Source organism: Antedon mediterranea, chromosome 11 (genome assembly GCF_964355755.1).
Source record: "Antedon mediterranea chromosome 11, ecAntMedi1.1, whole genome shotgun sequence".
Taxonomy (NCBI): domain Eukaryota; kingdom Metazoa; phylum Echinodermata; class Crinoidea; order Comatulida; family Antedonidae; genus Antedon; species Antedon mediterranea.
In genome coordinates, this window is record NC_092680.1 from 14,828,506 (window position 1) to 14,972,684 (window position 144,179).

Genomic DNA, 144,179 nt, shown 5'->3' on the forward strand with positions numbered 1-144,179 from the left:
CGACAAATATGGTCCAGGGCCAAAATCGGTCTGGCCGGACCTAAATTTGTGACCAAAAGCAGAATCATGGGCCAAAATGCATCATGGGCCAAAATGCATCATGGGCCAGAATGCATCATTGGCCAAATGCATTGTGGGTTAACTTTAAAATACTCATTTCCTCTTCCACCAGAAACAAGTTAAAATCAGTTATTTTCTTAATTTTCAATAAAAGCATCTCATTCTCAGTTGATGCAAAATGATATTGTGGACAGTCAATTTTGGAACTGTTTGGCAGTTTTTTTACATAAAAGAAATTAAATAAAACGAGCAATTAAACATCCAAATATTAATTACATATCCAAATAATTAACATTAAAACATGTTAGCATGTGCTTACTATTGAATTTAGTTACTGGATCGAAAGCTTGTTATTTAAAAAAACAGTATAGGGAAATAATAGCATCTAGGCCTAGAGGCCTAGGCCTAATAAAAAAAAAACAGGTCATGAATTTCCTCAACTAAACAAGTTTAAAGATTGTATAGCGTTCCTTATTTTAACTTTTAGGTATCGTCACACACGAGAAGACAATTTGTAATAAACACCATATACATCAGGTTTACCTCTGCTCTGTGTAGAGTTTTGTTAGTAGTAGAAGCGTTTGGAATGTGTCTATAAGCTCGTACTACTGTGCACCATTCGTTTCGGGCTCCTTCCCAAAGATGGATCAGCCTGCATGTCAGCAAAGATAGATAGTGAAAGTGTACACTAAGACACAAAAAACACCATTCTTTGATGCCACATTTGACATGTGGTGGTGGCATACTCATACCACCATGGAGAAATGGTGGTTGGATTTGGATTCTTCTTATATTTTATGTTTAGCCCATAGAGGGCAGTAGGGTGATTGCCTCTCACTTTTAAAGAAATTGTCCTTTGAAACATTTATTGTCACACAACGAATCGAAAACATTATTTTGCTTTTTTGGTTAAAGTTAACATTGATTTTTGTCATTTTAAGCGAAATTTATAATGAATAATTTGTGTTTAAAGAGGTATTGTCCCTCCAAAAACATAAAAAATGAAGATTAATAATATCAGACTTTTATTAGACCATTTTGCAGTTTGCTTAAAAAGACAAAATAAACGGTTATTCATGTGAAAACAAAAAGTTGACTAGGATATATTTTGTTATAAATTTATTATTATCGCATTATTTTCTTACTCCCTTTTATGTGCAAGACAGTATATATATTATTATTATTACTGCCTTTCCACTGAAAAGTCTGCCGACATTTCCGCTTGGGCTGCTCCGTAAATCTCTTTTAATTACCAGTTTCTTCCAGTCTGATCTTTCATTGGCTAGTTCTTTAAGTTGTTTCATGTCTTTCTTGGTTTTCAATTGTCCGGGATACTTGATGTTTGTGTTTGTGCTTATAAAGGGTGAGTAGGTCGTTGCTTATAAAGGGTGAGTAGGTCGTTGCTGAGAGTTATTGGTAGGGTGGTTCTCGGTCTTCCTCGAAATTTTATATTGGTAGTGTTGCTGAAATAATAGCTTATTGCTGTGTTGACTGGTGTACATGGGTCTTGTCTAAGTATGTGACCTAATAGTCTCCATCTTGCGTCGACTATTTCTAATGAAATCGGTATTGTTCCTGTCCTTCTGTATAAATTCATGTTTGATATCCTGTCTGGGAACCTGATACCTATGATTTTGCGAAGTTGCTTTCTGTAAAATGTGTCGAGTTTATGTGCTTCTTCTTTTGCGAGTCCCCATGTTTCAGAGTTGTAGAGTAATATATACTTTTAACTAGTGAGTTGTACAGCTTGATACGTATTTTTAATTTGATTTTATCTTTTCGAAGCCACATCGAGTTTAGTTTGGTCATTGCTACACGCGCTAGCAAGACAGTATCAACATGAAATTTCCACTAACCAATTACTGAGCTCCTTGACGCAAAAACTTCTCCACAGTAGTTACAAATATCATCTTGATGTAAACTTTATATAGGATTAACAAACTATTTTAATCTTTAATATAGGATTACTTTATCTTTAATATTGTATCACTTTATCTGTAATATTGTATCACTTTATCTGTAATATTGTAATATTGTATCACTTTATCTGTTATATTGTATCACTTTATATTTAATATTGTATCACTTTATCTGTAATATTGTATCACTTTATCTGTAATATTGTATCACTTTATCTGTTATATTGTATCACTTTATATTTAATATTGTATCACTCTATCTGTAATATTGTATCACTTTATCTGTAATATTAGATCACTTTATCTGTAATATTGTATCACTTTATCTGTAATATTAGATCACTTTATCTGTAATATTGTATCACTTTATCTGTAATATTAGATCACTTAATCTGTAATATTGTATCACTTAATCTGTAATATTGTATCACTTTATCTTTAATATTGGATCACTTTACCTTTAATATTGGATCACTTTATCTGTAATATTGGATCACTTTACCTTTAATATTGGATCACTTAATCTGTGATATTGTATCACTTTATCTTTAATATAGGATCACTTTATTCTTTTAAGATTAACTATTATATCTTCCTTCATTTAATCAATAATTGTTCTTCTTGGTTACACTTTTAAGATTTTTGTTATTTTGACTTTGATTTTTTCAACTGCTGTCCTTCCTTCTTTTCTTTCTTTTTCTTAGATACTGTTTTATTCTTCCCGCTATATTTCTGCTTATCTCCTCTGAAAAATACAATATAATATATACATCATACTACAAAGGAAATTGAAAAGGAATCAGAGACAGATAGAAGAAAGATGAAAGAAGGATGATCATAAGGAAAAGGAAACCGCATCAATAGAGATTGGAAGATATATCTTCTGCATGTTTACGATAGTCTACTGAAGAAATTTGAAGCACTCGATCATCAACAACAAGACAACTGGTGCTACACAGTGTAATAAATTACCATTCCTAACAAATACAGTAGCATAGTGTCTACATGAACATTCTAGAATAAGAGTATTTTTAGATTTAAAAAACCATGTATTTTCAACCGCTCGGAAACATACGTAAGAAGAGTTCGTGACACACAGCATCTCTAAAATATTACAGACCAATCCAAACAGTAGTTTGAGAAAGTTGACCGCATGTCAACGAAACGTCACTAGGTATTTATACTCCTGTTCGTATTTTGGTTCAACAAATTACATTTTCCAGTTTTAGAAAAGAAATCTGATAAAATATTCATACTATTTTGTTGGTTTATTGAATCCTTAAAAATTAGTTATTTATTTTCTTTTCTTTTGTCTTACTTATTCATCTTTGTTTTATTTCTGCAGCCTAGGCCTCCTTCCCAATGACTACTCCAACCTTTAGTCAGGTTCATCCGGCATGCAATACAAGGCTGATCAGGTGAAAATGTCTGTAAGAAAGAAGAAACTGCCATTCTAAGGTTTTGAAAAAATCTTTTATTGGTGTTACTCTAATTTAATATGCGCTAATTTGATTAGCGCTGCATATTTCTGAATGTGTTAAATTCTGGTGATGAATATGGAGCCTGTCACTGCCGGAAATATAAGGAACTTGGAAGGCTAATTTATTGTGAATGTGACTAAATATATGAATGAATAAATCAACATTTGATTAAAAAATAATGTTTATAAATGAAAATAATGGAAGAAATTAAATAACCAAAAAAATGACTGTGGAAGTAAAGAGGAATAAATTAAAGGAAGTAGGCAGATGCCTGAGAAGACAACAATCTTGAGTTGGGCCAGCCTAAACAATTGACAGACAGCAGAATAATAAATCCAAAGAAATCAACAAGTGGCATGAACAGAGACAAGACTGGTTATAAAAAACCCTAACATAAAAAACAGAGACATCAGATCATAACATGACCAAGGAATTGTTAGACTGACTGAACAATTGTGTTCCTTTATGCTTATTGAAGTCCCATTCCTTACATAATGTAATAATAAATACTATAGTCCCATTTTGATAACTTTTTTTCATCTTTAAAAAGCTAAAAATGTGGAAAAATAAGTTGATTATAATAATTTAAGTGGCCTACTATAAATCCCAACATGCATTGTGCTTGGAATGGTATTTTCGTTTCGATCAATCAGTCAAAATACCAGTCAATTAATGCATCAACTAGTTAGGCCTATAGCTAAGCGTACAATGCTCGTTCTTTACTGCTGTTTACCAGCTAGGCCTACAAAACTAAGCCTAGATATTCACCGCAAGCGACTTAGGTAGTGCATTATTTCTCTCTTTTTATCATAAATTACTATAAAACGTACATTTAAGACAAGAAATGACCTGGTTTAATGTTTCTAAAGTAATATATATGCATTATTTCTACAAAAAGTTCACTACACTTTAAAAACTGAAAGAAATTACCTGTTCTTTTGCACAGAATCCACAAAGCATTCGGTTTGCATACGTAAATATATGGTCAGAATCATCATCGTGGCAACAGTCACACGGGTAGCATTTTCCACAACATGGGAACCTATAGCGAAACCAAAAGCACTACAACAATAATACCTAATTGATTTTAAACCAACTGAATTGTAAGACATAGTTCTTTATGAGCTTAGGACCTCCATGCTGTCAGCATATGACAACCCTGAGTCATAAGCTAACTACCCTATTTTTAGATAACACATACTGTAATTAGTAGACAATATTTATTTTATTGCAATCATATTATGTTCAATTAAATTTTGTTTCGAAATCTTCAAAAGAAAAAGATTACAATAGAGCATTTTAAGGATTTTTTCAGATTTGATGCATCGAAAACCGGTATGACTAAACCACTGGAATAATATTAGCAACAAAGTATTTTACCTTAACCACCTGAAACTTTTCTTATAATGTTGGCATGTACCATTTGATGGGAGGGGTTTACCCTCTTGAATTGCTGGGTCTTTGTGGGCTTTGACCACACTCTGTACTTTTACTGTGTGCAAGTTCTCAGTTGCTGTAAATAATTTATACATTTATTTATACTGAACTATAAATTATACAAAAATTTAATAATTAAACAATAAATAAGATATTGATTTAGATATAGATTGTAATATACAATAAGAAACTGAAATAGAAATATGTGAGTGAAAATAGTCATCTGCTTTCTGCTTGTGAAACCCCCAAACCCCTCAAATAAGACCACTGGAGTTCATGTTATTTATGGCTTATGCCGAGTTGCTTACCAATTGGATCTGATGCAAAGAGTCTTTGAATCCTTGTTGAGTCCACTCGGAGATTTTGTTTGTTGTGACACTGCGGACACCAATTACTTAAAGTCTGCCCATATTGAACACCCTAAAAATATAATAATTAAAAATCAAATTTGTTATGGATGATTTCTTTTCATTACATTGTATATGTGTTATGTTATACGTATATAACAAGCCATTTTGGACTTCATGGAGATTCCAGTCTGTATTTTTTTGTGTTGAAATTTAAAAAATAATGAACTTGTTCAAAGGTTTTTAAAAGTCTTTCTTATGTTGAGAAATTTCTTTATTTTGGCAAGGACTATGTGGTGAAATGAAATACTTTGTTTAATAATATTAATTAATTGGTAGAAAAAGCTAACCTTTATTTGTTTTTGATTATTACAACTTAAACAGCTTGCTTCAAATTCACAATCCATGACTAATACATCAAAAGGTACACATCCATTTAGATCAAGGTAACCAAGGATTGCGGAGAACTGATGCATGATCGCTGGTCGATAGGTCAACAAGAACTGATGCTGACATCGAGGACAGAATATCTGATTAGCTCTGCCTCCTGGAGTACTTATGTCGGTTCTGTGTTTACATCGCTCGCATTGGATGATAAGTGACAACGTCTTAACAGAAAGTGTTCCATATCCATCGCCTATTTCAAGCCCTTTAAAACGTAGTTCAGTACCTTTGCGTTGTGGGTCAATATTTTGATTTTGTTCGATACTTCGTTGGCGGTACTTTACCGTGTTACGCTCCTCTTCCTCCTCACTTTCATCGCTTTCCTCTTCTTCAGTCTCTCCCTCCTCACTATCATTTTCTTCAATATCATCTTCATCATTCTTGTCTTCCTCATCCACTGTCTCTTCTTTCTTGTCCTCTTTTACTTCGTTCAATACTGAACTAGATTCTTCAGTAGTTTCTACTTTCTCTTTATGTGGAATAAATTCAAACCCAGCTGCTTTAGCATCTAAACAACGTTTGTACTGTAAGAAAACAATTCATGAGCAGAGTTAAAAAAGATTGACAGACTTTATAAATTACATTCTCAATCTAGAAAACATTTATACTTATAGCTTAAAGTATAAAATGTGGCAGCTAAAGCCGATTTTCCACTAGGCGAATTTGTTCGCGCGAATCAAACGTTTCGAAGAGAAAAAAATTGCCTACTCTCTTTCCACTACATGAGCGAATAGCTGCGACGTTCATGTTCCTCGCGTGGTTGCTGAGCATTTCGATTCGCATGAGTGCTCATGAAAGCGTCATAGCTCATTTCCTGAGCTCTGATTGGTTGCGCAATATTTCGCTTCGCAAAAAGTAGAATTGTTTCTACTTTTTGAACTAGTAAATTTCGCTGCAGCAAAAAATCAAGGAACTAGAATTCGTCGCAGAAGGGAGTATGACAGACAGAAACTCGAATACGCATGCGCAGAGCATGACGCTTTCGATTCGCGCGAACAAATTCGTCTAGTGGAAAATCAGCTTAAGAGCACATCAACCTCTGTAAATGAAAAATGTAATTTTATGTGCTTTGATTACAGAATTGAGTTGTCTGTTAAACGCAAGTTATACTAAAGTGTTTGGTTCCCAGTAAAACGTAATAAGAACGTAAGCAAGTGAGTTGACCAACGACAAGAGACAGTTAATGCTCTATCATGTCCTGATTAATTACATTGAGCTTACGGTCTGTGTTGTATCCAGTAGGAACCAAGCTTTGAGAACACAATGAGATAATTACCTTCCTAGCACCCTCCGTGAAAAGATTTTCAAGACTCCTATCTAGCCACCTTAGAAAAGGCCTGAAGATCAATTCAATCTTCCCTCCAACTAGATTAGTTTGATGTTTGGCCAACACCCAATTTTGTGCTGCTTCATTAATGTGCCTATTACATAGAAAAAAATAAAGCTTCTAGTTAAAGAATCAGACTTGTTTTCAAATGTTTAAAATATATTGTACCCCTGAAAAATGATAATAAAAAATAATTGTATAAAAATCTTTTCCATTTTAATGTCACATAATAGCTATTCACTTTGACTAAAAATTGGATAACTGAAAAAACTGTAACTTAATGCAAAAAACTGTCAAATTGACTATTGACAAAACATAATGTAACCGCCGCAACAATTGTGTGCATTCAAACCTGGCGGCGTATACAGTCAACTCTCCCAATATTGAACACCTTTGGGCTGGCTGAATATGTCTGGTTTTCTGGAAAGTGTTTTTAGTGGTAAAAACAAATTTGGGACGTTTTGGGCCTCAAGAAAAGTCTGGTTTTGGGAAAGTTTCCTATTTTCAGAGAGTCTGGTATTTGGAGAGTTTACTGTACCTTGACTCGGTTCAACCCAGTGCACTTAAACCCAGTGCACTTAACTATGCGCTGCATTATGTTGTTCTTGCAAATTCTTTTGTGAAATCAAACTGATCTGATTTCCTGTATTCACTGTATAAGGTTGTTGCATTAATGTCAGTTTCCTCTTGCGATTACGAAGTATGACACTTGTGTCAATACATCGTTGCTTACAATTGATTATTTAGAAGATGAATGATTGCTGAATTTTGGTGGTGTGGAACACTTCAATATTAAAAACACACCCAGGATAGTTTATAATATAAACTAACCTTGGTTTATTTTTGAATTATTATCACATGGCAGGTCTGAAATAATTTGCAGACAATGACTTCTCCACTTACCTTTCAATTACATCTGGCAAAACTTGTTCTTCAGATACGTGTAAACTGAATGGTTCTCTTGGATAATCTTCAGGAAAGACCACATCAAAAATAAAATCTGTGATATCAAATGGCTGAAAATAACACAAGAATAAATTTAAATCTTATGAAAAGATGAACTAAATACAATTAATAAAATAAACATTATACCGTTTTCACACAAAAAGTAATAACTTTTAAGTTGTAATGTTAAATGTAATTATTCGTCCTCAAGCTTAACTACTCTTTTTGAAATAGTGTACCAAGCTCTTTAACGTGCACTAGATGTGCTTTACATCCCATTAGGACGAGACAATGAGAGTAAAGCATCTTGCTTAAGGATGCAATCAGTATGGTACAGATAGGCTTGAACCCATGCCTATCACATGCTAGGCAATTTTGTAGAAAATCTCACTTATGAGAGAAGGCCTGAGAGATGTCCAAAGATGTTTGTGCATGCATGTATTGCCCTGGTATTAAAGTGTCCAATCATAGTAAGTAAATAACGAGGAACTATATCTTTTCAAATAGATTTCTCAAAGTTTGTGTATGCGTATGTAAAAACGTGTTAACAAATCGGGAGATGAAACCTGGTTACAAGTTGTAACAATTTATGCAGATCTGTAAAAGAGTATTAGATTTAACTTTGACTGACCTCTGCATAATAATAGTATAATAATAATAATAATCATAAAAATAATTTAAATTACCATAGTCTAATTATTAAATCATAAAAAAATTTGTCAACATTTAAATCTGCGACACACACACACTAATAACAATAAGATGTCTTCTCACCCATTCAGGATCTGTAGGTGATGTTATGATTCTGTAAGTAACTGGTTTCCCTTCATCTTCAACTATTGTTAACTTCTCACCTTCTTGAAATATCACTTTTAATTGATTAATTTCAACATTTCTGAGTTTCTGTAAACTTTCAGGGGTTGCCTCAGTGATGTTAAGAGAAGACTGTGGCCTTTTGGTGACTTCCCGTTTTTCAGTCTTGACTGCGCCAGATGAAGCATGTTCCTTGATGTCTTTATCATCAATATCAGTTGGATCTTGTGGATGAAAAAATCGACATCTGTCAGCCATGTTGCAAGTGCCTTCTTTGTAAAAACGGCAGAGTTTCCTGCGTTGCTTCATCTTTTTACCGGAAGGCTCTGCATGGCTGTCCTCTTCCGCCTTGTTCTGCTCTTCAAGTCCATGGTACCCTTTGACCTCTTCATAAGAAACTTTCTTCTTTTCTGAATCTGCCCCAGACTGTTCTTGCTTCTTTTTTTTCTCATAAAATTTTCCGTGCAAAAACCGGCAGTGATCTCCAAACCGACAACGGCCAGTTTTCTTGAATTCATAACAATTCCCCTTCTTCTGTTTTTGTTTTTCATTATTTTTTGGATCCTGCTCTTCCTCAGGAATGTTGTTGATATTCTGCTTTGGGCTGTCTATTGGCACATTCTCAACTTCCTTTTGAGCGTGAGCAAATCGACAATCCTCACCAAACTTGCACTTCCCTGTTCTTCTAAAGAATGTGCATGGTTTCTTTGATATTTTTGTATCAACTTCAAGAGAAATACTGCTAGTAGGTCTAGTGGATGAAGGCTGTTTTGACTGGGCAGGTATATTACTTGCTTCGTTTCTCTGGTCTTGATTTTTCTGTTGGTTCCCTGATAGCATAATATTATGGTTAAGATGAAGAGTTAGGAAACTTGGTTGTTGAGTGAAAATTGTGTTCACCCTAAAGAAAATCAACAAACATAATAATTAATATATCTAATATTAATACTTATGAGAATCAAAATTTTTATTATTTTTAACAATGTCAATGAAACGTCATTGTCTTTAAAAAAACATCCAACAGCACGGGTGCACACGGGTCAGCTCAGGAAAACTCATGCTAGGCCTAAACAAAGTCTATATAGGCCAATGTAAGAAGGCTATAGCCTAGGTTTATGCCCTAGGCCTAGATAGGCATACTATTTCTAGGCCTACTAGGCTAGGCCTAGGACTTGCTAGCCTATCTACGCGGCCTGTGTTGTGTCCGATAACTAGCCCTCAATCCACCACAGAGGGTAAATCCCCAACCAACCAAGAGAAGATAATTTGGACTTTACGACACGTTCTGCACTTACCAAAAGAAACGACTTGTATTGAAGAACCAGAGATCCAGATGGTCTATCCCGATGTGTGTGTCTGCAACCAACAAAGTACGGTAATTTATACTCTCTTGTTTTGTTTCCCGTTGTTGTGCAATCTACCAGATAAAATACCACTAGTACTACCCTGGATGATGGACTTCGATAACAAAAGAGTGGTGGTGCAATACATTATACATACGTATATGAAGCGCCCAAAGTGACAATTGAAATTCTTTAGATTTGAATTACCGCATTCAGCTCAAGAGTATTATCACTTGACTTCGTAATATCCTTCTAAAACAATGTTTTAAAAGGAATACCGGGATAAGTATAATCATAAGAGGCTGACTTATTTCCAATGGTGTCCAGCAATGATTAACTAGGCCTAGGCTAAAGTATTTTATCACTTTTCACTGGTCTGGAAATCACATTCCGTTGATGCTTCCACTGATCATGATCAAGCCAGTCATTTTATATGAACCTAAAATAACATAATCAGCTTAAGCTTAATTACCCCAACTGTATACTATGCTTATTTATGTATGTTTATGAATGTGTGATGAATGGAAATAAGAAAAACAGAAAAGGTGGAGCCTTCAGAAGTACATTATTAACCTAGTTAAATTTGATTAAAAATTAGAATCACAATAATGTATACATGTATGAACATGCTGAATGTGTTAAATAAAAATCACAAAAACTACTAAAATTTCAAAGATTAATTTATTGTATCCATATATCTGTCAACAAGGTATCCAAAGATAAACACAGTAATGCTGAACAAGTTATTATAAACATCAGTTTGATTACAATTTACATGAATTATAAAATCAACATCTTCACATTTGATAACAAATACATTATTTTATTGCTCGTAACACTGATTAAATTTTAAAAACATTTTAACAATTTTAAACTTTAATAGAATTAACAACTTGAATTCTGTCAAATCTTTCACAATCACATCTGCATGCTGTTTTTAGTAAATTTTTCCAACTGTAAGGGTTCCCTGTAAGTTTAAATAAATATTATGCTTAGACATACCTTGAGTTATAACTGACCCAGTTTTAAAATTAAGGGCATACTTTTTAAAATCAATTACAGTGATTGTCCTTTAGTTAAATGTATAGATATTCTGTAATCCATTTCTAATAATTTTTATGTATCATCTAATTGATAAAATACTTTATAAATTATTTGATCAGTGACAAAAAGCTGCCATTTTTGGTGATTTAGGAGAAAGTTATATTACTACTTTAGAACACAGTTTCTGTAAATAATTGTCATTAACTTATGTGCTCAAATGTCAAGACATCAGGGCCAAAATATATAATAAAAATAATAAAGAATATTACATTTTATTTCAATACAACTTCAAATCAATTTTGTTTTAAATCAATTATTAAATAAATTATAATGCATGGGAACTAGTGGTGTCAGGGAAGAGATGCTCAAATAACTGCAAAATAAACAACATTTTTACCTCCTAACATTTTCATGTGATCTCACCACAACAATTGTTCCCACGCACGTGTATAAATTACTGCTTTATTTTTATTTTTGACAATTTGCTGTAAGTTTTTGAATATTACCTGATCATATTTTATAACTTAAGTTTCAATAAATACCGGATGAAATTGATTCATAATTAAATTGTTAGTATCATTAGTCTGTAAATCAATAAATACATTTTAAACATTAAAAAAACTTTCTTTCACAGTTTAAACCATACATATTCATTTATTAATATTTCTAATAAATTTGAGTCTTTCTGTGTTGTGTAAACAAACTAATCTTGCATAAATTTATTTTAATATTAAATTATTCTTATTGTTCGTATGATTGTTCTTTATTAATACATACAATCTTAATTTAATATGCACAAAATAATATAATATTTTAAGTAATCTCATATTTATCTTTTTATCATAATCCCGATTTCTTGCCAATTTCATCGTTTCTTGCTAATTTCACAAAATCAAATCTGTATGATTTCAATTTTCAAAATCATGCAACTAATTACTATCAATAAACAACAATAAATACTGGTTGCATTGGATAAGATTAAACAAATGCGTTTCCATTAATAGAAAAGTTTATAATTTATCTGGTAATCATAAATCAATACAAAAAATATTTGATTTCTCACAAAACAACTGAATGCTGTTAATAATTGATAAAAGAGCAAATAACTTTACAAAAAATATACAGTATAATTAATTTTCATTTGAATAAGATGTACTACAGTATATATAACATGTGAAATGAAATAAACTACCGTAATTAGAAGTACACAAAATAAAATATCTAATTTCGACAAACAATTTTGTTTATGAATACAATATAGCTTTATATCTAGAAATGCTAATACTTTCCTTCAAGTCATCAACATGAAACACATGCATATAAAAAGCATGTACTGTATCCATTCTTACTATCAATGTCTGACACTGATTAAACTATCAATGTCTGACACTGATTAAACTATCAATGTCTGACACTGATTAAAGTATCAATGTCTGACACTGGTTAAACTATCAATGTCTGACACTGGTTAAAGTATCAATGTCTGACACTGGTTAAACTATCAATGTCGAACACTGATTAAACTATCAATGTCTGACACTGATTAAACTACCAATGTCTGACACTGATTAAACTATCAATGTCTGACACTGATTAAAGTATCAATGTCTGACACTGATTAAACTACCAATGTCTGACACTGGTTAAAGTATCAATGTCTGACACTGATTAAACTATCAATGTCTGACAGATTAAACTATCAATGTCTGACACTGATTAAACTATCAATGTCTGACACTGGTTAAACTATCAATGTCTGACACTGATTAAAAGATCAATGTCTGACACTGATTAAACTATCAATGTCTGACACTGATTAAACTATCAATGTCTGACACTGAATAAACTATCAATGTCTGACACTGATTAAACTATCAATGTCTGACACTAATTACACTATCAATGTCTGACACTGATTAAACTATCAATGTCTGACACTGATTAAACTACCAATGTCTGACACTGAATAAACTATCAATGTCTGACACTGGTTAAAGTATCAATGTCTGACACTGATTAAAACAAATAGCATATATAAATGTACATTATGTAACATACAGTAACTAACATACAAACTGTATGCTATGTACAGTATGTGAATTGTATTGAAACAATCACAGAGAAGATGAAACAATATATGAACACGGGGAACCTTACAACAGCTTGTATTCACTTTCTAATTAAATAGAGCAAACTGTGTTTCTGAATTATTTTCACAAATGTTATAAGGGGTTAAAGGTTAACTCTCTAATTTGATTCATAATCAACTTGTGAATACAGTTTTATTCAAACCAGTTTGTTACTTTATTAATCATTTTATATACTTATAACATCTAAACAGAGTGTACAGTATATAACAGAAACAGCAGTGGGTCAAATCAACATGTAGTTGGCTTATGGCTAAAAGCATTTCATTTATATAGATAAACAATGGTTATTAATTTAGATTTTTTTAAATTTTTTAATGCGTGTAATTTTAAGACTCTATAAAATGACATTTATTTACATACTAAAACAATGTGTGTTGGTTACACGAGATAAAATTATGCACTTGTCAATTCTATGACCCACTATATGACCCCCAGGATAGATGCATCATCTGTCCGATGTGCGTCATACCTTATGCATACCATGTCACAAAATTCATTTACCTTTACATGAAAATGACACCCATTTTAAAATTAGTGACGGACCTTTTAGAGAACATGGACGCACCATGACTGTCCTTTTGTGGTAAAGTGACAGACATTGATGCACCATTGTTAATTAAACTGCCCCATAATTTATTTTGACCTCCATCTGCACATTTGTGATGTTTTTATGTTTATTGTATTTTTTTTTTTTAATGTGTGGAAAAAAACAATAAAACAAACAAACAAACGTACCATTTAGGTTTTTTGACACACCCCTGTGTCATTAATTATTTGTAAATGATGCACATCTCCCGGAGGTCATACAATCAACAAGTGCATTATACCCATTGGTGCATTTATATGTATAAACCTCTGAACAATCAGCTTATAAAATGGCATTAATATTTAACATTAGTAAAACAATTATTAGTTAGAATTTAAACGATCAGAAAAGGCACTTTGAATATTATTAAATTCTAATATTAACAACAATAGCGGGTTACTGTATTAAAAAATCACACAAAAACTTATAAGTACTTATAAGTACTATTCTTTGGCAAAAACAGATACCTTTTTTTTTACATTTTTTAACATTAAAGTACTGATAACAGAGTTGTGGAAGTGAAGTCAAAGCATACTTGGACATTTGACCATTATTTAAATTTAAGTGGCCACTAAAAAAGCAAGCACTAACTATCCTAGTTTGTGATGAATATAATGGCAATGTTATTACACTATCTTAAAGACACAAATTTGATTCGATAATGTAAGGAAATGTAATTTATGATAAACAGAAATCAACTCAATTATAAACCTACAATGGCAGAATGTGGTGACTGAATTTGATTTTGTACACATTTTTTGAAAAATGTTATATGAAAAAAAATATAATTAAGAATTATATTTAATTTATATTTCAAACCTAAAAGTTATATATTCTAAAAATAAATACGTAAATATTCACTAATAATATTAAAATTAAGAACAATATATTTTATTTATAACAGTTCATAAGGTATATAATTGCACTCTATCAAAGAAGGATTAAACTAAACTATTTTGTTTAAACTCATAAAGTATAAATCATTTAAAAAATATCATACAGAATGCCACTCTAAAACACATTTTGGCAAGAGATTCTGGCTTTGTACATTATTTACTTGTAAAAATGTTTAAGCCAAGCTTAATACAATTAATACCGCAGAAAGACTAAAAGCACCATGGACAAACATTGGTATTCAACTTTAAACACTATGAACCATCATATTGGAATTGTAGCATATTTCTTAAGTACTATTCAATTACGACTAGTAGTCATTACTTGCCCCATAACTAGAAGGATAAAATGGTGTCAAGCTGCTGTAATCTCCTCTACCTTGGGAAGAACGCCCTCTATTAGGTGAACCATGACCTTGATGATATTGTTGTCTCCCTTGGCCTCGTTTACTACCTGGACTCACTTTGTTCTGCTGCCAATGTGGCCTAAAATTTCTTCTATCTGGACTGGTAATGCATTGACCGGGGAAAACAGATGTTTTTAAAGTGAGTATGGATGCCTCCTCTTCTGCTCCTTGACATGTTGGTACATTAACCCATGTCTTTAGTAAGTTCTCTCCAACACTTGGCTCAATTTCCTTAACATAAAAAAACATATTTTGTATATCAACATAATCAAATATAATATATTTTCCACCATAAATAGTTATTCGCTTCTTGGTGGATAACTCCTTGTGATTGTATGAGATCATCAACTTTTTTTTTTTCTGTATTATTCTTTTTTTCCACCCTATTTTTGTGCATCTTGTTTCCCTAAAACGTGTAAACATAACATTTCATAACTTTGTCAACATTTACATGAAGTTGTGCGAGATTTTATGAATTTCAATGATTGATCATAGATTAAAAACCAAAAGTAATTTTGTATTAACACTTACTGAAATTTAATTCATATCAAGGGACTAAAAATGGCATGTTTCACACAAAGTTACACGCGCACCAACTCTTCAAAGTTCAAATCTAGTTTGTATTTGAATATGGTATTGATGTAATGGCACAATGTCTACATATTATTAGTAAACTATAGTAATACTATAATATGACAGTGAATTATACTGAGCAGAATATTCTATACACCATTGCACATGATACAGAAGTCTACTTACCTGGCCATCTCTACTGACTTGTACTTTCTTATTTTCATTCCATGGATTCACAAAGTGCTGAGTTATTTTGTAAGGCATATTTGATCTGACAAAAACAAAATTAATTTAGTAGATATCTTTTAGAAATAACTAACAAATTCAAACACATACATTTGTTAAACAACACAACAATGATATTTTAAACCTACTAGTGTATTCCGTTTTTAGAAGTATTTAATATATTGTTTTAGAATGTCAAGAGAAATTTGATGCTCGAAAGTACACTGTTTTTTTTATAGTGAGCAGGTAAACTCCAGCCTGCCTGGACTAATAACTATATGAGATAATAACAACTTTTAATCTGTATTGAAATATAATTTAAATAATTTTTATAAAGAAGATGTTAGTTATGTTATTATACTGTAATTTTTTATCCTAAATTATATAATTATATATTCTAGGTTATTTTATTTTTTTAGTAATGTGTTTTGTTGTGGGTCCCTACGAGACAAGTTTTTAACTTCTAGAAGAGATCCATGATAATAATGACTACCAATTACTGCTTTATCTATGTTCACTTTAATATCTTTTTTCTATTTTGTATATATTCATTCATTATTATCTAAATAAATATTATCTGAATTATCTGAATATAGTACATAAGCAAGTCTGCTGCTTCTAGCTTTATGGTTGTCATGTTTGTTTATAAATATGACACCCTTTACTTTATACTACAATTACAAAATGCTCGCTAGTTACCTTTTGATCCATTTAACCTTTAAAGAGCTACCACCTCTTGGGTTTGTACTCGTATCTGAAATCATCCTCGCATAGCCCTGGAAATTCCCAGAGTTATGGGACAGGAAAACTAAGTAAACTGAGTTGCATGACTACAAAAAAGAATGTAATGTTTCATGTTAATAGCCATGGATAATTTGGGAGATAAGAAAAGTAAACATGATTGAAAATGGAAACCATTTTAGAAAGAGAGAGAGTAATATGGCATAATAGTGACGATATTGGACTAGTGTGTGAGAGTTATGGGTCATTTTTTGCAGCTAGTAATCAGTAGTCCAGTTGGGTCTTGACCTTACCAGGTACACGTTTGTACACCTGAGTGGAGAGAGGCAAACGTAAGTAAAATATCTTGCCAAAAGATACAAGCAATGCAACAAGCAATGTGACAAGCATTGGATTCGAACCCATCCAACCTCACAATCAGTAATCAAACGTCCAACACACTGCGCCACATGCACTTACTTAATGAAATAAATTGTAATACTTACAGAATAAGCTGCACTTAATTTCCTTTCATTAGCACCAGTTACAGTCCATTCACCATCATCAACAGAAGCATCAAAGAATTTATCATGGGGTGCTTTCATTACAAAGTACTTGGCAGGGCCCTCAGTGTCTGCTTGTTTTGGAGAATCAGCAACCTGTTCTCGTCTTGTGAAAGGTGTTTGACCCGCTGTTGGGGAACTCATTCCTGTTACACCTCGAGAACCGTTGTGATAGTTGGAGGAATCTGTATGTGAAAACTTAGGCGAGGTCCATCGCCCACCATCATTCTTTGGTCCTTTAAAAAAATATAAATATAAATTATTAAAAGACTCTAAAACAAATTACTCAATTAAATGGAAAATTATAAAGAAATGCAAACCTTACTCAAATATTAACAAAAGATGTAATTTATGTATATATGAAAAGTATGTTATTATATGTCAACCAGAGCTATGCTCACTGAACCGTAAGAACGAGTTAGTCTCTACTTGTAGACATAGGAAAAAATTCTTACTAAATTGCAGATCCAAACAGTTTATCTAAAACAATAGGCTATTGTATACGACTTCCCGATGACTCACTTCTATTAAGCACTATGAGACAACTGTGTCACTTATGTTTTATATTTCACCTGAAGAGTGCGGCCAGCTACATGCTGGTCGTACGAAACAAATTTGTAGTGATTAAAACAATGAAGTAACCAAGTTTTCTGCTGTTATTTTATTTATTTATGCTCTACCTTGGTATTGAGCACTCTATCCAAACGGTCTGAAAATCTCAACTTAAATATAAATTATATGTTTTCTCAATGCAAATAAAAACATTACAGTTTACTGTTTGCTGTTGCATTTTACTTCAGAAAAATTATATATTAAAATGTTAACATTAGAAAAATATACATAAATAATAATACCTTCAAAATACTTTTAAAACATTCATATAGTAAGTAATTAATACCATTGAGATATCTATTTTGTCACTTGCTGGCAGATTTTTAAATTTCTCTTTCAGATAAATGAAAAAAAAAATTATATGTAAAAGCACTTTATGCAATGGGTTAAGAACTAAAATGCCTTACTGAAGTCACGTCGATGATCTCTAGGTGGTGTCATGCTTTTCTGGCCATGGTCTTGGGATCCAAAACGGCTGTTAATGTTTCTTGCTGGTGGACTGTTCATAGTATCGGCAGCTAAATAACATAGCACAGGTAAAAATGAGTATTTCTTAACATCTTTAGAAGTTTCTAAAATTGTCCACTTTTCCAAATACAATTAATCAGCAATCAAACTGATTTTTTAGGCCTTTGCATACAAACATACTATACACGAAAAAACAACATAAGAAAGACAATATAACATGATGGCACGCACTACCCACCCATTGGTTTAGGTCTTTGTCCTATTCCAACTGGTTGCTGTAAGGCAGACATCTGCTCTTCATTGCTTAAAACTTGAATAACCGATCTTAGGACAGCCTGAGAAAAAATAATTTAAGTAAACAACTACCACAAAAACATTTTGCAAATAGCTACCCATTGTGTGAAAACATACAGACATATTGTGTGAAAACATTCTGCAAGTAGCTACCCATTGTGTGAAAACAATCTGCAAATAGCTACTTATTGTGTGAAAACATTCTGCAAATAGCTACCCATTGTGTGAAAACATTCTGTAAATAGCTACCCATTGTGTGAAAACATTCTGCAAATAGCTACCCATTGTGTGAAAACATTCTGCAAATAGCTACCCATTGTGTGAAAACATTCTGCAAATAGCTACCCATTGTGTGAAAACATTCTGCAAATAGCTACCCATTGTGTGAAAACATTCTGCAAATAGCTACCCATTGTGTGAAAACATTCTGCAAATAGCTACCCATTGTGTGAAAACATTCTGCAAATAGCTACCCATTGTGTGAAAACATTCTGCAAATAGCTACCCATTGTGTGAAAACATTCTGCAAATAGCTACCCATTGTGTGAAAACATTCTGCAAATAGCTACCCATTGAAAACATTCTGTAAATAGCTACCCATTGTGTGAAAACATTCTGCAAATAGCTACCAATTGTGTGAAAACATTCTGCAAATAGCTACCCATTGTGTGAAAACATTCTGCAAATAGTTACCCATTGTGTGAAAACATTCTGCAAATAGCTACCCATTGTGTGAAAACATTAGCTACTCATTGTGTGAAAACATACAATTGCAACAGTAAACTCAGTCTACACTAATTTGACAAAAAAAAGTGTGACCAAATATGGTAATGAAATGACATCATCGTGTCAATATATTGGCACATTACAGTACACATAGAGAAAATTAGTAGTGATCCCTTCAAAATTATATTTAGAGACCTTACTGCAAAAAGTCTATTTAGTTTCAAATAAAAGAAAACAATAAATAACAAGAACAAAATAATGTAATACCTCATCTGCCTGTGACCATGGTTTGGCTGGTGCTCTCATTCGACGGATAAATAAAGAATGCCACTTTTGCCTTAATTGAAATGTAAGACTAGCAACCTATAGAGAGAAAAAAAATGTTTTTCATTCAAACACAACTAAAACAAACTTTATAGATATAAATCAATGAAAATATATAAGTACAAACACATATACCAACAAACATTCTGACTCTTAAAGATGCCAATGGGTGAAATGTAGGGAATCAGACGATCACCGCAATGTAGTCGATCAATCTACACATTCATGAATCATTTTGTATATTTATGGATGCGCTTATACCTCAGGGTGCACTTACACTCCAGTCAGTTAAGATTTAAGTATGTATTTTGAAATCAAATTTGTATAAAATGACTAACCTCTGGATCAGCATTGAGTGAAATCCAGTTGTCCATCTTGATATGTGATTTAGTGATGTCTTCAGGCTCCTCTTCTCCTTCACTGCTACTCAGATTGCCACCACTTGGCTGCATACTGTTCATCTTGGCTTGCACAAATGCATCATGTGGGAGACGTGCAGGCCCAGCAAATAAAGCAATTGTGATGGGTGTTATTAGTGATAGACATCGTACACTTGTCAGGTGGTGAACGCTAAAATGACAAAATATTGGTTAATACCTTTATAGATTGGGATCTCTCAGAATATTAGGACCCATTTTGTAGAATTTGCTAGAGAATGAAAAATCCCTTTTAGGTAATTTGCTTTTCTTTTTAGTAATTCATAATGCTATAATTATATACGTTTTGCATGTTTAAGATTTAGCAACATCTTTTTGCCATTTAGATAGTAGGCACCAGTGTTATTTACATTTGTTATTCATATTAGTTAGTTACAACTTAAACTGTAAAGCATCTTTGGGATGTAGAGAGTAAACCATGATACCATTGTTATTCATTTTTTTTTGTTCTACATGAACATAAATTAGTTTTGGCAGATTCTAGGTCCAGGCGATGGTCATCAACACAATATGTTGTAGGTTGTAGGTTGCCGCAAATCAAAACACTCATGTGGGTACAGGTCAGCTAAATATTTGAGAGGATTTATCAAACTTTATATGTGACAAGAAATGTGATGTGCTCATATATGGAAATGTTGATGTCATATCACTACCATATTTGGACATATCACTACAATATTTGGGCACATCACAGTTTTTTTAAAACTAGTTTGGATAGTGTAGACAGAGCTTAAGGAGTCTGTACAGAAGAATTCCCAATAGGTCTTACCGAGTCAATTCCTCGTACATAAGCCAGTCTGTTGGCAAAGAGCGCACGACATCTTTATCTTGGGCAGCACGATTTTTGGCACCAGTAGGATCCACAAGAGTACATGATGGATGAAATCGAACATTTGATTCTCTCCTAAATATTTCAAAAATAATATTTTTAACTATCAATTTGGATAGAGCACATTATAGGTACCCTTATATCAGTCAGTTAGAATTTGTTCATTTAAGAAAAGCACATAAATGCTGATATAATATGAAAATGGTAACATGCGTATGTATGTAAAAAATATACTGATAAAACTTCCATATCATGTTTATATTTTAAACATTTCTATGAGTCAAATCAATATTTGAATTATGTACAATATTTTAATGTAATATTACAGACAGTTCAAAGGTCAAAACTGACCAAACTGTTAAAGTAAAACAAATGGACTCACTGAGTTGTCATGACCATCTTTTCTCTATCAATTCTAATGATGTTGGGGTACATGCCAGCACACATTGATGACTTCACCACAGCCCAGTTCTCAGAGTTAGAATTCAGATCTCGGATATCTCCCGGACCTCTTGCTCTTACAAACCCAGATGCTCGCAACTGGCCTAAAAGTTGTGTTCTGAAATGAATTTTATTAATAATTATCAGCAAAATGAAGGGCGGCTCTAAGCGCTGAACAATCAACAGAAAGCAAAATATTAATGATGAAAGTGCTAATTAAAAAGATGGGATTTGAGGAGTTGTTGTAGTTGAATGTGGCGAGTGATTTAGCATTCTTGATTGAGTTTGAAAGGAATTCCCAAAGAACAGCAGTTGACCAGGAAAAGGCACATTGTCCATAATATTTCTTTGAAGGCCGTGTAGGTAAGTCTGAGTAAAACCTCTAATGATTTTTTTATTCACAGAACCCAAAATCTCTCTAAAAGACCTTTTTTCATTTAATAAGTAATAATAATGTGTTTTATAAATTCCAATCAACCAGTTTATATTTACCTCATTCCAACTATCATATCCATTGTAGCTTGTGACAAAAAGTTTCTTTCACAAAACTGTTTATCCCAACCATCACTTTTGGCTCGCTGCCATGCCTAATATGTAAAATAATAAACTATTAACATATTTATACAAGTTAATGAATATTAGGAATAATTTATTATTCTGCAGAAAAGTTAGGTTCAGTTTGGTCTTTTTGTCCTTTTCTTGTCCTATTACATGTCATTCAGTTGCACTAGGATTTTACTTATTACAGTAGAACCTTCATTTTACGTACGGTACGGAACTGAAAGATGTACACAGGTTGACCTTAAATTGACCCCAAGTAGCTAAAAAGGTTGCTGTGTTTGCCTACTTTACTTACAGTCTGCAGCTGTCACTAGCTAGGCCTAGCCTACTAGAAAAGGACATTTTAAATAATGTGTTTAAGTTTAAATAATGTGTTATAAATAAAAAAATAACTTGTATTTTTAATCAATAAAAATAGTAGAGGGAATGCATGTGTTTCACTTGTCTCTCACAGCCATGTAGCTTTGTGGTTTGTTGTTGTTAAATTGCGCACTCAATGTAAGAAAATAACACTAGTTATGTACTACATTACTAAAAATGATGACGTCATATTTTGCGTACGTAAAATCAGGGTCCATAAAACAAAGGTTCAACTGTACTAATTGATTCTGTTAACTAACCTGGAACACCCTTAAATAACTCATGTGATCACTAAATGTGTTTGCCGCATATTTCTTCCTCACATTTTGGGCAGCACGCTTGTTGGACGGATCCATAGGTAAGATAACTGAAAAACAAATAACAGAACCAACGGTTGGTAATTATTATGAACTATTATAACACACATGATTTAATTACGCATTACGTGTAATTTGGATAAGATATGTCAACAGATTATTGCACAATAGATTCTCACAATAATTAATCATGTATGATGTGAATAGAAATTTAAAAAAAGATGTCAAACTTACATGGATCTCTGTAGGCCAAAGAACAGACAATTGTTAGGATAGGATCCAGACACTTGAAGACAATTGAATAAAGTACCATCTTGCCCAGTGTGGGCTCAATGGGAAGGTCAGCAAGGTGATGTCCAAGCTCTGTTAGGTCTTCCCAGTTGTCCATTGCATCAACATCCTAATAAATTTTAAGAGAAAATGGCACTTTAAACAATTTTATTAAAAAAAATTATTTTTATTTTGGGAAACAAAATCGTTTTTTACTTAATTATGTAAATTAATTTATTTTGATGGTATCAATGAAAAAATAGTTTGTTTTTTTTTAGAATATTTTGTTCACCTTCATCAGTCATAAAGTGTAACTGATTATGCATACTATTGTTGGTTTAAAAAAAGACATAAATTCTGTATTTTAAAATAAAGGAAACTTGGATTAGGTCCTCTACGGATCCACAGCAGCCAAAGTGGAGCATGTATACAACATGTCCGTCTGCATAATTTTAAAAAATGGTTTCGTCCATAAATTTCAGACATTCGTATACAAGTTGAAATTGTCAACGCCCACAACAGCATAATGAGTTATATTACTGAATATGTAGTGAGAGGCAGAAATAAAAAAAAAAACGCAGGTACACAAGTATACAAGTTGAAATTGTCAACGCCCACAACAGCATATTGAGTTATATTACCGAATATGTAGTGAGAGGCAGAAATAAAAAAAAAACGCAGGTACACAAGTATACAAGTTGAAATTGTCAACGCCCACAACAGCATATTGAGTTATATTACCGAATATGTAGTGAGAGGCAGAAATAAAAAAAAAAAACGCAGGTACACAAGTATACAAGTTGAAATTGTCAGTACCCACAACATCATATTGAGTTATATTACTATGTAGTGACCGACAGAAATAAAAAAAAAAACGCAAGTACACAAAAGCAGGAATAGACTGGATTTCATTTTTTATAAAGAAGCAGTAACATTACAAGAACTGAATGTCAGTAATAATATATTGTTGAAATATACTATACCTTTAACAGCTGAATAGAATTCTTGATTGTAAGAAAGTTAGGTGGTTCAGGTGCTTTACTAAGGAAGTCCGCTATTGGTGTGTTTACAGGAGCCAGCATCTTACTGTGCAGACACAGCTCGTGTAGTGGTACACGCAACAGTTCAGGAGTCTGGAACTCTTGTAAGCTCTTAAAACGTACTCGACTTAGGAGGTGAAAGCACATACCAGGCCTGCAACGACCAGCTCTGTAGGTAAAGTATCAAATGGAGTTATGATTCGGCAATGTTTCTGTAAGACAAGATTCATTTCTACAAATCTGTACAGTTTTGTTACATTTATTAATGTGCAGTAATGTAAGTTGACAGTTAAAACACTTATAAAGTTTACATCTTATTTTAAGCTAATTAAATACACAAGTTCACACGACACTAAACATTCTATTGACTTTTAATACACTTTTTTAACTCTTTCAATTTTTAATTATTCAATGTTTATAAAATATCATGAATTAATTTAATTATCATTAGCACAAGAGAAACTATTTACACAGAAATCATATCATGATCTATAATTATGTTAAATCAATGCTGATAGGTTGGTTCTATCTTTATTGACCCCTCATTAGCATAATATATCCTTTCATGATTTCTTTGTCAACGGTTTCTCTTTATTTATATTCAAGATAAAAGATCACAATAATTAAATCACCCTTATACAATACAATGTTTATATGTATGAGAGTTATTAGTGCAAGTCTTACCTTCCCTTTCGTTGAATGGCGCTTGATCTTGAAATCCAATTGCTTTTTAAAGCTGACACAGATGTAAGTGAATCAAAACATTTCTATACAGAGAAAATATTAAGAACTTAACATTACAGTTCAATGTTTGTAGAGAAAATGGAAAGTACAGGATGTGTAACTTTATATGCTTCTTTTCTTTATGTTATGTTTTCACTTGTCACGTCTTAGTTAATCATGTTGGGTGGAGGATACAAATGCTATATAAATTTCATAAATTCCATTTAGTATTATTTTTGTTGTGGAAGATTGAATCAAATTGTATTTAAACTACTGTATAACTAAATTTACAACAATAATTAATTAATTGTACTGGCAGTACTGGGATGAAATAAAGTATCAGAATCGTATCACTATTGACATTATGTTGAGAAACAAGAGTGGTTCCAGTGGGGTGGCCAGGGTTTCCAGTCTGGGAACGTTTTGCACATTCTCCAGCGTTATGCAGCAGAAACAGGCCCTAAGTGATATAATAACTGAAGAAGAGTTATTTAAACATTAATTTTTTTTTTTTACCTCTTTGACTTTTCCTGAATCAATAACGAACACAACATCACTGATGGTCACACTTGTTTCGGCAATGTTTGTGGAAAGAATCTGAATACAAATTTCCATTATATTTTAGTTTACAATAAAATATTATATTATATTATCTTCTGTATATATACCTCCAAATTGATATGGGATAGCCTAAACATGTAAATGTCTTATGGAATTACTTGTTGGAAAGAGTTCAATGATTTCCAAGTTGATACATTTCGGACTTTCATCATAGACCACAAATGTTAAGATTGCAGACAGAGTGTTTGTTTAATATTGAACTTACTATTTTCCTGATTCCATGTGGTGCAATTCTAAACACTTTCTTCTGATCATTACTCTGCATGTTAGAGTGCAGAGTGTAAATGTAGAACCTGTCTGTATTGCCAAATGTTGAATCAGACAAAAGCCGGTCTCTTAGACTGACAATGTCGGTGTAACCCGGTAAGAATACCAGAATTGAACCTACAGATGAACAATATTGAAAATACAAATGAATATTTAATAAACATGTTAAGCTCTGTCTACACCTCAAACTGTGTGATGTGCCCAAATATAGTAGTGATGTGACATCATCGTGTCCATATATGGGCAAATCACATTTTTTGACACATAAAGCTTGATATAGACAAAGCAATTTGTAGGATTCTCATGGTACCAAGGTTTGAAATCCTTCTGTCTAAAAGTGTCCACAACAATTTATCATGGGAAAAAAAAACTAATTATGTTAAAGACAATGTCCTGCCTGGTTTTAAACATTATAATTTAATCTTTCCTTAAAAAACAATTACTTTTCACCAGATGATTGGAACCTACCTTCCTGGGAATTCCTAACAATATATTGTAGTAGACTGATTATGAGATCAACATCGACTTTATTATCATCAAAGCTATGGTGATATGCCTCTAATAGTTCTTTATCCTCTAGGCTTATGTCGTTACTTTGCTTCACCAGATCAACACCTGTGTTACATGAACTCTGTATTGCAGCACTGTAACAAAGAAAATCAAAAGTATATTTTGGTATTTTGATGATGAAGATAACAGTGAAGCTATATAAAATGTAAATAGGGAATTAAATTAAATTAGCTGTACTAAGCCTCGGCAATATGTAGTAGGGTGGTCAGTTCCTTTCCATGCTGCCTTATCCTTCCTAGTATTTTCAACCTGGTACTCATTTACAGACTGGATAAATTAAATCAAAATCATGCCTGGCTACAAAAAAATTGCTACCACACAGTTCACAATTCCAATATATTGTTTTATTTATCAAACAACAGTATATAATTATTATTGTTATATTTTACTCACATATGTGCTTCAATAATATCAACTGCTTCAGGTTGATTCATTTTCTTTGCCCAGTCCATAGCAGTCCTAAAAATAATCAGTAAAACAATTCAATGAAATAGTATACACAATAGCACTCAATTTTCACGAATACGAAACTTTAATTACCGGTTTTTGTTTTACAACATATCTACTTATTATTTAAGTTATTCATCGTAAATCACTGACGAATGCTAGGCTGAGAAGCTAGCCATTAAAAAAGGCAGTGATTCATCGTAAATCACTGACGAATGCTAGGCTGAGAAACTAGCCATTAAAAAAGGCAGTTATTCATCGTAAATCACTGACGAATGCTAGGCTGAGAAGCTAGCCATTAAAAAAGGCAGTTATTCATCGTAAATCACTGACGAATGCTAGGCTGAGAAGCTAGCCATTAAAAAAGGCAGTGCTCCAACTTTAGACAAAGTTATGGACACGTTGACTTCCCAATGCGCTCAGTCAACAATGTTGCGTGGCAAAAATTCTAAAAACATTTACAGAAAGCTGAACATATTAGAGTGTTAATTTTCACCATTAAATATTACTTTTTTGTTAGATAGGACTAATTTCAAATGACATGTGATGCTTAAGCCTGGTTTTCATAAAATCGCTACACCGTCGCTACAGCGTTTTCATTAAAATCGCTACCCGTGAGATGTCGCCGACGCAATCGGAAAGGCTCCCCGATTCATCGCAGTCAAATCGGCAAAGTTCAACCATGCTCAACTTTGCCGATTTTGTTGGCGATCAATCGTATACGCGTACCAAAGAATATTTAGCGCTCGCGAACTAGATCCCCAATAAATTCTAGCGTTTCCATAGAATCGCTACGCTCTGTCGTTTAGCGATTTTTTATGGAAACCAGGCTTTAATTGACAAATCAAATTGAATGAATACAATCAGGTGTGTTATAATCATAAATAATTTTAAAGTCATTATTAAAACTTAAAGAATATTTTAATAATGAACAGCTTGGAATTTCAGTTTAATTAAGTTATTTTAAATATTGTTTTTTTGATGTTATCTTGTCTTGTATGTATTTTCTTGTTTTTTTATTTTTACTGAATCATACTTAATGATAATTGTACTAGGCCCAACCACTCACTTTTCAGTCATTACGGATTTGACCCCATTGGAAATAAGTTTACTTTTTGTCAACTTAATGGGTTATTCAGGTATTCTTTTTATACATTGTATATTTTAACTTTTATGTATGAATATCGAATAAAATCAATCAATCAATCAATACAATTTCTACATTGACGGTAGAAAGTAAAACAATTTTATAATAAAAAATACACACACTTACATGTCATTTGATGCTCTGATATTAACATATAAAATACACACACTTACATGTCATTTGATGCTCTGATATTAACATATAAAATACACAAACTTACATGTCATTTGATGCTCTGATATTAACATTAGCTCCAAGATTGAGCAAACGTTCAACAGCATCACAATAACCACGCCCAGCTGCTACCATCAAAGGAGTAGCACTGGTTCCAGAATGGGAGTAATCAACTATAATAATAGGAATAGTATAGTATTTTATTTTCAACTAGATGTGTATGATAGATAACCATACGTTAGGGTATTGAAAAACCAGAAACTTTTGCAAATTTCACGAGTGATTGAAATTCGTGAAAGTTCCGCAAATAATGATTTAGTACGCAAAATACAATAGGCCTACTACAAGCACTTTCTGGTACATGCAAGCCTATCTGATAGCAATAGCAGTTTTGTTTGCTTTCATTGTGTACTACTGTCGATGAAGTCATCGGACGGTGCATTCTATTTTTAAAAATTACTGCTTCTACATCTACATGTAACCTTTCGTAGCCTACACACGTAGGTTGATCGTAGGTCATTGTTCTATGAACGTAGCATACAAAGTATTGTTCGTACCTACAATGTATTGTTATGATAAGTATCTACGCGTCAATCTTAGGGTGGTTTGTGGGGTTAGTTAACACCATTGTCATCGCCTTCAATGCACACAAACAATGTATTGTTCGCTAATTAAAATCCTATCTAAAAAGCTAGAATTTTTGTAGCCGCCCTATGCATCAGTTATCCTAATTTGGCCGGACATTCGCCAATGAGACGACATCAGGCCTGTGGATCTCAGTTCACTCAGAGTTTTCCGCAGCCAAAACAAAACTATCGGTTAATTTTTTAACCAATAAGGTAATCAATTAAAAAATAAAGTGCGCATGATTAGTCATTACCACAACCTAGTGCTCAATCACAACGCAACCAATTATGTATCAGGTCAAAAGTAAAAAATTAACACATTTATCCAATTTAAATGAGATAATTATCGGTTAATTTTTCTCGCGTGGAAATGGTTAAACCCTATTTTCCAGGAAGTTTATCGGTTAATTATCAGTTATTTTTTGGCCCAAGTGCTCTTATATCTCTGTGGTATACCAGATATACATTTAACATAAATTTACCTGAAATATTTTCACTAAGTAGTAGATGAAACAAATGGTTAAAAGCATTCTCATCGCCCACTAACCAACAATCACTGATTGCTTGATCCATATCTTGTCTTAACCAATCAGACAAACCATCTAGATTTACAGAATCCTTTATCAAGTAAAAGAATTGTAGACAATTTACAATACAGAACAATTTAATTTTATTATTACACAAAATTAACAAAGGCCACATAAATAAAAAAAGATCGATAGGTAGTAAACAAGGTATATATAATTTTGACAGCTTTAAATTTTGTTGTTTTGGTTCAACAAAAAATAACAAATTCAAGAACTACTGTAAATAGCTAAATATAAAACTGTAATGATGAATAAAATATATATAAAAAACTGACCAAATAAAAATTATATATTAAATTTAATAATGTTTAATTTATAAAAAATATCATATCATATCAAGTATATTGTTTTAATAAAAAAAGCCTTGTTTCATTATTTGACAGTCTCTAGTTATATATTATTTCAAATATTATCGCATCAAGATTGTTTTATTAAGTACACTTTGGCCCAAGGAACAATCCATTAGTTTTGTCTAGAGCCAGATGCCTTTTATTACGGAAAATACCAATAAACTTACAAGCATATTTCTCGCACCTTCAACAATATCAAAATTACCCATGATGCTTTCTTTGGTGCAATCAGGTTCGTCCGTCTCTTTTCTCATCCATTCATCTAATTTGTTTTGTTGCTTCTTTACTATAGGGTAAAATTCACAAAAACAATGTGATTAAAATCATTATGGTTTTAAACTCTTAATTTGGACGCATTTCGAACCATATTCAAAGTAGATATGTTGCAACTTATGTAAATTTGTGAAACAATACATGCAAAAATGACCAACAGTTGAAAATTACAAATTAGTGAACAATCTGTGCAGGAAATTTTAGGAAATAAAACACAGTTTATGACATATTCATAGTAGAAGATATTTTGCACTGCATATTTACAAGATAGTATTTGAGTATGTGAATAAGTTACCAATGAAGAATGAATGTAATCTAGTATATAATCTAACAAATAGGCCATAGTGAGTAATATGAAAACTATCCTATGTCCATGTATTAAATGCAGAGAAATGCGAACAAAATAGGTTAGATTTATTGAGTTAATGCTTAGTGATAAAACTTACATCGTGCAGCTTCTTTTTGGTGCTTTTTCATTTTTTCATTGACATATCCAGAGCTAAAGGAGTCAAATTAAAGGAGTCAATTGAAAATGTAATTGTTTACACATGGCTCTTCTCAGGAAAACTAAGAGTAAGAATAAAAATAAAAAAAAAAAAACTAAGAATATGTCAATATACCCTGCTGTTCATGGAAACCATGGAGCAACACCTACAGATTATAGCATAATAATATATCATAATAATTTGTGTGTAAATAATAAATAACTCAAGTTAGTTAATTTCGCATCAGATGCCATGTTTTTGTAAAAAAAAATTGAAATTGTTGTAGAATACGATAGGCGTCATTCTCAAAGAGTTGACTGTTTTATCTGAACACAATCCATTCTTACCATTTTAATGCATCTTCTAAAAATAATTGTTCTACAGGATATAGGTTACCAGGCACTGCAATGTAATAAAGATATAATAAATTGAGTGGCCAAGCGGTTAAGACAGGGCGTGTAACCATTTATGCACAAATGCTGTAAATCAAAAAATAGAATAAAGAAATTATCTTAATATTTAAAAGGATAAAGGAATTGTTATATATATACTGTATGTATTTTATATAACATTTGTCACATGAGAAGGGTCAAAACAAAAAATATAAAATCAGGAAAAGGGTAATTTGATGATTGCTAGTGTGTTCTATTTGGTTTAGACACTTGTAATTTGGTGATTTGCATGCTTCATTACTAATCCTTGCATCCTGGCTCAATACCAGGAATTTTCTCATGACACTGCTTTTATAAAGTTTAGAAATGTGTTTGTTTCCCATCCTCTAATTGATGATTCATTTATGCTAGCTGCTTAATGCATGTTAAGATAAAAAACAATTTCTTTTGGTCAGTGTTTCATTGGTAATTCTGAAAAACTACCTAGCAGACATTTGTAAACTGACTTGATGGAAAAACTACTCTAATTGTTGGACAAGATTTTAATAACTAAAGATTGAGTTGCAAATAATAAGGTATTTATCATAATTAATTGTATATTGATTGCTTTTACTTAGTTTATTTTAATTAAACTGATTTTGTGTGAAAATATTAATTAGTTTATAGCATGGCCACGTCAGATAAACAATAGGCAATATCTCCTTGCTTATGGGTAGGAAAAACAGATTTTTATGTTTGCAGTTATATAAATTAAAATAAAATGTACTCGATTTACCTATACTACATTGGTATTGTAAAAAGTAGTTTCAACTTAACTGTTATTTTGTGTAAGGTTTTTACAAATAAAAACATAAGAATATCCACTATTTCCCATTGGAATGATTTTTTTCCAAGGATGTATTTGAAAAACATCTTCATGAGCACTAAGACAAATTCAGTGGCGTAACATAGAGTTTAAGGACGTTAACTGCCCCCACCCTGGAGGCCTCGGCTGTTTTTAGTCCCCATAAAAGCTCTGGGGCCCTTGGGTTTAGCCAGTGAGCAATCATAGCTGTTACACTACTGGACAAATTGTGGTAGGTATATAATGAACAGACTATTTTTGACAGTGGGATTTAAGCTCTTCATGTGAGAGGGAAGCATTTTACTATAAATCAAGAACATGGATTCTTGTTCGTTTTCTGGCAGTGTACATGAATGCAACCCATGTCATTCATAGGTTTATTGACCAAACATGACACATGCTTTTTTTAGCTTGGCACTGCGGCAGTGTAAAATATATAACTTATATATATATTGAAATATATATTTATACTGGGTAACCTCTTCAGTCAAAGACTGGTCTCCCAGAGGGCCCAGTTGGTGATCAGTGGCTGTGATGTACTAGTACACCGGGGTAACCCCCTACTCGTCTGGAAAGATGTACTACTGTAGGTTCTTTAAAGTGCACACGAGCTAGATGTGTACACTGGACCTACGGTTTATAGTCCTTATCCGAGAAGACTCGTTCTACCACCAGAACCATGGAGTGAGTGAGCCTCGAACTCCTGCCGATGTTATGGCTACGTAATTACGGTTCCACTGTCTTAACCGCTCAGTCACTCACTCACTCTGCCTTAACCGCTCGGCCACTCACTCACTATTTGTGAGGTGTACCAAGTATTTAGGGGGCATTTCTAATAAAAGACAGTTATCTGAAATCTAGCCTAATTTAGGTCTGAAGCATGGATTATATTATTCTATAATTTTATGATATTTTGCCACTGGCAAAGAAAATAATTCAATACAAATTACTATTGCAGGATGGCTAGCAACGATTTAAGTCTACTTGGAGATATTGATGAAAATGTTCTAAAATGTTCCGTATGTAATGGAAGATTAGAAGACCCAAAATCACTTAGCTGCTCTCACAGCTTCTGTCTGAAGTGTTTGGAGAAATGGGTTCAAACCAATGGGAAATTAACATGTCCTATTTGCCGCAAACTTGACTCCATTCCAGAAGGAGGGCTTGAAAAACTTGCAGAAAATTTATTTCTCAATTACCTTTTGGAAACTATACAACAACATGAAAAGAATGATGAGATGAAATGCATATGTGAATCAGCAGAACAAGCAACACACTACTGTAAGCAGTGCAGGCATTATTTGTGTTATGAATGCAGTAATCATCATAAAAAGTTGCCAATAACAGCCAATCACATGCTGTTTGCTGTAGAAGAGCAATTGATGACAGAAAAAAGTAAATCTGCAACTTTAGACACACCAATGTGCTTCTTTCACACAAAACCATTAGAAATGTACTGCATAAAATGTAAAGTACCCATATGTATAGAATGCACTGAAATGAAACATGAAGCAGGGGACGGTAAACATGAACTAATTAACATTGCAACAGCATTCAAAACGTTTGAAACTCAAACTTCAGTAGAATTAAAGAAAGATGCCAATGAATCCTTTGAAAAAATAGAAAATGCACTCAAAGTAGTTACAAAGAATGCTAAAGAACTGGAAGACAGTAAAGAAACAAGTCTTAGAGATATTGATAACAAAGTTCAAGATATACTAAAAATAATCAAGAAAAAGGGAGATGAACTGAAAAAAAAAGTTGAAACATTTTATGAAAATGAAAAGAAAGCTAATGATGTACTAATGACAAGATTAAGAACAATCAATTTGAGTTTCCTAAATCGGTTATTAACGAGCAAGGCAGCGCCTAATATTGAATCAAGTGAGATTGTATTAAACAAACTAAAAGATGAGATTAATAATTATGAAAAAATCCATCAAGACAGTAAACAAATTGCCTTTATTCAAAACAATCTAATTGATTATATACAGAGAAATAACATTGGAAATGTTACATTAAGACCACTTACTATCAAATTAAAGAAACATCCTTTTGGAGTAGCAAAGTGTGATGATGATTGCTTGCTGGTTTCATTTTACACAAATACAATTTACAAGTACAAGCTATCAGGAAAATATATAAGTAATATTACATTACCAGAAGGTGTGAAAGTGGAAGGACTGTACAAAATGAGGAATGGCAACATAGTATTTAGCGATGAAGGTAATAGATGCATACAAGTATGTGATAACAATGGTCATGTGATCAGATCCATTGGTAAAGGTGTATTTTCATGTGGCATTCACAAAGATGAGTCGCTTAATGTTCTGTACGTAGCAGATATGATTGGGTGTGTTCTTATATTTGACATTAATAGTGGTAAGCAGTTGAACAAAATACAAATGCAAAAGAGTATACAGTATATTAATGGTCAACAAGTTCGCTCTCTCAGCTACTATGATGTCACTCTTTCAAAAACTGGGAAAATACTTGTAGCAGATCAAAAGCAAAGTCAAGTATTATTGTATGACAATAAGGACAAGTCGATCAAAATACTCATCAATAAAGGAGACCTAAATGGTTCGGTGAATAAGCCAAGAGGAGTTGTAGTTGACGACGATGACAACATCATCGTAGCAAGTTGCAACAAACTGCAACTATTCAGTAGTGATGGAAAATTTATCAGAAGAATTGATCAACAAGATGATGGAATTAATGATCCACGTCAGTTATGTATTATTTCACATAACCCATGTAAGGTTGCTGTAGTTAGTTATGGTGACCGCACAATTAAAACATTCAATTACTAAAGACTACTTCAATATGACTATTCCACTGAGTTAGTTTATTTTGAGTTTTACTTGACCATGACCTTTGACTTAACAAACGTTAATTTTTTTATGCCAAGCTTTACCCGCCCACCCAGTTTGAAGAATTTACCCAATTTTTAAATTTTACCATGACCTTTTACATCAGATGAATTTGGTTGGCGCCCTCCTTAAGATCATACTCTGTCCGCATGCTTGTTTTCCCCAATTTTAGCCTAACCTTTGATCTTGATGATGCAAAATCGCTTATTCTTAAACTGTGCATCCACCAAGTTTGAAGACTGTGCGACTCCTATTCTCTAAATAAAGCCGGACGGAGAGACAGACACGTAGAGCTTTGGTGAATTATACTATTATAATCGAATTGTAACCATAGTCCACACTGTAATGTGTAACTTGTTTATAAGTTGTAGTGTAACCGCAAGATAAAATATTGTTATTCTATTGTTTAATCTAATCGGCCAATATCCATACTGTAAAGCTTCATTATTTTTATTTCAGAACATTGTCTTTCACAGGTTTTAATTTTATAATTTTACCATGCTCAAAATAGTGGAAAAAACTAAGTAATTGCAATTGTTTTTTCAATGTAATTATTGGGTGGTATTCAAACCCATGACCTCCAGATCACTAGCTTTCCATTAATTTATATGCTTCTAGACCACCAAAATTGCACTGCATGCTAGGGTTAGATTAAAATGTTAAACTATTTTATACTCTAAATCAATAAAGTAAATATAAATTACCTTGGATAACAGGACAGGCGTTGAAGTACTTAACAAATAAATTGATGTCCAATGCAGCGCTCATTAGTATCAGCTTTAGGTTGCGATACCTGGCAAGAAGATCTCTTAAACTAATTAACAAGAAATCACTAAATCGGTCTCTTTCATGAATTTCATCCTAAAAATACAATAATAATAATAATCAGCTTTTAATAGTGGAGGTCAAAATGTTGTTTTTAAGTAAGCAAACACAAAACAAAAAGGCATGTATAAGATACTAGAAACGTTAAGCACAAATCTTATTTTGGTTTTTTTAACTTAAAGACACCTTCCCTACAATTTGTGACGTTTTGTAAAAATAATACATATATATTACTTTAAAAACATTAAATCAGGCCATTCCTTGTCTTAAATGTACGTTTAAGGTGAATTATGATAAAAAGACAATGCACTACCTAAGTAGCTCGCAGCGAATGACCTCTCGTGGACGGTCTTTAGGCCTAGCCTAGCTAGGCTTAGTTTCGTAGGCCTAGCTGGTAAACATCGGTAACGTACAAACATCGTACGCTAGCTATATACCTAGCCTGACGTTGTATAGTTGCTGCACTAATTGTCTTTCTATTTTTTCCAGACTCCGCGTTGATACAAGTTGGGGAAAACCGTTTTCGTTGAAAATTTAGGAGTCTTCCATCTGTTTTGGCCTCACGATCGATCGAAAAGTGGGTGAATTACACAAGAAAAACAAAAATATCAATCCGCGCAAAATGCATTTTGGGATTTATAGCGGGCCGCTATAATTATTAGAATCGACTTATTTTTCACATTTTTAACCATTTAGAGACGAAAAAAGTTATTGCAATAGGACCATATAGTATTATTTTTACATTAAATATAGTTTCTGATCTTAAATTAGATCTAAAAAACGTAGGGAAGGTGTCTTTAATATATTTAATTACGTAGATTTATAATTATTAAAGATATATTATTCTCCTGTAAAAATAATTTTTGTTGTTGAATATGTCATAATAGTTATTCACTTTGACCAAAAAATGGATCGAAAAAAAAAATATTTATCTAAAAAAACTGTAATTTAAAGCAAAAAATAGTTGAATTGGCTGACAGCCAATGGTTTTTTTTTGTGTTGAAATTAACTGTTTGTTTTGTTTTTTCCTATAAGTGAAAACATTGCTTTTTCTGGGGTTTTTTTCTGTCGAATTGATTAACTTGATTAAAACTTAAAAACCTTTTTTTTCATGTTTTTGGATCATTAAGATGAAAATAACAAACAATGTGTAAAAATGTTTAATATTAATTACCACAATGACATGAGTAACTGACTTGAGGGAATGATTTCCACCCATAAGTGTACGTAACAATACCCCATTGGTACAGAAAGTCAACAGTGTTCGAGGTGATGTCCTGAAACAAAAATAATAATTATCAGGATAAAATGTGGTCATCTACTTTTTAGATTAAATAATACACTAAGCTACTGGTAAAATGACAATTGAAATTGGGAACATTATCTTTCAATGCAATACAAATCTAAAACACTATAGACTATATGGATAAAACCAAGAAAACCATGAATGATGTTAAAAAATGTGTAAATATTGGAGGTCCGGCTCGATCATCGTTATCATTATTTCAACTCAATGCAACTCAACGATAGGGGGCACAATTGATGGAAAATAACTATGTTTAAGTCTTACAAATGCAAATCAAAACAGAACACACCCAACAATTCGAAGGAAGATAAACAACTTATCAGCTTTTATCAGGTGTGAAGTGTGCCTGTATCGCAACATATATTTGGTGATTTCCCTAATCTACAAATAGACGTCGACGCGGTAGCACGTTTGTGTCTAAACTGTCAAACTGTTTTCCAGCGGGTGTGTTTAGTAGCAAACAGACTTGTTAACCAATCCTATGAATGTAGGTTTAAATCTTTCCTTTTCAGTACTAATTTTTCACAAAGATAGAGTTTAGTTACAACTCACAATCTAGGACCTACAAATAGTTACATCAATTAATTATGTCAGTTAATTGAGACACGATTCTTTGGTCAACTGATTGACACAGTTTTGACGGATTCTATGTTCAAACCAACAGCACAATATGCATGCGGTTGTATGTTATTGCAAATTGAAACCTCGTCATAGGCTGGATTTGAAGCATTTTAAAATAATACCTGCTCTCTAATCGGATCTGATAGCCAACAGTCTGACCAATCTTCTCCCCTCTCTCAATGGCAACTCTCTCTGCAACAGATAAAGCTGATAATCGTCTTGGTTGTGTGCAGATGATTCTACAGTTGCGACCAGTGCTGTGATGACTGTCCAGAATGTACTGAGGTATCTTTGAATGTAATGTTAAATAAATATGTGAATAACCATTAACTTTAAAAGCAAGGAATTTTATATTTGGAACAAGTTACTAGTTTTTTTTTTTTTTATTTCATACGCATCCAAAAATTGCCAATTACAGGATGGACAAAGTATTTCAAAATTTATCATGCATACAGTATAAACTACGTCTCATTTGAGGCTTAGGGGGGAGTGGAGTTGAAAGAGTTTTGAGTTAAAATGCTAGCACTACTGTAGGTCACTATTGAAATCTGGACCTTGGGATTGGAAGGCAAGCATGTTAACTAACCACCAAGCTCCAGCTCTACTACAATGCTTAAATTAAATTTAAGTCGGTGATTGGTCAATCCATAAACAAGATTAATTTTTAAAAAGACCTTTCTCTTTAAGATTCTCACCCATCCAAGCCCTTGTTCACGTAAAGTATTAATTTATTTGAATAAATTATCATTTTCATAATTCTATTGTGAGTAATTTAAAACAGCGTGCACCACGTTTCTACATGTTCATTTTTCTTCCAAATCTTACATCTTTTTGCTTAAATCATTATCTTCCGAAATTGTCATTCTTCATGTTTGATTTTCATAAGGTCTACCAATTGTTTATAATTTTTAAGATGACGAATAAATAATAAATGTTGTTGTATTATGCCAATAAAAAGGACTCTAGGCCAAAATATAAATAAAATAGAGGGCAAAAAATGAAAAAACTGAAACATTACACAAATAAACAAACCTGAGTTGTCTTGCCTGAGCCAGTATCACCAGCAATCAGCATCACTTGACTACTCTCAATTGTTGCCAATATTTCAGTCTTCTTTGCAAACACTGGCAATGTTTGTCTAAACGCATCAAGATCTGAGGCAGAACGCTTTGCTGGAATTTGTGGAATACCGTTGTTTAATCTTCCAGTTGTTTTGTTTACCTCTCTGAAATGTTGTCCTGTTTAATTAAAAAGAAAAGCATAAGTTAGTAAATTGTTAATTACCAGGGTCGCAAGTTGGAAAAACTAAATTTCGGGTAAACAATAGAGGACCTACTACAATAATTTAACATTAAATAGAGGGTGCTATACAAGCTAATATTAAATTATACAAAAAATCTCGAGCATACATCATCTGTACTTGTATTTTAGAAAACACAGACTAATTTAAATCACTTACCATTTTCTCCAGTCAGTTTGCCTCTTTCAACTCTGGGAAACAGGTCCTGCTTTTCTCGAACAGTAACTGGGAATCTCTGGAGTAGATTTTTACACTCTTGATGTGATTCACGGCTGATTTGGAAAACTGATATACTACCAGAGGTAGATGTTAAATCTTTCTTGAACAAAGATAGGAAACGATTGGTGCCTTTGCTGCAGTGGTAAGAAATGATTATAAGTTATTGTAACAAGGAAGTGAAAGTCAACACACATTGATGAAGCCTCAAAAGTGGTGTTGATAGTGAAAGTCAACACACATTGATGAAGCCTTAAAAGTGGTGTTGATAGTGAAAGTCAACACACATTGATGAAGCCTCAAAAGTGGTGTGGATAGTGAAAGTCAACACACATTGATGAAGCCTCAAAAGTGGTGTTGATAGTGAAAGTCAACACACATTGATGAAGCCTCAAAAGTGGTGTGGATAGTGAAAGTCAACACACATTGATGAAGCCTTAAAAGTGGTGTTGATAGTGAAAGTCAACACACATTGATGAAGCCTCAAAAGTGGTGTTGATAGTGAAAGTCAACACACATTGATGAAGCCTCAAAAGTGGTGTTGATAGTGAAAGTCAACACACATTGATGAAGCCTCAAAAGTGGTGTTGATAGTGAAAGTCAACACACATTGATGAAGCCTCAAAAGTGGTGTTGATAGTGAAAGTCAACACACATTGATGAAGCATCAAAAGTGGTGTTGATAGTGAAAGTCAACACACATTGATGAAGCCTCAAAAGTGGTGTTGATAGTGAAAGTCAACACACATTGATGAAGCCTTAAAAGTGGTGTTGATAGTGAAAGTCAACACACATTGATGAAGCCTTAAAAGTGGTGTTGATAGTGAAAGTCAACACACATTGATGAAGCCTCAAAAGTGGTGTTGATAGTGAGAGTCAACACACATTGATGAAGCCTCAAAAGTGGTGTTGATAGTGAAAGTCAACACACATTGATGAAGCCTCAAAAGTGGTGTTGATAGTGAAAGTCAACGAACACACATTGATGAAGCCTCAAAAGTGGTGTTGATAGTGAAAGTCAACACACATTGATGAAGCCTCAAAAGTGGTGTTGATAGTGAAAGTCAACGAACACACATTGATGAAGCCTCAAAAGTGGTGTGGATAGTGAAAGTCAACACACATTGATGAAGCCTCAAAAGTGGTGTTGATAGTGAAAGTCAACACACATTGATGAAGCCTCAAAAGTGGTGTTGATAGTGAAAGTCAACACACATTGATGAAGCCTCAAAAGTGGTGTTGATAGTGAAAGTCAACACACATTGATGAAGCCTCAAAAGTGGTGTTGATAGTGAAAGTCAACACACATTGATGAAGCCTCAAAAGTGGTGTTGATAGTGAGAGTCAACACACATTGATGAAGCCTCAAAAGTGGTGTTGATAGTGAAAGTCAACACACATTGATGAAGCCTCAAAAGTGGTGTTGATAGTGAAAGTCAACACACATTGATGAAGCCTCAAAAGTGGTGTTGATAGTGAAAGTCAACACACATTGATGAAGCCTCAAAAGTGGTGTTGATAGTGAGAGTCAACACACATTGATGAAGCCTCAAAAGTGGTGTTGATAGTGAGAGTCAACACACATTGATGAAGCCTCAAAAGTGGTGTTGATAGTGAAAGTCAACACACATTGATGAAGCCTCAAAAGTGGTGTTGATAGTGAAAGTCAACACACATTGATGAAGCCTCAAAAGTGGTGTTGATAGTGAGAGTCAACACACATTGATGAAGCCTCAAAAGTGGTGTTGATAGTGAAAGTCAACACACATTGATGAAGCCTCAAAAGTGGTGTTGATTGTGCTGCTCACAACACAGGGCCTTTCGGCCTTTGAGGGAAGAACAGAAAAAGGCCTTGAATGCCATTCCACGATAGTGGTATCATCCATGAGCCGCACCATTTCTTTTTCACCAGATGTTGCAATATTATTATCACGAGCACGAGGACATACTATTGTCAGAGAACAGAGAAGTACAATTATTTTTCGGCCTATCATCAGTTTTAAACTGCAATTTTCGGTCAGTCTATTGTATGATGGGAGAATCGGAATCAAGCCTTAGAATGAGATAGAATAACCAGCAACCTGTTTTCATGATGTGATCTAGTATAGGGGCACACCAGTACTGAACTGAAATAGCTTCTTCCGAACCACTTTGTTCAGCTTTTTTTAATGACCAACAACAGCAACTTAAATCTAATTAGGAAGTCTCATTCACAATTTTCAATATAAATGTTCACTTGCTACCAACTTACCCTTTACTTTTGGATTTCAATCCAAGTTCTTGAGCTAATCGGTGTATATATGCTCTTTCAGTAGATGTCAATGAAGAGGGGAATTCCAACACTACAGTTAAAAAACAAAACGACTTTTATATTGATATTTTACAAATATGTAGTACAAAATACTATAACTATACCGTCTGTTGTAGAACATGATGGGCAAGTTGAACGAAAAACAGTTGAACCTTCCGTACCCGGCCACCCGAAAAATTTGTATTGACTCTACAGAACTAAAATACAATTTTCGTACTTATTGTGCTTTATATATTAGCTTTATTTCAAAGTGGTTTTAAAAACATTTCAGTGAAGAACATTCCTGTGTTTTTGAGAAAACTGCACATACTGTACTTTGACCGACCATTTTCATGATAAAAGCTTCTAATATTTGTCTGAAAATCATAAATAATACTAAACGTCCTGATCATAAACAATAAAATACAATTATCTGGAGAATTTAGAGGCCTGTTGCATTTAAGAACGCCGAAAATATCGTGCATAGCCATAATACGTGATTTTGGCCCTCTATCGGCAGAATAGGCTATCAAATGGCAAATTATCAAAACCTTTGAAATAAAAATAAAATGAATAAAAATGAACACACACAAACAACACGATTCCAAATGGTTTTATAATTGTTGAACATGAAAACAACTTAACAATTCGTGTTGCTGCAGCAATGTATTTTTCATCGATTTATGTTAAACTTTTTTATTTTATCTATAGTGTATGTATCAAATAATTAATGCACCATAAAAAACATCCAAAATAATATAATTTGGCATTTTATACTTTCATTACTGTTTGCATGCATCATCTAATTCACACAGCACAATTTTTCTTAGCGTCTTTTATTTTTGCAAAGTCTAAACAGTCAAAAGTAAAGTATAAAGTTCCATATCTAGTATTGCTTTCATTTTTTGTCTACAATATTTCAAAGTGAAGGGATAGTGTATAACAAAATCAATGGCCGTAAATACAGTAGTTCCGAATTTTATTATTTTAATAATTTGTCAAAGAACTTTTATCAGAGTGCGCTTTTATTATGCCTAGGGGACAAAATTGGCCACTATGTATTCAATTATTCTTACTACAAAAAAAAGATAAAAACATAATAGATTTTCAGTTATTGTTAATTTGTGGGGTACAATTTTCCACATTGCACTATGCCTATCATTTCAAATGATGTACAGCTTCATTTGAATTGACTGTAAAATGTTTATTTTGTTTACCAGTTTGAGATTCATCATATCTGAATTCTTCGACTGAAGCACCAACTCCAATCCTAAGAGATTCTTCTACACAAATTGGTTTCTGTCTCCAGCTTTCTTTCTTTTTAGTTTTATACATTTTTCTTGAAACCTACAGTAATGTATAAAATAATAATCAGTTAATTTGTTTGATTTAGGTCGTGTTTTTCATTTGATTTATGTCCCATTTTTTATTTGATTTATAGGTAAATGTGACCACCAATTCTGAGCATAATTAACAAAATATCAAATAATAATAGTAAATACACAAAGAAAAATACACCCAAAAAATAGTTTGGTATTCTATATTTTCGTTAGTGTCCACGTGCATCATCTATTTTCGACTACTGTTTCACCACCATGTGCACTTTTTTGTGTTGATTTCAAGTCCGTAAGCATGCTATAGTTAATTAATTATTCCCATATAACTTCCCATCTTAATTCTATAAATTATCAATTCACATTAAAAATGTTTCAAATTGCCGACTGACTGAGAGAGTGCATGTCCTCTCTCATCTCATGCACGTTGTCACTTTCTGATGCGCACTCTAGCCTAGATTAATATTCACCCAGCACAATTTTTTTCATTTATTTTCGTAAAGTCCCATATCCAGTATTGTTTTTCATTTTTGAGCTTACACTACAGATATTTCAAAGTGAAGGAATAGGGCCTAAACGCCTAGGTCGCGATCCAAATCGGTCGCGCATCACAACTGTCGTGGTGTTATGCATTTCGGTCGTTGCACTGCTTCACGTCGTATGTAAATTAGCTGATAGTAATAGTATGGAGCGCCGTTCGCCAATATATAACGGTTTTATTAGTACTAATACTACAGTATTTATTACGTTCTTTATAAAGTAATTAATTTTTAAATGTATGGATGAAACTTAATGGACTTTCTCTCATTACAGAACTAAGAAATATGAAATACAGCAACAGTACTAATAAAACTAGTGGGTCATACAATTGACATTGACAAGTGAAAAAACATGCAAAGAAAAATATACATAAGGTACGTTTGGCAGGCCATATATACGCGACCGGTTCGAAATGCGAGCGATTTGAAAAGCGACTGATTCAAAGCGCGACCTATTCCAAACGCGACCGAAATGATCTGTATATTTGTAACCCGTGTAGGCCTAGTCCGGCCTAGGGCCAGTAACAGTAGGTCAGGACTAGCCTATGGCATTATAACAAAATCAAATAATGGCCGTAAAAAAATAGTTCCGAATGTTGTTCTTATTAAATTGTATCACAAGCTCACTCATCGAAAGAACACCTTTAATTTATTTTATAGTGAAAAATGATAAATCATTCATTCATTTTCGTTAACCCGATCGCCTTTCCTTTATTTTTAGAATGAGCCCGAACGTTCTCACGTACACAACAGACAGTCAGTTGGGCCCGAACGTCCACACGCGTTTTGGTACCCCATCGTCTTGTTGGAATAAACCCGATCGTCCATCATGATTCATGGGCCCGATCGTCTGTCAATCGTAAGTCGTGCATTACTAGTATTTATATTTAAAAACTTACGTCACAAATAGTCTATTGTAAAAAGCTAGGCCTCATTAATTACAATACTTTTTAGGCCTAGCCTAGCCTTCTAGGAGTATCCGCCTTCTACACATGGGGGGGAGACCGTTTGGTGGATATCGGCGGCGTTTGCTACGGCGCGCGATGGTGGTACATGGTCACTGTATAGTATACAGCCGTTGATCTAATTTTTATTTTCTATTGGTACGGCTAACCATGATGGAGGTATCAAGAACTCCAGAGTGTCATACTTTTTCATAGAAAATAATAAATTAACATTTATACTTTCATTTGAATGATTTCAAATGAGTTTGAAGTCTAAATTTTGAAAACCACTTGAACATCTCAATGGACTGAATATGTTTTGTAGCACGTTAACTGTTCCTATAAGTAACATTAAATGAACAAACAGTTGCCTTTCCGATAGCCACATTGGGTAGATAAGCTGAAATAGTATGGTGTTACAGTTATTATTTCTGCTCTCCTACTTAATGAGAATAAAAATTACTTTGTACTTTAAAAAACGAAAAGCTAACTGTAATAGTTTACAGAAAATATTTACTTTTAAGGTATTATTTAAAAACCAGGTTAATTGAAATGATTATTATTAAATTAAATTAAATAAATGAATTTTAATTATTTTCGAGAGGGAGTAGCAAGCAAAGAAATAATGTCATGGTGATGACGTTCTTAAAATCACTCAAGCAAAAAGAAGTAAACAAAAACAACATGGAAGTGAAGCAAAAGTTGTCCCTTATTTTGATTCTGAGTGGCAAGCGAAAATCTGGTAAAGATTTTATTGCCCAACTCATACACGAAAGGTGAAACACAAATAATTATTTAATTTAAATGTAAAATAGTTTTTTCCAATTTCATAGAGCCTTGTTCATTTATGTAATTAAAATAATTTCTGGCATATAATATATGCTGAACTGCGATGTATTCATTTTAATTTCACGACCGGTCCTTTAAAATATAACCGCTTTCACTAATTTAGTTTGCAGATACTGTAATGGCTGTCTCTTAATTGGGTCTGACGAATTAGCACATAAAACCCCATTGAATTAAACCACACCGAACGCATGCTGAACCACACCGAACCCCCATTGATTGAACCAGGTCTGACAAAATACCCTGTTCCGGCATGTGAAAGACCCATCCGGCCATCTGTCTCGAGCCTCCTGTCCCTCCCTCTAGGAAAATGATGAAAAAAGATGATGGTGAGAAGGCCGGTGGGTTTGGTGTACTGGTCCAAATGGGTTGTGTGGTCGGGGGATTAAAACCTACTCTTTTTTAATGTCAGGTTTTCAGGTGGTGGAGACATTGTCAATTTCAGAGCTCAATTCTATTTTTCACTCGGCCATTTGTTTAATTTTCTTTTACTGTAAACGATTTGTGAGGTTTTAAATCGAAAAAGCAGCTTAATACATGTACATGACGGACATACCCTAAAAATGTTTGTTGTTTTTCAACCATTTTTTTGTTAGGTATCGACCAAACAGCTGTATAATTCGATTATCTGCACCACTGAAAGAACAGTTTGCCAAGGTAAATGAAAAAATAAATTGTGAATTGAATATAAATAGGTGTGTTTGTAAAATTTAATGTAAAATAAAGCACGGCAAAGTAGGCCTACAAATAAAACTACAATCAAAATGTTTTTTTTCTATATAGATATAAATAAGAACAAAACAAAACTGAGGAACGATAAATTAACAATTTTGTTCTATATACAGTACATACTTGTGTGTCATCATAACCATAACTCATTGTATTGTATTTTTTCATCAAAATAGTTGATTCATTACAATATGTCTTTATTATATATCATTGTCACGAACTCCTCTTACGTATGTTTTCGAGCGGTTGAAAATACTTTAGGAACAACTCCCTTGTGACATAAAAGTATACACACAAAATCCACAAAGTTGAAAAATAACTCAAAACAAAGCTTTAATTTTGATCAACTTCAACTTTCAACAATCCAGTATATAAAGCACTTAAACAACAGCGTCACAATAACTTTTACAATCGAATATCCAACCTCTAATATCCAACAACCTTACAATAGTTTTACATCGCTTTATAGATGTTCCTATCCTTCTAGATCATTCTTTATACTTCTTATTCTATTGGATTACAGTTTCTATTAATAGCACTTCTGGAATGTTCCTGATTGTTCTTATTATTATACATGGTTTCTTAAATCAAAACATCTTATTCTAGAATGTTCATGTAAACACTATGATACTGTATCTGTTAGGAATGGTAATTTATTACAATCATGTATTATTATATAATAAAGAAAGTAACAATTGTTTACGGTATCTTTTTTTAAAAAGGAAAATGAGATGAATTTCACAGAACTGCTTTCATCTTCAGAATACAAAGAAATGTGTAGAGCCAAAATGATTACTTGGGGAGAAGAACAAAGAAAACAGAACCTTTCTGTATTTTGTGAACTAGCAACTAAAGACAAATATGATATTCCAATTTGGATAATTAGTGATGCACGTAGAAAAACAGACATTTTGTACTTTCAAACCAAATACTCAGATATTGTAAAGACTGTGAGAATCACAGCTGACATGTCTGTAAGACAAAGCAGAGGCTTCAACTTTGTGCCAGGTTTGTAAAATTTAACATTTAGTGCCTATGGTGGTAGTTCCTATTTTAAGAGCAATTGACACAAAACATTTCTAACAAAATAGAAAGACAAAAAAGGGAACTTTTAGTTTTAAGTTAGTGAATTTTTAAAGATCGTTTCCACCAAAAACATTAAAAAAACATTAAAAAAATAAAAAAGACTTTAAATATGCCATTTCACAGTGTTGATCACTTCTGTAAAATAAAAAAAATAATGTTTTACTTATAAAAAGACAAAATAAATAGTTAAACTCAACCAAAACCTATTGACTTCCTCCAGTCAATTTTACTATGTTTTGCTTTAAATTACAGTTTTTAGGCAAATTGTTTTTTTCAATCCAATTTCTGGTCAAAGTGAACTATTATGTGACATTAAAATGGCATAATTCAACAAAAACATTTAAACAAATTATTATTTTTTTTTAAATCTTGTATTTATTATTGCTAGAAAATTTGAATTAAAAGCTAGTATTTCCAAAGTTATGAGTTCAAATCTTGACTGATGCCATTCTCATCTTACAAAGGCTTTGTTTTTAATGCATCATGTCTATGTTTGTCAACATCTATACAGATAAACTACTATTAAAATTGAATCGGGATGACAAAAATAGCTGCCATATACTGTATCTGTTTAAAGATTATTCTTTAGTCTAAAAAATAATAACCTAATATATTATGAAGAAAATCAAATTTTTTAAACAGTAAATTTTTTATAAATTAACATTAGTGTATGACAATAAAATGAATAATTTCTTGATAAGTTTTTGCATAAAGATAGTATAATAATAAGTTCTTGTTGATGATGCTCTTAACATCTTGCAACACCGACCTTAGTGGTGCCCGACTATGTAAGAGATGCTGACTAGGTAGGAGATGCTGACTATCTCAGTTCTTCTAAATCTATGGAACATACACACAATTGGCTAGCTTTAAAGGCTTATACAGTGTATCTTAGGGACAGACATCTTAGAAACATTTTTTCACTTTTTTTATAGACGTCATTTTAACAAACTTGTATCCAGAGTGGAGGTTTGAACAACCTCCTTTATTCCTTTTCAAACTAAATACCACTAACGGAGGTGATGGTAAATAGTCCTCTAAAGCCTTTATACAATTTCTTCCCCATTTTGTGTGTAAAAATCCTGGCTATGGGCTTCAAATGTATTACTTTTGTATTTTAAGATTGTATTGTTAATTATTCCCTATAGGAATAGATGATGCAGAATCTGAGTGTGGACTTGATGATATTGAAGATTGGAATTTTAAAGTAATAAATAACAACAGAGAAGAAGATAAACTAGAAACTCAACTTGCATTAATCTTTGAAAGTCTTAATAAATACACAAACAAGGTTTCTTGATAAGACGTTTAAAAATATGAATTTATGGACACTAGCAAAATAATAATCTATTCAAGAAGAATAGCGTAATAGATGATGATGATGATGATCAAAGATGGATATAACATGGTATTATTTTGTATGCTACATGCATGAACATATTTTTATTAAAATTTTGACCTTATGCCAACTGACGAAATGGTATACATAATCTTTTGACCAAAATATCTTGAAAATACTTCCTACCTATACCAAATGAAATGTGTTAATGAAAGTTAAAGCATAATACATGCATTCCCTAACAAAATCATAACATTTAGATACTCCACTGGAGCATCCTCAAATTAGAAACAAAACTGTGGTGGTGTTGTTTTTTAACGAACTGATTCAAATTACTTCAAAAGATTTCTTTAAAAAAGTCAGATTTATCAACAGGAAGATTTTGTTGATCTTAACACAAGTTGAGAGAAGTAACGTTACCATCCATATCACCACTATCGTCCGTATCACCACTATCGTCCGTATCACCACTACTGTCCGTATCACCACTACCGTCCGTATCACCACTACCGTCCGTATCACCACTATCGTCCGTATCACCACTACCGTCCGTATCACCACTATCGTCCGTATCACCACTATCGTCCGTATCACCACTATCGTCCGTATCACCACTATCGTCCATATCACCACTACCGTCCATATAGTCACTACTGTAATATACCGTCTGAGGTTTTAACTGTATTAAAGACTACTCACTTGGTTGATTGAAATATCACAGTTGTTTATTCAGTAATACGGTATATAATATAATACACTATACAAAACAAATTCAGGAATAATACAAGATAATACGGTAATAAAGAAACAGAGGATGAATGATGCTGTAAGTGAAGTGTGGCTGTAGATGTGCTTTTGAGCAAGTGTCTACTGTAAGGTGTGTGCTCGAAGAAGTTATAAAATAAAGTTAGTTTAACCAAATTTGTTTATTCGTACTGTTTTATTATTTTGCTATGAGTTGTTGATTGGAAAAGTTGGGGGTGGGTTACTATTTTCAGGTGCCTAATTTAAAATTAGTTATAGTAACCCACTACTCTAGTAACACCCCTTCTAATAGTAACCCACTACTCTAATAGTAACCCACTACTCTAATAGTAACCTACCCTAAAAAACAATCAAAGAATAATAACCCAGGGTTACAATTAGAAGAACTACGGTAACTTTATCAAAACTACAAAATGGCCAATTCAAAATCTGATTTTATTAATCTTTATTTTTCATGTTTTTGGGGACAATATATCTTTAACCACTGTAAATGAATCCTACGACACACCCTCAGTTTCATGTGAACAGAGATTTTAAATTTATTAATGGTTGTTCACATGGAATGCAGTTTTCCTTGTCCATACATATCTGGTATCTTCTCCATTGCGTTTTCTCCATTTTCTCCATCAAACACTGATTAAACTCTGGAGAAACATTTAAATGTGTCGGACGCTCTAGTACCATTAACTATGACAGGAGCAATGCTGGAGTCTTTCAAAATACAGTTAAATAAATTGTTCAGCCACATGTTGCGTTCTAAACCTAAACATTTAGAATCGGTACCATTCTCATTGCATCTCCATAGTTTGGAGAGCGGAATACATTCAGCTGTTCAACCCTGATGCTTTGAAAGTTGTTGCTGTAATTTACACCATACAAAACACAGATGTTGACGCCCTGTTGTATGTAAACTCAGTTTTGTAGATGCTAAGGGCGTTATTCGATTCCTAATATTGCATTTTTCTTTTATATTTGTGTTATATTTAAAAAAAATATATGTTATCAATTTGTTCCTTCATCTTCTTCATCACTTATTCCGTTTATTTCATCTTCATCCCCTCCAATGGCCTTCCAAAATGCTATGGCAACATTCTCTGCATACTTCTTCCTCTGTTCTGCAGGTAATGAATTAGCTTTTTCTGGAAATAGAATGGTTTTTTTTTATTGTAAAAGCAATCAATGGTAATCATTTCATATACTAGGTCGATTATATCATAATCTAATATGACTACAAGAACATAAAAGAAGACTGTAGACAAAAATAATTAAACCATGAGATCCACTTTTTCTTCAAAGTGAAAAACTATTGTGACATTAATATGGCATATTAAAAAAATATTTGTTCAGGGGGATAATATATCTTTAAATAAGTGTAGCAGAATATATAATGAATGGAGTTCATGTTTTACAGAACAATCAGAGGCTAACAGAGATTTCAAACATCAGGAGACTTCATTATCATTTAATATACTGTAGGACACAATGTCTATGCCAGAAGCTTTTCAGATGTGGCATATGGCTGATCTGGATTGTTTGCAAAGAATTTTGTGCCTTCCTACAGTAGTTGAAATTGCACCTTTACTGGGAGATGGGATTTGGGATTACGGAGCGATGATTCTAAATATCGTGGAAACTCCCATGTTTAACAGGACACTTGGGAGGTCTGGACTATTCATGAGATCCGTTAGGTGGCACTAATCTGTTATTTACTATTGTTGCCACCTCGCCCCTACTGTAGTTATCATTGCAATGAAAAGAGTTGTGGCTTGGTGGTTATGATGCTTGACTACCACTCTAAGGGTCCCGGGTTCAACTCCACTCCCAAAGACTTGTAATAAGACTTTGTTTATGTAGAGCATCTTGTGTATATGTTTGTCTTGTGAACCTCTGAGGGTCCCTAATGATCAGCAATTGCTGGATGGATCATCCTCAATAAATAAGGTAAAAAAAAAAAAAAAAAATGAGAAGCTAATTTAGATATACACACCTTTCATGCTGGCCATCCTTGCAAATAATTGTTCAAACGATTCCCCTCCAGGATCTTCATTACCTAGAGCTTCAAATAACTTCATGTCGTCATCAAACATTGAATCTAAATAAAAAGTAATACAGTCAACTCTCCCAATACCGGACACCTTTGGGCTGGCCAAATTTGCAATGTGTTTTAATGATAAAAAGTCTGGTATTGGAAGAGTTTCTGGTTTGCAGAGTCGACTCGGTAGTTGTCCTAGACCCTTTCAACCATGACTGTGTAAATGTGAACAAAAGCTTATTTATTTATTTTATAAATTTTGTGAACTGTATATTTGATGAGACATAATTTTCAGTATACAAACAAAATGTTTTTTACAAACCTATTCGAGTTTTCTTTGATTGGTCTTTTTCTTTTTCTTCATTCTTTCTTCCTTTTTCTTTTTCACTTGTTGACCTCCCAGATGCCTCTGATAATAAATTAGCCTCGTTTGATACAGACGCTTCTGCACTGCCAACTTCTGAAAGACTGGTAACTGAGGCTACTGCTAATTCTTCTAACTTTGGTTCAATTTCTGTTTTTGGTTCATGTTCTTGTTTTTCTCGTTTGTTTTCATCTTTAGCACCTTTTTCCGAGTCCTCTATTCTAAAGGTTCCAGGCATAAAGCTAGGCATGAAGCCTATTCTCTCTGATAAAATAGCATATAGGTATAATTAATAGAGATACAAAAAACAGGATATCCCATAATATCCTAGGAGAGCATGCAAAAGTAGATAATAAGTCAGAAGTAGTCAGAACTGATCGGGGTAAGATGTATTGGAATAATACAACTACAGCTGCTTACGGACTTGAAACCAACACCAAAAAGTCCAAACTTTTGGGTGTTTTTTCGTGGCGTATTATTTGATTGACATTGTTAATTGTTTTCCGTAATTGTGGCGTTTTCATGTTCAACAATATAACAAACCATTTGGATTTGTTTTGTTTGTGTGTTTATTTTTTTTATTTCAATGGTTTTGATATTTTGCAATTTTTTGTTGTGGGATATTTTATTTATATTTGCTACTTTTTAAATTAAATTGTGGTCTAGTTTTGATTTGTTGCTTGAAGCGGTACACATTTTGCAGATTCGAACTCAATTGTACTGAACATTGATATCAATGGCCACATCCTTTTACTCACGGAGCTAAACCGTGATTTACGAAATATGTTATGTAATTAATTAAAACTCCAGCGATGCGATCAGTCGATATGGTTGGCTGGCTGCCGAGACTAAACACTGTTTTAATTTGATGGCTCAGCATGGTATTTGTAGATCCGGCCATTGTGGTACACAACAGAGGCGGTTCATTAATCGCTGAGACATCAAATTACGGTTATTTTTTTGCATTTTTTTAGTTTTTATCCTAATATTCAGGAAAGTGATATAGCCTATCATGTGCAGCCCATCAATAAACATCAGTGTGCCAAATGTGAGCATGTATCATTCAGCGGTTTCAGAGGAGAAACATAAAATTACACAACAAAATGAGTAGCATTGATATATAGATGATAGCACACCTTAGGGATTCACATTATTTTTAAAAACGTCATTGCGCTCTCTAATGTTTGGCCATGTTTCTATATATCATTTTTTCCAAGTTAGAGGACCTGGAATAGACCAGTGGATGAAAGAAGTTGATACCTTTGAGTTGCATGTTTGACCACATACATGCATTTAGTGCTTGCACAATTCTTTCGACACCTATCGTTTCTGCAAATCCATCTAGAATAAAATATTAATAAATATAACTATAAGATGGGAAGATAACACAGTTTGAGATACAATTTTCAATAGCGTTGTTTAATTAGTTTAGTGTATTCTCTTGTAATGTAATAAATAGGCAGTTTGGACAAGCTTAGGTATTCGTATACGTGTACTATACTATTGTATTTATTCTTGGTCCTTAAACTTAATTGGGCCCTCCACGGACTCATGGCAGCCAGAAATGCAGAGCCTACCAGATCAGCACAACGGGAGACGATCCCCTACTCTTTTCAAATAGTGTACCAAGTTCTTTAACGTGCACTATGTACATGGCACCAATGGCTTTACATCACATCCGAAGGACGAGGCAAGGCGAATAAAGCATCTTGCCTAAGGATGCAATCTGTATGGTACAGATAGGCTCGACACATGCCTATCTCATGCCAGTCCGATATTATCATTACACCATCTGGTATATACAGCACCCGCTGCCATTACGAAACCAGGCCTAATGTTGCTTACTTTCAACGATCTGACGAAAAACAGTGTTTCAACGCAGTATGGCCGTATTCAACGCAGTATGGCTGTGTTTCGAGGTGCAGAATTCATTTCACACGTTTAAGATTTATTCGTTAAAATAAGTTGATCAATGTGGCACAGTTTTACCAGCAAAACTTAAACATAAATGATTATTGAATTTAGACAGAGTTTAGTATAAAAATATGCCAAGCAAACGACAAAAGAGGAAAAAATGTTGGCTAAGGTCTAGCCTACACCTACTAGTATATCCTCTACTGGTACGTAAATGATTTTGCCCAAATAAAAACAGCTATAAATTCAAACTTATTCGTATACCTGCTGTGATGAATATGTATGCGTATACGTGAGTTTGCCCAAACTCTCTATTGACCTGTAAGACAGCAATTATTAACATATATTATGACAAAATAAATACCATCTTCCTCCTCTTCTTCATCATTATCGTCTTCTCCTGAATTTAACTCAACAAGTTCTATAGATTTATCTAAGCACCAATGAACTACAGTGTCCCTCGTTACTTCTACAAAGAAAATGTAAAAAAAAAAAACCTTTGTTTTAATTCAGCATACAACAACAGTAAATTACCAATCGAAGGATAACCAAACCCACATTATATAAATTTAATAATAAGTTCTGGCTTTGGTAGTACTGGTACTTTGTTGCTGTGTGAAACAATCATAAAAGTCATTATGAGGAGATAATATGGGACATATTCTAAGAAAAGATGAACCAGTTAAGAGAGCTTGGCATTCAGAAGTTGGAGGTAGAAAAGGTCAACCAAAAGTGATGTAGGAAGATACGGTAAAGAAAGAAAGTAGGAAAGTTGGAAAGGGTGAAATTACATTGGAGTGAACATGATGGGCAAGACAGCGCAAGACAGGAAGAAGTGGAGAGATGGTGTAGCAGGCTGGACCAAGTGTTGACAGCCAGTAAACCCTTGAAAGAAGAAGGAAGCTGACTCAAATAAAAGATAATGATACTGTTTTTGTATCTATTGTATTATTATTATTACTATTAGTTGTATTTTGTATTATTTTATGGGCACCATCTTTCCTATTCTCAATCCTGATTATTTGTGACCAAATATCATATTAATAGAATTACGTTAAAAATTGTGTTTACCCTGGAATGCTGTTAAGCACTGATTATTAGATTTGACTTCAAACCTAAATTTCAGTTGCCTAACAATCTGTATACCGAAATTTAACTCACCGCCATCATCATCGAATTTTACACATGCTAGTATTTGTATCTCTGGTTCCATCTGGTCTATGAAAGGCATCCATTGTTTTACTGATGAGAAACTGCCTGACTATAGTATATAGGAAGAAAAACAATACATAAATGAAATTAAGCATAGATACAAATCTAGACAACTGGATCTGAGACATTTTAAAGAAAACACATATTACTGAGGATTACATCTCTCCTGTGTCAAGAGCTAGTAATTTTGCAGCTTCAAAGCCTTTTTTCAATTCTGAACAAGTGCCAGGGTTGTAACTTACAAATCTTTCAACTCCACAGTCTTAAAACACCAAATTAACTTCATCTTTATTATTCTTTTTCTTTCCCCCGAGTAGAAGGGGAAAAAGAAAAAAAAAACTGTATATTTAAATAAATATGTTAAAAATTACTTGTTAAGAACAATGAACTGGCCTAAGGAAAGCAATTGATAAGCAAATTTAGCAACTGTAGAACAGTGGTTGCCATCACACATAAAAAAATTGAATTTTGCTAAATTTGTTAGATCTGAAAAGGATCGGTTGAGCTGGCTAATATAGTTGAATAAATGAGATCTGATTTCATTATAAATTGAACATTCCATTAAACAGTGTGTATATCATCTTCAATACAATTCTTCACGTTACACAGACTACATTTCCTACTACATTAACTGGTGTTTATTATTATAAATAACGCCCAATTTCAATGGCTATTGGTGCACAATCAGATCTAAAAAGCGCCAGGGCCTGTCTATTACATTTTTTCATGAGGGTGGTTACATAACTAGCTGTTCCAAAGGTATTTATGAAAGATCGGTAGGTACGCAATTTATTGTGAGCATTTGGATTTCTTCTATCATCGTTAACATATTTTTCTTCCAAACGGGTTTGCAGTTAAATTACTCATGAATACCTTATCATCGGTAATGATCACCACTGCATTTACAGATTCTGCAAACTCGGCTGTGCCTATTGTCTTTTGTGTGGTAGTACAGAGTTGTATATCTGCTGTATAATACTTGTTATCAACGGTCCATGGGTAACCAATAATCTCTTCAATAACATTTGTGTGTTCAGGCAATTCCTCCTGTCCAATGATTTCTGTTAAATTAAAATTATATACATACAGTGAGAGTACACAGTAGAGTACAGAGCATTTTTGTGATTACAAGCAGATTTTTTGGTTCGGACAATCTTCATGCTCAACATAAATATAATAAACAAACTATACTCAATAGCCTAATAAAGTCTCAATCGAATATGATATTATAAGCTCACAGTTACAACAAATTGCGTCATAACTTTAAATCTGAAAATGTTTGATGACATTAGTAATATAACCATTGAATGAAAAACGATGGACAAATCAATGATTTTATTTAGTAAATAAAGACATCAACATTTTACACCATAGTAGAAGGTAGGCTAGACAAATGTTATTAGTGTGTTATTTTATGAGGGTCCTGGGCTCGTTATAGCCTAGGTGCTACTGCACTTTCGCACCTTAATCTCTCTTTGGCTCACTAAATATTGTGCAAAAGTACAGTAGCGCCGGTTATTAATATTAGTATTACTGTACTCTATATAAATAGGCCTAGGCCAGGTAGGTACTTCAAACTAGCTAGTAGGCCTGTCACATCAAAATCGGTCTGGGCCAAAATTGGTCCGGCGGAGGGACCATTTATGGCTGTCAAAACCTGTCCGGGCAGACCTTTTTTAGCCGGAAAAACTAGTCCGGCCTGGATAAAATTAGTACGGGCAGTCGGACTGCTTTTGGCAGCCAAATATGGTCCGGTCAAATATATGATACGTAGCCTTACACCAGTTTTACTTTAAAATGTATAGCTTTTATTTTATATAGAAAAAACGTCACAATTTACATAAAAGGGATTCCGGATTTGTTAGTTTTAGTGGCAGAAAAAGAAGACATAAAAAAAAAGATACGTCTACTTGTTTAGTGCATAGTAACTGTTTATAGCGTCGGATTTTTAGCCCGCCTAATATTATGACGAAATGTGCCCGACAATGACAAAGAAAAATCACCTCAGATATGTACGGTTATCGTCATTTGTGTGTAGGTCCCTATTAAGGTATTAAAAACCAAGGCACTAATGTTTAATGAGCTTTGTAAAACTCATCCTATAGCATTTTGCTTGGAAATTATAAATGAAACTTCCCTATATCACAAAGCTATCATTTTTGTTAATAAGAAGATGATGCTGAAGTTTTTTTATATGCCAGCCAAAAACACTTTTATTTCTATGGTTCATATTTATTACATTAAAGATGTATTGTCCCCCTGAAAAAATAATTAAAACAATTTTTTTGTTGACTATTCCATTTTATTGTCACATAATATTAATAGTAATCCACTTTGAACAAAAATTGAATCGAAAAAAAATGTATGTATTGTAAGTTGAAAAAACTGTAATTTAAAGCAAAATATGGTCAAATTGGCTGCCAGCCAATGGGTTTTTGGTTGAATTTGACAATTTTTTTGTCATTAATTTTATATAATTAACTTTATTAAAACTACAAAATAACCTAATCAAATTCTGATTTAGTTAATCTTCATTTTTCATGTTTTGGGGGGGGGGGGGGGGGGACAATACATCTTTAATAAAGAAGCACATTTTTACAAAGCACACACATCTACGAGACCTGTAAAATAAAATGAAAAAAATAAAATTTTAATCAATATTCATTTTGATCAAAATATTCAGTAAAATAATATTAATATAACTTTAAATCCGTGGCTGTACACTGTACTCACTCCAGCGCGCGCTGTACTGTTTTGTAGTAGTGGAGACTAGAGACCAACCTAGTAAGCTAGCTAGGCTTCTACTACTAGCCTAGCTCTAAGCCTAGCTTTTTTTTAGTCTATTTTAATTATTTAAAGGTTGAAATGTTTACCACTTAGAATCTAGGCCTAGGCCTAGGCATAGTCTAGATAAACAAATAAAATGATTAATTAACATAATAGTATAATCTCACGCTTAATAAGATCAGTAGGCTGAAGATTGCAACAACTAACGATTAGTGCACAGGGCGCAGCCATTTTGTAATTAGGATATAACCTAACCTCTGACCTCATAAGTGCAAAAAAGAAAAGAAAGGAAATTAAATAATGAATAATAGTAATACGTTTTACCGAGCATGGAGGAATAAATTAGAAACGTGTTCTTTTTTTTCAAATATTCATTGTATGATCATCTTTAAACATAAATAATAGGTCAGGCTGGCTTCCCGATTCATCTTGACTTCTTGACTGTACTGACAATTTTGAAGTTTAATTTTATTAATACAGTACTTAACTTACCCATAAAAACTTTGGAAGAGTCCAGTAAATAAACGACCTCAAACTAGTCATGCGGAAAATCACAACAAAACCTGTCAACGTGGGGGAGGTGAGCAGGCACACGGATGTGGAAGTTAAAGAGGTAAGCAAGTTTACGTTCATTTTTGGAAGGTACTGTACAATAAAAAGTAAGTTAATTACACCTAATCTTGTGAATTTAGGCATGGCATAATAGACTAATTTGACATGAAATATAATAATTTGAACTATGTTATCATGGCTTACATTAGGACTACTAGTACTAGTATAGTTAGGCCTAATAGTAGCAGTTGTGTTAATCATGTGATTCTAGATGGTCAAGGACCAGGAGGCCAAGGTGAAGCATGCAATCCAAATTTGAATTATCGACTTAAAATTGTTTTATACTTTATACTGAAACTGCCGAATGTGTATTAACTGCTTAATAGGTATATATCTGTTGCTTTCTGATTGATTTTGGACCATAAACAGGTGACATGCAATTGGTGCTGCTGGATATTTCAACACTTGTGAATATTGTGTTACACCAGATATTTTATCATTAAAAAATAAGACATTTCGATACAATGAATGTTTTATTGAATTTTATTGAATAAAATAAAAATGTTTTTCTGTAATAAGTGTGTTAGATATATTATATATATTTATTATCGTTAGTGTTAATATTATTTCTTTGTTTTAAGAACTATATCAACTTAAAAATTTCTACTAACTTTTTATACTTTATAGTGACACTGCTGGTAGGTGTACAGATTATATCTGTTATCTTTGAATTATTGGTTTTTTTTAATGTTAAATAGATAAATAAAAAGAAAGAAAAAAAGGTATACTGAATAAAAAACCTTACTATGTAAATAAGTTTATTCTTTCTTTTTTCTTCGGCAAAAGTTACATTACGTTATAATTATGTAACATACAAAAGACAAAGAACATGTAAAACCCAAATATGCTGCCGCCAGTGAGCGCTCATCATAGCCATTACGCCACTGCTTAAACAACCCATAAAAGTTTGAAACACTTGTTTCCATTTGGGAGACAAAATTGACCAGATGTTGTTACATTATAACATTTATTAATCACTTTAATATTTAATTTATTTTGAAAAATTCATAAAATAATAAACAATTAAATTGATTATTTTAAAAAAATGTACTATTAGTAGGAACAGTAAATAACAATTTAAAGGATTAATGCATTTTTATTATAGAATCTCTCATAAAAGTATTGGTTTACCGGTATGTTAAATTTTGATAGCTTTGAGTTCCATTGTTTGATGCTGTTTTACTTGAGTATTGATGTTGTGGAATTGAAAATCATAGTAAAACATTTATTTATTCATTTTTTTTTTCATTTTCCACACCGACAGCGAGCAATTAAACACCCCAGGAATTACTGTAATACAGTAAAAATACTATTTAAAAAATATTAAAATCAGTGGAACAAATAAGAGAATTCAATTTTAAGCAAGTCTGGAAATATATTAATAGGTAATTATTAAAATTGACTGATCTTTCTGATATCTAGACCCTGTTTCTGCTGCTAAGTAAATACTCTATTAATACGTTATTTTTGGAAAACCGTATTTACAGTATATTTTTGGCAGTGGAAATAGAGCTCATAAAAAATATACCATATTTTTCCCACCAAATTTGTGGATAAAATATGATATTTATAAATTTATACTGTATTTTGTGTTTTCATTTTCTGCTGCCAATAAAAAATACCGTATACAGTATTTTGATTTTCTGTTAGCTTTTTACACATAGATGGATAATCTATAGTCAATGAAAGTAAGGAACAACATTCACAACATTTGCAATAATAATCTGTTGGGAAAGACTGTGAAAGCAGCGACTACAACATCGCCAAAGATACGGTAACAATTTCTAATTCGGGCAAGGAAGGAATAACTTTTTCCCATTTTGAGGGATCTAAAGGCAGATTGGGTAAAAAAGATTAATTTTAACATGACCACCCAAGATAGTACTTGTAGCAGAGAAACAGGGTATTAAAAAATATGGTATAAAATATACCGTATTTTATACCATTTTGAGGATATGCAGCAGAAACATGCCCTTATACAGTCTTTTCTTTGTTTTTTATTTCAGTCTTTTGTTTTCCTTTTGTGTATTGTTATGTTGATGATACTAATCAATGTTATAATAATACGCCATACCTGACACTACAGATCATATCAATGGTGTATAATTATATCTTAATTAGAGATCTTATCAGATTCACACCTCAATTAGTGAAATATGATAAAGCCAGGGAGTCTAATAAATGAATCTTCACTAACATGCAATGACCACTCATGAGAAATAGTTTCATATAACTACTGTTAGAACATATCTTGATCATAACATATCTCCAAGGAGACCTAAACCTAGAACAAAGGCATAGATTATAGTTGATAATGAATAGACATGATGACAGATTGGTAATTAGTGTATAATCTACAGTATATAATAATATGGTGTGTGGTACGCTTGTGTTAATTTGTGTCATGGTTTCCAATTTGCCACCCTTGGGAATGCTAATTGACTTGCATGATGATGGTGTAGTTTACTGTGATAATTATATATGAATATAATTTTTAAAAAAACATTACCTTAGGTAAAATATCAAATCTACAGTCACTTTTAAACAAAATTATAGGTATTTCTTTTATTAACCATATTGCAAAGAGAGGAGGAGCCACCCAGTGCCTACTATTAATGGCAGAGATTTAGGCCATGCAAAAAAGCCATGGCGATAGTCACATTTTGGCAGAGGAGTGGCGCATCATGTTGGTTTTCAGTGTCACTACCAATCAGCTGGTAAATGTTTCAACCTGACCACTTTTTAAATAAGACCTTCAACAACCCTGTGGCCCGCACAGGGGATTGTTCCTTTTTTGCGATCACCGCACCACTTTATTTCTTGTGGCTATGAATCTACATTATTTATCAGCCTGTTGGATCTCAATTCAAAAATGTATTCTAAAATGTATTCATTTAGACACCATGTCAAAATAATTCTACTGCAGTACTGTCTAATACTGCAAAAAGCATGATTTCAGTTAATTTAATGTTGAATTTGTTAGCGAGTCATTGCAATAAATAGTGTGTATGATTACCCAATAAAAGATTTGGCTATTTAAATATATCTACTACAGTTAAACTGCAGTACAATAATTTTTACAAAAAGAAATCTTGTTTCCTAGTATTTGTTATGAATAAATATATTTCCTGTTATATCTGGTTTCATGTTCACATTATGAAGTACCTTTAGGTATGTCCCTTTGGTAATTAAGCAATGAGGAAAACATCTGAATCTTTACCTCATAGGGTGTCAGTTAAAGAAAAATTGAACATAAGTACCTCACTGGTCTAAATAAGAAATATATGATACTTTTTCTTTTGTATTTGTTATATTTTATATTTGTTATTTCAAAGGTTACACCTATATATAAGTGTACAACTGATCTTAAGGTATAATTTCAAATCTCTATATTATAAGTGAGAGAGTTTGTACGTTTGTTTGTTTGTTCGTTATACACATTTTCGTTACTGCACACTTGTACGTTTGTTTGTTTGTTCATTATACACATTTTCGTTACGGCACATAACCTTACATATTGGGTATCAAATTGACCGAAATTGTACCGGGAAAGTTTTAAACTACATTTGAAAAACATCCGCAATCTAGGATCAAAGTTAGGGGCCAAAATGTGGTCAAAATGGCCAACTTTTCCACACTTTTGATGTTTGTTCGTTATACAAATTTCTGTTTCTGCACGTAACCATACATATGGGGTATCAAAATGACCACAATTGTACCGGGAAGGTTTTAAATTACATTTCAACAATTCCCCGAGTCCGGGTTAGGTGTTTGAGAGGATGGTGGGGATTTTTGCTTGGGCTAGGGGTTATAGGCTATCAAATTGACCAGAATTGTAGTATGACATTATTAAAGTATTTTAATTATCTCTGGGGCTCTCTGAGAGTTTGGGGTGGGGTCGTAGGCCTTTCAACATGTCTGAAACTGTACTGGCAGTGTAATGTACAAACTATGTTTGAAAACTGCCACTGAGGGGTTATGGGTTCGGATTAATGGCTTAACACACATCTTAAACACCAAGAATGGAGTGTGTTGAAAGGGGAAAGTGTAGAGATACTGGGATTTGGCGGTAATAGAAGTACAACATAATTGGAATTGTACTGGGAAAGTTTACTACATTTGAACTGTCCTGGGGAGGAGTTAAGGTTTGGTTATTGTGGTGGGATGAGGAGAGGAGAAAGAATATAAGCTGGGGAAGAGGAATTCAGCGGTATCCAAATTAGATATTTTATTCAATATGCAATCCAATATGATACCTATTCATTTAGAGGACTTTAAGCCATGCCTATCAGCGATGTATCACCCTCTTAATATTAAGATGCTAAAGTTGGGTATCAAAATGACCACAATTGTACCTGGAAAGTTCTAAACTATATTTCAACATCATCCACCATCTTGCATCCAACATAACCGAAACTGTACTGGGAATGTTTTAAACTACATTTGAAAACTGCCATTGAGTTATTATGTGTTCGGAGTGGAAACGTCTTAAACACATCACCCAGTATCTGGTGTGTGTTGGGAGGGAGGTGACGGGGGAGAAAATACTGGCGTAATGAAGTATAACATGATTAAAATTGTACTACGTTTGAACTGTCCAGGGGAGGAGTTAGGTTTGTTGATTGTGGCTGTGATGGTGAGAGGAGAAAGAAGGCTGGGGGCCACAGTATCAAAATTAGATATTTTAATTATCAGCCAAAATGACACCTATTCATTTAGACAGTTTATATAGGCCTATCATAGCTACTGTATGTATACCCCTCTCATTTTCAATCAATCAAAGTAACATTTATTTTCTTCAAATTAAAACAGTATACAAAATGGTGTAAAGAAAGGTAATTAAATTGAAGTAGGCATGTTAAAAAAAACCAAAAAGCTTGTGACAGACATGCCTATAAACAAAGATGAGATTTGTCCTGTAAAGAATTTTTTTTTTATCTGAATAGAGCTAATTAACTAAAACAAATGTTAAGATTTCTTTTAATTGTGTTAACTTTTTAATTCGTATCCATTACTGATTTTTTCTTTTTTTTCCCCTTTCTATTATAAGTTTCCTTTTCAACATACAACACTGGTTTGCAGAATATCATAATGAATAGTGAACTTATCTTTGAATTCACTTACTCACTGAACTTATAAATTTCTAATTTTTATTTTTTGCCTAAGTTCCTGGTTGGTTATAAATAATTATCACTTTTGTTTTAAGGCTCTTCCTTGTTCCTCTCTGATTCATCAGTAGGTCTACCATGTGTTCAACTTCAAAATTCTTGAGATGTTTGCCATTGTGCATGTACTGTTGAATAATAAAATACAAAAAGTTGATATGATTTTGTATGTTCTTGGACAAGAGTACTGTAATAGGCTAATTCTTGTTTAAAGATGTACAAAAGTATTATAGATCTATAAAATCTGACTTTGAATAAACCATTTTGCAGTTTTAAAGGAAATAAACGAACAAAAATTATGATATAAAAGTTAAATTTAACCAACCCAAATTGTCTGTCTGACAGACAATTTGACAATTTTTTGCTTAAAATTACATTTTCAGCCAATCCAATTTTTGGTCAAAGTGAACAACTATTATGTGACAATAAAATGACATATTCAACAAAAAATTAAAAAATAGAAGTTTTTGTTGAGGGGACAATCTCTAAATAAGCTCATACAGTTTTATATTTGATTGGTTTTGGAAACCAATAAAATAAGTGATTTCTATGCTGACAATTGCTTTTTTATTTCTGTTTAATAGGAATTGATAATGGGCTGAATAGGTATATCAACATGATACACCATTGGAAAATGCATTTTGTATACCTGCTTGTGATTGTTCCATATATTGGCAGTATTTATGGTAAGTTATATTCAGACTGACTTTGTAAAAGTTTCATACAAATGTAGTAGCCAGCACAGTTAGCTTGTATTCTACAATATTATTCTCTGTGCAAACAATGCAACCATGATGCATGTTTTATTTACGTGAATCAGCCTTCAGGCACAAAGTTTGTTGTATCCTCATTTGATGGCGGCCATAAATGAACTTGATCAATATTTGTAATGTCTCATGAAGTTTGGCAAAGTTCATGCATCAGCCAGCGGAGTAATGCTGAGGCCAAAAGGCCCCTGGTTTTGGCAATCTAAGAGGTCATCCAACACTGAGGACAGAGGATCATGAAGAGCTGCTGTTGGGGCAAAGTCACTGGCCACTCTGGCGTGTTTAGCGTTTTTCAAAATTGTTCAATAATGTTTAAATTTTTGACTGTAAATACCATAAACTTCTAATTCTGACTTTTGTGTGTCTTCATGCTAAAATTGTGATGATAAAAAAAAAGACAACCTTTTTAGACAATAGCATACAGTAGAATTAAGGTACCTGTAAATTCAATCTCAATGTTTAATCTTTAAATAAATATTAAACTTTTATGAAATAAAATGTATTTGATTGATTGATTATTGAACATACACTTTTTAAAGGACCATTTCCTAAATAATAGTATACTATTATATATTATTTACTGTATTCTAAATTATATATTTTTTATCGGCCCTTAGTATTAGCCAGTGAGGGCTCATAGCATAAGCCAAAATGGTCAGTGACTGACCCTAACCTAACTCAGAGATGGGTATATCGCTTGCCAGACGTTTCACTAGTAATTTATTGTATGGCTTTGGACGTGAGTCTACTGTATTCAACAATCAACAATGGAAATACATACTGGTGGTACAGAGGTACCTTAGTCCCATTGAATACAGGTATACTGTATATCTGATGAATTATATAACTCAGTTCAATTGACATACACACTTAGTTCAGTAGGTACTGGACCTTTATTGAAGAGAAGTACACATCTTTTAGAGATATAAACTCATTTCAATTGAAATTCACACTTGTATTGAAGACAGGTATATCTGTTAGGATATTAACTCAAGTTTCCAATAAATCTCATTAACAGATACTTTATAATTACAAATATTTGTTGTGGGGCTATACGTCTTTGAATGGCTCTGCTAGAAGAACTGTGTAATATAGATTATGTTATTATAATCATAAAATGTTGACCTTATGTCAACACCCTGGTGGCTATATAAATGATAAGGATTTATTAAAGCTACAAGTCAAACTAAACTATATTGTAGGCCCTACCTAGACATATGCAAAACACATTTTATATACTGTAAAAGATTATTTTATATGGTAAAGATAATGTTAAATGTATTATAGAACAAGAAATATTTATAATAAAAAACGCAGCTCGATTTTATGACGTAACAGTTTTAATTATTGTTCTTTCTTCAGAAATAATGATTTATTATCTATCGTGTGTATTATCAAGCAAAAAATATTTTAAAATTAATTTCGACAATCAAACAAACTATGACATTTTCTTGAACCGAAATAACAAACTTAACATTAACCTTCTTCTTTAAAATGTTCATATATTAAAGTATTAAAGTTGAAAGTTTATACAAATTAAAGATTTCAACATAGTAAAACATTCATTGCGGTATGTAATAATCTTTCTGCACCAAATCGTTGAACCGTCAGGCCTAATAGACTCTTTTCCCAGACATGCTTTGGGTCCAGCAAGATGGACCTATAAATTAGTTGAGTTTACAAATTCCCAAACTGTAGTAATATAGCTTTCGTGTTGATACAGTTTCCTAACGATTCCGTCCTCTGGGAATATAACTGTCTAGAGATGCGGCGCCAAAATCTTATCATTTATGAAAGTTAAAATGCTTAATTAAGAATATCAAAACAACCTGGATTTGAATTCGTCACCGTGACGAATTTGGGTTATCCGCCGTCGATACACATTGAAAAACGCAGAAACATTTCCGATCACATGAAGTCATTGTCAAATAAATCTGCATTCAAAAAATCTAGATAGCATATGAGTGTATTATTTTCATAACCCATGATAGACCTATTAAACTTTCAATTATCTTTATCAATATCTCGGTGCTTGGGAATTCTCTTAAAAATGTCTTCATATATTCTACATGTCTCATAGAAGCAACGTCCACCTTCCCCTTATTTAGGTTCACTCTACAATTTATGTAATAGACAATTGTAAGTAAATCTAAAAAATGACGTTCTTTGTAATTGTGATACTTTATATGATGTTGAAATAATGCATCTACTGCCCATGCCCTATAACTCAGATCGTCTCCTTTCTTTGTATGTACGACTATCCAGGGAGTTACACAAGGATTTGTGTCATTTCTGTTATTTTTTTCCCTGAGGTTAAGCAATGCCATATCAAACTCCTTAAGCTCCTTAATTAATTCTGCATCGTTATTCATTAAATAATGGTGTTTAACTACCAAACCATGATGTCCTACACCATAATCGCAAAAGCCGTTGGGATAGATCAGGTCACCTCCAAGCATGTAGTAATGCAATGCTTTATTCTGGTACTTCAGCATATCTTCAGCAGAACATTTTTGGCGTAAGCATGCCAATACATTAGTGATTAACTCTCCTAGCAGTCGGTACAATTTTGTCCTGAACATTCCATCATAGCCTTTCATCACAATGTCTTCAATGTTTTCAATAACTGACATTATTATTTTCTCTGTAGGTGTGATTATTTCTGAAATATTAGCATTGTTCTCTATCAAGTCTAGGGTTGTTTGATTGGAAAAATCCTGCGACATCCATCGATCAATTTGCCTTATTAAACTGTCTGATTTAACGTCCTTTAAATCGTCAAGCAACTCTGCAAGACATTTTGTAGTCATTGGGTGGTTCAGAAGCTTAGCTTCAAGTACTGCATAATCATCATGTGTATTTACATTTGTAATCTTTAGCCTATTACATATTAAGGCATTTATTATGTGTCTTACATTGCATTGTCCATCTTCAATACTTGATACCACCTTTGCCCACAAATTTCCTTTTATTACTGTCAAAGTTTTGCATACATTGTCACAAAGCTTCCCAGATAATTGACCAATCAAATTTTGTTCAGGAATAAAATAATGTGGCAAATTTCTGTGTTGATAACAATTAGTCAGCCAATCTAACACTTTTCTCATTGAATTCATCGTGTTTTCTAATACGATTCTTTCAGACATCCATAGGCAAGCCGTCTTTAAATAATATGAACAGTATGGTTTTGGTGTACTGGACTGGTAACTATGCTTCATGACTGCTTTTAACGCAACCATGCAGTTAGCAAATGCTTCAGGCATATTGTGAATAAGCTTTTTCTCGGCAATGGAAAAAGATAATCGCCATTCAGCATCTTTTGACAAACTGTTTTGACGTCCAACAGCAACTACATGACAATCAAGGCAGGAGATCTTGTTCAATAGTTCCTTTGATGGCCAGTTACTTGGCCTCTTCCTTGTAAAATACTTGTCAGTGATAGATGGCCATGATTGACATGATAAGCACAGTACTGCATCAGAATTAAGCAGAATAGATGCTATTGATGGACCATGGATTTCAAAAGTCTCTTTGCCTTTCATAAACCCTGCTAGATACTCTTTTATAAAATCACTACTATTCAGATAACCATCACTGTCAATGGATTTCTGCAACTGCTGATTTAGGAATTTGTTATCAATAACATGTACTTTAAGCATTAGATATGCTGGATCATCTTTAAATTGTTCAGCTATGACTGTTGCGCTGTTGTCATCTGTTTCGTAAGGTTGCCAACATACTGTTGGGATTGGAATTTGAATCATGATATCATGGTCACCACAAACAAACCTAGGCATGCCTTCAGCATAACTTCCAGTATATAAGGACTTCATGAGGTAACTTCCGGTTCCTTGTACTTTCTGTCTTTGCTTCCAGCCAATATTGTCTATCTCCTCTTTAATTTCCATAAAAGAGATATGTGCCGATCTGTCAGTTGTTTGACATGCAATTAAATCATTTGCAACTTCATCCATAATGACATCTTTATTCTCTGCCATCACTGAATACTAATCAAAATATCACCTGCTTTTAAACACATCAATTGTGTACCTAAAAAATAATGACAGTGGTTGTATTGGTATTGATTTTTATCCTCAATTCAGATTGGTCTTTTACAAAACCCACTGCAGCCACAGTGCAGCGCCTACCACAAACGACAGGGGCTGAGATGGACCCAGTATATCGGGGTAACCCCTGCTCTAAAGATGCACTTGAACTTAAATGAGACACATGTGTAGGCCTACACCGGACCTAGTTATATTAAGTCTTTATCCGAGAAGACTTGTCTACCACCAGAACTATGGTCGAGGAGAGCTTTGAACCTTTGTCAATTGTATTGCTACGGTTTGTGGCAATTCAGTACCTTAACCGCTCAAACACTCGACTCGATAGGAAACGTTAAAATTTGAGGATATATATTTACAAAGAATAATTAGCTGATTAAATAGTGTAAATAAATTAGCTTTATTTTCTATAAGAATTCTTGTACTGTACTGTACCTCAGTTTATTTAGTACAGACAGTGTCTTTTGCAGTTACAGGCACGCCTTGTGCTATACAGTAAACATGTTAGTTTGCTGCTTTTAGATATGCACAAATTACCTATGATTTAATATGTAACCAATCAAGCCTGACATTTAAATATTCAATCCACTATTTTACCTCTAAAGTATCCAAAAACTAGTAAAATCCAATACAAACTTACACTAATCAGGGGGTGAGTACAGCTAGTAGATTACGTTGATCAAATCTCACAACAAACATGCACTGGGCCTGTGAAGCTTTATGAATTCATACAACACAAAAACTGTTTGTTCACTGTTCAATGTTATTCCAGTTCATTCAGTTGTTCCATAACAAAGCAACAGAAACTGAGGTTGATGTTTTTGTTTAACATTCATTGAACCATACAGTGTATTATACTTTAGTTCAAGAGTATATTATAGAATTTACAGCAGGCCCTAAAATGGTAAAATACAGTGCGGAACTGAACCTATTAAATTGTAAATTTTAACTTGTAAATTTTAATTTTTTTAACAGTGTTTTGATCATCACAGATATTGGCACTGTCCTTATCTTCAGTGGCTATAAAATAATATTGTGAGGAGGCTATAGCCTGGAAAAGATGGATGGATGAACTAGGTTTGGGTATAGCGGCAACCTTAACATTTAACATTGGTGTCAACTTATTGCTAAAGCATATTAAGATATTTTGTTGATATAAAGTTCAATAACCTATCCAAGCAATTTTTTTCTCTTTTGTGATAAACAACCACATTGATTTGTCAAAATAATATAGAATATTACATATAAATAATTTATAAGAATTATTACATGATTATTCCAAACCATTATAATAGTGAGTTATACATTTTTAAAAGAAAGACGTCGGCACCATACTATATTAATTATACTATCTACAAATTAAGAAAACCAGTGTAAATGGAAAATAACACATTCGGCTTTCTTTTTTAGGCTGTTTCAACATATTTCTAATCAATAAATATGAAATGGGTTTTTAAACCATCCATAAGGTCCATATCATGTTTGATTTGTTTATCCTCTACATCTCAAATGTATTTTGTGATTGAAATTTAATCACAGTGGCAGTATTCTCCTTGCAATACAACACCAAGTTAAAGTAATTAGAATATAATATTGTTTTATTATTATGACCTTTGAACCTTTAACACATTTAGGTCATGTGTTTTATGTAAAATTCTCTCTGAATATACCTGAAACCAGTTTGTCCAAAAACATTTTTTTTCTTAGTATTCAAAATGCATAATGAAACCAACTTTAAAAGAGTGTCCAAATTTGAAAATGTTCTTGCTCAAACAATTATCTTCCAATTTCACTCGCTACAAACTTTATTACAGTTTAATATTCTATAAAACATATATAGACAAAATTTAGTACTATAAAACCTATACGCTTCCGGTCATACATCAACTTTTTGCACACATGCTTTACATACTTGCACGTCATGTTTGCCTGAAATTTGTTTTATTAAAAGCAGAAAATCACATGAATCACAAGGATCAACTATAATTCATCAAAATTACATTATTATTACATTATATAGTATTATTCTTGTGACCACAATTTTGTACATTTTACAGTATTTAGCCTTAGATTTTGGAATAATAAATTTCCGGTTCAATAAATAATGATTTATTTTAAGTATTTAAAATTTTTTCTCTTTTTCAAGGTTTTGGTCAAAATATAGATCAAACAGCTTCTTTTCCGATTGAAAATACATCAGCATCTAATCATGGAATGAGTGGTTCTGGTGTGCTGATCAGCTCTTCAACTCTTAATCCACAATCTCAAACAACTGAAAAAACCATTAGTGGAATACAGATACAGAGTTCAACTGCTGAGAATAGGATTGATTCAACAAGCTTGACTGTAACACCACAGACTATTAGTCCAACACAATATTCAACTAACAAAACTGAAAGCACCAATACTATAAATAGTATCTCTACAGCTTTGTCTAATCCCATGCAAAATTATTCGAATAACCCATCAGAGAGCAAAAACAGTAATAGCGATTTACTCAGTGAAAACACTGAGGCACCACCTACACCTGGGCAAATTGAGCGAGGCGCTCCTCATTTTACTACAAGAAATCCTGATCTACCCACTAAACAACACAGTGTTCCATATAAGCCTAACACATTTTTTCCACCCAAAAATAAAACAGCTCCGGTCTCTAGACCAAAATCCACTTCAACACTACCAACAAAACCGCCAAAAACAAAACCACCTAAGCATAGTATGATTACCAAAAAGTACACAAACATTCCAAGAACAACAATTCCGTTAATTCATACATCAAGGAAACATTGCTCAATATACACAGGAACGCTGTTAGAATTAATTTTTGAAAACAATAGCCAATCACTGTGCAGAAATCAAATTGAAGAAATACTAAGTGGAATTAGAGAATATGCAAATGAAGTAAATGATATAGGACCTTATTCTGTGTTAGTTCTCAATGACTGTAATATTTGTCAAGCACATAATGAGACACAGGTTACTTTAAAATTCTGCATTCAAACAGAAGAAAGTTGTAACTTAGATGCCACTAAAAGGATTTGGAATGAGATGGATGATCCAAAGGAAATAAAGGACTTAGAATCTTATATTCCTGTTAAGGTAAGGTTTGAAAAGGCATTATATCCTGGGAGTTTTGCTATGATATTTGGGACCCATCAAATACAAGTTCAGAAGCTGGTCCCTCTGTAATCATTTGACATCGAGAACTGATTTGAAATTTTGTATAGATTAAATAAATTATTAAAAAATGGATTGGAAAATTGTTTGTCTGCCCCACACTGGAAGTTAGAGAATAGTTTTATGAGGGTCATTTGTATTTTGATTTGGTATTTTTGTAGTTATTATTTAAAAACATAATTTATTTTACAGATTGTATCGTTGACCTTAACTGTTACCGAACAGGAATCCATGAATGTTTTATCATTGAGTTTAGGGTTACTAAGTGTTGCATTTCTCATTTTGATATCTGCAATATTTGTAAGTTTATAAAGAAATTTTTTGTTCCATCATAATTAGCATTTATTATTCATATTCCTATCATTGGCTTAAGCTACTTTCAAAACGTGCCTGGTTTTTGTCCAACGCCCTAAGAAAAGTATCAAGAGTATTGAGCTTGATTCACATTGAGCACAAATTTGGTTATCCGTTTACTGCTTTACGCTTACTGCTGATTGGGACGAATGAAAAAATCATACAATTTCAGAAAACAAATGCCTTTTTATCCCTCGCGATTAATTTGAAGACATCTCCTATGCTTTTAATACCACTGAACCCATTTTCCACGATATTTTTCTCAGGGCACAGGCACAAATCCAGGCGTGATGTGAAAGCAGCTTATGAAGTTCAATTTTGAAAGTCTAACAGAATTTCAGTTTAGTGATTATTTGTTGATTTTCTTTTATATCATCATTATTTCATATCATCATTATTCAACATTTTGTTTTACGACTCATTTAAAAGTACCCCGTATCTGAATATGGGATATAATAGCTACCAAACCCAGGGTTGAAATCCTGGCTATTGAATTGTCCTTACACTGAAAAAACTTCACCCAATTAAAAACGTGTTTGTGCAATTGATAGCATGTTTAAATAAAAATAATACTTTTATATCTCTGCAGATTTTTCGTGGAAAATCTAAGAAAAAGCAACTAAAAGATCGTTTTTACTTTGATGGGAGCACAATTCAAGATTGTCTTGATTCAGAAACCAATGGGAATGTGTCCTTTAGTCTGAACAAGGTTAAAGATCGAGAGTTGAAGCATATGTCACTCTTAGTCCCAGCTATCAACCTAGGTTTGGATATAGAAGAGGATCAAAAACCAGAAAATGTAATAATAATATACAAGTTCTTGCCCGACATGCCCAATCACTCATCCTTCATCTTTGAAAATTCTCCATACGTCATGCCCCACAGTACAATTTTATTCGTAAATTGAAAAATGTGTAAACTCGTTCGTGAATAACTCATACATTTTAACGTGTCTGTAAAGAGTTGCAAATGAGTTTTTTTTTTTTTTACCGTATTTAATGAGGGTGATTTAACAAGATGCTCTACATAAATAAAGTCTTATTACAAGTCTTTGGGAGTGTAGTTGTAATTTTGTCCTTAGAAAAAATCCTGACATGTGACGGGACTTGAACCCAGGACCCTTGGAGTGGTAGCCAAGCATCATAACCACCAAGCCACAACTCAACTCCTAATATGAATACCGAGTGAATGAGGAGGTTTCGCACAGAGCATGAGCATGTAACAAAGTAATCCACGTATGTGAGTAGGAGGAAAAAAGTATGATCGGTAGCGTGCTGCATAAGAATGTTTTTTCCAGCAAAATAGAGGTGGCATTTATCATGAAAGTTATATGCAAGATACCATTTCCGGCCATCAAGGTGTGTCATTAAAAATAATGGGGGTGGGGGTGTCGAAGAGTGGCAGTGAGCCTAATACCTAGTGTCCGAACCCCACTTTGACAGAAGATAAAATTATTCAACCATTCTGATGTATTCACATCTTACAGAAAATTCATAAAATTACTATAGGTTACTGAACTTTTTACATATTTTAGGGTGCCATGATTTCCAACAATGAATCCTTTTTAGAGTATATCTCTGGAGATAAAGTTTATTCTAAAAACGATACAAAATGAATTACCTTTCACAGTTCTTATTATTTGCAGTCAAAGGAATTTGGGTTCAGTAATTTATATTTATAAAGTAATATATCTTCAGCAATAGCCAATAACAGGGCTAGAAAAACCCATTCTATCATAACCAATAACCTTTTTCTTTTGTTGTAGGAATTCCCATCGCACTTGTTATCTGTAAGTGCTTTGAAAATGTACTATACCTATAAAGAAGCTATTGATGAGGAATTCAAGGTATGTTTGAATCACGCCATAATATTGTTTGTGATTTTGTAAAGATGGTTATATTGTAACCCTTTAGTGAATGTCATTCTATTATAGATGGCATTCAGGGAGAGACCTCGTGGGTTGAGAGGAGGAGAGACTTGTACTTATACGATATAAGTTGGTGATTGAAAAACAATAATAGAAAATATGACCATTGGTTTAAAGTGTTCTTGAATATTATTTATCATTGTACCTTAATTCGTCAGTACCTTTTTATCGTTAACACCTATGTTTACACATACAACATTTCTGGTATAAAGCTATTTTAATAGCCTTATACCAGAAATTTAAAAATTAAAATGTTGTGTTTAAATTGGAGTTATCAACTTAACTCACTACACAACTAAAATAGAAAGACTCACATGCTGTTAAAGATGTAAAAAATAGAATGAATACATTTCACTCCTGTGTATAATTAGGATAACAAATGCAATTTGTGTAAACACTTTGGTATTTTAGTCTGTGGATTACCTTATGCCTTGCATAAAGTCTGATGTGCCCAAGTATGGTGGTGATATGCCTAAATATGGTAGTGATTTCACATGTCCATATAATGGGCACATCACATTTTTTTGTCACATAAAGTCTGATAGTGTAGAAAGAGCTTAAGACATGCCAGTATTATGGTATACATCTGAATGTAGTTTTAGGAGTACAGTGTTATTTTATCACAGTTTCTAATCTTTGTAATTTTGTTTTATTTTTTAGTCTCTACCTAATTTTAGACTGAAAAATCTACCTGTAGGGATGGGAAACAAGAATCGAATACCACACATTCTTCCAGCATTAGACACAAGGGTTGTATTGTCCTCAATTAAAGATAGCAATGGATATATAAATGCTAATAAAATAAAGGTAAAGTAAATGTTGAAAGTTAAATGTATTTATACTTGGTCCACAAGCTAGTAACTGGCAACTGAGAAAATTTGAATTAGGCCTTCCATTGAGGTTCGACCTCATAACAATAACAGTATTTACAAGGTATATAAAATACAAGTGCTAATGAAAAAAAAATTATAATAATTGTAATAAGATTACGGTATTATGTCATAAATAGAAAAAAATCTTTTTTCAAATAATATAGGTATTGTACATATATTTCATAAACATGAATGATACAGAAGACTGTACTGTAGTATCCAGCTTAGCTACAGTATACAATAATAATTATAGATTTTGTTTCTCATGATTTTGATATGATTATTAGTAATTATACCCCACCCTCAATTTTTTCTTAATTAGTTGTAAATATGTTTGACAATCTTACCCTGGGTGTTTTTTTTAGTCGTTATGATTGCTACTTTTTTCTGCCAAGATGAAACATTTCAGCAATTTTGGTTATATAGTTTATAACATTTCAACATATTTTATTTATTAGGGATACCAATCATCTACGTTTGCATACATTGCTACGCAAGCTCCACTCAGTAACACGTGTGTTGACTTCTGGCACATGGTTTGGGAACAACAATCACGCGTGATTATTATGCTGTGCACAAGTGATGAAGTTGGCAAGGTGAGTGAAGGCAGTGACTATTGGCACGGTCAACCACGGTCAGCACAGTTGACCATTTGTCTGATGCCTTGTTGTTATCGGCAATTCTGTGTCAGTGGACAACAAAATTTAAACCAAACATGAAGGTGCATGGTTGGTCATGCCAATGAATTTGATACATGTGGTCAACAGTGCCAATATACAAATAATAAATGTTTATGAGTGAAATGGTACAAATAATTTAATGAGTGAAAGTAAACAAACTTTCATGAAATTATTTGTATCACTATCACTAAATATAAAACATTTGTTTTATTACACACCTATGAGAGATGAGGCCTAAACCATTCAAAGAGGCACCGCTCCAATTTTGGAAGCAAAAAGACAATTGTAGATGGTGCACACTACAGGTTGATCAAACATGATCAGTCAACAAAAGCCTAGCACATGTGTTTGCTCACTTACTGCTCTTAGAGCATTAACATTTTCATCGAATGAAATATTCTCTCCATTCAACGAATACAACATTATTTATAACACACCTACATTTATTCAAGTTATCCATCGTAAATCATTGACAAATGCTAGGCCAGGAAGCTAGGCCAATAGTTTGACTATAAATCCTTCACCTAGATATACTTAAAACGATAACTATAGTCTATTGCATTATTTCAGAATGTACCACAGTATTGGCCAAAGATAAATGGAATGGAAGGGGCTCTTCTGTTTGGAGAGATACTGGTTAGTCTTGAGACAGTGACGATCACAGAGCACCACACAGTATCACATCTTGTTGTTAAAGATATTCAGGTGAAATTTGAATTTGTTTACATTTGGTGATACACCTTGATGTGTCCAATATCTGTGTGTACTATGAAACCCTAACAGAACTGAAATTAAACATTATTGTCAGCATGAATGAACTGTAATAAGCTTCAATTCTGGCAATATGCAATATTGTAATATAAAGATAGAAAAGTGTTTTTTTTTAAATAAACAAGTGATTTAAGCTTTTAAAAGCTGTTTTTAAACCACTAAAACTGTTAAATTCCATAAATTTAGTTTCCATTTAGACTCCTGATGTACTGAAATCCAGTAAAACACACACCAAAAACATCTTCATTTTTAAAACCATTTTTCATTTCTCATTTCAGAGAAATTTATGTCGACCAGTTAGCCACTATTGGTTTAGGTGGCCTGTTGCTGGGGTGCCTCGAAGTCCTTCAGATATTACAGGTTTGCTTTTACATATACGAGAAAGTGTGACAGAAAACCAAGGACCAATGGTAGTTCACTGCAGGTATGTAAAATACTTAACTAATTATTGTCACTGACTGATATGGTTGTAAGATTTTACTATTTGGTAGCATTGTATTTTGAAATATTTTTGAGTATAAAATGCATTTTTTATTTGACTGTAATGTAGGTTTTTAACAATTAGATCTAGTTAAAGCACTGTATGGAGATCATAAATAACATACAGTATCAAAATGTAGAAACTGTTCATTTTCAGAATATGTTTTCATTTTATAAAGCACCTATACAGTATCCTTAATATCTGATTGGATAATATTGTATTGCTTGCCATTCAGTATTCTACTCCACAGTAAACGGTTATCAAAGGACGTATTTCCGCAGCCAAAAATTTAACAATAATTAAACAATAAAAATTAACCGATAAAATTCCTGTGGAAACATATTTTAACAAATTCCGCTCAAGAAAATTAACCGATAATTATCTCATTCAAATCGGTTAATTATTGGATTGGTTAGGTCGAGAGCTTGTCTGTTTGTAAATATGGTCCTGAACTGTGTGTAAATATGGTCCTGAACTGTGTGTAAATGTGGTCCTGAACTATGTATAAATGTAGTCCTGAACTGGATGTAAATGTGGTCCTGAACTGGGTGTAAATGTGGTCCTGAACTGTGTGTAAATATGGTCCTGAACTGGATGTAAATGTGGTCCTGAACTGTGTGTAAATATGGTCCTGAACTGGGTGTAAATGTGGTCCTGAACTGTGTGTAAATATGGTCCTGAACTGTGTGTAAATATGGTCCTGAACTGGGTGTAAATGTGGTCCTGAACTGTGTGTAAATGTGATCCTGAACTGGGTGTAAATGTGGTCCTGAACTGTGTGTAAATATGGTCCTGAACTGGGTGTAAATGTGGTCCTGAACTGTGTGTAAATATGGTCCTGAACTGGGTGTAAATGTGGTCCTGAACTGTGTGTAAATATGGTCCTGAACTGTGTGTAAATGTGGTCCTAAACTGTGTGTAAATATGGTCCTGAACTGGGTGTAAATGTGGTCCTGAACTGTGTGTAAATATGGTCCTGAACTGTGTGTAAATGTGGTCCTGAACTGGGTGTAAATGTGGTCCCGAACTGTGTGTAAATATGGTCCTGAACTGGGTGTAAATGTGGTCCTGAACTGTGTGTAAATATGGTCCTGAACTGGGTGTAAATGTGGTCCTGAAATGTGTGTAAATATGGTCCTGAACTGTGTGTAAATGTGGTCCTGAACTGTGTGTAAATGTGGTCCTGAACTGTGTGTACATATGGTCCTGAACTGTGTGTAAATATTGTCCTGAAATGTGTGTAAATGTGGTCCTGAACTGTGTGTAAATGTAGTCCTGAACTGTGTGTGTAAATGTAGTCCTGAACTGTGTGTGTAAATATGGTCCTGAACTGTGTGTAAATATGGTCCTGAACTGTGTGTAAATTTGGTCCTGAACTGGGTGTAATGTGGTCCTGAACTGTGTTACAATTTATACATATTGTGTATGTTGCAGTGATGGCATAGGACGGACAGGAACACTGCTAGCGATTGATATTGGTATGCACGAACTTGAGGACACGACACATGTAGATGTACCACATACAACTTGCATGGTGAGGAAAGATAGAGGGGCTGCTGTTGACAATGCTTTACAGTATAACTACATCTATCAGGTATTATAACACACCTAAATATATTCTTGTTACTTGATTGGATGATTGTGGGTCACGTGGCATGCAATAGTCTGCACACTCAAATTTTACTAATTAATGGGAACAATAAGAACAGGATTGAAACAAAACACATAAAGTTGATTGATTGATTGATTGATTGATTTATTTATTGTGAACCCCATGGTAGAATTGTACCTTTGGATGGATCCAGGAGTTCAATTTATACCTCAGGGTATAAAGTTTAAATACCAGGGGGATGTACCGTACATTTGTCATTAGATGCACATTTTACTAAAGTAAACAGATATCTATATCTTTGTCAATAAAGTTATGTATTAGATATTTATTTCAGGTTTATCAATATTTTCCAAATCTTTTTTCATAAACAGGCTTTGTATGATTACTCTCAGCGACTTTCACGAGCCAATCAGCAAGTTGGATGGTAACCAGTAGTCCAGCATGTTGGCATAACAACCTTAATCATTGGATTTAAGGAGATTTTAAGATTTGTATGGTGATACAAGTAATACAGTACAGTCATTCCTAATGAGTCGGTAACACATTCTGATAAAATATATAAAGATAAAAAGGAAGTAAGTGTCATGTAATGTTTGGAACAGCTGAAGAGCCATCCAGTAATTATTTATTATAGTTATTCTAAATTGTTTAATATCGCACTGACTCAAATTTAATTCCAGCCGAGCGTATAAGTTCAATGCCAAATTTGGTATGATTTTCAGCAAAAGATTCTAGACCGTATTTTGAATTAATATTAGCAAAAAGATAAATATTTTGGCACAATGGTGTTTCATATGTATAATACTTAAGCTCATATACAGTACATATTTTTAAGACAAAAATCTAAATGCCGACGGGTGGACTAACATAAAAAAGACAATAAATAGAGCCTGCAGCAAGTCTAAATATAGACATTTGATTCTTCTATTATTTTATAATAATAAGTCCAAATAATCCAAATTTATTTTTCCTTGGTGTTTGATCAGTGGTTCAAATAATATTTTGAGAGTTTCCTCAGGGTGATACTGTATATATGATACTTGTGTGGTTTCCCGGTGATTGTATATAATGTAAAAATTAATTTGAGGAAAGAATGTGCTATTTATAGGAAGGAAACATAATTTTTAAAACATCTTGATGTATGATTTCAGTTTATTTTCTTTTGATATTCGTAATATACCAAAAATGTATTCTTTGCCTTGTTGTAGTATATTATTTTAATCATATTTAAAAGTGCATAGATGATAGTTGGTGGCACTTAACATCCAGGGTACTCCTGAAATACCAGGCACGTGAGTTGATTTATGTAGGAATTAGCTAGTTCAATTGTAACAGGCTTCCCAGGGTCAAACTTTCAAAGGGCTTAAAATATGATTTGTATTTACATATTTTCATCAGGGCTGTGACAATTACCCAAAAAGTGTACAAAAGATAAGGAATTAATGCCAGACAGTAATATCTGCCAATTTGTTTTTGTGTGAAAGATTTAATAGAAATTTTACACACACTTAAAATTTGAAAAAGAATAATTTAATAGTTTCAACAATTTGAAATAGATGAGTGTGCTATGAGTGTAGTGATTGTGTAAAGCTGTCTACACAATCAAACTTTATGTGACATGATGATGTCATATCACTACTATATTGGAGCACCTTTTTTGTCAAACTAGTTTGATAGTGAAGAGCTGTAGACAAGACAATTAACAATTTTAATTATTACTGTATATTACACATTTTATTAAAAATATCATTCCATGTATATATACAGTATATTTGTATTTATTAATAAATACATTTTTAAACATAACTGTTTTGTACATTTTGTGTGGCTGTATTGTATTTACCTATAAAGCTTGATTCCCAATTGGACACAATGCGACATAGGTGCAACGCAAGTCTGTTGACCGATAGCAGTATTTCGTGTTTTGTGGTAGCTTTCAATTTGAAAACTTTGACTATATGTTATTCTAAAAAAAAAACACTTTAGGCAGTTATATTCAACTGGATGGAAGCATTTGGAAACTGTATCACGCGGAAGCTTATAGTTTTTACTAAGGCTGAAAAAACAGGAATTTGTAAGCGCTGACTGGGCATGCTCAAACCCCAAAGCACATCTGGGAGAAGAAAGTCTATGAGATGTATGAAGACAGTAGTCTGTAAGACCTGTGCAATAAACAATGTTTTCGTTTTGGATGTTAAGTAGGCCGGGTATAATTCCATCAATTCTATGGTAAATATTTGTGGTACTATATAAATGGTGTGTATAGATGAAGAATTGTTTGATGGGAAATAAGATTTTTTTTACTTTCATGTTGGGTTATGTGGGTCACTACCCATGCATGCATAGAAGTAACACCCCTACCGCGGAATATTTACAGTACTATAGTTTCACTTAGGATTATATTTTTGATCTGTACAGTTAGCCACAAACTTTGTTGATTTCAGACTAGAGTTATTATACTATTTTATTATATAAATGTTTACTACTGATTATTTCTTAAATTATTAAATAGAATATCAATTACAAAAATCATCCTTTAATGAAGAACGAACACATCAAAAAGTGTAAGAAATATTATATATTATATTTGATTTGGAATAACCTATAAAACCTGATGACTGTGAGAACAAGATAAGATTCATTTTATTCATTATTGAATCATATAATATTTAATGTTTCTTATTATTTTTTTCAGATTTTTTGTTCAACTTTAGAATAAAAATTGGGGTAATTGTTTCTTAAAGAGTTTTTATAAATCATATGACATGTGACAAATGGTGAAAAACCAGGTGTCGATAATAATGACAATGACTAGCTTGGATTAGTGCCATGTTCAACACATGAATATGAAATACAGGATATTACGTTAATATAACACCAGCCGGTACTGGGCTCGGAATAAAAATAACCCTGGCAATGTTTCAAAAAACTATTAGAAAGAAATCCTATTTTTGGATTAGCCTTGTAGTTTCAAATGAAAAGCTTTATAATAGATAACCATTACAACATTAATATTATTACATCACATTCTGATTAAAAAGATTTGTAAATTTTATTGTCGGAACATTTGATGGAGATTAAACATGTATTTACTGTATCCGGGTGACCCTGTTTACATTTTCCACTGTTTTTTGTAAACAATCCAGATATAAATTAAGACCTCATTCAGCCAATTTAAACTACTTAACTTATACAAACACGAGCGGTAACGGTATGAGCAGAAAACCGTGTAGCTTGTCCCACATAGAATCTGTCTCAATCCTGAGCGGGAACCACTCATCCGCTTTGCGTTGTTTGTAAATGGTCATAAGGAATAACATAGATTCTATATTTTTATTACTGTTATCACTATACAAACTAAAAACTCATACATTAAAACAATTTAAATTTCAGAACATCTTAGCCTGCTATTTATTTTATACCTAATAAAATCCCAGGAATTCCCTTGACTTGAATGCAGTTGAACTCTATATACATCCTTTCTTAATTAAATTTTAGATCATGAATTATGAAAAAGTTAAATCATACCACATTTATCTATCAAGGCTAACAAGCTGACTCCCAAAAGATTTATTTAGAAATATTTAGTAATCAAATTTGAGGAAAAGTGGGAAGTTATGAGAGGTATGGGGTAGTTGAAATTTAAATTCAAAATATTATTTCCACTTTGGAAGAAACGACCACATTATGAAAATGAAAAGGCCACATTATAGTATGGTACAGTGACTCGAACGCCAATGTTTAGTTTTCACGACGCTCCATGTGGCTATGCATCAATCGAAATGCGCATAGCTGCGTAAAAACATTGACGTTCGATTGGATTTGCCGTCGCCGGCCTGGAACAGGTGTGAAAAACTCTTTTATATGGATGACAAAAACATCAGATTCCGTTTAAAAAAGAAATCTTGCCTATTTATTGTCGAGATTAAAATAGTTTACAACATTTGTATTCACTTAAAAGCTGGAAAAAAAACCCTAGTTTAAGTTTCCTGCCTCAAATTAGCTGCAGTGACTAATAACATATAGTACAAGAGTGCAATATGTTAAAATATGGTATATGTCAATCATATCATACTAGAGTGTACTCCCATAGGTTTCTGATTTTCTTTATTACAACTGGGTTACATGTTCAGTGTTTTGGCAGCAGACATAGGGTCTGTATACTGACAATTCTTGTGGATTGTCATATTCAGCCAATTTCTGCATATCTTAACTATGATGTTGGATCAGATTTAGGTTTAAAATGTTGGAAGCTCAGAACACACATGAAATCACACAGTATGATTTGAAGAAGACATCATTTATATTTACAGTTTTTCACTATGATACTTAATTGAATTATATTTTGTTGTTCAAAATGCCTTGAAAGACAAAACTAATATGGGTATGTGCACACACTGCCACTGTTAAGCTGTCTACACTTAGTTTAACCAAAAAAAAGTGTGCCCAAATGTGGTAATGATATGCTTAAACATGGTAGTGATATGACATCACCATGTCCATATACAGTATGAGCACATAACATTTTTTTGTCACATAAAGTTTGTTAATGTAGACAGATCGAGCTTTACTAACGGTTAGCTATTATTGATATTATCGTGATATTATAACACAATTACTGGTATTATTTTACCTGTAATTTTATTTTTACACTGAAAGGAGTTTATTATTGAGGATTGATATTATTAAAGAAAAACAGAGGTCCAACTGCTAAATGTTAGTGTTCCCGATGTTGATAAACTATCCTGATTGACTAACCAGGATCACAGATTGGGCGTTCCGCTCAGACTGCAATTGGTAAGACCAATGTTTAACTGCACATAGTAAGTCTGCTAGTACAGCAATGATTAGTAAAGGGTGTTACAGACTGTACTGATACCCACCATGGTTGAAATCTCTTGTTTTCAATGTATAGTTAAATTCAACAAGACACAAATTTAGGCTTGTATGAAAAAAGATAGGACTACATCACAGGGATTCCATACGGTCAAATCATTTGTCAAAATTGAGTACACTTGGTGTTCCATATGAATCCATCTACACAAAAGACAACTTAATATAGATGCAGCGAAGCCAAACACCTCCAACCCACTTCTCATTACATTTACCATGTTTTACCACTTCTCGATACTAATGGCATTTTTGCATAGTTATTTATTTGATTATACATGTCACCATATTACACCTAAAAAGTAAATACCTCTCCCCAAATAAACGCTTCTGTCAAATAAACGCCTACTTTAAAAACCCTTCTGTGAACAGTTTATTAAAATATGGTATGTTATTTATGATTTAGTACCTTCATCATTTTTAATATTGAAAACAGTTTCAAGATAAGAGATCCAAATATCATACAAGATGACAAGTGTTAAACAAATGTAAAGAGCTTATTTAATCAATTCAAGTATTGACTTGCACATACAAATGTTGTTTCATATTTTACAAACATTTCAATAATATAAAATACAGTACTATTTATTTTTTTATTTTAGTTTTATTTTAGTTTACAGTACTCAATAAACCTTTTTTAAACTTAAATTCTTAAATATTTTTGTGAAAATTATTATGTCAATATTTTAGTTAAGTATCATTGATGTTTTAAAGTAAAACATCTTTAAAATATATATTTATAACACAAATTGTTATTATTATCAACCACAAAAATGAATTGCATTTTACAATACATATTAATATATCTTAAGTGTAAACAATAAGTTTATAAGAGAATGCCATACTAGGATGAAACAACACTACATTTACCAATGTACTCTGGGAAATATTGTGGTGATTAAATTTCAGATTAAGCAGAAAAACTCAAAATATGATAATGCAAGTTATGTATTTATATTAAAGAGATGTTTGTGGCCTTGTTTTTTGCAACTCCGGATTTGCCCTAAAATTTTCAACTGAAACTTAATTGAAAATAAGATTGATCAACTGATTCAATTTTGTGGACAGCTACATGCCCACTACACTCATGAACAAAATTGAGATTCATTATGCATTCAAGGATTATCAAAGTGTTTCTCATTGATAAATGCACTTAAGTGAAGTATTGTCACTTCATTCAAGGCTCAGCTATGTTCAAATATGCAATTGAGTCATTTTACAGAAATCATTTGTAGTGCTATTTTATAGTACTGTTTGCTACGACTGATAGTATACTATAGGCCTATATAGTACCTAAAGTAGTATTACGAATGCCCAAAAGATCCAACACCAAATTTGCAGGTTTGCACACTGGTTAAACAGGGCGAGCGAAACACATTAGTTTACACTAGTAGGTGTGGTAACAGCTGGATAACGAGACGAATTCATAGCTTTACTGATTTTCCATTTTCGTATACAGGTGAACATACCTCCTACTATGCAAATTACAACTGGAATGCCCAAGCCAGCAGAAATCACGATGATGACAAGTTGGGATAAGCTTTCAACTGGTGGCTCACCATATCCTATATTTACTGACCTAAGAATGAAATTTCAATTATAAATTTTCAAAGAATTTCTTTGTGATACAGGGTTTTGACCACTCAATGTGTGGGAAATTATTGTTTGATGCTTATTGTTGAATATATACATACATTATTTCTGGATAATTGTCGCTGCGATCTAACCACATGAATATGGAATGTAGGTATTTCAGATTTAATGTACAAAGTAAACATACCCTTTAAAGAAAGAGTGTTACTGAAGTCCATCATACAACACACTTTACACAAAGAGTATTCATAACTGGTCCCTCTGGGAGACCAGTCTTTGACTTCAGATGTTACCCAGTATAAATAAATAACTAATTCAAATAACATAAAGCGGACGTTACTTCTTCAGATATGTTTGTATTATTAGTTTCTCCACACATTTTAAAATAAAATATAAAAATTACAAATAAACAAGAAAAACATAAAAAATGTGCGGATGGAGGTCAAAATAAGTTGCGGAAAACTTTAAGTCGTGACCACCAGTAAAAAAAAATAAAAAATAACGAAGGTGTACAATAGCAGTCCGGCTTACATTAAAAATACAGAAGCTTAAATTGCTAAGACAATAGTACAATTACAAGATGAACAATATGATAAGGTATTCAATTCAATTAAGCAAAGAAGAAAGGAAACAAGAAGAACAAGAACAGGAGATTTAGCTGCCATATGCTGCGACCAAAGACTTTTTTAGGTTAGATTTGAACAAAGGTAGATTAGGAAGAGATTTTAATGAAATACTTAATAAATTCCATAATTTTGGACCATTATAAAAAATTGATTTTCTTCTTAAATGAAATGTATGCTTTTCAGATAAAATATTTGTTTTAGCAAATCTTGTATTGTAATTGTGAATATCAGGTTGTTGTTTAGGAAATAAAGAAATAATATGATTTGGTAAAGAGTGATTTTTTAAACGATACATAAAAATATAAGTTTGTAATTTGTGTAAATCAAATACATTAAGTATATTAAATTTATTAAATAAGTTTTTGGTGTGAGCTATTCTGGTTGACCCTGCACAAATCCTGATAGCACGTTTTTGTAGTTTAAAGACGTTGTCAATATTGGTTGTTTCAGGACTCGTCCAGGGACACAAGTAAAGAAATTTATCAATTGTGGTAGCTCAAGATATCCTTTTAACAGGGACGTGATGTACAAGTACCATAACTCTAAACGATGTAATGAGCTAGATGTGTACACCTGACGGACCCATAAAGTCCTTATCCGAAAAGAACATTTCTACCACCTCAACTATCGCTGAGTTAGTACTGTTACGGCTATGTTTTACGGCGCCCTGCCTTAACAAGTTCTGCCACTCCACTAAATTAACAGACATTTTTCAAACGTCATCAGTTTATGTATCAGAATGATACAGTTAAGATAGTTTAGGGTACTTTGTATGTGTTTTAGTTTCATTTTATATATATACCATTTTTTTTACCTTTTTGCATCTAATCTATTAGTCATTTCGGAACATTGGTTGCAAAGCTTCAAGTTGGTAGAGTAAACGAAGCATATATGAGGAAGTATTTAAATACAAGTTTAACATTGAAACTGTTATGAGTAAGCGGACATGGACATTGAATACCCCATATACATATATTCTAGATATCTGATTGGTTAAAACATGCGGGTATAATTTGATTTTCTTCAATGACTAAAAAAAGAGTTTGCCTCTGGCACTAAACTACAATATAGTTTAGTACCAGAGGAAAACTTTTTCAGCCCCTTGAAATAAGATTTTTTTCACAATTTGAATAATTGCAAGCAAACAGGTATTTTAAATAGGATGTACATTCATAACTTCCTAGCTAAATAAAATCATAGTTTGATGACCTAGCAAAGTAAACTAAGACCTGGGAGTTTTCTGGACCTACACCCTTGAGAATGTTTGACAATGGTGAACCTGAGGCAGGGATGTAGAAACCGATATGGCAAATTGGATACGCTTTGATACTTATTTGCAACAAACAAGCAGTCATTCTGGTCAATACAGTTGTACCATACTGTACTATGCAGTAGTGATGATGAAACCATGGTTACTACAAGCAAGATATATTGCAGTTAGTTTTTAGTTTAGCTCTAGCATCTGTAACATCCTTAATTCATACTTACCAACTGGTATAATTAGTATTTTTATAAAATTTGTCCTTTGTTGTTCCAAAGCTGATATTAACTGCTGAAAGCTTGACATGTGAAATGTCAAAAAAGGCACGAATGATGCTTCGATTTGGAATTTTATCACTGTATTGTATTACGTTACTTTCATGGCACTGAAAAAATAAAAATAAATTTCATTGTATTTGTAAACATGGTGGTTATACAGCTTGCCTACTAATGTTGGATTAAAATCATATCTGACTCTTCCTCAATTATTTAGAGTATTTTGTTTGAATGTTTTTCCTGTGAACGTGTGTGTGTACGTGTTTGTCCTGTGGGCACATTATGTTATAAATTGGGACCCGTTGTATTGCCATAATCTAAATGTGAATGACAAACTATCACTTGTATTAAATATATACACAGTGTTTTATTCAAGATATGACAATTACCATCCATTGGAATATTGTATCTATTGTAATGGTAATAACCAAGAACTATATAACACAAGAATCTCCTATTCGTCGAAAGGGGAAATATTTTGATAGGCATTTTGAAAGAATAGAGCTAATGGGTGGTGCCATTTTGAGTCATGGAATAGTGCAACCTCAATTGTTAGAACGGTAAGAGCTTTTTATGTACTGTATAGGAGATAATATGCATCCAGGACTTTTCGAAAAAGGGATGTTCCACCCCCGGGATGTTCCACCCCCGGGATGTTCCGCCCCCGGGATGTTCCGCCCCCGGGATGTTCCGCCCCGGGATGTTCCGCCCCCCGGGATGTTCCGCCCCCGGGATGTTCCGCCCCCGGGATGCCCCCCCCCCGGATGTTCCGCCCCCCGGATGTTCCGCCCCCGGGATGTTCCGCCCCCGGGATGTTCCGCCCCCGGGATGTTCCTCCCCCGGGATGTTCCACTCCCGGGATGTTCCACCCCTGGGATGTTCCACCCCTGGGATGTTCCACCCCTGGGATGCAAGTGCAAGTTATTTAAAGACAATTCTTTGTTTTATGTTCTTTGGTAACAGAAACAGTATCAAGAAAACATGAATAAGAATTGCTTAAATAATTCAAAGGTTTATGTTTATGTTCAATTGTTGTATCAAATTTCTTATTTAAATACAATAAGCAAAAAAATGTCACAAAAACCTCATCATGCATTATTGCATAAAAAGAAATTAATTACGCAAAACGTGAAGAAAGAATAGATTATAATAGAGAAAGTGCAAGAGGAAGTTATTAGTAATTAAAGGTTATTCATGGACAAAATGATTTTTTATGATACATCTCAGATATTCTTTAATGCTAATAAGCAAAACAAAACTTGTGATGCTGTGAAAACCTGGGACAGACAGTACTATTGATAGTAAGAAAGGGCAACATTTCCATCCATTCCATTAAGCCTCACACAGTATAAGACTTTTGAATTTAAAGCTCTGTCTACAGTACCAAACTTTATGTGAAAAATAAATGTGATGTGCCCATGGACAGGATTATGTCATACCCCTACCATATTTGGGGACATCACATTTTTTGTCAAACTAGTTTGATAGTGTAGACAGAGCTTTAGTTGGAAAAAAAGTGTGATGTGCTCAAATGTGGTTGACAATTTAGTTAAAATAAAAATTAAATATATAACCTACCTGCAATGCATCGCTCAAAGAGTGTTTAGCATCTGAATACACTACAGGTTTCCATTGAGAATAACTACCTAAAAGAGATTTGGAAGATGCTGGCGCTACAAAATTCATTATCTGAAATAAAAAAAGTTCTGAAAAATTATTAGTAATCAATACACTATTGAAATCATAATATGATTTAGTCACAGTGTTAATTTAGTGTTATATATAGTACATAGTACATTACATGTGGTTAGTATCTATACCTAAGACATCAAATATTCAGACCTCTCAACTCTCCCGCTATTGGTGGGAGTCTCCTGATATTTTGTGTTATCTCCAGCTAAAATATTAATTTATCCCGATATTTTGGATGAACATATTAAAAAATATCCTGATAATGCCAATAATCTCCCGATATTTTGTGTGATATTCTCAACATTTTCCGACTTTGGTACCCCATGAAATACTCATGTTTAAATATCATACAGTAGATGCCAATATCTTTTCTATGTTTTAACAACAACCTAATTACTTTAAAGTAATTTTCAAAATAAAATATGAGCGCCTTCTATAGTATGGGCATGCTTTCCGAAATTCTCCCAGTATTTCATTTTTTCAATTTGGGAGGTCTGAATAATGATTAAACTGTTGAATCAGGGCTTTGATCATTATTTGTAGTGATGGCAACATTTAAGAGACTCTTGCAAGACTTGTTGGAGTTGCCAACTATTGATGGATTGATGACAGATGATAGAAAGGCCATTAAATATCTTTATCTTGTCAAATCCAAAACACAGTTTTCTGAAAACTATCGTTGCTTATTCTTTTCTTTTAAAGATTAAAACCTTAGCTATTTTTGACAATAACTTTTATCAATTTGTTTTTTTAACATTTATATTTTATTGTTTCAAATTTACTATTGGTATTTTAAATAGTTGGTTTTAAATATAAAATAAAGAATATCTCAATACCTTAGCGTGCGTTCATACTTACAGAAAATATTGCAGGCGTATATTCATCATCTATAGACTTTTTTACATGAAGTTCTGCTGCTTTATCACTGACCATTAATACTTCAACAGCATAACGCGAGTTTAGGAAATGTGATGGAAAGTTTTTTATAGAAAAATCAAACTGTGTTGTATTTTCTGTATATTGCATATGAGGTAAAGCAGTAGCACGACCAGTTTCGTTGTATGCTCTCACCTACAAAAACAAAAGTAGCATATTTTAAAATACAAGAACATTTAAAAATGAAAAGAATATTGAAAGAACATTGACTTTCATAGCAGCAATAAAAACTTATTGAAGATTACAGAAACTTTCCCTGTAATTTTTGACAATTTCTCAAAATAAATGCATACAGGTATTTATATATATATACATATACACTTGCACTGATGAAGGGCTAGTGTTGCCCGAAAGCTCTGCTAACTTTTCTGGCTGTTTACTTTATCGTTTTGATTTAGCTTTTCGCTTTTTATTTTTGTATCTCCATTGAGATCCAGCCACTGATACCCACAGCATTGTCATTTTTTTCAGTAATTTGCCTTTGGATTTTTATATATATATATATATATATATATATATATATATTACTTTTAAAACATTAAACCAGGTCATTCCATGTCATGATAGTATTCATTTGGAAATAAATGCAGTTTTTGACATTAAATTAGATTGAAAAAAGGTCAGCTGCTGTTCTTTTGAATGCCCTTTTAAACTCAATCAGAATAGCAAATCATTTGCCACATTCAAACTTTTCAAGTTGTACATGCATTTATATATACTGGGCCAATGGAATTATGTCCTATCTGAAGAATGAGTAAATGTAAAAATCATCTTGTCTAAGGACACAAAAAAGGCAGCACAGACCATCTTTCATCCTGTCTGCATGATAAAAACCTTGATTTCTATCTAATAAAGAAACAAGTGTATTTATGCATACTGGGCCAACTGCATAACATCCCTCTTGATGGATGAGGCAATGTGAAAAACATTTTGAATGAGCACACAAAAAAAGGCAGCACAGACCGTCTTGCATCCTGCCAGTTCAATTTCTTACCATTCTGCTGTTAGTATATCTCATGATAAAAACATGATTTATAATTTTCTAATTGATTTAAATTTCTAAATACTGTATATATATATATATATATATATACAGTATATATATATATATATATACAGTATTTAGAAATTTAAATCAATTATAAAATTATAAATCATGATGAGGGCGTATTAATTTGATATCTGGTGCGCGTGCGTACAACTGAGGACAAGTTGTGTTCCAACCGTACCACGCCGAGAATGTTAAAGGGTCGTTATCCGATCGAGTTAAAGAACAATACCATGTAAGCCCCAGTGGTCTAATGGTTAGGGCAACTGCATATCAAGCAGACGGTCCGAGTTCGAGTCTCGGTTGGGGCGACTTTTTCTCATTCTCACAGATTTCCTCATCTTTATCGTTTCAAAAATTAATTAAATAATTTTCAGTGTATCACCGGGCGGTTTGGAATTTATTTCTATGCCTGTTGTGTGTATATATATATATAAACACAACAGGCATAGAAATAAATTCCAAACCGCCCGGTGATACACTGTATATATATAGATAATAAACGTTTTATCTCACCTTAACAGATAGAGTTGAGTTTGTTTTCTTATACTTTCTAATACTCTGGAATGTTCCACTACATGTTTTGGAATCTATTGTATCATTGAAATTTAGCCAATTGATGCTGTCTAATGGGGTTATCATTGTCACATTGCTATTTGGATTTGATACATCTGCTGTATCCTTTGTATCATTAAATTCTATAAGCTGAAAAAGAAATTAAAACACGCATAAAGATCTACTATATTATTTTTACATGAATAGTTAAAGTAAGGAAATTGAAAATAAAGTTTTAATATGGATATATTTTAATGCCTATTGTAAACTGTCAATTATTTTTAATATTTGGTGAACGATGAGCAAGCCTACATGTATCTGTTGAGTAGCATAAATAAGTAACAAAATGTTTTAAGGTTTCAATTTTTGTGGGAAATACAGCACTCAAAGGCTCTGACCTGTAAATGACACTGTAAATGTCAAAAATTAAGGATTTTTTTTTTTGCAGAATTTTGAGGTTTCAATTGTTGTTCTCCTAGAATTTTCATCACACACACAAATTATATACAAACCAATAGTGGTGACAGTAGTCTGTGAGTGCCACTTACCTGGATAAACCAAAAATAGCCCATGTGCTCGCCAGAGAGAGGGTTTAGATGCGGAAAGTCAAAGTTCCTAGAACACCCTTGTACCAGTAACTATAATGGACTAGTCCACAACCACAACCTCATGTGGGAACATACAACAGTCATCATTTCATATATCCTCCCTCTAGACAGCATGAGCTATTGTCGGTTTATTCAGGTAAGCTAGGCACAAAATAGAAGCTTCTATTCTAATCAATTATTAATAATAGTATCACCTTTGTAACAAGCATTGCCATTGAATAAGTTGGTACAGATGTGAATTCAATGGACTTAGAAACATCTTCTTCAACTAGCAACTTCTTCCAATTAACCATCAACTGAGATTTATGATCAGTGACCGCTAAAAGAATTGTTGGACCACCTACAGATGACCAAAGGTAGTGGACTGTGTCATTGTCCCCAACAGCAACAACATGAGCAAGGTTGAAGGTGTTACTGCTTTCATTTTTCCCTTCACATTCTGGTATGTCACAGTCTTCATTATAAGTGATAGATAACTTTGATTTAAAAAAATCAAATCAACAATTAATTTTATAAAAAGTTCACTGTGTTCTGATTTGTGTGTTTGTGGGGTGTGGGGTCACTCTAAAAAATATTGATACAGGGAGGTGCCGCATTTCTGAGGTATATTTTCATGGACCTGGTAGAACAAGTGTGGGAAAATACAGGGGAGGTGAAGCGTTTATGGGGATTATTTTTTAGGATTTGGTTACGTAATACAATTTTTACAAGGAATTTTAGGTATACTGGATGCTAAGCCCATTGCTTGAGGGGTCCTAACTTTGAATCAATGAAAACCAGTCAGCAGCGTTATTGCAAACCCCATTGCAAATGGCTCCCCTTCGCCGAGAACCAGTACAAATATTGCTTTCGCTCTGGCATGGCTTTTTTTCTGTCATCTTAGTATTTTACAGTAAAACAGATAGCACAATTGCTTCATTAATGTCTGCTGCATCTATTTGGTTTGTATGCAAGCCAATCAACTAAGATTTAGTGTTATTACTGTATATCTAGGCTCATGGATAAACCTTACTCGGCCAGGACATTTTACAAAATGAGCACTTTAATCTATTGAGGCCTATTTCTAACTAATGGATTTCCTTTAGTTTATGATATCGGTCCTGTTAAAATCAACTTCCGGCATTTTGTATGGCGCACCACAAGAGCTATACTGTTGATTATCAGTCATTTTTTTTTGGAGCGGGATGCATGGGGGCGGGATATACATTTTCCTTGTTTATATAGATTCAATCGATATTTTTTATTATCAATAATTAAATTATTAATTTTTTTATTTTACAGGTCGCGGAGAAGGATCTGTCTTTCAAAATGGCAATTTCTAAACACATTTAAATATTATTAAAATTAGGCATATAGGCCTAATATGTTAACTCTATTTATTTACGCCGTGGCTAAAGATACGGTACCATATCCCAACTTCCGTCTACTAAAGGTACGGTAAAATTGCATTACGTCATAATCAGCTGGTACGTGTGTGACGTCATCGTATAAGAACTTTGGATTTTTTTTTCACATCTGAATGCCTATCGACGGCGCCAGGCTTTATTGATGTGTGCCCGGTGCGCTGATGATTCTGTGACTCAGCCTCGGGGCTAGACCTAGCAATGTTGAATCCAGAATCGTCGATGCACTCAATCTCAAATATTATTTCATTATACAACATTATACACTACAGCAGAAATATGTTGATAGCCGAATTAGAAGTAAAGGAATGAATTATAATTCAATGTTGGAAATTGTGTTGCGTCAAAGAATATATATTCTTTGGTTGCGTCTAACTCATTCGTCCATAGTTACTATAAGGGTTTTATTTTTATTCCAAATGGCCTATATTTTTTAATAAACTTTGTTCACAGATGGTGACCATAAACAAAAGCAAATGCGGACAATAAAGGGCCCTCAAATACTATGATTTAGACAATAGGCCTAGCCCCAGGTCTTAGTCACAGAAATCAGCGCACACATGCAGCTGGCCCCAGCCTGGCAAACAATACTCATATATCGAGGCTACAGGTTATGCGCCTCTTTTGAAACGGTAAATTTCTGTATTCTAGAATTAAAATCAACATGTTTTGGCCTATCAATAATAACGGACGTAGTAGGCCTAGGCTACATTTAGTTTTTGTCACACACACGACGGGGATATTTTATTATAGCGATAAATGAAGCATAAAGAAAATGTTAAGCCGCAGCTTGATCACTGTTTTTATTTCGCGATATGAAAAAAAATCCCAAGTCCTTATACGATGACGTCACACACGTACCAGCACCCCATTGGCTGATTATGACGTAATGCAATTTTACCGTACCTTTAGCAAACGGAAGTTAGGATACGGTACCGTATCTTTAGCCACAGCGATTTATTTATATGTAATTAATACAGTATTATTTAGAGGATATACTGTACTTTTATAATGGAAACAATTACAGTACATAAAAGAGAACAATTTATTAAAAAACATTACCAACATCCATATTATTCGATCACCTTATTTTTATTTCTATTTTTATTATAACACGACCAATATCAAACGTAACTATATGATCGTATCTAGCGGCGCTCCATACAAAATACCGGATGTATGATTTTTTTATTTCACCTGGAACCTTACCTTTCCTCCCACTAGCTAGACTACTACTTTATCTAGGCCTCTAGCTAGGCTACAACAAGGCAAAGATGTATGGGACGAATTGTCCCACCAAACCTGGGCCCAATCGTCCCCGAACTTCATCCACGTCCTTGTAGCCCTGCTGAGAGTGACACAAAACCTAACATCCGGCCTACCTTTTAGTTAGCAAGAAAGGGCACGCTACTAGCTTTTTTTTACCTATTAGTATTAGGCCTATACCTACCTTTCTACATTTTATTTCTGAGATCCCAAACGCAAATACAAGAAAAACACCAGCAAAACTGAATAAGCACCTCGATAGGAACATTGTATTTAAAATACCATAAATACAAAGCTAGGCCTACATCATGAACAGTAAACCGACTCTCTCAAAAACTGTTGTTTAGATCACATGATGATTGCAAAAAGGTGTTCTGATCTCAGTCAGGGTGTCATGTGACCTTATCAGGTGCGTGAACGATCTTTTTAGTCGCGTGCAACTCGAATCTAGATCTACAGCAGCTCACTATGTCGGTCGGTTGGTCGGTCAGTCGGTTGATCGGTAAACACTAACTTGAACACGCGACTGCAGCCATGTAGGCCTATATGACCTTGTTTCATTACATTATTTCGCATTATTTTTGTTTCTCTTTTGTGGTTTACCATCACTTTTATTCATTAAATAAATAAATTGTTCATAATATGCCTACACTACCATTTTGTTTTCATTCTTTTTCATTCAAAAATCAAACTTTTAGGCGTACTCGTGTTGTTGAGTTTCGATAAAATACAAAACTAATTCGTTTCCTTCCGCATAACATAATATTTCATCTATGGTGTGAGACAGGTTATATGCCTTATCATTTAACACCAACAATAAATTGGGTTACTAATTATTTTGACATGGGCCTATTATTTCGTTGTGAAATCAATTTGTCATACTGTAGGCCTACATTATTTTAAATAATTAACAAATGATTTTTAAGATAGGGTCGTTGTACTGGAGTGTCATGACCGGTTGCTGATGAGTAATTTATCAATTTTGTAAGTGTAATAATGATTGACATCATTATAAATTAATTAAATGAATATCGTTGGATTTATTCTGCAAAAGGATATGTATTTCCCCAGTGTAATGCTAAAATTAAGCCTCTCCTAGAAATAGGAAATAGTGTCGTTGTAAAATACATCAACATTTGAACATGCATGAATAAATGTTTAAATTGTTTTAATGAAATGGTAAAATAAGATAATTATTACTAATTGTCCATTTATAATGGGCGTGGTTAGTGAGTGAAGTCAAGATCACACAATGGTTAAATAACATCAATAATTTACAAATATATATTCAAAAGTTGAATAAATTTTCTAATGGGAAGTGCATTCTGGTTTACCCAATTAATAATGTATTTAAATAATTTTAAATTTCAGTAAATATACGGTCATGCCCTTCCTTATCAGGAGATCTTCTTGTCCCTCGTCCTTACCTTGAAATCTTTAAACTTTCTTTTAGTTTCAATTTTTTCTTTCTCCTTCTTTCTTTAATTCTCTACCTTTAAGCATTCGTAACTCTAACAATATCTTCTACATTAAATCTCTTTTGAAAAAACACCTGTTTCTCTCTCTCTCTTATTTTATATCTTTTTATTCTTCTTTCATTGTTGGCCTAACTGTATATTATATATATTTTTTTTATCTTTGTTAATTTTGTGTTGTTATAGTTTATTTTGTATTTTCTGTTTGTATTGTTTGAGGGTCCCTAATGATCAGCCGATGCTGGATGGACCACCCTCATAAAATATTGTTGAAATAAAAATTTAAAACAAATCTAATGTGTAGGCCTTTGGTACTCATAACATGCATCAACTTCCTTTATTAATAAATGATATTCTTAAACAAATAGCATACAATTACATTAATGGCAGTTTCTTGATTATAAAGGTTATTCTTTTTTAATTTAATCGTGAATGAATTGAAATAAATTAAATTAAATTAAATAATTTATGCGCGAAATAATATTCGTGTTTTATTACTAACATTACTAAAAAGTCGCTTTATCGCGGGTGGTTTTAAACAAAATATTCTTGTCAATTTATCTTGTATGATACATAATTATTTTAGAATGTTTTTTCAGTACAATATACGATGGAAACACACAGTAATTATAAATGACCACAGCATTGGCTTAGAAACATAGTTCTAATGTACCCTGGCTGACTCTGTCCTTATGGCTTGTTTGTCTTCTTCTCTCTGTTCTGTTCTCTCTTCACCATACGTGCATAATATGCATATTATTAGATAGGGACTTTCAGTAAGCGCGCCAAAGTTTAGATTATAATTTTTTTTCTGCCTTCCACTCATGAAAGCATAACCTCGTTGTTGAAAATCTTTTCTAAACTACTACTATACTCTATTATGCCTAGGCTATATACGGTAATAGAACAAAGAAAAGAAGAAAATTATTAAAACAATGATTTGCTTTGGCCCCAAAGTGGACCGAATTGTCCTAAATTGACCCGAATATTAGTTGTTGAACAAAAATCAGAATAAATTTAGTATAGGCCTAAAGGAACCAAAGAAGAGATGTTATCTATGAGAGCGAACGAATTTCCATTTTCATGAGTTGACAACATATTCAACTCCTTTTAAATGCCAAAGGAAATTCTTAGAACATGTGACCAGTTTCGACTCAAGACAACATGATATAGGCCTATACTATAATAATTAACAGCACCATAAATAATGAAACAAATGTATCTATTGGTTTTAATCTTGATGATGACTCGTTAGTTTTTCTTTCCATTTTACTTTCATTATTTATTTCTGACTTATATCTACCAGTTTGACAATGAAGTGCCTCGTACAGATAAAGAGAAGCAACGAAATGAAATGTTTTTATCCAGTTCATACTAGTATAATATCGACGTTAGTAGGCCTAAAGTTCTTCACATTCACCACAGCTTTCTGTCAACAACCGACTCTCTAAACGGATAATATCAGGTAGTCGTGCATAATAGGCCTACCAACAAAATGTTATGAAACAGTCTTTATTTTGAGATCGGACATGTTTAAAAAACCATTTCTCATCATCAGTCTAGTACAATGATTATGTAGGCGACATTTCTTAAATACCATCTTAACAACTGATGCAAATTTAGCAATTAATTAGCATAATAAAGAAAGAAGCAAATAGCGTAACAATCTAATACCAAGCGTCAAGGTTGAAAGTTTGTTCAGAGATGGTTGTTGCAACAAAGTAGGCCTTCGTAACTAGGCGATTCAACTTTCCTTTTACAATAACAGTAGCGGACCTAATGATTATTTAATGTACTGAAAGTTGGAGTAGAGGAGCACACCATTCCCGGCAATAGTGGTTATTGTACTGCTCTTGCCTCTCCTCAGATAGCTCTCCACTTCCTTTTTTGCATATTTGTTGTTTGTGTTCTGCTATGTGTCTGTTGGAAGGAATAAAATAAACAAGAAATATATCTTGTTTATTTTAAACGCCGCTCTACTCTTTGACTAACAATTTTAATCATTGCTCTTTCTTCAGATAGGCCTATAATGGTTAATTATTATATAACTCCAGAGTACAAAGGTAAAATGTAACCGATAATTTTTATCTAATTTTAACAATTTTTAGCCTCTTAACTTTTTGTGTGTTTTTTTGTAAATTGTATTTTATATTTTTGTATTTTGCCAGTTTTCAAATCACATTTCTGTTTTTTAAATTGACAATAAAGTATATATGACTATGACTATGACTATTATATTAATCATTTTTGTTTAACAATCAGTAGTAAACATTTTATGTAAATATAGTCTGGCCTACTGTACAGAACAAAAATACAATCATAAACTAAACTACAGTAAATGTAGACGTACATATCCCAGGGTAGGAGCATGGACCTATCTAATTTATTGGTCCATGGTAGGAGCATTCGAGATTATGACTAATTACTCCCTAATTTGACCCGGTCCACAGGTATATAGGCATATACTACCTATCTGGGGATAACGCTGCAACATTAAAGTTAATAGCATACATTGCCTGTTGATATTCTGTATCAATATTAAAATAAGGAATCTGACTTGTAGAGAAATATAAGACCCAAAACATCGCCGAAAATAATAGTTTTTAGCCACGAACGAAGTGAATAAATTGCGCCTTCAGTAGGCAATTGAATGAACTTTAAAAATTACTGTTTTTAGTAATATATTTTGTATATCAACATTGTAAAATTCAATCAAATATGATATTACATGTTTATTAAATAAAAAAAGAGTGTTTATTTAACCTAAAATTCAAGGAATTTCAATACATTATTTTCCCGTGTGTTGGACATAATATGCAGTCCTCCACTTTGTGTTGATTCGCGTCAAGTCAACCAAAGGTATCGTTCAACCGTGAGCCCTCATAGACTCTTTTTTCCCAGACGTTTTTTGGGTCCACCAGCTTGGACCTATCAATTTAGTCGACTTTACAAAATACCGAAAATGTCAACCATAGATAATAAGCTTTCCGCTTAATATAGCTTCTGGGTGTATAGCTGGCTAAAGCCGCGGCGCGAAAATTATTGTCTATAATGGTGTGCACCAATTGTAATAGTAATTATATTACCTCCGCCAAGGAGGTATTTTCACCCCTGTATGTGTGTGTGTGTCTGTGAACAGCCTGGAGGCCACAGTTTTCATCCGAATCTGACCAAAATTTAGCCACAATGACCTATGCCTCAAAAGCTCAGACTAGTTCGATTTTGAGGGGAAAGGTCACAACAAAACACTATTTTACTGCCTAGAGACCACAGTTTTTATCCGATTCTCATTAAATTTAGCCACAATGGTCAATGACTCATCATATAATTATGGTTAAATTGTGATGGGTCAGGGTCAAAGATCAAGGTAAAAAAAGGGGAAAAAATAATAATAATAAAAAAACCTCAGCGGGAATTGAACTGTGAGAGGCTGGACACATAACCAATCACCAAACTCTCATCCACAACTATGTAGTGTGCATATTTACACTTAGATCTAATATAAAAAATGTATTTTTTTTTTCCGGGGACATTTTATGTAGGGGAATTTTACAGTAGGCTTTGTACTCTCTCGGAGTACCCTCTATTTTTTGTATAAAATAACATTTTTATTTTCCTTATAGGAAAATGAACTTCAATTCATTGTCTTTTTGAAACAAATGTGTTAAAAAGTTCAAAAGTTATAAATTAATAATAACCAAGTATTCTGGATTGAGCCGACGTGGGTGTAAGTAAGGTTAAATGGTTGAGGATGTTATAAAACATTGTAATTAGGTGCATTTTCATTTGTTGGTGATTCACTGATCAATTTAGAAGGCATTGAAATCTGTGAAACGATATACAACGAATACCCTTCATTTAAGTAGATTTCAGAGTTCATGATTTAGATATTTACAATTTATAATACCGTACCACTACTTCAATTGTACCTAATAGGCCTATTCTTTTCCCCCCAAAAAACCGAAATATATGATACATTCGTATTCAAAACAAGGCCAATTCACAATCAAGGAAGTGTAGACAGTTATAGTGAACACACGTTATCTCTATTATTCAATGGACAGACTTCAAATTTGATTCCTGCCCGCTCTAGGGCCGGGCGCGACGCAAGGAAGTACGCGCAACGTAAATTAACCAATTGTTCGTTCCGTCCTAGTTACAACCTGTTGACTCACAAGCGCAGTACACGTGGCATTCTTTCCTTTGACAACTGTTAGTTTTATTAGCAGTATTATGTCCATCTTTGTTTCCATCCGTACCTATTTTCTCCTAGTCAATGCGACTCATCAATATACCTGTACTGGTCTTTTTTTCTGAATGTAACATTATTATTGGCAGGTTTCATTACATTCAAGGATTATTAATTAATAAATGAAAGCTATACAATGATTTAAAAAACCTACTAATTGGTTTAATAGTCAACATATATGACTATTTCCCCACAAAATAATAATTTCCTTCTAGTTCCTTCGTAAGATACAGTCAAAGTTTAGTCTATATATTTTATAGTAACACATTTCAAACTCATTGATATCTTGAATTGATATTAATATTTCTTCGTAGTGAAGTTAATGTTGATGATATTGTGTAATTTGTTTCCTGTCATGTTTATTTTCTATATCTGTTTAACATTTCTATTGTTTATTAGGGCCTACTAATATAAACCGTTGCTACAACATTGGTAATAACCGGAAATTCGTGTAATGTTTTACCGATATTGACTGTCATGTATGCAAATTTAAGGCATTTTAAATTTTTTTTAAATGTATAAATCGAAAGAACAATCGTTTTTACACAGGAACATACTCATTTTAGTGGAAATAGTTACCTTAAGTAATTGAAAATCAGTAAAATTCTTATATTAAACATTATTATAAAAAATACTCGTAGCACCACTTATTTCACAATTCTCGTTCTGCTCTTTGTCACACAATAAGTGAGGTAATTATAAAAGACTTATATTTTATATTAAACATTGGAATATTTTATACCCGGAACTATACCCTTTCATCATACTGTAATTGGTTTTTGTATTTAAAAAAAATTAGAGAAATTTTTAAATGTTGGATTCTTTATGTGTATTTTTTCCTGGACTGTGAGATCATTTATTACTACTTTCTTATTCAATCAGCATTACGGAAATATTCATTAACGATAAAGAAAACAAAATCATAATGTTAAACCCATGCTAATACGTTGTTTCTGGTTTTTTTTCGAAGCTTATAATTTAAAATTTTTGCGATTGTTTGCAACAAAATGGAAGTTGAAAGTAGAAAAATATCAGGCCTATTAGTAACAAACTATAATTAAAATAAGAAAACGATTATCAAATTAATTTCGAACTAAAAACCGAGAAGATAATTTAAAAAGGAAATCCAGTTGCCATGTCAATGGGCCTAGAACTGTATGCTTTATTTCAGCAGTTTTTTGCCCTTTTTCCCACTTTCTAGGGAGTCACTGGATATGGTATTGGTTAAACTACCTAACTACTGAAAAGGTTTGTATTTGACAATTTTAAGAAAAATTCATGTTTTAGTCGCGTGCAACGCGACTCTACAGCTCACTATGTCGGTCGGTTGGTCGGTAAACGCAAACCTGAGCACGCGGCTGCAGCCATGTTACACATATTTGTTTTATGTGTACATTTAACCATATTTTAAATTCATACCTGTAACTAAGCTTTAATTCATGCTTTAATATTATTAATATACATACTAAACATTACAAAGATAACCCAAAATACTTTGATATTCCTACAGATAGGCCTGCAATCTAATCTAAATTCATTCATTCTGCTTTTATTCAATATTTCTCTTTGCAGTATATATAAAATAAAACTGAATTGCGAGAGATTTACATATAAAATTGGTACAAGCTTTCAAACATCAAAATTGGAAGAAACTGATGAAAGTACTTATTACTTATTATTATTATTATTGTTGTGTTTATTTTGGTTTATTAATTAGTCTACACAGTGCTGGGAAACATGAGTTGTTGGAAAAATAATTACATGAATGCCGTTTTTAAATCATTTTACGCGTTTTTAATGAGCCGGGCTTTTTTTTAGAGATTATTGTTATTTAGCTACTTTTGTTTTGTGATAAGAATTACATGAGCCTAGCCTAGTAGACAACTGCTATCGAAACAAGTTTTTAAATGACGTATCTGTAACTAATAGTAACCGTTTGGTGATTCGTCGTAAGTTATTCGTTACTTCGCACCTGCGCAACAAACACTTAGTGTCTGTGGGAGTGAAGATAATAAAGGGTGCAAGACCATCTGAATGTAAATAATTATCGCCGGAAATCTCCCCAGAGAAGCAAAAAGTGTAACAGGAAAGAGTGATTTTGCTTTCTTTGAGTCAGTTAAAATAAAAAGCCTGACACCGATCTCTCTATACCATTTGAGATCTTGAAGCGTTTGGAACCTACTGATATATTTTGCTTTTAAAGTTGCTGGTACGACAAAAGCATAAACCATGAAGACCTTTATGATGACCATTTGTTTATTGCTGGTTGCAATTGGTAAGTTTTTTTATATTATAAAATATATATAAATAGGCTATTTAATTTATTTTGTACTGTTCTATACTTTCATTTAGAAGTATTAGGTATTTTGAAGATGAGTTAATACTTGTTATTGTGCTTCTTACAATAATGTTTCTCTATAAAGTGTTGACACTTTTACCCTTTCTCTGTATGTTCGTTCAACCAGCGTTCAACTATATTTTTATGTAGAAATAATAGGAAATATAGTAATTGAATAAACTTGCATTCGTTTCTGATTTTCTATATTTGGGTTATACAAATGTTTATCATCGAAAATGTTGATATTTCATAGTTTATGAATATATATATATATATTAAAACATATACCGTATTCCTTTTGTGAGAACTATGGTTAATAAATTAATACAATTGAAATTGAATTAAATTTGTATAGGGGCTATGAAAATCATTTCTGCAAAGAAAAAGAAAAGTCAGAAATATAAGGTTACACAATATCATATTTAGAAAACCCGATTAATATAAAAATTTAAAATGAAAGTATTAACAAATACTGTAACGGCAAATTGTGTTAAATGCGGTATTTTAAAGATGTGTTGTCCCCAAACAACATGACAAATGAGGTTAATAAAAAAACTTTAAATAGGCTATTTTCGTTGAAAAATTATTTCACTTATAAAAAGACAAAAAAAAAAACCGGTTAAATACAGTTTTCAGGTAGGCCTAAATAATATTTTGTGAAAAAAGTGAATAAATATTAAAAACATTAAAAACAATTTTTTTTTTCAGGGAGACAAAAATATATCTTAAAATAATTGCCTCAAGTAAATATATTTAAGTCCCTCAAAAGCCCTGATGTGTATAAATCAAGTTATCACATCTTCTAACATCAATTCAAAGTTCAATAGGATTAGGATAATATTTATGCTATCCAAAATACATAACTTTTAAACTCCTCAGAGTATTTTCCAATCATTTTGAACAACATATTAAGGCTTCAAATTAATTCCGAGATTAGTGTATGCTCTATCTCATTAAAAAAAATAATTTATCGTGACTTTCAAAATGAAACATGTTTTATTAAATTTGCCAAAATATTAATTGATATTAATAGGAAAGTTTAATTATAAAATAGATTACCTAAATTTCCGAAAAGACAAAATGATTTGATTAGTTTTTAGTCCAGTTGGCCTATATCAACAAGAACATTACTAAACAAGTAAAATAATATTTCCAAAAGTAGATCATGATAAAAAGGATGTTTACCTTATTTTCCATATAAGGCAAAGCTGAATATATGTCCAATATGGAAAGTAATTAATTTAGAAGATCTTTTCTTGCCTTTTCTACTAAATGATCTCTAGGTGACCTGTGATAGTATCTCTGACTCAGACCCGACACGAGGTGGTACATTACCATAGGAAATTCAATTATAAAGTTTCCTATTCTTTTTTATACACACTTCACTTCACTCAAACACGTGATTTACCTAAAATAACTAATTCAGAATTAGTAGTTTGAGTCCTCAACTAAGAATTACTTTTAAATGTCCAATAGGTTTATGTAATTATTAATTATAATTAAAAGGAAAAATAATTTGATTGTTATATTATGTTTTTTTCATGTTATTACAGCATCAGCTCAGTATCGATCTACAACCCCAAAATACTTCGCCCCAGTTGCTGGTGGAGGCGGGGTTAACATCAACGACCCAAACATCAACAGGAACAACCCACACATGAACAACCCAATGAACAACCCAAACGTCAACATCAATGATCCAAACTTTGCACAGCCCGCTAATGGTATGGGACAGTTCTCATCATATAACAAAAACGGTGGTGCTTCATCTTATTTTGCCAATAATGGTGCAAGTATGCCCCCTAATATTGCAGCCGGAGGTCTATCAAACAGCGCAGAAAACGTAGCTGACACACAAGGCCTAGGAGCATCAATTAATGACGTCGATGGTTCTGATGCAGCTGATGGCAGCTTCCTAAATCTGGATAATGATAGCGACTCAGAAGCAAGCATGAAGCAAGGAGTGAACGCAACCGCTCTTGGAGTTGTCTTAACGATCATCATCGTTCTCGGCATCTTCGGAGTAGTTGCAATTATTCTAATCCGCCAACGACGACGACAACAACTAAATCGTTTAGAATAAATTGTCAACTAAACTATAGACTTATATGAGATGCAACTTTTTTATTATACTCACCGGAAAAAGATTATTTTAGTAAATTTTGCATTGAACTTTTATGAACATCAAATTTGGCTGTTTCAGTATAATGAGTATAATCTTTAATATTGTAATGTAGGCTGGCCTCCCTAGAAACTTCCTGGCGAATATAATATTAATTGCATGGTAACATGATACTTTATATTTCGGTTGTCGTAATTCTAGCAGATTGATCTGTAGGCCTATGCTAGGCTTAGGTCTATGGAATTTATGATACCGTGTTTAGTGCGTAAATTAAGTGACTAGGCCTACAAGGCCTTGTAAAATTATAGACCCAAAACTCCCAATCAACCATTATAAAGTTAGCATTAGTACATGGTTATAATTTGCGTGCAATACTTTAGAAGTGTGTCCTTCTAAATGACGTAATCCCAGAAAAATTTAAATAAAATGATTTGACATCGTAAAATAATAATGCGTTTATTGATTACTTGTTCCTGAGTTACTATTTTGTCTCTGACGCATTAGTACCTTGGTTAGTTAGTTCTAAACTGTTTGATGGCAATTAGTGTACGCCTATTTCTGGTTAAATTTGAAGCGTATACAGAGAGTTAAGCGCTGTCTCTCAAACTTTATGTTACACAATGTGACGTCACATAACTGCCATATTTGGGCACATTACACTTTGTCAAACTAGTTTGATAGTGTTTCAGATAACTACGATGCATAATGTTATTTTATATTGGTTCAAGAGACGCATGCGCAGCATACAAAGTCACTGGTGGAAGAATACATTCAATTCTGATATGTAAAGAAAAATTGAATTGAATAGTCCTGTACCTCTTGTCTGACTCGTCACACGGAGCTACACATTGCAGATAGGGGAGATGTCCTATTACGACACTTGTCATTCAATATTAAATTTACGCTGACATTGTGTATCTTTACCGTGTTTTTGACCCCATTTAAAAATGTAATTTTCGGGTGTGAGGTCAATTAAAACACTTCATCTAAATAAGGACACGCTTGGATCACGTCATTGTTGCCAGTTAATCATTACACATTGTCGGCGTAGCTTCAATTGACCATTTCGTCCAGCATTGTTTTGACTGAGCTAATCAGTAATTTTGTTTAAAAATAGAAAAAGAGCATGAACGTATTGAACATTAATTACACTATATTCATAAAAGAAGTAATCCGCTACACTAGACCAATATACAAAAAACACTTATATAACAATGAAAAGATAAAGTAACACTTATACTAGCCCTCGAATTGTTTGCTGCATTAAAAAAAGATAATCTATATAATTCTGATGACAATACCAGCAGAAAATTATTATACGTTTCATCATTGAATATATTCTAATTTAGGAGTATGGCACAGTTCAGATAAACCTTGGTTGTACAATGTGTCGTTGGTATTTGGTTGTTCTCTTTGTAGTCTTTAGTTACTGTTCTATTGCTGTTTGTGATTTGAACTGCGGGTTTGAGCAAGACTTATGTGGGTTTACCACAGAATCAGAATTGGGATGGAGAAGAAGAAATGCAAGCATGAGTCAACTACCAGAAACAGACCATACTCTTAGAGCTGAATCCGGTAAGCAATGTTGTAAGGAAATGGTTAGTGGCACTAGTCTTAGCTATATAGGCCTACCTACCGTGCCAGTTTCAGCACAAAAGATAAGGACAACCCCAAAAAACTAATACCAATAGGGTTTACTGAATTTTAGGCTTATTTTAAATTATGAGATATCTACGTATATGACCTTCTATAAATCTTAAACATGATGAAAGTAGTTTAAAATATTTCTTTTATTCTGAGATTGAGTCTTTTTGTAGTGTTTCTTCTTTTTAGAAACTAGAAAAAAATTACAAATCTAGAGTCGAGAATTTATTAAACATATGAAAAAGAAGGAATCTTACATTTTTGGTCAAATTTCCATTATTAAAACACTTGCATTGTCTAAGTTTATATATAACACAAGTATACCGTAATTAATGTTTCAAAAGATATTATAAAACAAATAGAAAAGCTACTACTATATACGTTTCATGGGAACTAGAAGTGAAAAGATAAAAAGAACAATCTTAATTAAAAATCTCAAAGAAGGTGGTTTAAACATGCCAGATATTAGCTCTGTGGCTGAATCACTTAAACTAAATTTGGTCAAGCGACTGTTTAGTCCAGATTCAGGTAAATGGAAATGCATACCAAAATATTTCCTTCACCCAATTGAATATACAGAAAAAATTACTAAACTTAATTTAGATGATCATGCTAACTTGAGAGATATGCCTACATTCTACAAGAATATGATGAATGCTGTTGTAAAATGTAATAATATTGTGTATCCAGAACCAACAACTTTAATAGAAATAAAAAATCAACAATTATGAGAAAAGAAGTTTATAGTATCTAAAAAAACATTTGTACTTCAAATCATAGTTATATTCTGATTTTAAAAACAATTGGTGATATATTTATAAATACGAGTACGAACTGCAGGTGAAATAATTTAAAATTTGTATAAAAAACATAATGGTTTAAATGAGTAATTTCAGGTTATGAATGCCAAACTAAATGTGTGGAAAGAAGTTATTAGAAGAGACAATCCAAATAATCAAGATGTAGGTAGTAATGATTCATTGCTGCATAAGACCATTAAAGGATTTATATACTATTAAATATTTTTATAAACAAACGTTCCAGTGAACCAGGTTCACAAAGTGGGAATGTGAACTAAATAACGTAGAAATAGATTGGAATAAAATATGATATTATGAGGTAAGATGAGACAACTTTAAACTCCTACATCGAATCTTACCGTGTGAAAAAAAGATTAAAACTATGGAATTTAGCAGAAAACAATTTATTTGACAATTGTATAAATCAGATTTAAAGGTGTGTTGTCTAATTACTTTCCAGCTGAAGATAATATTACTTTGTTTAAAATTGTTACAGGAATAAAAAAAAAAACAATATTATAAATGAATTCGCTGTTTTTATTCTGTATATACAAGGTGTACACATAATGTCCAATGTTGAAAGAAAAGATAAAGATGAAAAAACATATCTGGATTCTTTTCACTCTTGAAGTGAAAAATCTAATAGAAAATGAACATATGTGTAACTTAAATAAGGCACAACAATAGGGTACCAAAAAAAAAACTCTGCTACAATTGATAGCATGAAATATAAATTGTGTGAAGTGTTTTTTCATATTTTCTAAATGCAATATGTGTTTATTTCTCAAATACGAATTGTATACAATAGTAGTATTATAATAAGATGACATCTGGTATGAATCGTTTTACATACACACAGAGCCAAAATGGCATCTTGGACTTGCAGTGTATGGATTCTAACCTTACGGTTTTCATTAATTATATCATTCCATGCTATCATCCTAATTATCTAAATTTCTTTTGCATTCCCGTTTTTTCATCTCATCCATTTTTTCTCGGTGAAAAGGGAGGATATTTATATTCCTCCTCTGAGTTTAAAGCCTCACTACCCGAACACGGACACAATTTTAAGTACGATTTTAATGACTGTATAACCATGTTTTATCTATATATTTTAATTAACATCTTCTTTGAAAAGCAAATATGGTTCTATATTGAAGTATTATTATTATTATTATTATTATAATTATATAAATATATTGTATTTTACTACTTTTAACACTGTAAGAATCGTAATAGCCTATGAAACAATAGAGAGGAAAAAATATGCAAATATTAATTGTCACAAATGAAGTACACACTGTCTGACGTGTCAGAGCTTTAGAGAAGAAGCATAAGCATATTGAACACATTTAGTGGGATAATATATACTCTATTTATTTATAATGCATTATTACTACCAATATAATTTGTGCTAAATGATCTTACTAGGTAACATTATTGCATTGACGTGGATTGATTCCGACGAAACACAGCAACCAAGGCGCATTCGAACACCAGTAGTAAAACGAAGCGATCTTCTATATTGTCTGGAGTTCTATTACTTTGTAACAGAAATCAATAACAGAATTGAAGTGTTAATAGAACAAGATGGCCAAGCTGTAGAAACTACTTCGATTTGGAATCGTACTGAACTCGCGTCATTCCAATGGAAACGTGCTTTGATAGACATTGATTCTGTCAAGTCGCACTTTGTGGTAGGTTTGCAACAATTAGCTTAAAAACAGTATTGGGTTTGAGATAAACATTATTCGATGTCTAAAAGAATGAATAACAATGAACCAGTAAGGAATAATTACTTTAAGGTGCAACAAAAACCCCATAATATAATTTTAAAATTCCTGGCACATAAATGTTAGGTAAAATGAAGTCCCAAAAATGTTTTAACTACACTTCAACTATAATGGTATGGATATTATCATACCAAGTAATTATCTATAAAAGTTTCTTCTATTGTTAAGTAACAAATATTTCTGAACGTATTTAGTATCTTAGCAATTGCCAAATCTATGAACAAAGATTGTAAATGTTCTTGAAACTGATCTTTCTACTCAAATCTTATCCATAATGGTAGATTATCTTTGAAGGGACAGTCTTCGATTCGGATCCGGTTGAATCACTTATTGCACTTGATGATATTAAGCTTCGAAGTGGCGCTTGTAATCAAGGTAAACAATTTGTAACAATGAGTCAGCAGTTCTATCATTCTGGTCTTTCCATAAAAAGGATTTAAAGAAGATGGTTGGAGATCAAATGAATATAAAAATAGACGTATAACATTGTTAAATATAAAAATTTGTCTTTTATCATACTCACTTCACGTATATTTCTGAGCCTATAAAGACAAGGCTGACCACGTCGTGTTCAGGTCTGAGCCCGATTTAAAGACAAGGCTGACCACGACGTGTTCATTTCTGAACCCGACTTAAAGACAAGATTGACTATGACGTGTTCATTTTTTAGCCCGACCTAACAACAAGACTGACCATGACGTGTTCATTTTTTAGCCCGACCTAAAAACAAGGCTGGCCATGACGTGTTCATTTCTGAGCCCGACCTAAAGTCAAGGCTAACCACGACGTGTTCATTTCTGAGCCCGACCTAAAGACAAGACTGACCACGACGTGTTCTTTTCTGATCCCGACCTAAAGACAAGACAGACTATACTATGACGTGTTCATTTCTGAGCCCGACCTAAAGACAAGACTGACCATGACGGGTTCATTTTTTAGCCCGACCTAAAAACAAGGCTGACCATGACGTGTTCTTTTCTGATCCCGACCTAAAGACAAGACTGACTATAACGTGTTCATTTTTTAGCCCGACCTAACAACAAGGTTGGCCATGACGTGTTCAGTTTTTAGCCCCACCGTAAAGACAAGGCTGACCAAGACTTGTTCATTTCTGAGCCCGACCTATAGACAAGGTTGACCACAACGTTTTCATTTCTGAACCCGACCTAAAGACAAGACTGATCATGACGTGTTCATTTCCTCCCTTAAGAGTATAACGTAGTGGTAACATTCTAAAAATATTTAAAAGGAATTTTTTGTCTACATTCTATGTCCGACAATAGTTTTTAAGTTAGACATTATTATTCAACACAAAGAAAATAGCCTACATTAACAATTTTCTTTTTCTAACTTAATCAAGAACCCAGATAGGCTTACAGTTTATAATGTTCGACTATCATTATTGTTTAATTTTCACACAAAATTATTTATTCCAGCATTTTAGATAACGGAAAATAGAAAGTTAGGATATTACTTTACTTACAGAATTTGCTTGCGATTTTGAGGATTCATTTTGTCTGGAGCAAGTTACTGGATCTGACCATTTTGATTGGAGAATTGGCAGTGGACAAACGACTTCCGTTAATACTGGTCCACGCTTTGACCATACACTGGACGACACGACAGGTATTCATCTTGGAATTGTTCCATGAAATTAACAAAAAAAATCTGACATTGGTGAAATTAAATAACATTTCAAACAGCAACAACAACTAAACATTAATATAATTTCTGATAACTAACCGATCCTTGTAATCTTAGAAGTCGATCATTTTAAGTAGTGCCAATGATGGAACCCATAATATTTTCTCTTTCCAAGTTATTCCTTCACAGCCATTTCCGTCTGCGATGACTATACTTCTTCATTCAAAAACAATCGTAGATTATAACACTTGATAAACTACCAAGGTGAATGAATGAATTGTGATAATGCCACGCTGTAGGATTGCCTTTAATGTTGTTTAAGCATAAAAGTAATCTAAATCTAATTCATTGTAGGCCGTTATGCATACATCGAAACAAGCTCACCCAGACGACAGGGAGATGAAGCCATTTTGAAGACATTGGCCATCGCTCCATCATCTGACCTCAGGCCTCATTGCCTCCATTTTTGGTACCATATGTATGGTGAGCATATAGAATCTTTAACTGTGAACATCTCTGTGGTGAATGACAGTGGACCAGGAGTAATGGTGTGGTCAAAATCTGGGAGTAGAGGAAACGTTTGGAGACCAGCGGAGATTGAACTGCGTCAAAATAACACATTTGAAGTAAGTAAACATTATGAATTATTATTCATTTAGAATATAAAAATATTTGTTTTGTGTTCTGTTCAAAATTAATAATGGCACGGTTAAAATATTACTGTTATTTAAAAAATGTTGAATCATATTTCAATAAGAATATCATTTTTGTGGTTTCCCCCACAAATTAGAACGAGAAATATTAGCAGAAAGCAAGTGATAAAGAATTCCACTCTCCGTACTCTATCTTAATTTGTTCAGTATCTTAAGGTACAGCGTCACATATTCATAACAAATGTACAGTATACATATTTGTTTTTAAATAAAATAAAAATTGTTTTCCTGAATGTTTACAACAAATGGTTGTTGTTTCTATATCTTGCACCAAACAGAGGGCTTCAATCATACAGCACTTTTCCTTGTTTTACTTGCTTGTAAGAGGCAAGATGGCATAACTTATTTTCTGTAAATGTTATCAAATGCTTAACAATATCCAAGTGCATCTAATAATTAAATGAATGAATGTTTTGTATTAAAATGATAGGTAATGTTTCAAGCAGTACGCGGTGCAGGAATACGTGGGGATATAGCCATAGATGATATAAGTGTTGAATTAAGATCGTGTATTATTCATGGTATGTGTACAAATACATTGATAAAGTAGGCCTACTTATAATCAGCCTTACAAACAAATGATCACTACACGAGACAGACAAATAAACGAACAGATTAACAGATGAAGAATTAAAAATAGAACAAATGTCTTATGAACCAACATAAACCAATGAACGAATACATTACAGTAGTGCAGATAAATGGACATGTTAACGACTGGTTAAATATGAACGAACTTAATTCTCAAATTAAAATGGTTGATTATTTCTTTCAATTAGATCTCTCAAATGTTACTAATGCATCATGTGAATTTGAAGAAGCTGAGGTTTGCGGCTACATCCAGGATGATAATGACGACTTTGACTGGGTGTGGAAAAATGGAGCCACGGCTTCACTCGGAGTTGGTCCGTCCACAGACCATACAATGATGAATGGCTTAGGTAAGAATAGTTTTAAATGTATCGGTACCGTCTGTATGTTAAGCTGCACTGTTAAGCTTGCTTCACTAGGAAACGCAATGTAAGCGAATTGACCAGTCACATGCGTTGGATTATTCGAATTTCACTTGTAATTGGTCAACACGTAATGCAAGCGTTACGTCCTTGTATTTTGTCTCCAGTGGGAACCAATTTACACAGACGAGCGGTAACCGTAAGCGGTAAACGGTAAGCGGAAAAAATAAATGTTATTTCTTATTATGACCATTTACATCATACGGAGTTGATGGGTGGTTGAGCGGTGGTTAATTGTAGCTTAACAAAGATGTTCACTTGATGGTCTACACAATGACAACGTGTAACTATAACCTGCCATGGGAAGTGAGCTACTGCCATAAAGGTAGGCTTACTATCGACGCTGCAAGTATTCTATGATTAAGTTTATAAAGTCCACATATGGTTATTATGGTGGTGTAATTAAAGTTAATTAGTTAGTTTCTAATTGTCACCATTCTTTGTTGCATTCTCGTTAGATAATATTTGAAAGGACTCAGGATAGATGCATATTTTACGTGGGACAAGCACTTTACAGCAGCTCATCTGTATAAATCTATTTTTATTCATTTTCTCTGCGTGTGATGAAACTGAAAATAATTGTGATAGTGTCAATCAATATGATGACAATCCTCGGATGATGAGGATAAACATGGAATAAGAAAAATTACATTATTACAGCATTTGTGTAAAATGCCTTTTAAATCCACCATGTGGTTTAAAATTGCTAAATATCTTTAGAACCGTACAGTACATTCGAGTAAAATATCAATACATAATATTGTTTTCTTGTTAGGTTTTTATATGTATGTAACAATGACAGATCCGCGATTACAAGCACAGACTGCTCGTTTTATATCACCAAAAATAACTAGGCCAGAAAAATCACACTGCCTGGAGGTTTGGTACCACATGTATGGAAATAGAGTTTATCAAATGTTATCCGTATACAAACTCGATGCTGACCAATCAGAAATCAAACTGTGGAACGCAGATGGTAACCATGGTGATTACTGGCATAGAGCGGCGTTTGAAGTAGAAAGTAAATCTTCATATAAAGTATGTTTTTCATTCAATAAATGAGAAAATCTTATTTTAGTATGATTTTCTGTTTTGTATTGTTTTTTTTAGGCTATGTACGGAATTTTTATTCTGAAATAAAGTTATCAATCAATCAATAATTAGTAAAATAATTCACATTATATGAAGCTACACTACCAAACTTCATGTGACAAAAAAAAAATGTGATGTTTCCATATATGGACATGATGATGTCATATCACTCTCATGTTTGGAAATATCACTACCATATTTGGGCACATCACACTTTTTTGTTAAATAGTTTGATTGTTTGATAGTGTAGCTTAACAAAGATGTTCACTTGATGGTCTACACAATGACAACTTGTAACTATAACCTGCCATGGGAAGTGAACTACTGCCATAAAGGTAGGCTTACTATCGACGCTGCAAGTATTCTATGATTAAGTTTATAAAGTCCACATATGGTTATTATGGTGGTGTAATTAAAGTTAATGGTTGCTGTTTCTAATTGTCACCATTCTTTGTTGCATTCTCGTTAGATAATATTTGAAGGGACTCTTGGATATTCTACATTTGGCGATATTGCTATTGATGACGTCATTGTTACAGAGGGGGTATGTCAAATACATGGTAAATATGCATGATCCTAACTTTAAAATAGAGACTTATTTTATGATTCAACATGTATCTGGAGTTAATTTACATGAGATAAGAAAAGGACGACAAAACGAAACACGGCAAGAACAAAAAGCAAAACTGCACAGTGTAGATGACATCAACCGTTACTGTGGATTGTCACAGTGAAAAGTTTAATGAGCCTTTTCCATTATTCGAAATATTCATGCCATACCAAAGCTGTTCATTCATTAACATTTAACGAACGTGGATATACATATTGTGTATCGAATATCAAATCAGAAAACTATTTTCTTTTCTATTCGAAAGTCTACAACTTATACACATGTCTTTCATCCTGTTCTTATTATAGCCGTCACAACACCTCCACCGCAGCCAGAAAACACCGTTACGAATATTTCATGTGAATTCGAAACACGTGATGTCTGCAACTACACTCAAGGTATATATGATGATTATGACTGGGTGCCAGGTCAGGGCGGTGGCGTCATCTTTGGGCCTCAATACGACCACACTCTGCAATCATCACGTGGTAAGATATCATTTCATTGGTTTATAATTATCATAATCAAAGTACTTTAAGTTATTACCGTTTTTGCATTACCAAAAAGTGCAAGACAATTACAATTCTTATCTTTATCTTCTCTTGTAATTATCACTATCTATTATAATCATTACGGTTTCCACGATTTAGTCAAATTATGTGTTCATACCATTTTAATCGTCTTTAATTTAATTATTTATATTATCTAATAATATCTCTTGTTGAGTACCCAGAGTTCACTTTTATATATACAAAAATGTCAAGCTATATGCATCAAATAATCGGAATTTCACATCTATGGACATTGTTTTGTGTTCTAGCGATGATTTATGTTTTTATATAACGATTAATTATTATTAATAATATTGTGTGTATCGGGACTTCACATTCCTTAATATTTGCTTCTTATCCTTATACATTATTATACAGTATTTTATTTAATAAAATGCATTCTGTAATAAACGTTCAAATACGTTTTCGTTTCGAACATTCTAATTGTTTCTTTTCAAATACATATTACTTTTGAAACATATAGTAATGTCAATTTCGTTTGATTTTCTTTCTAATTTATACGGACTAAAACATTCGGTATTGGCTAAATTCAGTCGTGTCTTTAAAACATCATCATCAGTCGGCTGCGGAGCAGGCGACTACAAGCTTTCTCCAGCCACAACGGTCCTTGGCTAACTCTGACAGCCTATCAGAGGTAATCATGCCTCCTTCATCCCCTAAAAGCTGTTGGATGTATCTCAGAAAGTTGGTTCTCTGCCTTCCTCGTTTTCTTTTCCCATGTTGAGGAACATACAGAGCGTAATCGTTGCATGGTTCGTCATCAGGCATTCGAAGCGCGTGGCCCAGGAACTTTAATTGACGGGATCTAATATTTTCAACTAGCGGTCTGGTCTGGGTAGGTCATTTAAAACAACTGACGAATTATTATGGTTTTTTGTGCTTTTTGTTGGTTGGTCAAGAAGCAGTGCATTGTGGACTGGTGGCCCTCTATAACGTATGAATATCTTGTTATTTTCAGGTCATTTTATGTATCTTGAAACTTTCTTTTGGAACTACAATCAAAAAGCTAGGCTGAATTCGCCATTAGTTATGCAAACAATAACTCCTTCTTGTGTTAAATTTTGGGTGTATATGGATGGCGAAGATGTGGATTTCTTCAATGTTTATATACAGAAATATTCTGAACCACTTGGCGATGATCCACTCATAGCAGTTTATGGTGATTATGGCCCGAAGTGGTTTCATGAACAGGTTGAAATACCACCCTCACACGAACCATTCAAGGTAAGCTTCTAAGAATTAGTTGTACGTGTGTGTTTTATCTTTTATTTTTGTTCTCTTAATTCTGTTTAGTTCAGTGATCCAAGTAAGTACACAGTACCAAAGTTAATTTGTTCTTTATTTACAACAACGATGGCCTGATATAGTACATCTCATTCACTGGTCTCGCCCATCTGTATCAACAATGAACAGTGGTTACACGTTTACAGCGTATTTTATACCGTTATACGTAACAATTTATAAATAATTCACGCTGAAAGCCGATTTTCCACAAGGCGAATTTCTTCGCGCGAATCGAAAGCGTCAGTTTATATGCATGCGTATTTATTTTGCCATCTTCCAATACTTTCGATTCGCGCAAACAAATTCGCCTAGTTGAAAATATGCTTTTTAAGGTCAATTTACACAGACGAGCAGTATCGGTAAGAGGAAAACTGCGTGCTTGCCCCATGTGGAATCTGTAAATCCAGGATAAAGAACATAGATTCAATGTTTTTGTTTTCCGCTTAGCGTTACCTCTCGTCTGTGTAAATTGGCCATGACGAATGCACAGCGGCATAACAGAAAACATGTTTTGTTTGATGCCAGGTTGTGTTTGAAGGTGTTAGAGGTAGTGGATACTTGGGTGTAATTGCCATTGATGATATTAGCTTTTACCGCTCAACGTGTACATCAAGTGAGTTGCAACAGTTTAAATTAAAAATGCATTGTTCTAAGGCTTAGAATACCGAAGGAGATTTGAAATAATTAGGTCACTAAATTGTTCACAAAAAGGGTATATAAACTGTATTTATTCACGAGACTGAACATTGATTGTTGTTACTGAAGTTCGTGATATTACAAAATAATAAAACAGCATATAAATACAAAAAATTAAAATATTTGAAAAAAAATTACAACAGAATCCCTTCCATCGGGCACCCTTATTTAGGGGACGCCATACCAGTGCTTCCTGCGTAAACGGAAACCTCTATCAAAGAGGACACTTGACTGTCATACAGATAGACCCGGGTTCAATTCCCGACAACTCCCAGTCCACTCAGCTGTAATTAAGGACCTAGTTGAAAATACTAGGGAGAAAAATGGCGGCGTGGGAAGGAACTAGCCACCCTACCACATAATGCCGAGGCTTAGTACAATGCGCTCCTAACAGCTCATTCTCTTATGTTCAGAATAAACACGGGACTCACCTCACCTCACCTCTACTAAATATTCAATCGCGGTTCGGTTTAATATTCGTAACGAGAAGAACATTTTTTTTTTTTTTTTTTTATTTTTTTTTATTTCATTTCATCACATACATAATACAAAATTAATATATAAAGGCAAAAATAAGAGAGTAATGAAATTAAAGAAAAAAAAATAATGTATCGCAAAAATACACTTAATAATAATCATTTTGCTAATAATATGGTTGCCTTGTATTTTTGGTAAATGTAAAATAAATGATTATAATTAAGTAATTGTTTTTTGATTTTGCAACTAAATATGTACCACTTTGTAATTAAAATTAAAATGTTTGCATCACTGTGTGTTTTTCCAAAACCAAAACATATACTTTCTTTGGTGATAATTAAGTTATTGTTGATAATTCGATACATATATTGTTTTACATTTTCCCAAATTTTCTTTACCAGATCACATTCAAAGAACATATGTAGCAGTGTTTCCTGCTTTTCCTTGCAAAAACTACACATTGGTGAATCGACCTTTGACATCTTAAAGAGCATTGTATTTGTATAAATTATACGATGAATAAATTTAAATTGAACATTTTTTAGCTTAGTGTCATTTGTACAGGCGTGTAAATTTGAGAAAAGGTTTTTCCAATTAAGTTTGTTGTCAAACTCCTTTTCCCATTTGGATTCAATTCCAATTGGCTCTTCAACATTTTTTAATATAATGTGTTTATAGATATAATGACAATTTCTCGTTTTCACAGAAATGAATGTCTGTAATTTGGATTCAACTTCATTAGTTGTGTTTATACCTTGTTCAATTAATTTCTGTTTCCAGAGCTTTGGAATTGAATTTACAATCTGGTGATATAATAAGAAGTCTGGTTTAAAATTATATTTTTGGTTAAATTCGTCTAGTTCTAATATTTTCCCTTCTTTGTTCACGATATCTTTTACATAGTTTACATTTTTAACCAACCAATTTTTTTCAACTTTAAATTCTCTTTTATCAAAACATGAGAAGAACATTTGGTACACCATGTCATACCTACTATTGTTACAAACATACTCACAAGTGGCGCTTATAACGATTAAAATTAAATGTTAATGTAAATAAGATGTCCCAATTTCTACAAATATACAAAAAGAGATCATTATTAAACTTCAAACCGATTAATAATTCTTGCAGATTATTACTTATTGTTGTATTTGCCATTGCTTACTCACAGACTTATAGATGAATAAAATGTTTATTTTGGTGAACTAGTTTTCATTTGTTGTATTTTACTCATTTTAAATATCTCATATATTTGTTATCATCATTTACAGCTTTTCATTGTGATTTTGAAAATGGTATACATGAATGCGGATTGACACAAAGGAAGAATGGAAATGGAGATGATTTTGATTGGTATTTACGGCAAGGTTTTACCAGTTCACATGGTAACACACCAATCACTGACCACACTTTCGGAACCGAATCAGGTTGGGATAATTTTTTCCTGGTATAAAAAGAAAGAACAATTGAAAAAAAAGTTTAAATGAAGAGTTTACAAATAACATTCAGCATTGCTGAAATTTTTTTCTAAATGTATAAAATGATAATAAAATGTTCATGAACGAAACGCTTCTTATGGATGTAAATGGCTTTTATAAAACTTTGGGTTGGAGAGGGATCCGATGCCTTTTTTGTATCAGTTTTCTAAAATGTTCAGCCTATAATCCAGAACCGTTATGACTAGCCCTGCTTTTTTTTTGTTCACTGCCTTCAATATTCAAAACGAATCGGTGCCTTTGAATAGGAAATAACTAAATCTAAAGTGTGATAAATCAATATTGTGACACTTTTATTATTTTAACTTTCAAAATTTTCATTACTAAATTTAAAATTATGCTTACAAAGGGTGAAATATTTAGTGGAGCGTCTCTAAAAAAAACAAATAAAAAAGTAATCTTTCCTGGTAAGTTATTAAATTTTACCACATATTAGCAGTTTATATTAACTTGATTTCCATCCGCATAAATCTGGAAAACGTATTAATTCACTGTTAGAGTTACAACGTGAACTATAATTGACATACATACTTAATGTACATATTTCTGTCACTCAAGATGTAAGCAGACATTTCTAAAACATCAACATGAACTCCCCCTTCTTGGTCAAATCTGGAAATCTTTTTATAAAACAGTTTAGTTGTAAAACTTTACTTGGTATAATTTGTATGATTGTAAATAAGAATGAGTTCGAGGTAAATCCGTTTGATCGCAATAGACAATGTTTATTTGATTGAGTATATTCTGAAGAAAAAAAAATCCTTGGAGTAATTAAAAAATAGAAGCAATATTAACTAAAAATGCGTTTAAAGGTATATTTTTTCTACGATTTTACAGGGCATTATGTTTACATTGAGGCATCACAGCCCCAGCGGCCTGGTTACATAGCAGTGCTTACTACACCACTCCTTAAAGGTGTTATGACACCCACATGTCTCAGGTTCTTTTATTATTCGTACGGGGAACAGCATAGCACCATGAAGGTATCAATGTCTAACCGAGGCACTGTCAAGATGCTTTGGACAAGCTCTGGTAGTTCCAACAGCTGGGAGAGTGCAGTGATCCAGCTGCCAATATCATCATTGAGTTACCAGGTGATTATTTAAACCAATAAACAAAATCGTTATTTTAATATTTAAAAAAACCGTCCTGGTTCACTGTTATGTGACATACATCATGCCTAATTAGAATAATTATCAGTGGATTGAATCCTATCCTATCCTATCAAGAAGTTACTATGTTTGGTTTATTGATTATTATTTTGAACAACGTTGAATTTCTCTCACGCTATAATATAAGACAATCAATTTAACAATTTCCATGCTTTCGGTTTGCATAAAATGTTGCAATTTCGTTTTCTATTTTTCTTTCATGTTATAGGATTTTGCATTATAGTTCAATCCAAATAGACCTAGGCCTGTATATGTAAATTTAAAGGTCTAAAAACCATGTTCATTTCATTACTTCACAGGTACATTTTGAGGGTAAAATTGGGGAACATTTTCAAGGGGATTTGGCTCTCGATGATATATCCATATCTCAAGAAAATTGCATTAAGCCGACGACTACAAAACCAGCCACACATACACAAACCACGACTGTTTCTAAACATCTTACAATTGATAAACATCTTACAATTAATAATACAGACAAACATGTGGAAGTTACTATCAACCAACACTATATAATTTCTTATTTTGAATGTCATTTTCAAGTGGATATTAGCACATGTGGGTTAATACAATCTACATCTGATGATTTAGATTGGAGCTATAATGACATAAACATTCTCCAATCGTTACCAGGATTAGAAGGTAATTTGTATACTTCCTTACTTAGTTGATCGTGGACGTATGAATTATGTTTTCATTAGAATCTGTCGTTCATTGGCCTGTATTGCAATTGTTTAAAAAAAAAGTCAATGGCTCATGTGATGGATGTATTTATGATAAAATAAAGTAAAATATTCTGTACTGTTTCATAATCATATTTTGTATTTTATAAATCTGAATACTTGTACATTTCCAGACAATTGATGTTATATTTAAATATCATATTTCCCCTATAGTAAACAATATAAGACATTTTGTTCTTGTCATTTTCATGTCCCTTTCACATGTCAGCATATTTCCTTTTTAAAACAAATAGGTGGAAAATCATATATCTACATCAACCCAAGCAATGGACAAGTTGGTCAAAAGGGTCAAATTGAGACTCCTATTATCAAAACAAGTACAAATCAGTGTATACGAATTGACTACAATATTAACCAAACTCCTCAAGTTTTAAATCTGTATATTGTTGTTGGCAAACTGTGGACCCGAATTTGGAGAACTTCGGATACTACTAACAGTTGGAAAGCTCAACAAATTAACTTTAATTCCGATTCGTCAACGTTTTCTGTAAGTAATTTAGCATTTTTTTCTTTTAAAGCATAATTCGACGGCTGATGGAATTAGTAGGGCGTTATTCCCCCGGCAAATGATATTCATGTGCTCAGACATCAAACCTAACCCTCTCTACACAAACAACACATTTACAAACAATGCAGAGTTGATGATTCAAACTAACAAGCACGACACGCGATTAACAAACCATAGCATTAAACTGTGGACTCATTAACTGATCGGCTTTTGACGTAACAGTTTTTATTATTGTTCTTTCTCTATTAAATTGAATTACATTCTATTTAATAATTCAAGTGAAATAATGATTTATTATCAATTATCAGTAGTACTTTCATTTATTTTCCCCATGAAATGAAAAGTTATCCATTGAATCTTATTAGTTCAGATACATTTTGTTTTTATTTCTTATTAAAACATAATATTTTAACAGATAATAATTGAGGGAGTCATTGGAAACTCTGAGAACGGATTGATTGGTATTCGTCGTTTTGAAGTTATACCCGATTGTATAATAGGTAGGTTAACATAATAAAGATAATAATTATTACTGTGGAGCCTGTCAACAATCTTCTGACGACAATAAGCTAAATGCATTCTACTTTTATTTACAACTTATCTGGCTTGATATACTTGCTTGATGAGTGCAAAGCTTTCTCCCTTTAAATTACGTCATTTATTAATTAATCACGCGTAACGGATTGTAACGAGCGCCATCGCATTACTATTCACCATTAGTTATCATCGTGATCAATACCTGTATTCTAAGGTTGGTTATTGATTAAAATAATTGCATTCACATCATTATAGGAGTAGTCATTAGTAAATGTTTAGTATACTTTATTCTACAGTTCCGAACGTAGCAGCTGGATCAACCTCAGACAACAGAACAAGAAACAAAGTCATTGGTGTATGTGTAGCCATCTTAGTTGTATTGATAGCTGTAGTACTTACCGTGTACTTTAAATTCAGATCAAGAAAAAGAGATCCTCCACTTATATCCACCATTAAATTTGATAATAAACCAATCACTGACAACATTGTCATCGAAAATCCTCTTTACTTAACAACAGAAAATATTACAGAATCTGCAAAGTAAAGCAGCAATGTTTACCCAGAATGCCTTCTTAATGCATTGCTTGCCAATGTGCAAAGAAGATAATGCCTGATAATGAAACTTAGCTATGTCCACACCAAGTCTTCCAAGCTTTGTTGACGACAATCACTCCAATGTTTGTTGACGCCAATCTCGAGCAAATTCCGCTCGGTGAGAGAAACGTAGGCAGGTTATGTTGTCTGGCCGCCGTGAAAGAAAATAATTCGATAAAATCTTCTGCAATTGTAGTAAGCATTATTATCATACTAATGAAAAACATGGGAGTGAATAGAAACTCTGACAACAACAACTAGGTTTACATAAATATAATGAAACAAAAAGGTCGACGCAAATTTTAATTTTGTTAAATATTATTAAAATAAAAAAAACAAAACGAAATAGACATTATATTTGACAATTTGTTTCGTTACTAGTCATTATATAAAGAAAATCAATTGATATAGGCCTAAGTATAGGAATATGTTACATAATCAGCGTTAAGTAGCATAGAGATAAATAAAGAAATGTTCCTGAAAAATATGAAATAAAAAAAACCCATTTTTTAAACCAAAAAATATTTTGTCGATTTGTGAATGTATTTAGAAAATTATATATGTTTTGTAAAATATGTGTAAATATCTGCAAAATTTCAGCCAAGTTGGATAATACATTGCCAAGTGAAATGAATTAATACATGAGACATTATCTTAAGGAGCTGACAATAAAGTAAGTTATATGTCGTCAAGGGGAAAACGGTTTACATTTTGTTTAGGTACTGTAGGCTAGATAGTATAATAGATAAATAATGTTCACATATATCAAAATCTCACTTTGTAACACATTAAAACAAAAAATGTAAAGTTAACAAGAAAAACTTCTATAATAATATAGGCCTACTTTAATTTATATCGATCGATAAATGTATTCCTTTGATTAACCTACGCAACATTTGCAAATATATATATATTCGTACTTACAACAAATTAGCTAAAATAAACCAACGATTTTCTTATATCAAAATCTCAAATTTAATTTCTTTAAAAGAAATCACCCATTACCCCATACGGATAAAGTAATCTCGCGCCTGTTACAATCATGAACTACCGGTAGTACAAGTTATATTATCATCCAAGATCACATACAAAACATAGTTTTTGTAGGGAGTTCAGTTCATTTGACGGTTGATTTTTGGGGAAATCATTAACAAACATGTCGTTTACCAGTCGGCAAGTTTTGCTGATGATTTGTATGTGTTCTACTGGGGTTCTGACAAGAGCCCAGGTAGATCTGTGTAGTTTTAATTCTAACCTTTGCGGATTTACTAATGATGCAAATAATAACATTGATTGGCAGAGAATTCAAAATGGAACAACTAGTGGTAGGTAGTTTACATTATTTATTTGTAAAGCCAGATACAAATCGTGCTATTTACAATTACAATCGCATGCTCGCAATCGTTTCATAAATACAGTTAAAGTTAGTTATATCTTTCGTGTAGCTTAAAACTACACATAAATTAACTACCAATTCTGTAACTACAAACCAAATGTATGATATATAATGAATTCATACATATAGGTCTATCCTCGTGTTTAGCTTTTCGATATTAGTATCAAAACAAGAGAAAGATGGGTAGTTATTATTTTTATAAATAGTAAAGCAACCCCCTCTTCCACTTCACCTACAAACATTCAAATTGTATTACAGAGTTATGAAGTTGAAACTTTTGTAAGTGGGAACACATGTTTTAAGCCAGAAAAAAGTGGTCGTAATAATTTATACATTCAAAGTTACAAGCAAACATTGTCCATGACCCCTTCGGAGGCGTTTTCTACTCAGGAGAGCAATGGAGGATGTAGGCCAAAAAATAATATTTTCGCATTCCTTCTGAATCTGATATGGATGTAACTATTTTTCTTCACATTTTAAAGAGATAGTCAGTCAGAGGCAGGCTACAAAATATTACATACTATTTCATTCATTTAATTTAAAATGTAATGTTGTTTTTATACAGATTATTTTCTATCGTTGTCAACAACGAGCACATCATCTGACAAAACCGGAAGAATTACAAGCCAAACTCTCGCGCCATCAAGCACAAGTCTATGCCTAGAATTCTTCTATAGTTCTAGAAACACAACAGGAAACGCTCCAGTATTTAAAGTTTATTATAAGAAAGCTAGTGGGGCATCAACCGAAGAAATGGTATGGCAGACAAATAATTCAACTGAAAACAACGTGAAGCATTTCTTGGTTGACTTCACCAACGTTACGGAAGATTACAAGGTCGGTATAAAGTGCATAACCCCTACCCCTCCCCAAATACAAACACACAATCTGTGGCCGCAACTAAAACACTGTTAAAAAGATTACCAAATTATTCTGCAATTCATATTTATCCACACCAAAACATGTTTAAATTAGTTTACTTAAATCCATACCGCATGCTGAGGTACAACCGAAAGATATCGTTATATTCTGTTTTAACAATTATGATAATATGTTCTGTCAATTCAGTACTGGTTCATGTTTCCCTACTTGAGTAGTTATATGTTGAAGATATTTTGAGACTTTCTAGAAAAGTACCTTGTTAATAATTTAAATTGAAATTAATATAAAAACAGTCTACGCATAGTTTACTACATACTACCGACAATTGCAGAAAAGAGAAAACTGAGAAAAATAAGCCACCTCAGCATAGGTGAAGCTAGCAATGAACCTTTGTAAGTTTTAAATATTTTATTTGGCAGTAACTCATCTTATAATAGGCTACTTTTTCAGATGATTTTAGATTTTATTAAAATTTCCAATATTTATTCATTTACTTAATTCCTTCTTTCTTACGGGATTGAATTTTTAGTAACGTAATACTGCTTTACAATATGCTATATTTGTGTATCTTTATAATAATAAAATAGCAATATAAAAATATAAATATAAATTATTCTTAAAAGATTGGGAAATATTAGTACGATAAAAACCAGATAAATATAAAATATAAGCATTTATATAGCTTACACACACATTATTGCACAAAACCTAAGTTTTAATATGCTATTTTATTCGTAAAACAATGTCTCAAAATATCTTCAACATAAATATTCAAGTACACAAACATGAACCTGTATGATGTAAATAATTAATGTAATACTAAAACTACTAAAAATTTCTTTATAAAGATTGTATTTGAAGGAAAGTTATTGAGAAATAGTAATGCACGGATAACAGTTGATAATGTTAAAATGTTAAATGGGAGTTGTTTCAGAAGTAAGTTGTTTGTTTAATTACCGTAATAAATTATCAAGACACATAAGTTTCAATTAAAATTGTATATTCAAATAAAATTACAGAGAGAGGCTGAATCAACACATTCCTCCTATAGATGCAATAAGGTGCAAAGTATGACTTAAAATTTTGCTTAATTTACAATGTTAAAATACATGCGTTGCTATTAACATTTATCATTATGAGACTGTTTAATGTAGTTTAACCAGCTATTAAACTAGCTGGTTGTCTGTAAAATAATTAATTTGGATTTAGTTTATATACTTAGATACTTGATAATTGATCCTTCATTCCTTAGGGCCGGGTAGTTATCTTGTACAGGTCTATTCATTTCATATTCCTCGTATACTTTGTATGTGGCACGTTGAAGAATATGTATCAAGAAATACAGCTTCAATCAATCTTAAACAATAATTTATTGATTTATTGTAATGTTTCAAAGAATTTATATGCGATTTTGAGGGGACGTCATTCTGTATGATACAAGACACAGGGGATACAGCAGATTTTGATCTGAATCGTGGTTATACGGCGTCATATGGAACAGGCCCATCGGCTGACCACACTCTAGGCACTGCACAAGGTAGGCCAATTCTTTCTGCTTAAGATTGCTACAGGTACTTTGAAGTTGCATAACGAGATAATTTGCTAATTAGTTTACAGGTTGTAGGTTAAACAAGCACGTACAAGGTGGGCATTTAGAAAATAACCGTACGAGCAGAACTTAGATGTGAATACATGTGTTATACAGCATGGACGTGTACTCAAATGCGAATACTGTTGGTAGTCCTACATGCATATAATGCATACTTGAATTGGTATCTAAACTACTGTTTTTATTTGGTATATATCACTTGGTGCAATTGTAATAAGGCAAATCATTGCATCCCCTCTTTTTAAACTAAAATGCCAATATTGTGGTAGCCTCGGTATAATAATACTATTTTTGTTGACTAGATAAAGGTTATTATTTGTTCTACTTATTCTTTACTTATGCGAATGATTGAAGATAAGTTTATAAAAACATCACGGACAAATGCACAAATGGGTACAGTAGATGTTCAACGAAAAACATAGGCCTATGTCGTATTCGATTGGATTAGTTGTAAACATAAAGATTCGTTTAGTACTTTTTGTATTCGAATGGTAAATTTTAAACGGATTGAAAAATCATTCGAATAGAAAACGTTAAGCTTTTTCGTTGAAAAACAATCTCAACGCTCAAAATATACTTCGTTAAATATATAAGTACTCAATGGAATGAATAGGCATATGCCATTGGCTTTCAAACCATTTTCTCACTAATCTATTGTTTGTTTACAGGTCACTATGCGTATTTAGAAACATCTTATTACGGATACTACGATAAGTATGCGCGTATGAAAACACCCTTACAGCGAACATCCAGTGAAGTTAATGATATGTGTTTGATTTTTTGGTATCACATGTGGGGTGTACATATCGACAAACTGAGTGTTTATATCCGTCGATACGGGGAATCCAACGAAGTAGAGTTATTTACTAAAACTGGCAACGGAGGTAGAGTTTGGAAAACGGCACATATCCCTATAAATGAGGAAAACAACTTTAAGGTTGGTAATGTGTAGTCACTGATTTGGTTAATCATTTGTCTATTGAGCTAAAAAAAATCCCACATTCCCCATTTATTTCGATTGGTCAATAAATTGAACAAAAACCCAAAGTATTCTTCAAAAAAATTAATGTGGTGTTTGCGCCACAAAAGAGAAAAAAAAGTCTGCTTCAAAAGACTCTACAATCTGTCTTATTGACTGACGTCATTTTATAAGCACTTGTATTTCTTAATCCTGATTTTTTGCAAAGCGTTTTTCATTTATTTAGAAAAGAAAATTAAAAATTCTAAAAACAGGGGCGAGATTTCCAAATTCATCCCTATCTACCCTGACAAACTCGCAAAAATTAGATTTTTGCCTGATTTTGGTAACCTGATAATACAAAGGCTTCACTCATTTCTTTCTAGCTTCCTAATCATAATGTTTCCATTTTTATCTTGTATTATGATATTATGCCTATTTATGTATCTCTTTTTGAGAATTGAAAGAATGAAAGAAAGAATAAAACTCATATGCAAACAAAGCTAATGAGGATATACAATGAAATATAACGGTCATGGCGATTTTTTTAAATTACAATTTCAGATAATATTTGAAGCTAATAAGGGTAATGGATATAGGGGAGACATTGCTGTTGACGACATAACAATATCTTATGAAAAATGTCTGATAGGTAAGATTATTATTAATATTGTACTATGGTTTTTTACACAATAATAACCAAACTGTATTATTTCCGCTATAGAAATCAATTTTTCATTATCCTTTTGCTACATTTAACTTGAATGGTGATTTAAGACCTTTAAAGCTCGGGTACAGGCATGAATTTTAAATATAATATTTGTAACTGTAATCAAGACGAAAATACATGAATTTCTCTTAATATGGTCAAATACAAAATTTGGCAAAATTCTGCTATAAAAACCAGGAAGACTTTTATTCAGTAGTTAGGTAGTTTAACATATTGTAATAACATGTTTGGTGACTCCCTAAAAGGTAAAAAAAGATGGTGGATATACGGTGGATAATGTTTGCTATAGCATGAAAATTAAAATCTGAAGTTGAATAAAAATACCAGAAATGTCAAATTCAAGTTATATTACCTATATTTAGTCATCTGATAACATTTTTTACCTTACCATTTATTTTTCATAGCTTTTTAAAGTGCCTCTCTATTTACAAAATTTGTGTACACATTACTGTGTAATTTGAACTATCTCCCCCCACCCCCCACTGATAAGAAAGTGCTTATTTTCAACAAGCTCGTGTAACACAAATAAAATCCCAAAAATTATAAAACATAGAGAAAACTGTAGATCGATAATTTTTGGAATGTATGATCAGACATTTTTGGCCCGCACCTGGCCTTTAAACTATGTATCATGTATTGCTTGACTGACTTAACTATAACTTTGTGAAGATAGGACAGAATTTTTCAAAAGCCGGCGAGCAGTCTTAAAGTAACAAGTAAACTGAAATTGCATTTTCTCGAGAACTACTTGTCCAAAAAACTTCATTTTTGAACAAGAGGCAAGAGTTATAATTTGTGATTTGTAATTTTAAAACGTAATCTGATTTAATGTGCACGTTTTTTGATGCGGGTAGTTTAAAAAACCTATTTCTTTTCAAATTCACTCGTTTGATTTTCGCGTTGCTGTTCTATTGTTAGTCGACTGAAGCTATTGTTAATTGAAAGGCTTGTTACATTACCATTACACCAAACTCGCATACACATGCTTGTAATGAAATTAGCCTAAATCACAAACAGCATTAAGACCCGGAGAAATCTTATGTAGGAGAATTTTACAGTAGGCGGAGGTATGCCCTCTCGGAGTGGCTTTCTAGTTCGTTAATTTATTCTGACTCTTTCCAGAATTCCGGAAACGCGAAAAACTATTAAATGGTTTTATACTTAAATATCTTTGTGTATCTTTGACATCAAAATGTTATAAACATTCAGGATTATTTCAGCTTGAATTTGAATATAAGTTTTCAAATAAATCAAACATTTTCTTACCAATGCTTTTAAAATAATCATTGAAATCCAGATTTATGTTGTTTTTCTAATCTGTGAATTTGTTTTATTCGTCCTACAGTTTACGATCACTTATGTTCGTGTTCAATATTAACAAAATAATTGAATTGACATCAATCAATCAATCAATCAATCAATCAATCAATCAATCAATCAATCAATCAATCAATCAATCAATCAATCAATCAATCAATTAATTAATTAATCCAATCAATCAATCAATCAATCAATCAATTAATCAATAAATACTGTTACTGTTCTTGTAGCCGTATCTTATGAAGAGACATGTCTGTCACGTTTATACCACACTATACACTTTTATTTGATTTTTATGTAACTATGTAATTATGTAATTGACATTAAGAACTACGTTATTAATCAATCAATCAATTTCTTTATGTGATTTCTTTAGTATATCAATTGCATTATTCAAAGTATGGTAAATTATTGAAAATATTAAAAATAATATGTTTATGTCACTGCTGAAGAATAAATAACAATAAACTAACTTCATCACATAAGCACATTTATTACATAGTCATGTTACTAAACACATTCTCGATACAAAATGATTTAGATATATGTTGTTTTTTTTGTTTAGATTTCCAGTGTGATTTCGATCATGAAGCATGTTATGAACAAAACACAGATGATGATAAAGATTGGTCTATTGGTCGCTATTGGAATCCAGACACTTATTACACTGTGGGAGATCATACGTCTAGTACTCGTTATTCTGGTAAATAAGTTGATATACAAATAGAGTAGTCATTATGTAACTCTTTTCTAATAACTGTTTAATTTTGTTTTAATTATTTGTGTTTATCCTTCATACATTGAGTGATTCTCAAATTTACTTTTAGAAAAATAAAAAACTATGAATAAAATGATACAAACCATAGTAATGCAATTTAACTAATTAAAAAATGTAATTACTGTACTTCCTTCATGAAGTAGATTAGTACAAAACATTACATGACTTACCACAAACAGACCAGAGTCTACGTGCTCATCAACGCCAATAATACAGTGGAATTATTTAAAACGGGGGAGGGAGGGGGGATTCGGGGGGGGGGGGGGGTTCGTCACAGTAAATATTTTACCTGACAAGCTGTAAAGCCCAAACCTACGATGAGTGGTGGTAAGATGAGTGAAACTAAAATTATGGCACCTCAGCCTTCCGGAAATTCTCAGGAAATCAATCTCAAGCAACCCTTTTCATTTATCGCATAGTTAGTTCTTAAATATCTTTCTTCTCTCGCACTTGAATTCAGGAATATTTATTTAATACATATTATTCTTCAAAATCAATATGCCTATCTCTCTGCTTTAAATTTTACAGGGAAGTATGCATTTCTAGATGCACAGTATTTACGTGAAAATAAGATTGCAACAATTTCTACTCTACTTCTGACATCGTCTTCGGAAGATGAGAAGTTTTGTTTGAAGTTTTGGTACATCGTAAGTGGTACCAGTCAGATGTCCGTGTTTATTGCTAATTCAGAAAGTACTAATATACTGTGGAAACAGCATATTACAAAAAATGACGATACGATTGTTTGGAGAGAGGGAGAAATTACATATACACCAGACGAAAATTACAAGGTAAATAACTTGTATTATATAACACCTAAATAAATTCCTGTCATTTGATTGGACGAATGTGGGTCACATGGCGTGCAATAGTACGCACTATTAAACATTCATTATTTGTATATTAGTGTAACAAATGTATAGTGTAACACAAAGTAGACATTAATAGACAGAAACGTAAACAAGATCGATATCAATTTCAAAACCCACTGGCCCTTCACAAGGTAGTAGACCCAGCTTTAAAATATAAACCTCTGCAGCACCAAAACAACAACAACCAATAATGCTTGTTTCAAACTTGGAAAGCGATGGATAACCCGAACTTTCTCTTCTGATCAACTCACTTCGTTCCGTTATGTCTAAGTGTGAATGGTACCAAACTTATTCAAAACAAGCATCGTGAAATACATTCGTCCTAGGTCCCCTTTGCTTAAGCTTGGTTCCCACTAGAACGTAACGCAAGGACGTAAACGCAACGCAAGCGTTTTAACCAACAACAAGCGAAGTTATATACAGTTAGCAATCACTAGCGAATAAGCCATCGCTTGTGATTGGTCAATTCACTTGCGTTGCGTTACGTCTTTGTGTTGCGTCGCTAGTGGGAACCACGCTTTAACGAGCGAGAACTTAAAACATAGGCTTATTTCACGACGTTCTTTCTGCACTTCACATCTGGGGCTATTATCAATGTTGCAAGGTTGATATTTATAATACTACAATGTAATACCTTCAAATGCACAATATTTAATTTTATAAGTTTGAAGAGTCAATGTTTATATCAATTTTTATATATAAAACTAGTTTAATATAGTGTAGATACGGTGGGCACATCCTTTGTTTTATCGTAGATTTCATTTCAAGGAAAAGGAGGATTGGAAGGACAGGGATTCATTGCCATTGATGACATCAAAATACACAATGAGCCTTGTGTTAACAAGGAAGGTGACTAGTCTTTTATCAATCCTTTATATATTTATTTTTTTATATCTTTCTTTGTATAATAGCAAAGAATATATATCACAAGAATGAGTATTCCGCGATTTTCGCATGAGAAATTTGTAACGGAGAGCTCCAGAGAGTGATGCCCGCCCTCATAAGGGCGGATGTATACATACTAAATAAGACTTGATTTAATAGATATTATACATGTCACATTAAATAGAATTATGATAATATATTTCGCAATTGTAAACTATTTTATAATACATATTTATTAACAAACTAGTGTACATTAACTTTTACAGACAATTATTTACTAACATGCTAAATTAGTTCACAAAAAAGGCCTAACACAGCAACACCAAAATCAACGAATCGTTACTCAGCACGGCCTATTCTTACCATTGCCGCGTACTACTCTACGCCCGGTAAATTAAGTATTGTTTTTATGATATAAATTAGTATAAAATACATGTTATTAATAGGATAAAATGTTAAATGTCATTAACATTTATTTGTTTTACCAGAAACAAGTTAAATATAGGAATATTATTAAACTATCCTTCGTGAAAACGCGTAAACACCAACACGCCCGGTCAAGCTATCGTAGCGCCCGGTTGATAAAGCTAACTGTTTATATGGCAGTTTTTACTAAATAAATTGCATAAAACGAACAATTAAATATCCAAATAGCATTTAACATGATGTTGGCATGTAGTTGATAACATTGTTTATCATGAAAATACTACCGGTGGTCTAGCCTTTGATTAGTGAAACCGTCACAAAAAGTTGTATACATCCCAGATACATCCACACTTATGGCGGCGCCCTACCACGGACATGGACAATATTACTGTTACAGGGAAAATCGCGGAATACTCATTCTTGTGATATAATATTCTTTGATAATAGTGACTAGTATGTTTCTACCCTTCTTTGTATAAGTGTCTTATATTTTTCAATCAATAGTGACTAGTCTCATATCTTTTTTCCAATCCTTGTTTGTATAATAGTGACTAGTATCTGTTTGTATCCTTCTTTATAATAGTGATCTATATTCACTTTAATATCTTTCTTCTATTTTGTACATATTCATTCATTATTATCTAAATAAATATTATCTGAATTATCTGAATTATCTGAATTATCTGACTTGTATATTTTTCAATCCTTCTTTGTATAATAGTGACTTGGCTTATATATTGTTCAATCCTTCTTTGTATAATAGTGACTTGGCTTATATATTGTTCAATCCTTCTTTGTAAAATAGTGACTTGGCTTATATATTGTTCAATCCTTCTTTGTATAATAGTGACTTGCCTCATATATTTTTCAATCCTCTTTATGTAGTGACTTGTCTTTATAAATTTAAAACAAAATATAATATAAGCATACCAAGTAGAGACCTTTGAGTTGAGCATGTTTATGCTGAATAAACGACACTAGTTATAACATACTTTTTGTTGTTGCTAATTTTATAATATATATATATATATATATGTGTGTATATATGTTCGAGTCTCGGTTGGGGTGACTTTTTCTCATTCTCACAGATTTCCTCATCTTTATCGTTTCAAATTAATTAATTATATTTCAGTATATCACCGGGCGGTTTAGAATTAATGTGCCTCTTGTGTTTATATATATATGTGTGTATATATAATTTGCTCGACAAAAAAAACGGTCTAACATTACTATTGTTTTTGTCATTAAAGTATTCAATTGTACCTTTGAGGGTGACAATTTCTGTGGTCTTCAAAAAGGTGCAAGTACTGATAATTACATCTGGAGTCTTCACAGCCGGGCAGATACTTACAATGCAGGGCCCTTTTTTGACCATACACACGGGGATGAAAACGGTTAGTAATGTTTTCCAATTGTTCATTTGTTCGTTCATTCGTGTTATAAGTGTTTTTCAATCGTTCATTTGTTCTTTATTTGTTTGCTCGTTCGTATGGTTCGTAAATGGTATTATTATTATTAAGATCTTTATTGTTGAATTATCACATTCTTTATTGTTATTGCCACTTACTTTAATAATTGTAACACAAACACAGGGCATTATGCGTTCGTTGATACACATGACTATAACAGCATTAATGACACGGCAGTAATATTGACACCGGTACTACACAACTCTGATACAAATAGTTCAAAATGTTTGATCTTTTGGTATCATATGTATGGACTCCACATCGAGACTTTAGATGTGTTTTTGTTAACAATGCAAGACAATTTACCGGGAAGAAAAATTTGGAGCAAATCTGGAAGTAGGGGGAATGTATGGAGGGCGGCAGAGGTGGAATTGTCAGAAGAAAACAGTTTTCAGGTAGGTATCATGACAGTGAATCAGTTAGTAAAGAGGTATGATGTTCGTCTAAAATGTTTAGTTTGACAATGTGTCATAAATCAATGAGAAAAAGTAAGCCAAGATGTATGCTCGAAAATAATGAAATAATGCGCGTGCGTGAGGTAATTTATTGCATGATCGTAATCAAAACGGTACTGGGTTTGGTCTACTAGCGTTCCTGATCCCAATCCGTCATCTATTCATAGAAGCCTTGATGGAGTAAGCCTTGTTCATAGATATTATTATTATATTACTAATAACGGTTTGTAACTACTAACATTTTAAGAGAGTGGGAGAAAGCATAAACACAAGCTAGTTCAGCTAGATTTAATTTTTCTGCAAAACATGAAAAAACGCACGGTTACACAACCAACATTACTACTGAATGAAAATATGCATACAAATAAATTAAACACTCAGTGTTTCAATTTCGTTGTTTCCTTTAATTTCACATATATTACTATTAGTCATCGTTGCATAGTATATTTGCACACATTAGGTATATCGGTAAGGATGTAAGTGACATCCGTTAGGTAGATTGTGGAATTTGAGGGCAAAATAATTTCCCAGAATTATACCATTATAATTTATTATATTAATATAGTATCTTGTATTGAAGCGATTCTGTTTTGTAAGGCCCTTTTACAAATAAACTATTACCTAATGCAATTCAGTGTTGTTCATCAATGTAAAGTCATGTAGTATATTTACGTCTATATTTAGATAAGTACCGTACTTAATTAAAACATTATTACTATTACATTATAATTACCGCAATAACAAGCTTATAAAGCAAATTAATTTTCATTTTATTGTGGGAATATTCGAGAACAATCACATCTGTTAAATGTAATACATGATTTGGTAATACCTAGCCATACATTTTGCCATCAATCTTATAACTTTATGAATAAAAATACAAAGGTTTAGTAGATTAATACACAGAATAAATTGTAATTATTGTAATATATATTAATATTTTCTCTGTTAAATCATTGTATGCGATTGGATACTCTACATTTGAACTTTATAATATCAAACATCTTTTGCAGGTTGTTTTCCGAAGCATAAGAGGCAGTGGGCTAGATGGTGATATTGGTGTTGATGATATCGTAATACGAAATGGGTCTTGTAGGAACACTGGTAATAAACTTAAATAATTACTGTTGCCTATTAGTTGTTTTATTTTATATACTATAGTAGGCTGTGGTTATAGAGTTGCAATATATTTCATAATGGCACTGCTTTTAATATAACAACTCCTATGATACAGTTTCTGATATACTTTCCTAATACCTGTATTCATACCTATTAATTTAAATCATCGGACTTATGAAATCGTAGGTCTACTTTATTGTAAAGTCATTTAAATTGTATACAGTTATTCAAACTGGTTACAAATGACTTTTAACATTTATTGTTTTTACAATTCAAGGTGAGAAAGAAGATATAGGTGTATCTTGTAAATTTGAAGAAACGCATATTTGTGGATATACGCAGGCTATGGATAATGATTTTCCTTGGACGTGGACAAACAGCGCCCTTGGATCAAAACATGAAGCGCCCGGAATACCTACAATCGACCACACGAAAAATACAGGCTTAGGTAAACTATATATTATATATATTACACGTCACCGTTGTATCACCTGGAAAATGGTCCATACATGGAGGTATACCTCTATGGTCCAAGGTGCCGTCAAATGGGTTATCAGTCAGATTTATGAGTCAAGATCCAAGTTTGCAATTATGATTCATTAGTATGTAATTCAATGCTGCGGTAGGAAAATCTTATCATTAATCAATATTATGTTTGTTCTGTCTAAATTTAACATGAACATGTAATGTTCACCTTAAATTTGTACCAAAGCCCTGATTGATTGACACGATATAACTAAAGCTTTGTCTATATTATCAAACTTTATGTGACAAAAAAAATGTGATGCGCCCATATTATGGACATGATGATGTCATGTCACTACTATATTATGGCATATCACTAGCATATTTGGGCATGTCACACTTATTTTGTTAAACTACTTTGATAGTTTGACAAAGAAGTTTGATGTACCCAAATATGGTAGTGATGTGACATCATCATGCCCATATATGGGCACATCACATTTCTTTTCACATAAAGTTTGATAGTGTAGACAGGGCTTAAGATTGCACAGTCGGTTGGTCACCACTTTTGAGATTTTTAACAATTGTTTAGTTAACAGACGTATCAAAAGTAGGGAAAACCTCCTCATGTTTACAGCCAAGGGTTTATGATGTACAGCATTTGAATCTAATATCATTTCTTAGTAGGCCTATAGCACAATGTTCAACAAATTACAAATTTCGACATAGTATTTTTTTTTGGGCTATTTCGAAATGTTGACATATTTTGACGTATTTTTGTTTTATTTATTTCTTTTTTGCTTTTCGACATAGCTATATTTATGTGGCAGGATTACTGTAGGCTTTCTTAATAACGTCTCTTTGCCACAGTTTGTCCCGAAGAATCATTACAAGTCCTAATTCATTTATCCTGAAATAAGACGACACAATTAAAGAACGTGTGCAGAATTATCCGTTTTGAATATGATGTAGGCTTATCATAATGTCCGATATTCTACCAAACGTAGATTTTATAATGTTGTAATTATAGCGGATACATATAAAATTGTACAACATTAATTTTTTCTATTACCACGACAACATGATGGGCTTTGGATTAAATCCTTTCAATTTTTTTCACATGCAGAAATGCATGGTAGATTTTGACATTGACAGTATTTTAATTATCTTTCAGGTTTTTTCATGTTTGCTGATTTTCGAGAGTCTATTATGATAAGACAGTCATCCAGACTCATCTCACCCTTTAATGACGATACATCTAAACAGTGTTTAGAGTTTTGGCATTTTATATATGGAACAACTTCACAAGAACTTAGGGTTTTATTAAATCAATCAAATACAATCGAAGTGATATATTCTATCAAAGGTAGCCGAGGAGCTTATTGGCAAAGAAGTGCAATTGAAATTACACCTACGGTTAAAAATCAGGTACATTTAAACATGAACTAGAAATAGTGTCTCAAATTAGGGGTGTCTCCAGAATAGGCGTTGGCCGTATAGTTTTAAAAGCATATATTGCTCCCCGTTCATTTCACCAAAAAGTATGGTGTATCAAGTAAATTGTAACTCGAAAAAAGTAGCATAATGAACCGCTTTTGATCCTAATTAAAAGTAGTCAATTGTTAAACGATCTTAATTAAAATTGAATAAAACCTCTTTAATTTAGAGTGTTAAATATGTAAAATAAATCGAGTCTAAATGAATTCTGAATTCATTTTATTTTTAGATTGTTTTTGAAGCAAAGTCAGGGCTATATCCAACAGGTGCAGTAACAATTGATGACGTTTCTATGTATAGAGGAAACTGTAAGGCTGCTTGTAAGTTGAATGCTATACTTACAGTATTAATGTTTCAGGTTTTATTAAGATGAACAATGTATGTATATACCTAGATTTACATGTTACAATGTTAAATCAAATTTATCTTCGCCAGATTTTATTTCATAATTAATTTATCAGATGTTTCTGCGATCTAGTTCATAAAACTAAAGTAATCTGATTCGTTTTTTTATTTACACAGCCCCAACAACTACACCTAAAATAAAAACGGTGACAAACGTAGATTGTAATTTTGAAAGCGACGATCTTTGCGGATATATCCAGGCTATAGACGATGATTATGATTGGACGCTTCAATCTCCTGCTATCATGAAGAAGTATTACTCAAACATTTGGTGGTACCGGTGGTGGGGCGTGGGACACGAGTGGTATCCACTTTCGGACAGAACTGATCCACATTCTGATAAAGGTAAGACAGACACAGATATTGTTTTAAGTTATTTTATTATGGCCGATTTTTGTCGTGAACGACAATACCAATTAGTCTTATATTCATATGAATTATAGATGGAACTAAGTCAGGACGGTTTAAAGCACATTTGGCTGGTCCTATTAGTGATCTTAACTAGAGGAGAGACATAAGCCAATACGTCTGAGGAAGATACTAGATGCAGGGGCTGTCATGAGAGTCAGCAGTGCTGATTTAAAATGCATAATGCCTTACAGCCTATACAGCACCCGATATTCCCAGATCTCTCATCCAAGCTCTAACCGGGTACAACGTTGATTAACTTCGGTGATCTGACGAGAACCGGTGTTTTAACTTTCAAATGGCGGATATTATAACGAATGAGACAACTGTACGTTTTATTTCTGTTCTGTTTGACTAAATTGTACCGTAAATCTAATATAAAATAACCCAAAGTTGTTCTTGTCTTTAAGGATATTTTTTGTATAACGAAGTACCATTTTACTGGTATCAATGGTGGTACGATATTGGGAACACGAATGGTTTGGTTGCTCGTTTAATGTCCCCGTTAATCGAACAAAGTGAAACTAGCACCTGTTTAACATTTTGGTATTACAAACAACAAGAGGAAAGTGACTTTTTGAATGTGTATGTGCTGCCATATAATCAGGTTTTATATGGTGATCCTTTGGTCGATTATTTTGGAGGCTATGGCAGTCGATGGATTTTTCAAAAAATTGATATACCAGCATCAGATCATTTCCAGGTTAGTATATTTTAAGGTCACGTTGAGCTTTTGATTTGCAAAGACTATGTCATGTTAATTCGTCATAAATTTCCACTAGAACGTAACGCAATGACATAAACGCAACGCAAGCGTGTTAACCAATGGCAAGCGACAGTTCGAATAATCCATCGCTTGTGATTGGTTAATTCGCTTGCGTTGCCTTACGTCCTTGTGTTTCGTCTCTAGTGGGAACCAAGCATAAGCGAGCCTCAAATTTAAAATGATTTGGTATCACATGAAGCTATAGATATTACAATGTTTAGTTCATCAACAAATGAGATTATCTCGCTTTTCTCTATTGCATGTTTTTTTAATTGAATTATGTTAATTGGTCAGATGCTTCTCTTATACTACTGTGAGGTACAAATTTCGCCAGAGTAGGGCAAACATCTGACCAAATACTCCACACCCTGACGCAAAGCTATTCCACAGTAGTTAGTTACAAAGAATTACAATCCTGTTGCGGTACTCACTGCTTACTTAGGCGAATCTACCCCTAGCCATCAGTGCAAGCTCGGTGATACAGAGGTATAGACGTCAGGCTAATGATCTGGAGGTCGAGGGTTGGAGTCCCACCCTATAATTTTTTCAGAAGTATTCTTAATCACTTCAGAGTAGGACAAACATCTGACCATATTATTACTTAACACTCTGACGCAAAGCTACTCCACAGTAGTTACAAACAGTTACAATCCTGAAGTAAATTACTTTTGCAATGGCAGGCGGAACCATTGTCATGAAAACTTCAGTAAAGTCTTTAGTAAAACTACTAATTGTCAGATATAATATGTAAAGTTTTTATTTTTACAGATAATTTTTGAAGTCACAAATGGAGCTTGGCATTACACGAGTAGCTTTATTGATGAAATTAAATACACAAGATCACCTTGTGATGATGGTAAAATCACATTTTATTCTACATTTTGAATTACCATGAAGATTATACCACCAGTAACATAACTATAAAGAACAGAACAACAGTAAGATAGTATACGTGTGGCTATTTCATTCATTTATCTGCTACGAAACATCCGACCAATTACCTAACTTCCTGACGCAAAGATAAAAGATTAATTGCTAACGTGAACACAGACCGGGATAAAGAACAATACAGTTATAGGCCTATTAACTAGCCAAAATGTGAGATTGTAATTTAATTCCAAAGATATTTTGGACGAGTGCAGGCCCCAAATTTTACCTTTTTTTGAAAAAAAAAAATTGTCGATTTAACCTCCACCGACACACATCTTTTGTTTATCTGAGCCTCCCTCCGTAGATAAGACTTAATATTTTACATTTCAGAGGATATGAAATGTGACTTTGAAAAAGGTTTTACTGATTGCGAACTTGCAGCAGATCCGTCTAGTAAGTATGGATTCAAGTGGCAGCTTTCAAGAGGAAACACAGCAACCAAGGATACTGGTCCAAGCGTTGATCACACCTGCAGGGACAACAACGGTATTTAATTTATTAATTGTTTAAAAAAATCCTAATTTTAGATGTATTGTCCACCAAAACACGGAAAATTAACATAATCATTTGTAGTTCCAATAAAATGAATTATTATTATTATTATTATTATAAAATAAAATGAGCTACATGGTTTAGCCGAATATGGAATAAAAGAAGTAGTTCTGCGATCAATCGCCTTACAGATCTCTGGGCGCAATGTTCCCGGATATTGATTCAGGCGACACATGCGCAGCAATTAATGGAAAAAACACTAAATCATACGTTTATGTAAAGACAAAATCATTTAATATTCATGAAAATATATAATATATATATAAAAAAATATAACTAGATTTGAACTCGTCACTTTGACAAGTTCGGGTTATCCGCGCAAACGCAACATGCACATACTTTAAACTATATGAACCTCGACAATTATTATGCCATCCTATGACATGAAATAAATGTGTTTACAGTGCTGAATTGTACCTATTTTGTAGCATACATCATATTACAGTATTTACAGAATACACTGTATATGTTATATACAGTGTAGGATAGACGAAATTACGAGACCCATCTTTTAAATCCAATTATTAACACGATAACGTCATCAAATTGACATATTATAACATAACAATTTTAGAAGATAATTATCTAATTAATTACATTAATACAAATTTGAAAAATCTTGGGCACGTAAAAGTGAGATGCGCTCTCGTTTAAGCGCAATGAACTTTTACGCAAGAGATGAAAATATGAATTTTTGAATTTAACTGGCCATATGATGACGTCACAACATCTGATTGGCAAAATAATTACATGAATTCGTATCTAAAATCCAATGGCTTCCAGAAAACGTTTTAATCATGATTATCACTTTTTATTCTGACGAGCTATAACAGATTGAAATTTACTGTAAAGATGAAAATAGGTGACCCACGTTATTTACATTTTTAGACATGATGACGTCATAAAAATTAAAATATTTTTAACTTATGCGAAAGCTAGTTGATTTACATAGACAGCATTAAAATATCTGAGGAAATTGAATACGTATAAGCGAGATGCGCTCTATTTAATGTGATAAGCAATAACGAAAGAGTAAAAAATCCTATATTTTACATTCGTGTGGCAATACAATGACGTCATAACATCCGAGGGGTAAAGATTCTGCATGAATTCATATCTACAATATATCTGCTTACATATAAAATTAAAAAAATTGGGGGTCATGGATGATTCTGAGGAGCTATAATAGATTAAAAATAGGCATAATTTTGACAATATGCTGTCACTTTTGCAACTAAAACGCGCGCAAAATGGTCTAAGTCAACGTGTTCGTATGACGTCATTTTAATTTGAAATGTTGTCAATCTTTTTTAAAATGACTAGGAAAGGCTATAAGATTATAATTCAAAAGAAAAACACATGATTTTCATGCTCTGTGTGCACCTTACGCGTACAATTTTTCGCGCGCGTGGGAATTTTTGACATGCTCAAAATGTCATGATCAGCGTAGAAAGTTGATAAGAAATTAATTTTGCGCATTTTGAAATTTTAAATGCGCGTGCGCGCGTAACTTTTTGTGGACTATTAAACCTCATCCATTATCTAGTCAGCCACGAGAAAAAAAGTGGGCTGGTTTTCCCAAGAAAAGGGAACAATCTCTGTTGAAGAAGCCATGACTGTGAAAAGTTATCAGGTTGAAACCTTACCAACCATACTGGTGGCTATGGCCCTGTTCTATTTCCGTTTACTCTGGATACTTACTTAATGTTAATGGACCTAGGTATAGATTAAATTCACTTAATCATAAAATAGATTGTCTAATTAATAATTATTTGCCAGTAATGTGTTTACTTGAATTATATTGAATTAGGTGTTTACATATACATCGATGCTTCTCAACCTCAGCGTCCAGGCGATACGGCAACCGTGGCTACTCACTATTGGAAACAATATAACAAAGATACCTGTCTTACCTTCTGGTATTATTGCAATAACAGTTTTGCCGATAGTTTGGTTGTTCACAGTCATTCGAAAAATAGGAAAACTGTTCTATGGAAAATGCCAAGGGTGTTCGAGAGTGACTGGAAGGAAGTTAGAAAACAGTTATCGCCACAGAATGCGTCTTATCAGGTACGGAAGTACAATAACATTATTTTTCTACAGTACGGTATATCAAGATAAAAAAACATGCTCTTTCACAGTATTGCTTTAATGTAAGATATATGAATATCAATATGAAGACTAAAGTTCGGTTGATACCTATAATTTGTTCTACTTGCCATTTTACTATTTTGGTTGTTTGTTGCACTATTATAGCGTCCATAATTTATCGTCTTTAATTTTTGGCGTTAATAAGTATATTTAAGGAACATGCATATTGATATATTTGTGACGTCATAAAATCTTATTACTGTATATTAACATTTCGAATTACCTGTTCCTTTAATGTTAGAAGCATTTTGTATAAGTACTTCACTCGCCTTGTTTATTATTATATGTTCCCATCGTTTCGTACTGAACAGATTGTATTCACGGGAACAGTCGGGGAAAGTAAACTTGGCGACATTGCTTTAGATGATATATCATTGTCATCGACCCCATGTTTTGAACAATCTTCATTATTACCACCACCACCCGAAGCCATCCCGAATACTACATCACTCCCAGTAAAAAGCTATGATTGTGCTGCAGATAAAGGGAAGTGCACAATTACTCAACTGTATTCAGATCAATTTAATTGGTTGTATTCAGGTAAATTATCTCAGTTTAATAGTGTTTGATTAAGCGACATCAAAACGAACCTAAGGAGTTTTCTACCGTGTTCTTTTCTCATCGTATAGAATGCATACATTTGCATTAGACTTTTACTTGTTATTGTTCTACAGAATATGACAGTTCCTACATGTGTAGTTCAAAGAACAGGTACATAGGACAGAAGGCACAGTTGAAAACGCCACAATTTGTAAAAGAGAACCGGCAATGTCTTACAATCACTTACAAAACTACTGGTGTTTCTGTTCCAATACTCTCTGTGTTAAGAGTGGAAAGCAAAAGTAAAATTCAACGTCTTTGGAAATCGGATACAATAGCTGACGAATGGACAACTGCACTTGTTTCAATAGATAAATCTCCAACAAGTTACAGTGTAAGTAACTAAATAAAAGGGCCGTAAATAACCATACTGATTTATTCAATTATTAATCCAAAATAATTATCGTACAAACATTTTTCGAACCTTACTTTAACGTAGATATTAATTGAAGCAATGGTGACAGAAAGTGGAAATGGAACAGTATTCATTCAAACAATAAACATGTCATCGGGAAAGTGTCCAAGTAAGAAATCACAATATGGATTTTGTTTCATTGTGACTCCAAAGGCTCGAATGTTAAAATCTTCTGTGCAAACAATCCGCTCAAATACCATGTTGGTGTTTTCTATCAGTTTATGAAATACGTGATTATGTTCTATACCCTCTACCAATTACTTTTCGTCGGTAGATAACAGAGACATTTAAATAAGTATTATAATCTATAGTGAGCCTTGGCACATGGTAGACATTGTTAGCATCATGTTGTACGCCTGACAGAAGAACTCGGTACACTAAAAAAAAGTCTAATCCTATCTAATAAAATCCAATTTACATTAATGATTATGTAACTTTTATTGATGTATGTAGCAAGCAAGTTGCTATTTATTACATACCGATATCTTTAATGATTTAATGTTTCAATTACACATTATGTTGTTTATATTCATTTTTCAGATTTATCATCCAGTCAAGTTGCGCTCATTGTCGTCATTATCTTAGTCTTGGTCGCGTTGGTGGCAATATCATTGGTTTTGTATCGATACCGAACAGCATTGAGGAGCTTCAATATAAATGTTCGTCATCAGACTTTAAGCGAAGACGTTTCCATTGGAAAGGTCCAAAACGATAAATCACCGATTGTGGACCCATAATTAGATACACCGATTGTAAATGGATTATTTTAGTATTTTGCGCCTTGGTGACACTGCCATTGTCCTGTAGTTAGTCTGTACCAAGCCAAAGTTTCCTTCCGTGATTAGAAACGAACAGCTCCACTCATAGTTATTGCTAATCGTATGGACAGCCATTTAAACGGTTAAATGCTTTAGTTATGCCTAATGATTCACTTTGGTAAATTCAGGAGTGGTATTGTTGTAATGTCCAACCCTTTGTTCTTATGTGACGTTATGGACAGAAAGGGACATTTTTAAAAATAGAACATTCCAAACCAACTTAGAAGTTGGTGAATAGTGCGCATTCGATACCAACTTATAGGCTTAGTGCGCTTTTTTTTAAAGTAGGTGTGTTTAAATGTTTGTTCCATAATATAAAACATATTTAGGCCTACGTTGCCTATTTCGAGTTCCTATGAGCCTCGGAGTCTCTAAAATCATAGACCTACTATTTTGGAGGTCATAGTTTTAACCAAACTCGAAAATGTATTTTGTATTCTAGAAGATAGGTACGTAAAAATAATGTATTGGTATTAATATTACGTATTATATTATTTTATCTTAATATATCATATCAAATAATTTTAGTTAATCAAATTTAAATTTTAATTATTAATCAAAACTTTAAAAAAATGAATAAAATATTTCCTTGCTGAGCTACCGGAATAGGCCTACATTGTATGTAAGAAAAATAACAAAAGTAAATGAAATAAAATAAAACGATTATATCGTTTTGCATGTATGGTTTGTTTATTATTTGTAACTCATGCCTATTAACTATTTATCGTCAAATTGATGATAATGATTCGTTTCATTTAAAGATTTATTGTCCCCCTGAAAATAATTTTTTTAAAATTTTTTTGCCATTTTAATGTTATATAATAGTTATTGACTTCGACCAAGAATTGGATCCGAAAAAAAATGTATTTACATGAAAAAAATGGAATTTAAAGCAAAAAATGGTCAAATTGGCTGCCAGCCAATAGATTTTTGGTTGAATTTAACCATTTATCATGTTATTTTATAAGTTTAAACATTATTGTTTTCCGGATTTGTTTTACGGAAGTGATTCACTTTATTAAAGCTACAAAATAACCTATTCAAAGTCTGATTTAATTAATCTTTATTTTTCATGTTTTTGGGAGACAATACATCTTTAAGACAGATGTAAATTGATAACATTCATACTTTTCTTTAGCATAAACAGGTTTTAATCGCAGTTTACAATTTTAGCGGCTTGTATCTACTTCCGGTTTGGTGCCTTCTCGTGATAGCTCAAGCAATGTCGTGGTTTATGCTAATGAATAATTATAACTGAACTGAATAACAGAACTGAACTCAT

General features: G+C 32.8%; 8 protein-coding genes and 1 long non-coding RNA gene across 10 annotated transcripts; 5 read left to right on the top strand and 4 right to left on the bottom strand.

Moving 5' to 3' along the window:
- Window positions 1-1,109: 1,109 nt before the first annotated feature.
- On the bottom strand, window positions 1,110-10,215 carry LOC140062857 (uncharacterized). Its single transcript, XM_072109228.1, has 10 exons — window positions 10,069-10,215; window positions 8,735-9,674; window positions 7,919-8,031; window positions 6,965-7,109; window positions 5,595-6,212; window positions 5,206-5,317; window positions 4,841-4,973; window positions 4,391-4,502; window positions 3,298-3,407; window positions 1,110-2,724 (listed from the first exon to the last, which is right to left on the bottom strand). Exons 2-10 carry the CDS (start codon window positions 9,611-9,613, stop codon window positions 2,625-2,627), a joined length of 2,322 nt encoding a protein of 773 aa, XP_071965329.1. The 5' UTR covers window positions 9,614-9,674; window positions 10,069-10,215; the 3' UTR covers window positions 1,110-2,624.
- Window positions 10,216-14,867: 4,652 nt separating this feature from the next.
- Window positions 14,868-43,742, bottom strand: LOC140061939 (3'-5' RNA helicase YTHDC2-like). Its single transcript, XM_072107948.1, has 32 exons — window positions 43,666-43,742; window positions 42,111-42,240; window positions 40,855-40,945; window positions 38,547-38,740; window positions 38,120-38,325; window positions 37,210-37,376; window positions 36,335-36,437; window positions 35,040-35,196; window positions 30,574-30,628; window positions 30,188-30,240; window positions 29,636-29,754; window positions 29,014-29,149; window positions 27,952-28,078; window positions 26,531-26,596; window positions 26,036-26,211; window positions 25,506-25,684; window positions 25,196-25,276; window positions 24,641-24,723; window positions 23,900-24,125; window positions 22,881-23,046; window positions 22,590-22,696; window positions 21,901-21,995; window positions 21,350-21,526; window positions 20,908-21,042; window positions 20,040-20,271; window positions 19,645-19,740; window positions 18,596-18,692; window positions 18,297-18,407; window positions 17,221-17,513; window positions 16,694-16,824; window positions 15,956-16,040; window positions 14,868-15,427 (listed from the first exon to the last, which is right to left on the bottom strand). Exons 2-32 carry the CDS (start codon window positions 42,226-42,228, stop codon window positions 15,101-15,103), a joined length of 4,389 nt encoding a protein of 1,462 aa, XP_071964049.1. The 5' UTR covers window positions 42,229-42,240; window positions 43,666-43,742; the 3' UTR covers window positions 14,868-15,100.
- LOC140061942 (phosphomevalonate kinase-like) lies at window positions 43,348-48,475 on the top strand. Its single transcript, XM_072107950.1, has 5 exons — window positions 43,348-43,625; window positions 44,313-44,486; window positions 45,153-45,213; window positions 46,008-46,293; window positions 47,520-48,475. Exons 1-5 carry the CDS (start codon window positions 43,603-43,605, stop codon window positions 47,669-47,671), a joined length of 696 nt encoding a protein of 231 aa, XP_071964051.1. The 5' UTR covers window positions 43,348-43,602; the 3' UTR covers window positions 47,672-48,475.
- Window positions 48,414-57,015, bottom strand: LOC140061941 (alpha- and gamma-adaptin-binding protein p34-like). Its single transcript, XM_072107949.1, has 8 exons — window positions 56,952-57,015; window positions 54,871-55,058; window positions 53,947-54,046; window positions 53,150-53,254; window positions 52,132-52,212; window positions 50,830-51,135; window positions 50,463-50,567; window positions 48,414-49,614 (listed from the first exon to the last, which is right to left on the bottom strand). Exons 1-8 carry the CDS (start codon window positions 57,013-57,015, stop codon window positions 49,478-49,480), a joined length of 1,086 nt encoding a protein of 361 aa, XP_071964050.1. The 3' UTR covers window positions 48,414-49,477.
- Window positions 57,016-57,380: 365 nt separating this feature from the next.
- Window positions 57,381-79,041, top strand: LOC140063124 (uncharacterized). The gene is made up of 12 exons (XM_072109572.1): window positions 57,381-57,443; window positions 63,146-63,247; window positions 69,539-70,491; window positions 70,762-70,869; window positions 71,513-71,722; window positions 72,689-72,769; window positions 73,511-73,657; window positions 74,181-74,318; window positions 74,973-75,107; window positions 75,452-75,597; window positions 77,089-77,248; window positions 77,638-79,041. Exons 2-12 carry the CDS (start codon window positions 63,178-63,180, stop codon window positions 77,692-77,694), a joined length of 2,205 nt encoding a protein of 734 aa, XP_071965673.1. The 5' UTR covers window positions 57,381-57,443; window positions 63,146-63,177; the 3' UTR covers window positions 77,695-79,041.
- Window positions 62,294-93,762, bottom strand: LOC140063125 (glycosylated lysosomal membrane protein A-like). 2 transcript variants are annotated; one of them, XM_072109574.1, is made up of 7 exons: window positions 93,604-93,762; window positions 90,945-91,226; window positions 90,104-90,292; window positions 88,462-88,674; window positions 87,490-87,600; window positions 85,864-86,021; window positions 62,294-62,689 (listed from the first exon to the last, which is right to left on the bottom strand). In XM_072109574.1, the coding sequence occupies exons 1-7, from the start codon at window positions 93,685-93,687 to the stop codon at window positions 62,638-62,640; spliced, it is 1,089 nt and encodes a 362-aa protein (XP_071965675.1). In that variant the 5' UTR covers window positions 93,688-93,762; the 3' UTR covers window positions 62,294-62,637. The 2 variants fall into 2 exon arrangements, with proteins under 2 accessions (XP_071965675.1, XP_071965674.1); XM_072109573.1 differs by lacking the exon at window positions 62,294-62,689 and adding an exon at window positions 80,045-83,735.
- Window positions 93,763-101,172: 7,410 nt separating this feature from the next.
- LOC140062506 (uncharacterized) lies at window positions 101,173-104,054 on the top strand. The gene is made up of 2 exons (XM_072108760.1): window positions 101,173-101,418; window positions 103,035-104,054. The coding sequence occupies exons 1-2, from the start codon at window positions 101,373-101,375 to the stop codon at window positions 103,562-103,564; spliced, it is 576 nt and encodes a 191-aa protein (XP_071964861.1). The 5' UTR covers window positions 101,173-101,372; the 3' UTR covers window positions 103,565-104,054.
- An 11,199-nt stretch (window positions 104,055-115,253) lies between these two features.
- LOC140062919 (uncharacterized) lies at window positions 115,254-118,934 on the top strand. Its single transcript, XR_011847551.1, has 4 exons — window positions 115,254-115,381; window positions 117,213-117,368; window positions 118,275-118,531; window positions 118,909-118,934. It is a non-coding gene; the product is annotated as an uncharacterized lncRNA (long non-coding RNA).
- A 3,189-nt stretch (window positions 118,935-122,123) lies between these two features.
- Window positions 122,124-143,593, top strand: LOC140062577 (MAM and LDL-receptor class A domain-containing protein 2-like). The gene is made up of 24 exons (XM_072108847.1): window positions 122,124-122,316; window positions 122,953-123,224; window positions 124,118-124,205; window positions 124,666-124,806; window positions 125,547-125,815; window positions 126,401-126,488; window positions 128,452-128,589; window positions 129,193-129,455; window positions 130,292-130,385; window positions 132,098-132,241; window positions 132,440-132,711; window positions 133,785-133,875; window positions 134,168-134,338; window positions 135,530-135,783; window positions 136,082-136,172; window positions 136,375-136,602; window positions 137,076-137,368; window positions 138,200-138,287; window positions 138,692-138,847; window positions 140,724-140,983; window positions 141,376-141,604; window positions 141,739-141,998; window positions 142,104-142,188; window positions 142,620-143,593. Exons 1-24 carry the CDS (start codon window positions 122,148-122,150, stop codon window positions 142,814-142,816), a joined length of 4,341 nt encoding a protein of 1,446 aa, XP_071964948.1. The 5' UTR covers window positions 122,124-122,147; the 3' UTR covers window positions 142,817-143,593.
- Window positions 143,594-144,179: the final 586 nt, after the last annotated feature.

Bases quoted from the DNA above. Each gene is read 5' to 3' on its own strand.
- LOC140062506 (XM_072108760.1), top strand. From the start codon at position 101,373: ATGAAGACCTTTATGATGACCATTTGTTTATTGCTGGTTGCAATTG. The intron at 101,419-103,034 runs GTAAGTTTTTTT...ATGTTATTACAG, and splicing joins TTTATTGCTGGTTGCAATTG to CATCAGCTCAGTATCGATCT.
- LOC140062577 (XM_072108847.1), top strand. From the start codon at position 122,148: ATGTCGTTTACCAGTCGGCAAGTTTTGCTGATGATTTGTATGTGTTCT. The intron at 124,206-124,665 runs GTAAGTTGTTTG...AATGTTTCAAAG, and splicing joins AAATGGGAGTTGTTTCAGAA to AATTTATATGCGATTTTGAG. The intron at 130,386-132,097 runs GTGACTAGTCTT...TTGTCATTAAAG, and splicing joins GCCTTGTGTTAACAAGGAAG to TATTCAATTGTACCTTTGAG.
- LOC140061939 (XM_072107948.1), bottom strand. From the start codon at position 42,228: ATGTATAAAACTAAAAAGAAAGAAAGCTGGAGACAGAAACCAATTTGT. The intron at 24,126-24,640 runs GTAAGACTTGCA...CTTTACCTACAG, and splicing joins GCCATTCAACGAAAGGGAAG to AGCTGGTCGTTGCAGGCCTG. The intron at 16,825-17,220 runs GTAAGTATTACA...TCTTTTTTGTAG, and splicing joins AATTAAGTGCAGCTTATTCT to TCATGCAACTCAGTTTACTT.
- LOC140061942 (XM_072107950.1), top strand. From the start codon at position 43,603: ATGGGCCCGATCGTCTGTCAATC. The intron at 44,487-45,152 runs GTGAAACACAAA...TTTTTTTGTTAG, and splicing joins GCCCAACTCATACACGAAAG to GTATCGACCAAACAGCTGTA. The intron at 45,214-46,007 runs GTAAATGAAAAA...TTTTTTAAAAAG, and splicing joins TGAAAGAACAGTTTGCCAAG to GAAAATGAGATGAATTTCAC.
- LOC140061941 (XM_072107949.1), bottom strand. From the start codon at position 57,015: ATGGCTGCGCCCTGTGCACTAATCGTTAGTTGTTGCAATCTTCAGCCT. The intron at 54,047-54,870 runs GTATTCATGAGT...TATATACTATAG, and splicing joins TGATCATTACCGATGATAAG to TCAGGCAGTTTCTCATCAGT. The intron at 51,136-52,131 runs GTATCAACTTCT...CTATTTTATCAG, and splicing joins GTCAAACATGCAACTCAAAG to AGAGAATAGGCTTCATGCCT.
- LOC140063125 (XM_072109573.1), bottom strand. From the start codon at position 93,687: ATGTTCCTATCGAGGTGCTTATTCAGTTTTGCTGGTGTTTTTCTTGTA. The intron at 87,601-88,461 runs GTAAGTATGAAC...TTTTTATTTCAG, and splicing joins ATACGCCTGCAATATTTTCT to ATAATGAATTTTGTAGCGCC. The intron at 83,736-85,863 runs GTAAGTATGAAT...TTTCATTCTTAG, and splicing joins AATACTAATTATACCAGTTG to GTCAGTAAATATAGGATATG.
- LOC140063124 (XM_072109572.1), top strand. From the start codon at position 63,178: ATGATACACCATTGGAAAATGCATTTTGTATACCTGCTTGTGATTGTT. The intron at 70,870-71,512 runs GTAAGTTTATAA...ATATCTCTGCAG, and splicing joins TTTTGATATCTGCAATATTT to ATTTTTCGTGGAAAATCTAA. The intron at 73,658-74,180 runs GTAAAGTAAATG...TTTATTTATTAG, and splicing joins TAAATGCTAATAAAATAAAG to GGATACCAATCATCTACGTT.
- LOC140062857 (XM_072109228.1), bottom strand. From the start codon at position 9,613: ATGCTATCAGGGAACCAACAGAAAAATCAAGACCAGAGAAACGAAGCA. The intron at 4,974-5,205 runs GTAAGCAACTCG...AATTATTTACAG, and splicing joins CTTTGCATCAGATCCAATTG to CAACTGAGAACTTGCACACA. The intron at 2,725-3,297 runs GTAAGACAAAAG...TGTATTTTTCAG, and splicing joins AATAAAACAAAGATGAATAA to AGGAGATAAGCAGAAATATA.